The sequence below is a fragment of the Hippopotamus amphibius genome, chromosome 9 (assembly GCF_030028045.1).
Source record: "Hippopotamus amphibius kiboko isolate mHipAmp2 chromosome 9, mHipAmp2.hap2, whole genome shotgun sequence".
In the NCBI taxonomy this organism is placed as follows: Eukaryota; Metazoa; Chordata; class Mammalia; order Artiodactyla; family Hippopotamidae; genus Hippopotamus; species Hippopotamus amphibius.
In genome coordinates, this window is record NC_080194.1 from 42,478,696 (window position 1) to 42,600,591 (window position 121,896).

At 54.4% G+C, this 121,896-nt stretch overlaps 1 protein-coding gene across 5 annotated transcripts; it reads right to left on the minus strand.

Annotated features, from left to right (window-relative positions):
• Nucleotides 1–28,819: 28,819 nt before the first annotated feature.
• PDE2A (phosphodiesterase 2A) lies at nucleotides 28,820–119,401 on the minus strand. Of its 5 annotated transcripts, none has more exons than XM_057750953.1 (31): nucleotides 94,119–94,282; nucleotides 82,952–83,013; nucleotides 60,501–60,590; nucleotides 56,536–56,624; nucleotides 49,341–49,450; nucleotides 48,497–48,552; nucleotides 43,429–43,488; nucleotides 42,649–42,802; nucleotides 42,431–42,483; nucleotides 42,159–42,233; nucleotides 42,015–42,056; nucleotides 41,415–41,483; nucleotides 41,027–41,157; nucleotides 38,229–38,340; nucleotides 37,743–37,782; nucleotides 37,533–37,596; nucleotides 37,040–37,112; nucleotides 36,731–36,908; nucleotides 36,380–36,492; nucleotides 35,617–35,694; nucleotides 34,623–34,745; nucleotides 34,087–34,157; nucleotides 33,681–33,803; nucleotides 33,269–33,356; nucleotides 32,976–33,023; nucleotides 31,872–31,946; nucleotides 31,615–31,714; nucleotides 31,247–31,359; nucleotides 30,809–30,847; nucleotides 30,567–30,673; nucleotides 28,820–30,227 (listed from the first exon to the last, which is right to left on the minus strand). In XM_057750953.1, the coding sequence occupies exons 1-31, from the start codon at nucleotides 94,135–94,137 to the stop codon at nucleotides 30,017–30,019; spliced, it is 2,766 nt and encodes a 921-aa protein (XP_057606936.1). In that variant the 5' UTR covers nucleotides 94,138–94,282; the 3' UTR covers nucleotides 28,820–30,016. The 5 variants fall into 5 exon arrangements, with proteins under 5 accessions (XP_057606936.1, XP_057606934.1, XP_057606937.1 ...); XM_057750951.1 differs by lacking the exon at nucleotides 82,952–83,013 and adding an exon at nucleotides 61,491–61,625 and having other exon boundaries at nucleotides 94,119–94,275; XM_057750954.1 differs by having other exon boundaries at nucleotides 56,536–56,621; nucleotides 94,119–94,272.
• Nucleotides 119,402–121,896: the final 2,495 nt, after the last annotated feature.

Sequence of the window (121,896 nt, forward strand, 5' to 3'; positions counted from 1 at the left end):
TTGACTTTAACCTTTGCTTTTTCTTGCTTTCATCATACACAATGGCCTGCCTCAGGGAACCCTACCCACCTGTGAAATTAACACATCCCTTCCCCAAGGCTAGTTATTCCAGGAGATGTTTTGCAAGACTGATAACATTTTTTTACTTTACTTTGCCACCTTTCCCTCTCTGGTTATATAAAAGAAACTGGCATCCAGACCCCGTTAAGATGGTTTTTAGGAGACATTAGTCTGCCACCTTCTCAGTTTGCTGGCTTTCTAATGGCTTTCCGAATAAAGCTGTATTCCTTGCCTCAACATCTTGCCTCCAATTCATTGGCCTGTCGTGTGGTGAGCAGAGCAAGCTTGGACTCGGTAACAGTTCCAGTAATATAAGAACCAATTGATAAAATACTGGTTTTGTAAAAGAATCAAATTTAGTTTAATACTCATTTACATACTCAAATATTACTGTAAGTAATAATAATCAGGGAACTTGAAATTTCCACTTAATTTAGATTTTTTGGGGGGGGATTAAGGAATTAAATTCACAGTCTTGCAGGAACTAAAATACCACATTTGCATATTCATGTTCCACTGTAGTAAAATCAGGAAGACTTATAGTCATCTTTTAACTAAAATTCACAGTGTAATTTATTTTCTCAAAGAGTTTGTCTTGACTGAAAATATTAAGGGCATGTGTGTATTAGAATTTAATTTCCTGCTATTTATTTACTTTTCCATTTTATGTCTGTTTGTTCGAGAACTTTGCTTGTAAAACTCATAGCTGATAAAGGCACATTGTTACAAAATACCTGGGGGACAAATAAGGCAGAACTCCATCCAATAAAGAATATACACAGGCAAGATTAGATGGCTGTTACTTCCTTCTTTTTTCTTTCCTCCCCCAATTCCCACTCACAAACAGCAGCTGAATTCAAAGCCTAATCTGCTCCACCCAGCCCCCTTCTGGCCGTGAGGGCTTCTGTTACACGTGTTTAAGATTAATTCCTCAACAGAGAAGGATCATATAAAATGCACATTCATACTCGGAACACGTTCTTCCTCCTAAACTCGAGGACTCTCAGGGACCCATGCAGATCACAAGCCCACGATTTCAGATTCGAGCAAGATTCTCAGTCAGACAAAACCAACATCCAAAGGACCCTCCCTAAGGATGAGGATAAGAGTTGTTGGAATAGAATCAGTAGTTAGTCCACACCACTTCTGAGCCGTGAAGGTTCTTCTGTCTTTGGAAACACACCCTAGGCCTGTGCTGCAGGGAAAGCTGAGCTAATTAAAACTCCAGATATCGACTTTGCAGAAAGCAACATTTTCCTCTTAGAATTCAAACAAGTTAATTGTTCCGTAGAAGATGATAAAATGGGGAAACATTCAAGAGACACACTGGCTGAAGAGTTTGTGTGCAGAAGAGGGTAGAAGGGTTCCCACCCACAGAGCAGTTTTGTGTACACGTTAGAAAATGCTAGTGATCTTGGGTGGCCTTGGCCTGCAGCAGCTTAAAGCAGCATTTCGATTCCTGGCCAGAGACTGAAATCAGGCCACAGCAGTAAGAGCGCTGAATCCTAACCACCAGACCAATGGCCAGTGATAAGGCCCCTGGCCCGTCAACTTTGTAGAAATGAATTCCCACAAAGAAACTAAAAGTAGTGAAATAAAGTGTTTATTAGGAGGAAAAGGAGTATGTGTGAATAGGCACACATGGGTGGGCTCAGAGAGAGTCGTGCCCTCGTGGCAGTTTGAATCACTTACATGGGGCATCTCTTCCTGGTTTCCTCCAGGCAATCATCTTGCTTTGCCTGGCTCTGAGTCTGTATTTGGTTTGTCTCACGGTCCCCCCATGTGTGCGCGTGCATCTCTTAGCCAAGGTGGATTCCAGTGAAGAGGCCTATGGGTAAGTTGACATCACTCCCTTTTTGACCTCCAAGGAGCCTTTCTGTGCATGTATAGTTGGGTAGGTCTCCTTGACCTTGAGAATAAGAAATATGTGGTCTCTTTTATCTGGGTAGGGCTCAGCCTCTCCTATTATCCTCCTGCTATTGTCTTCATCTTGGGAGTATCTGTCCCCAGGGTACAAATTCCAGCCGCTCACCTTGGGGCTCATCTATCTCCTGCCTCACTAGGGTGTTCCTTTGAATCAAGGGAGTGGAGATCCTGTCCTCATCCAGTCACTTATGAGCTCTTCCTGGTTGTACTGGCAACAGAACTTGCTAGTTAACATTTAATACAGTAGCCTGTCACTATTGGTTCAAACCCTAGACAAGTGCAGCCACCAGGGGGTGCGGTGAACACATTAACTTGTGTTTCTCACACCCAGAGCATCCATGACAAGTCCTTCAAAGAGGATCTTTTAGGCCATTCATTAGCTTGTTTCTCTTGACTTGGGAAAAAAGATGGATCATCAACATACATCAAAGGAAAACACCCTTGAAGAGACTAAAACTGATACCGAGCAGGGCCCTGTGGGGCTCCTGGGCGCAAAGCCTTTCTGTGTCCCCTGTTTCTTTGATTATAGGAAAACAGCCTTCATTCAGCCACCATGACCTTCCCTGAGTTCCAATGGACAGATTCAAGCAGTTGTTAATTAGTGAAGGGAGGGGATGCCCAAGACCAGGGAGAAACAGGCAAGAGCAGCCTTGGGGCAGGTCCTGTTTCCCCATCAACAACACGCACAACAATATCTTTGAGCTATTTTTCAGAAGCTGAAACCCACCCCCCACCCCCACCCCCAGGTGGAAGAAGTTAATGATTAACGATGGTAGAAGAAGTTAATGATGAACGATGGTACGCTGCCCACAAGCATGTAGACCCCAGAGCAGCTGGACCTGAAGGCTGATGATACTGACTCCTACTCACCTCACCACAACCTATTAGAAGAACGCAAGACTGTTACTGCCTTGATCCTTATCGCCTACCCCTGACCACAAGCCCCGACTATAAGACCTCTCCCTATTCCCCAGAGAGGGGAACACAGGTCTTGAGGCGCTGGCCTACTGTGTACCCCCTCTGCCTGGCAAAGTAACAAAGCTATTCCTTTCTACTCCTCCAAAGCTCTGTCTCCGTATTTCTATTTGCCATCGGTGAACAGAGGCCAGGTTTTTCTCGGCAACAAAACTGAGAAGTTGAAAAACACTGTCAGTGATTTGTGTACACATTGTCATTTACTGGTATATGCTCCAGGTAATTAAACAAGGGACAAATTGATTTAGAAAAAAGGGAACTCTGGAGAGGAAATGAGGAAGCTCGGGTGTTCCCAACAGGAGAATTCAAGTGAAGACTATACTGTCTTCAGTAAAATGTAAGCTGGGTGGTGGTGTCAAGTGTGAAAGCAGCAAGGGAAGTCCCAGAACTCCCAGACCTGCGAGGACCTGGGCAGTGGCTGTGGACAGGCCACTTGGCAGATGGGATCAAGTACGTCCTTATATTTACTTTACAAAGTAATGGAATTCTCTGAATCTTATTAGAAGTCTTAGTACAGAAGCATTTCTTAAAACCTTTGTGACTACCAATTTTTGGCCTGGTGTGAATTTGCATATCATTGGGCCTGATCTGCATATTTATTTTGTAACTCAGCAGGAACCGTGAAGCCATTAAACCAGTTAGATTTTCCTGGTTCCCATCCAAAAACATATTGAAGAAAAGGCTTAGATTTGAAAACAGGAGTAGTGTTTAAATTTATATTAACAACCTAGCTTATTTTCCAAGGTTATTTACACATATTCTGTTTTATTCTTTTAAGAATATAAAATTTACCTTTTACCCAAAGGTCTTGATACTTAGTTGAGTAGTTTCATTTTGTCACTTGGAAGTCATTTTTCTAAGTTAAAAACTGAAAAAGATTCATTCTTTTGAAGTCAAATTAATTTATTTAAATGTATTAACATAAATTACAGAGTGCAATTTACGGCTCAAGTCTCCTTGTAAACATGGTGTTCTGCAGTTTGGAAAGTCTTCTCTTATTTTTCTTTCGGCCTGGAGGGCTTCTCATAAAGGGCTAGCACATTTAAAGTACTGGAGGTGTGACTTGCATTCTTAATTCCTCCCCCACCCCCCACCCCCCACAATGAATCCCTTTATTTTAGACATACAAGTGCTTGTTTTTGGAGGATTGGTCTGGACATTCCACAGATGACACAGTAGTGAGTTTGATATCAAAGATACTTCTAAATTAATTAGGCCCCCTCTGTAGATTTGTAGAAAACACTTCTATAAGGTCTCTTGACCTCAGTGGATTTCCTATTTGTATTGGTTTCAAGAGATCCCTGAGCGCTTGTATCTCCTGGGGTTCCAGTCCTTGGGTCCCCACTCCCAATTCCTCAATTCATACCAATTCAAACACAACGCAGCTGGGCTTTTACAAGTGGAGCCAATCTCTCACTCAAACAGCAGAAGAAATTTTAAAACGATTGGACAATCTAAAGATTAAGCAACAGCATTTTTTCCACATAAAGAGAAGAAAACATGCATAAATTCAGAAAAATATATAGCTGCCCCGAGCTTCCCTGAACCATCATATACTTATTTATCCTCTAGGGGGCGGTAGTTCCCTGTTTCTACCGGAAAATAACCTTCTCTGGTCCAGAGTGTTGCCTCTTGGAGCCTCCAGGGAAAATTCACTTAGCTGAGCCTTAATTCGAACAGAAAGAAATCACTCCAGCTTCGAAACAGATAAAATTCTAACCTAGAAACAAGACATATTCATTCCAGGAGACAGAAGCACCAGAGCCCTTCCATCTGCTCTGACTGCCGGCAGGCTCGCAGATAAGACTCCACCTGTATTCCCTGGATTCACACCCGTGAACATCTGGCAAAAGCCACAAGACAATAATCCACAACAACAGGAAACAGAAACTGCACTTTTTCACCTCCCTATGCTCTGTAAGTGTTCTCAGCTGGCTGCAACTTGATGTCTTTGTTTTGAACTGGTTAGAAACAGGTCTCAGAGAATCAGGGGAATCAGCACCCTCCTTCTTGGCAGGGCCCAGACCCAGAGGGCTGATGAGCATCCCAAGGGCCAAGGTGAGGTGCTTCCCAGCCTCAGCACGATCCCCCAACTTCCACGTGTAGAGTGGGAGCAGCAGCCCCAGATCTGAAGGGACGGGTGGACAGGGTTGATGTGTGTCTCCTAGGCAACCAACGTGGTCTGGTCTGGTGACTCACAGCTTATATATGCTGGGGAGTCAGGGGGATGACTGCAGGATGGGACACCCTCTCAAAACCTTGGTGTTAGGAAAAGACTTGTTTGGGTAGCGATGGGGGAGCTCTGAGAACTGCGGCATATGATAGTCACAGCTCAAAGTAAGCTGCTTGGGAGACAATAAAGGGACCTGATACTTATTCTGAAAAGAAAAGAAAAGAGAAAAAAAAAGAAAAGAAAAAAGAGAAGAGGAACAGATCTCAGAGACAGGCAGGTACCCCAACAAGATCCAAATGGGTTGTCATTGCCCAGGTTCCCTCTGAAAACAGAGCCTGAGACAAGGACTTGCCTGCAGAGGATTTATTTGGGAGGTGTTCCCAGGGTACAGGAGTGAGGAACTGGTAGGGTAGCCAACCATCCACGTTTGCTGGGGACTGAGGGGTTCTCCGAGATTCAAGGCTAAAATTGGGACAGTCTCAAGCAAACTGGGACGAGTTGGTCACTATAGGAACTGGATAGCCAGCCCCAGAGGAGGAAAAACAGTACAAGGCTGAGCTGATGAGTTGGTTTGATCCTACTGGACCTTCTAAGATACATATTGGAACTGGGGAGCACTTGACACTTCTCATCCCTTACTAGTTAAGCATTGCCCCTTGGAGTGTTCATTCCACCCACATTCAGGGCTCATATGCATGAGGGCCTGTGAGTTCCCGTGGGCATTTCCCACTGTGGTTTCAAAGAAGCCCTGGGCAGAAAGTGAGAGGAACGCAATGCAGCTGAGGCCCAGCGTGCTGGGTTATGTCTACACAGATGTGGTGCAGCAGCAATTTGGCTGGAGTCAAAACCGGACCCACAGGGTATGAGGTGGGGCAAAGGAGTCCAATAATGAAGATGAATTTTGCCTCCCTTTGGTTGGCTCATATTTGAGCTCTGCGTGGGGTCAACAACCCCTGCTCTTAGCTTCTCATTAGTGTATTAATTTAAATGATAAATTTAAATTAGAGATTAAATTAGAGTTTGAGATAAAACTCTTAAACTCTTTTGTTTAAATAAGAAGTTCTGCAGAGTGGTTTTATTTTACCTCATGTATAGTATTGAGGAAGATGCCATGCCAATGAGCCCCTTCTGGCGAAAAAGAGACAATTCATAGGTATTTGTTTCACCCTCCAAAACAGAGATGTCAATTTGAATGTCATCACCAGTATAAAACATTAAGACAACCAATCAGAATCACAGACTTTTTGGAACTCCCTGGTGGTCCAGTGGTTAGGACTCGGCACTTTCACTGCCCTGGGCCTGGGTTCAATCTAGTCGGGGAACTAAGATTCCGCAAGCCTCATGGCATGGCCAAAAAAAATCAAAAGGACAAACAAAAAAAACAGACTTTTTAGAGGTTAAGGTGTGCTTACAAGACATAGCAATAACCTCTGAAGCCCAGATATCTTGCCAGATTTTTTGGAAATCATATGTACAAGGATGATTTATACGTATTTTTTAGATTTCCTTACTTCTTTTAAATTTTTATTACCTAAAATTTTCAGAATCCCCTTGGTACCATCAATAACCATCAACTTTTGGATATTCTTTTTCCATCTCCCTCCCCTAAGAATGCGTGAAGAAGCAAGCAACAGAAAAACCAACTACGTGATCTCAAACAAGTAAAAGCACTATTTGTCTCAGATAACAAAGTCTAGAGATAGGTAGTCCAGGCTGGTGTTGAACTGAATGATATCCTTGAAAATTCAGCTCCTTCTACTGTTTTTGTCCTCCATCTTTAGAATGTGATTGCAAGATGGCTGCCAAGCCTCCAGAAATCACATCCTTGTTCCAGGAAGAAAGAATGATGAACAGCAAAAAGGAGCCTAAAATACACCAACTGCCTCAGATTTCCTTTGGAAACCTCTCCCAGAAGCTGTACACAGCATGGTCTCTACATGCTGTAAGGGAGTGTGGGAGGTGAGCAATTTTAGTTGGAACATGAAAACCCTGAACTAGAACTGGGTGCTATTCGTCAGGAAGAAGGAGCCTCTGTCCTTTGGCCTACGTTTTTCTCTCTGCTTCCAGTGCCCTCCCCTGTCCCACCACTATCCAGGTTATTCTTTTATTTAACAAATATTTATTTAATACTCACTCCCTGTGAGGCCCAAGACCAGGTCCCGGGGCTCTAAAGAGAATAAAAAGTAGTTTGCTTTTGAACAAGCCCTAATGTAATCTATAGCAGAAAGCCAAATACATAATATCTAAACTTGCTAAAAGCAGAGTTACACAAACAAACATTTTATTTAAAGATATAGAAGGAAACTCTCAAAGATATAAAATCAGAAGTGGTTCAAAGGGGCTGCCTCTGGAGGCCAGGCTGTGACAGGAAGATGAAGAGCCAGGGACTGCTGATACCATTATAAGCTCTTTTGTACTGCTTGGCTTTCTTTTCTTTAAAAACCATGTGCCTACATAACTTTGATAAAATGTAAAAAGTAATTCTGAAAAATAATACTGCAGTAGACATCTTTGTACATAAAAAATGGTTGCCATTTTTGGTTATGTTTTCATGATGTATTCTTAGAATTTCTGTGTTAGAGATTGCAGATATAAATTTGTTTCCAGAAAGGATGAAAGATTGTTGAGTTTAAATGGAGTGACATATGTAAGCTACTAAGCACGTAGCAGGCCCTCAGTACACATTCTTTAGAAACAAATCACCCAGCGTTTTGTCCAGATTTCAACTCTTCCCAACAGCTGCCACAAAGAAGAAGTGCAGCTCTCTTGATGATGTTCCTCTGGGTCTTTCACAAACACAAATAGCATGGCAATGAGTAGTCTTGTGCCAGTGTCAATTCAGGGTTTTGCCAGTATGTATTTGGGATAGATGCCTAGAAGTGGATAAACGCACATGTCATTTTGCTGGGTGTTGCCATCTTCCCTCCAGAGGGGTTGTACTCTTTTGTACTCCCCCCAGTAATGTGTGACTGTGCCTTTCCCCGACAGCCTCATCAAGAGAAATTGTTGTCCAACTGTGGGGTTTATACTCATCTGATGGGTGAGAAATGGTCTCTCAGTGTGGTGTGAATTTGCATTTCTAACTGATACTTACCATTTCTCCCTGCCACAGCACATTCTAAATTTCCCTCTCCCTTAGGCTGCTTGCCAAGAGGACGACCCAGACATTTGTCCGTGAGGGATCTGAGCCCTTGCCCTTGCCTTTGTCAGGCCAATGATGCCTCCGTTGCCCAGGCAGTGTTATTGCTGAACACAGAAGCACCAAGATGTGTCCTAGGGAATCTGAGCTCCACTCTCCTTCCTGCCCCACTAAGCATCAGCAGCCCTGCCTCTTCACGACCATCACAGTTGATTACATCCTGCCAATATCACATGCCCATTTTTGCCTTCTGCACCACTGGTATAGAGATCCAAAAGTGATCAGGTAGCAGTTATAGCTTCAGGCCACATGGAACCCTCCTGTGTCCTTTGGTGAAGAGCTCACCCCTTCCTGGGAACTAGGGCTTCTTTCCAGTAGAGCCTAAAGTTGTAGGAACACAAAGCAAAACTTTTGCAAGTGAGTCACTGGAAATGATGGTCAGAGGGGCCACTTCTCCTTCTACCCTTGGGTTTCTGGACTTCTGTATTCCAGCTGCTGGAGACAGAGGACCACACAATAGCCGTTGGTTCAATACACATTGTACATCCTCCAGGACAGCACTCGACCCCAGGAGCCGACCCCAGGCTAGCACCCTCGCTAAGACTTTCAGGTCAGGTACTTTCAGGTCACACATTCTATAGGAGGCCCAGTGGATCCCATGGGAATGTGCCTATTGACACACCTTCTCCATCATGAAATGGGGCTGTTAGGGTGAGGCAGGGTGAGGCAGAGTGCTTTGTCAGGAAATCAGGCACTCTGTCAGCTCTGTGTTGGTGCTGGTAGAGGCTCTGTAGGCTGGGAAGGCAAACCCGTAGCCGCAGCTAGTTTCAGTTCCTATGAGGAAGAATCACTCCCCTGCGGGTTAGAAGGGATCTGATGCAATCAATTTGCTTGATCTTCCTGAGGGATGGAGCTGCACTGGGGACTCTGTTGGTGGCAAGCTAGTTAAGCAGCAGAGGCAGCAGCTAGAGCAGCCTTAGTGAGCAGGAGCCCGTGCTTTTGGGCAAGTGCAGAGCCTCCATCCCTGCCGCTGTGACGACTCCATTCCTGGGTCCATTGCTTCAGCACTGGGGTGGCGGAAGACAGAGGCCAGCTGAAGTCATCCTGTCCACCAGGCTGTTGAGGACTTCCTCTGAGGCAGATGCTTCCTAGTGAACAGGGATGTGGGACATAAATGTCTTCACATGGGCGCCCACCCCAGTAGGCCCACCTGCATGCCTCTTTCCTCTTCTTCCCATGGTGCTTCTTTCAGGCCCCTAACAGCCAGCCAGTGATTCACTGCTGCTCAGAAGCATATATCTCCACCTTTGGCCACGTCTCACTCCATCAAATGCCCACAACTGAAATTCCTGCTCAGGGCTCTGCCCACTAGGAGGATTTTCCTTCTCTACTGCCTTTTAGGGCCACTACTGCCTAGGGCTTTAGTGTGGCAACAGTTCACTTTCAGCTCACACCAACCTGCAGGTGAGCTTACCCGTACATGAAGCAGGCCGAGATGTTCCCTTTCTCCATCATCTGGTCATAGGGAAGCCCGCATGACGCCATAAGTGTGAGCTGCAGAAGAGGCGTTAGCGCAACAGATTATGTGGCATGGGCCACCTCTGATCCACCTGCTCGTGTAACTCATTTGTGCCTGCTGGACTTCCTTAGGCCTGAATGTACCATTTCCATCATATGATGGGTTGCTGCTGTGCCTGCCTGACCTTATTATGACTTGATGGACCTAACAATACCCAACTCATGATAGGCAGCTCCTGTCCATAATCACTTGGTGTCTGTCCCCTGGTTGGCATCTCCTGGGGCCCAGTGGTCCATCAGGAGTTGCTTTTCGAAGGAACAGTTCCTTGATGCAGAAGGCATGGCCTAGCTAGAGCACTACACCATGCATCTGCTATTGGGGCTTGCCAGAGAGTCTGCCCAGCATCCCTATCTCATGGGATGTCTCCAGCCCTATAGCCAAATGGCAGAGCAACTTGTCCTGCAGCCTGGTCCTAGTGCAGAGGCCTCTCTTCCTCTGGACCTCACTTGAAATTGCTAGACTTCTAACCACCTGATCAGTGGATTGTCTCAGTGTGGCGTATGCTGCCTCCAAAATCCAAAGGACCCATAAAACATGTGTATCTTGCTTAGCAATGAGGAGTATAAGGTGCGATAACTTGTTCTTTACATGAGAAGGAATGTCCCAGCATGCCTCAGACCTAGACCCCCGAAAACCTTCACCTGTATCAGGCTCCTGAATCTCTGTAGAGTTTATCTGCCCATCCTCTTGCATATATGTGTCTTATTAGGACATTCACCATATTTCTGTTTACCAGGTCCAATTAGCGTGATTCCATCAATACAGTAGAACAGAGTGATGCTCTGCAGTAAGTCAAGATGACGGAGGTCTTTGCAGACTACACTGTGACAGAGAGCAGAAGAGCTGTCATAGGCTTGGGGCATGACCACGAATGAACGGCTACTCTTTCCATATACACCTGAAGTGCTCTTGGTTCATCCTTACTAATGGGGATTGAAAAGAACACACGGACAGACCCAACATGATCTAGCATGATCCAAATGGTTTTTGCAGATACTAATACAGGTAGATTAAATGGGGGATATAATGGGAGCCATCACCCCTATATCCTTTAAGTCTTTAAGGGAGACATTAATTTCAGAGCCCAAATAGATTGCCAGCCTACAGATCCAGGAACTAAATAAGCGGTTCTAGTTTTAAGCTACTAAATTTGGGACACGGTTGTCATGTAGCAAAAGCTTCATTGGATATGCAGGCTGGGAATATAGGAGAGAGATCTGAACAGGGTATGGAGATTTAGGAGTCAGAAGGTGGTAACTGAAGTCAAGGCAGTAGATGAGATTATACTGAGGAATCATGTAGAGTAACAACAGCTTGAGACCCCTAAAGTCAACACTGCCAAACTAGGTTCAGTGATTCCTATCTCAGAAAATTGCACCACCATCTACCCAGGCACCCAAGCTGGATACATCATGCCTTTCATGACCCGGTTCTGCCAACCTCACCTCTCTCCTTCAGGCACCTTATACTCCAGCAAAACAGCCTTTCTGATACTCCTCACATGTGCTATGCTCTCTTTCGAACACCAAGCCTTTGCCCATGCACTTTTTTCTATCAAGAATATCCTCTCCAGGGACTTCCCTGGTGGTCAGTGGTTAAGAATCTGTCTTGCAATGCAGGGGACGTTGGTTCGATCCCTGGTCAGGGTACTAATATCCCACATGCCGCGGGGCAACTAAGCCTGTGCACCACAACTACTGAGCCCATGTGCCACAACTAATGAGCCCAAGCGTTCTGGAGCCCACGTCCACAACTAGAGAGAAGCCCATGCACCTCAACGAAGAGCCTGTGTGCCACAACGAGAGATCCCGATATCGCAACTAAGATCTGACGCAGCCAAAAAATTAATATAAATATTTAAAAAAATAACTCCTTATTAAAAAAAAAATCCTTTCCAGCCCCTTCCTCATATACTTGTCTGCCATTTTAACCTCATATGTCACTACTTCTGGGCAGTCTTCCCTGACCATCCCCAACCAGAAGGTAGACTCTCCTCACCCCATATCATGGAGCACACATCATGGAGATGATTGCTTTATCTCCACCAGCCCTTCACATCCTTCCCACATGCCTCTGTGACCCTAAAGGATGTGGACTGTGCCTTTTATGTTTATGTGTAATCAAGAACTTAGAGTGTCTCTCTGGAACCCCCTAAGCAGGGTCCTGCTTGCCATGGGGAGATTTCAAAAGGGCCAGTCTGAGAGAATGACAGATCTGATTATTATTTTTTCCCTCTCTTCTTTCTATAGACTGTATAGCAATCACTGTTGGTGGTTAATGTAACACTCATCCTCAAACCACTTTTCCTTTGTCCCCTTAACTACAGAGGCGGGAAAATCTAAATTGTTTTCTCAGGCTCCCTTATATTTAGTGTCGCTAATATGGTGAAGCAGAAGTCTGCTAGAGGCTTCTGGGAAAGCTTTTGATTTTCTGATCAAAAGGACACATTAGCTGGCCTCACCCCTATCTCTCATCTTCCTGCCGGGAATATAGATGTGATGCCTGAAACCCCATCAGCCACCTTGTACCATAAGGCAACCAGCCAGCACACTAAGGAGCGCGGAGCAAAAAGCGGCCATGCGTCTGAGTCTCTGATGGCATCTTAGAAGCCCTGCCCCAGCCCTGTGCTGCCTGCTTCCAGACCTCTCGTCGTGTGAGATAATGAAGTGATCTGATTGTTTAAGACCCTGCTTGTCAGGTGTTCTGTGGCAGAGGCAGAAGCAGTCCTAAGTGAGGCAGAATACACAGAGCAGCAGGGACTCACTGCCAGAAGGGAGCTCTGAGTCAAGGTTGTGCTGGAACCAGTGTTAAAGATAAACTTATCGATTAAGGAATACAGAGGGTTGTTGTTTTTCAATTCAGCTCCTGGTTCTGTGGGGGAGACTTGGAAACAAGAGATGTAGCCTCTGTTCTCAAAGTGTTTACAGTCAAGTGGGAGGCAGTCTGATGAAATACCACACTGAACAGCATGCAGTCAAGAGCTGGGTTTTATAAAGCTAGGAGGAGAGGAGGCTCAGTGAAGGGGAAACGGCTCAGCAGGGGAAGGTTTCCTGGAGGCTGAGGGGCTTGAGCCTCAGAAGATGAATGGGGTTTGGTGACTTATCATTAGTCCATCCGTGACCTCTGCTATGAGGCGTGAGGATGCTGTAGGAGGTAACCTGCTGACAAGCCCCCCCCCCCCCCCCCCCCCCGCCAACCCTGCACTGTGGAGGCTCATTAAGTCTTAACGCCTTTCTGATTCTCCATACAAGGCGGTTTAGGAAGATGCTTTTCTCCCCTTCAGATTCATTTATTCAACACATACTTATTGAGCCTTTACTGTGGGTGAGGCACGGCCGCGGATGCTACAGATACCACTGTGAGCAGCACGCACGCCATACGTGACCCCCAGAGAGCTTCTGTTCCGATGGCGGAGATAGGTGACAAATGAAAGGAAAACTCAGGGCTGGATAGCTCCCCTCCTGTCTTTTAGGCCTCCGCCTTCCCGGAGTGGTTACACACCTGGGTTCCTGTGGCCCAGCGACTCATTAGGCAACCCTGCTTCGTGGAGCACGTGGGAAGTACCAGCCAGGGAGGACACCCGCCACGGGGGCTGCGCTCAGCCTCAGTGCCCAGGCCGCCCCCGTGTGGCTGCAGCCTGCAAGCCACTGCCATCCCTTTCTGCCCAGCCAGGCTAATCACCCTGTACCACTGCCCCACTTCCCTTGCTGCATCTCACGTACAGCCTGTGCAGAAGCTCAGCTTCACAGTCCCTCATTCCTCCTGACGGAAGTGCCATCACCCCAGCCAACACACTTTGGCGACACTGTTCTGCTCCCCCGGGGAAAGCAGAGATCCCTCATCCTAAGGGGCCCCTCACTGCCCCCTCTCCCCAGGAAGCCCTCCTCCTGGTCCAGAGCTGACTGGTCACACAGTTGGTCTCCCCAACCTGGGACACAGTGAAGAGGGATGGGGGCGCCGTGGATAATCACATCAGACAACAGGCAAACCAAAGCCTGCGTGGTCTCCTATCCACCACCCAACACTGAGGACTGATGCTCCAGACAGCCTCTTCGTCTGTTACCTCACCATTTCCCAAACTGTGTTCTGTGGAACGCCTGGGAGATATCAACAGGGCTTCACAAAAACAAAAAGAAACTAAAAATTCCATATTGAAATTATTTTGAGAAACTCTGATTAACCCAAGATTAATAAGCATTGGTAAGAATATAGCATGTAACAAACACATGAAAAGATGCTCAACATCACTAATCATTAGAGAAATGTAAGTCAAAGCCACAATGAGGTATCACCTCACATCGGTCAGAATGGCCATCATCAAAAACTCTAGAAACAATAATTGCTGGAGAGGGTGTGAAAAAAAAGGGAACCCTCCTGCACTGTTGGTGGGAATGTAAATTGATACAGCCACTATGGAAAACAGTTTGGAGGTTCCTTAAAAAACTAAAAATGGAACCACCATATGACCCAGCGATCCCACTCCTAGGCATACACCCTGAGAAAACCATAATCCAAAAAGAAACATGTACCACAATGTTCACTGCAGCACTATTTACAGTAGCCAGGACATGGAAGCAACCTAAATGCCCAACAACAGATGAACAGATAAAGAAGATGTGGCACATATATACAATGGAATATTACTCAGCCATAAAAAGGAATGAAATTTAGTTACTTGTGAGGTGGATGGACCTAGAGACTGTCATACAGAGCGAAGTAAGCCAGAAAGAGAAAAACAAATACTGTATGCTAACTCATATATATGGAAGCTAAAACGATGGTACTGGTGAACCCAGTGACAGGGCAAGAATAAAGATGCAGATGTAGAGAACGGACTTGAGGTTACGGGGCGGGGGGGGGAAAGGGGATGCTGGGACAAAGTGAGAGAGTAGCACTGACATATATACTCTACCACATGTAAAATAGGTAGCTAGTGGGAGCTGCTGCATAACATATGGAGATCAACTAGATGATAGGTGATGACTTAGAGGGGTGGGATAGGGAGGGTGGGAGGGGTGGGATAGGGAGGGTGGGAGAGAGTCGCGGGAGGGAGGGCATATGGGGATATGTGTATAAATACAGCTGATTCACTTTGGTGTACCTCAAAAACTGGCACAACAGCGTAAAGCAATTATATTCCAATAAAGAGCTTAAAAAAATATATAGCATGTCGTGTCTCCTAAATCCATTTGACCATGGAATCCTTCTGCAAAGAGTATCTCATGGAAGTAACGTATTTTGAGAAATACAGTCCCAGGCAAATGATATTGTTCCCAGAGTTTATCTTATCTCAGTCTTAGTGTTTAGTATTAAGATATGAACACGAGGATGGAAATGGGCTCGTACCCAGCTCTGCCTCTTTCCAGCTGGGTGCCATTTTGCACCAGGATGCTTTTGGCTGCAAGTAACAGATATCAGTTGATACTGTAGTTTATCACCCTCATAGCAACAACTCCTGAGCTAAGCGCCTTAAGCCCAGCAATGTCCTCAAGGACCCGGGTGTTTTCAGTTTCTTCTCCCTGCCATCTTCAGCATGTTGCTAATCTCCTCTTGTGGTCACAGGTTGGCTACGGCAACTCCAAGCATAGCACATAGAAACAAAGATATGCAGCAAAGAAGGGTGTGTCCTCCCACGTATGCCTTTACCATTTATTCTTAGCAAAGAGAAAGTTTTCCAGATGCCCCATCTCTCTCCCTCCCTCCCTCTCTCATTCACACACACACACACACACACACACACACACACACACACACACACACACCCCTGTAGAAGTCTCCTGCTCAGGTGTCAGTGGCTAAGCAGTGTGACCGACCAACCAACCCAGTCTGCCCAGGACTGATGTGTTTCCTGGAAATCAGCACTACTAGGACTAAACCAGGACATTTCTGGGCAACGTGAATGAGTTCATAACTGGGTAGGAATGAACCCTATGATTGTCTAAATCAGTCATTGGATCAGGGAATGGATTTACCGTAATCAAGATTTACGCCCTGAGACAAGAGAGGGAGCCAGCTTTCCTGAATGTAGAATGATGAACACTCAAACGAAACCTACTTCCTGACAGTGACGAAGAGGGGAAAGGCTGTTGGGGAGACGACAAGCAGGGCTGCCTTTTCTGTAAAATGAGATACAGTGGTAAGTCTCTCCTCATGATGCTGTGGTAAGGATTAGATAGACTGACACATGACAGTGCCTTACGTAGAGAACCAATAATAGCATCTTCTTATTAAGCACTTATTGTGTGCCAAGCACTATGCTAAAGGCATTTCATGTGTTGTCACCACATCCATACAATATTCTAGGAGATAGGGACGTAAATCCCATGTTACAGAGGTTTCCGGGACACCAAAGAAGTGATTTGCCCAAGGTCATACAACTAGAAAGCTGTAGAGCCTGTTCTCAAAGCCAAGTCTGTCTAACACCATGATGCCCATCTTAATCTCTCTACCCCAACCCCTCACTGAGTTGTGCACCAGATGTTAATTCCCTTGCCTTTAATCTCCAGCACCTGGCAAGAGCCCAGCATCCAGCAAGCACTTATTAAATAATTTTTGAAAGAGTAGATGGTAACAGCTGACATCCCTCAACCATAGGGTTTACAAAGAACTTTTGCCTGAATTTAGGATTTTCTCCTTCAAATCTGGTCCTCTTCCAGGGATCCTTCTCCCAGCAAAGGGCATTTGCAAACCAGAAAAGTAGAGTCACCATCAACCCATCTCTTTTTTTCCCACACATCATATCCAACCCGTCACCAAGGCTGTCTCTCAAAAATGTGCATTTCCTTCCATCGTCCGTGACCTTGACCATGTTACTAACACATTCTCACCTGAACCCCTGTAAGAGCCCCTCACTGTTCTGCCCACAACCCTGAAGCCATCCTCTGGGCTCTTCCCCATGCTGCAGCCAGAGCAGGTGTCTCGTTGCTGATCAAGTCACCTGCCTACTGAAAACCCGTAATGTTCATTCCTTTGTGAATAAAGCCCACACTCTCTAACACAGCCCGGCCTCTGCCTGCCTCCCTTGCCTGGTCTTACACACGATCCCCTTCCCCGTTTTCTACTCTCCCAGCCACACCCTCGACCAACCTTGCTGAAGTCCCTGCTTCTTGCTGTGCTCCCTCCAGTCATGGGGTCTCCGCATATGCTGTTCCCTCCCCTCTTTGCCTGGTTAACTCTCACTCACCTGAGATCTTAGCCCAGCCTCCCGCCTTTCGTTGAGACTCTGCTGACCCCTGTAATCAGGCCAAATCCCCTTCGCCTGTCACAGGCTCTTGTAGCAAGAGCTGCTTTTCCTTAATGGCCCAGTTGGCATTAGTACAGCTCTACATTTGCTTGTGAGTTTGTTTTGTTACCGACTTGGGTCCTTGGACTCTTTAATCAATAGAAATTGATAAGAACCAGAGGAGGAATTCAGGAAAGGCTTTATGAGGGCTGGTGCTGCACTACAAGGGAGCGAAAACGAAAATAAGTAGCAGGTGCCCTTGCTGGCTCCCGAGGTGGGTGGGCTGCTTCTTTAAATGGGGTGAGGGTAGGGGCAGATTAATGGGTCAGGCCAGAGGGGTGGCTTAGGTGGTCTGCCCACTCTCTTGGTGGTGCTGCGTGCCAGGATCACGTGCCGTCCCTACTTTTGCTTCTACCACCTCCGAACTGGCAGTTGGTTTGTGGCCTTTTTGTAGCTTATTGTTTCTAATGGCCCCAGCTGCACATGCATGTAGTTACTTTTAGTCCCTTGTATTTTCATTGTATTCTGTTGCTTGAAGATACCACCTTTATCCAGGTGCAAGCACTCCATTAAAGGGTCCCAGGCCCCATGGGGCTTCCCTAATGGTGCAGTGGTTAAGAATCTGCCTGCCAATGCAGGGGACACGGGTTCAGGTAAGATCCCACATGCCGTGGAGCAACTAAGCCCCAAGCGCCACAACTACGGAGCCTGCGCTCTGGACCCCGAGAGCCACAACTACTGAGCCTATGCACCACAACTACTGAAGCCTGCGCACCTAGAGCCGGTGCTCCTCAACAAGAGAAGCCACTGCAATGAGAAGCCTGTGCACTGCAGTGAAGAGCAGCCCCCACTCTCCACGACTACAGAAAGCCCGCATGCAGCAACGAAGAGCCAACGCAGCCAATAAATTAAAAATTAATTAATTAATTAATTTTTTGAAAAAGGGTCCCAGTCCCCAGCATATCTCACTTTGACTGTCCATCCCTCTATAAGCTTGTTGTCTGGTTTTGCTGTTCTCTCTGCAGCCTTTCCAATGCCCAGCCAGGGACGGCACATAGTATGTTTTCAAGAAATGTGAGTTTAATTAATTAATTAACTAGCTGATTAATCAATAAATTAATGTTTCACCCAGGTTACTGTGAGCTCCCTTGGGGCAGGGCCCTGACTTAACTTTTCTGCACCAACACCATCCCCAGCAGCCAGCGCAGGGCTGGGCCTGTGGAAGTGTGTACTGAACACTCTGAGTGATGGTGGCCACGTGGAAGACAAGCATGGGAGTGCATGTCAGAAGCAGCCTGTAAGGTAGTGAGTCAGGCAGGACAGGAAAGGGGAAAGAGCTGAGGACAGATGTGGTCTAAGGGGACCCTAGCCTCTGCCTGGTGGGGAAGGAGAGTCTGGAGCATAAATCATGAACTGTATAGAAAAGCTGTCCCATTTTGAGACAAGATGGCCAGGCTTTTGTGTGTTTGTCCCAGATGGTCTTCAGTGATGAGGTGTCCTGTCAATTGGCCCCAAGACACCAAAGCTGGAAAATGATGGTCAGCTATGTCCCCTCCTCCCTCCAATCCATCTGTCCCCTGTGAGCTGAGGTACCCTGCCCTCGGCCTCACCCACTGTGTTGTTTCCTTGGGCTGCCATAACAAAGTACCACAAACTGGGAGGCTTCAAACAATAGAAATGTATTCTCTCATGCTCCTGGAGGCTAGAAGTCCAAAATCACAGTGTTGGCAGGATCGTGCTGTGCTCTCTCTGAAGGCTCTAGGGGAGGATCTGTCTCTGACTTTCTCCTAGCTTCTGTGCTTGCTGGCAATCCTTGGTGTTGCTTGGCCATGGCAGCATCACTCCAATCTCTGCCTCTGTCTTCACATGGCCTTTTTCCTGTGTCTCTATGTCCAAATTTCCTTCTTCTCATAAGAACCTCAGCTTAATCACATCTGCAAAGAGCCTATCTCCATGTAAGGTAATATTCACAGGTACCAAGGGTTGGGACTTGAATATATCTTTGGGGGGACACAATTCAATACACTAACCTAGAATGCCAGTTACCACTTTCAAACCTGCCCTTCCTGTATCTGAGACTGAAGCCTTCTTCCTGGGACCACTCCCCTGACCCCTCAGTTTCTGCCAAAGATAAAGTTATGCTTCTCAGTCCCAGAAATGCACCCTGATGGAGCCCTGCAATTCCACAGCTGGCAGCTTTGACAGTGGCCAAAGGCTCTCCTACCTTTTCTCATTTAATCCTCACAACAGCCTTAAGAAGGTTTACTATTCTTCCCATTTTATAGATGAGGAAATTGAGACTCAGGGAAGGTAAATGCCTCACACACAGTCTCACAGCAGGGAACTGGCAGAGCAGAGACTTGATCAAGGTCTGCCTGACGCCAGACACCACATCCTTCACCACCACACTCTACCGCCCAACTGCTTTCTTTGGTGGGACATCTGCCAGCCACCAAGAGGGTCCAGGTAAACCCATTTAGCAACTTAGAAGAGAAAACTGCTAAGAGATAAGAGAGAACACAAAATTGGAGGTCTGGGTTTGGTCATTAAGAGGACCCAGGGGGACTTCCCTGGTGGTCCAGTGGTTAAGAATCTGTGCTCCCAATGCAGGGGGCCCGGGTTCAATCCCTGGTCAGGAAACTATGAGGGTGAGTTAAATATTACCCACACCCCAGTTATATGAAAACTTCTGTTGGCCACACTGTCTTATCAGCGCCTTCTGTTCAAGGCTACAGTCTCCCCAGTCACCGCTATGCAGGTGTGAATGTGTTACATCAGTTCATTTGTAACTGCAGTGTGAGCAAAAATGGATGCCGCACTTGTGATTTATACAAAAGAAGAGCAGCGTGGAGTGATTTGTTTTTTGTGGTCTGAGGGTGCACCTGATGCCGATATTTATTGAAGACTTTGTGTGCCGTATGGAGAAAGTGTTTTGTTGTGAAGAAGTGTGTATGAATGGATAGAGAAGTTCAAGGAAGGTCGCACTAGTGTTAGCAGCCCTACGAGGACGAAGATTCACTTCTGATGAAGAAGTGAAGATGGCGGTGCATTTGTGGCTCGCAGCTCAATCTAAAACACTTTTTAATGAGGGAATGCGAAAGCTTGTTGATGGATGGACAAACTGTATGGAAAAGCAAGGAGGCTATGTCAAAAAATGATGTATTTGTCTTTTCTAAAAGTTAATTAAAATAAATTCTACAGCCAGAGCACGGATGACTTTTGGCACCCTCGTAGATCCCGCGTGCTGCACCTAAGACCCAGCGCAGCCAAATTAATTAATTAATTAATTTAAAAAAAAGAGGACCTAGGGATAAGGAGTCTCAGGGCACATGAACAGATGAAAACAAGCCACAGTTTGGGGTGACATTTCTTTAGGGAGGAATCCTCCATCGGTGATAGTTCTAAACTGATTTGATAATGATATAATAATATAAATTCAGTTGTTTTTCTCTATCCTACTTTTATATGCCTACTCTTGGTGAATATCGTTTTGCATCCTGGAGCCTGCCAGTGTTCTAGAAGCCAGTTTGTTTTGATTGATGTTCAGCGCTGGTCACGCAAGCCTGATTCCACTGTGAACATGATTTCCTCTGATGGGAGGCCTGACTGTTCGTCACGCAGGGCTGGTTTTACTGAAAAGACTATTTTCTTCAGTTGAATGCAGTAACTCTTACATGTCCGTGATCACTACTGAGATACCCCTCAAGATATGCAGGTCAGCCCCCGACCCCTCAGAGGATGCAGTCACTGGGGTTGGATTTATGACGCCTAACATTTCACTTAAGCAGCCAGTGAACTTTGCTAAGTGCCTCCTCTGTCTTGGGCTCTGTGTTGGGTATTACGTCACTCCCCTCAGGGAGCTCACCTTTTACTGGGGGAGATGGACAGTCACAACCAATGAGATCAGTGCTTCAAGAGAACCACCAGTTGTGGTTCTTCACTGTCCACCATAATCCATACAGATTTAAGCAGAAGGAGAAGAGAATCAGGCTCAGTGCAACACAGTTAGAGGTCAGGGCCAATGCAGTCAGCCAAAACGCCCATCTACATCAGGGAAATTTTCTAGTAGAAATAGCACCACCCTGCCACCTGTTGCTTGGCACCTATGTGAGGTGCTGGCTGTTAAAAACTCCTCCACGGATTCCCCTAGAACGCCCAGACACCCCCATCACAGGTGCTTTCCAGGTGATCTTATCTACCTGCAAGCAGACATTAACGCCCATAATTTCCTTCCACCTCCATGTCTTATCAGGAACACCTCGTGAATTCCCTGGTGGCCCGCTGGTTAGGACTCTGCGCTTTCACTGCCGAGGGCCCGGGTTCAATCCCTGGTCAGGGAACTAAGATCCCACAAGCCACACAGCGTGGCCCCCAAAAAAGGAACACCTTCTATATGGAACCCAGGTTACACATGAATGTGGGAAAGGTTACTTTAGTTTTCCAGCTTCTATAACATAGGAAAGCAATCCAGAAGGGACTGGGCAATTGGATGTTTGTATCTGAAATTCAGAAAAGATATACAGACCAGTGAGCTGGGCCAGATCACAGAGCGTTCACCCAGGTGCAAAGATTGGTGAGAATGGTGAGTCAGACCAGGTACAAGGGTGCTTCCACTTCGGCTCACCACTGAAACAGCAAATGAGCTGACAGAGATAGAGCTACAAGTGTGAAGGTCGCTCCCTGATGCCTTCCTACCTCCTCATACTGTTGGAGGGATCGGTAGAGGTAGGCAGGACACTGAGGCTTGTAATGCAGGAAGCAATGTTTATTGTACCGGTACAGGCCCAGTGGATTCACATCCAAAGACCGAGCCCCGAACCAAAGGAAAGTTTCTCCTTTTATAAACCAGTTCCCGAGCTTTGGGGGAGCCTATAGCTATCCTTATCTATGCAGGAGCAAGGTACAGAAGCCAGAGTGAAGACCTTAGGTTTTCCCTTATCTCCTTGACTCAGATGTCTGGGCTGCCCTTGGCAGGATCTTGTTACTTATTCCCTGAGGCTTGCATTCTCTTATGTTTGCCTAGTCCTTTCCTGCTTTTGTTATTAACCTGCCTCAATACAGGTGCACTTGAAGCCTGGTGGTCAAAGCAAAGAGTAAGAAACCTGCCAGGGCAGGGGAACCCTGGCTGCCTGCTGGCCCTTCTTTATTCTGTTGGGCTAGAACTCAGCACTCAGGGATCTCCTTACTGTTGTGGAGGGAATTCCCTTCAATGGTAAATCCAAACTCCTGTTCTCATATGTAGAAGTTCTACACAATGAAATACTAAACTGCTCTGCATTAAAATGTAAGTGTTGACTGAGGCAAAATTTAGAGAGACAAACAGAAAGTAGTCTTTCCCTTTCATCAGCCATTGGACAAGTGGTGGAATGTCTCGATTCCAGGTAGGGATGTCTGGTCAGAGACAGATCCTCAGTTATAGATCAGGAGCTAAAGAGAGAGACCACCACTGGTGACCCTTCTCTCCTAAGGAGGGGTGTGAATTTGAACCCCAAGGATGAGAATCTAGTGGTTGATTAAAAACATTTTCCCCACCTCTGCATCATTATTTCTTTCTTGTTATACCAGGATTTCAGTAAAATTTTGTAGAATGTTCTTAGCATGCATTGAATTATGAGAAATGACTTACTACACTTGATGAAGATTGAATTGAGGAGAAGGAAAATCATCACAGATTCAAGACACATTATGAATCTCAAGCAGGCTAAATATAAAGAAAACCATACCTAAGCACATTGCAATAAAACTGCTGAAAACCAAAAACAAAGATAAAATCTTAAAAGCAGCCAGAGAAAGAGATGCGTTACTTTTGAAGGCACAATAATAGGACTAATAGCTGACTTTTCATTAGAAACAATGAAAGTCTAAAAGAGAATAGAATGTTATCTTCAAAGTGCTTCAAGAAAATACTTCCCTAACCTAGAATTCAATAGCTGCAAAAACATCTAAAAATGGTACTGATGAACTCAGTGACAAGAACAAGGACAGATGCAGAAAATGGACTGGAGAACTCGAGGTTTGGGAGGGGGCGGGGGGTGAAGGGGAAGCTGAGACGAAGCGAGAGAGTAGCACAGACATATATATACTACCAACTGTAAAATAGATAGCCAGTGGGAAGTTAACAAAGGGAGTTCAACTCAAGGACGGAAGATGCCTTAGAGGACTGGGATGGGGAGGGTGGGGGGGGAGTCGAGGGAGGGAGGGAATACGGGGATATGTGTATAAAAACAGATGATTGAACTTGGTGTACCCCCAAAAAATTAATAAATAAATAAATAAAATTTAAAAAAAAAAGAATAAAGGAAAGGCCTTTCTCACCTTCTGATGTGGCCCACACTCTGTCTGTAGAGTGTTTCTCTCAAAATAAATCCACTTCTTACCTATTTCTCTCACTGAATTCTGAGATGAAACATCAAGAACCTGAGCTTCATGAAGTCCTAAAACCAGGAATATGAACAGAAGTATTTCCTGAAGGATGTTTCCTGGGATGCCATCCATAAGATATACTGTGAATTCAGACATGAGGTTCCAGAAAGTAACTGGAAGATATTTATGGGGTTTATTGGACTTGAAGAAAATGACGTGACATGGGAATCCCAACATCCAGGAAATTTAGAAGAGGTCCTCAGGCAGAGGAATGGGCTAGTGAGGGACATTTCTATATTTCAACTCACACTGCCCTCCAGAACATGGAGCTACATATGTGTTTGCAAAATATTATAAACAAGTTGGTTGCTGAAAATATCTTATGTAGGTATGCAGAGACCTCCCAATAAACTCTTTTTTCTGGCAAAAAAAAAAAAAAAAAAAGGAAAAACAAAGACATTTTCAAATTAACAAAAACCAGGAGAATTCATCAGCAGCAGACCTACTCTAAAGGGAATACTGAAAGTGCTCGTAGATAAAAAGGGATGGGATGGAGGCTTCCAGGTGGAAGCTAGAAGATATACATCAACAATAGAAGTAGAGGAACTTCCCTGCTGGCGCAGTGGTTAAGAATGTGCCTGCCAATGCAGGGGACATGGGTTCGGTCCCTACTCCAGGAATATCCCACATGCCATGGTGCAACTAAGCCCGTGAGCCACAACTATTGAGCCTATGTGCTGCAACTACTGAAGCCCGCATGCCTAGAGCCTGTGCTCTGCAACAGGAGAAGCCTCCGCAATGAGGTCCACGCACCACAATGAGGAGTAGCCCCTGCTCACCACAACTAGAGAAAGCCCGTGTGTAGCAATGAAGACCCAATGAAGCCAATAAATAAATAAATAAATTTATTTTAAAAATAAATAAAAGTAAACAATAGAAGTAGATAAAGATATTCATACAATTGAATACACAAAATATATACATATACTTACAAGAATAGTCATGGGGTCATTGTTTCTAGTAGCCAAAACATTAATATCCAAATATCTGTGGACATTCCTACATGGTGTACTATACTGCAGTCAAAGTTATACAATAGACTTACACTCCCATCAAAGATGCAGTAATAAAGATCAGCCTGAAATGACAACAACAAAACTGGACAAAACATATGAAATAAAGTTTTTCAAGGCATTTATAATCAGGCAATGTTTGAGATCCTAAGAGGCAGAGAACACACGCAAATCCTACCATTGCCCACACTGCCTGGAGACTTTTCAGGCCACCACACATGCAGGATGAACCCAAGTGAAGTCTGAAAATGCCCAAGTGAAGGAGATGGAGCTGTGAGTCTGAAGAGGCTAGTTGGCTAGAGTTTATAGGGTGAAGCGCCAGAGATGAAAAAGCTGCAGAGAGAGAGAATTCTGGAGATTTTCAGAGGATCTCCCCCATTGTTCAGCTGATTTTTGATCAGTGCATACATTGGAGTCCTGATTCTGCCACTTTCTGTCAAGCAACATGTCTGTTCTGAGCACCTCCTATGTGCCAAACACTGAGGAGGGATATGGGAAACCAGAGGTAAGGCAGATATGTTGTCGCCCTTATGGGGCTCCCAGTCTAGCTGAGAGAAACCACACACACCCAAGCAGGCACACACTAGCTGGGGAGTCTAAGCTGAGAGCCAGAGGAACGGTTCAGGGCAGATGTGAAGAGAAAAGAGGGTCAGCTGTTCTAACCCACACCCTGCCCTGCCCAACCCTGACCCCAGCACTGGGTGGGTGCGGGGGCACAGTGATGTGGGAGACACACACCAGCGCCCCAGGTCTAGTCTGCAGTGTGAGTTCTAGGGCTTGAGGAAGCAAAGACTGCCATCCCTGGGAAAGGGGGAGAACCCTGGGCAAGGAAGTGGGACCTGGTGCCCACCCCTGCTCCGCCTCTGGATCTTTTTGAGGACTCAGAGGTCCCTGCCCTTTCCAGGTCTCAGTTTCCTCATCTGGCCCTGGGGAGGCTATGCTCCTTTTACTCTAAGGGAGGTTCCCACCAGCTGAGCTTCTGGGCCTCAGTTTTTCTTGACCACAAAGGGGACAATAATCCCTGTCCATCCTTGGGAGAGCCTCCCAATCAAGAGACCGTTCTTTTCCTCCAGCTACAGCCAAGAGGAGATGAAGAAGCCCCAGGAGTTCATGCAGAAGTGAGGGGACAGGCAATGACTGACTGTCCAAGGCAACAGGGGTGAGGCACGTGCTTTCCACCAACCCAGCATCTCGCTTTTCTTCTCTCCCCAACTCCACCACCCCACTGTACTCCAGACTATTTTTGTTAGTTCCTGGAATTCCATGCTTCCCGCTTCCCGCTCAGTCCTACGGTTTCTCCAGGGATGATTCAGGAATGGAGAGTGGCAGCCATCTTGTCGGGAAGTTGCAACACCTCCATTCTCACATCTGCGCCGCCAATCTTCAAGCCATGGTGTAACTCGCGTCCTGCACAGACCCATCCTAGGATGCCCTCAGAGGCCGTCTATAAGCAGATTTCACACACACAGACTCCCCGGAACACGGTGGGCTCCCAGCACACCCTCCTGTACCCTGAAAGCCTCCGGAGAACTCATCTCCCCAGTGAGTGGGCCGAAGCGAGGTTAGCCACCATCGCACACCCCTCCAAGCGCCCTCCTTGGACTTCCAGGGAGGTCAGGACAGCAAGGGTTGGGCGCCACCTGGTGGCCACGAGCTGCACTACACGCCACCACCCTCTTCACCCCTTTTCTCATGCCGCACCCTCCCCTGCAACTGAGGCACACAAAGGTGACCCCAGACTCTTCTCTGGGGCCCCAACCCCCTTACTCACCACCCCTACCCACCACAGTCCTGCGGAGGCATACGGAGACCCTGCCCTCCTGAATCTACTTCCTCCATCTCAGAGAAAGAGCCCTTGGAGAAGAGTCAGGCTCACACCCCAACCTTGGCCGATTACTTAACCTCCTGACCCTCACGCTCCTTGGCCACAGAATGAGGTAACAGCAACTACGCCACAGAACCGTGAGGCTTCATGTAAAGTGAAACCATTACGTTGGGAGGGCAAGGCAGCTACTAGAAGCCCTGGGGCCAAGCCTTGTGTTTTCCGATCTGGCGAGGGCTGCCGGCAGGCTCTGCAGATGCGCGGCCCTCCTCCCATCTTTCCTCCCGCCCCTCCCCTGGCAGCCCCAAACAGCTGCCCCGCCCATCTTCCCCGGGAGCTCATCTCCAGCCAGAGGCTCCACCCAACACCTGGTTGCCACTAAGGGTGGCGCGGAGCAACTGCCCAGGGCGGTTCATCAGCCGATTTATTTTCCAGGGCACTTGCCAGTCCGCCCTCCGCCCCCCGCCCGCATCCAATTGGTCACAAGTTCTGTCAGTCCAACGCTTCTTGAATTCCTCCTCCCTCGCCCGCCTGGGGCACTGAGCATCCGTCCTGCAATGGTCCCCACCCAACCTCTCCGCCTAGTCCTTGCTCTGCCCTCCTGCAGCAGCTTCTAAAATGCATGTCTCGCTTTTCTTCAATCTTCTCTCTGTTGACCATACATTTTAGAGAATCACGGCCAAGCATGTCGGAGAGAAATACCCTTTTGCTACATTATCTTTTATCTTCTTACTCTTAGTTTTGTTTATAGGTTTATTAGTTGAAAATAAATCATGCTGTGTCCCGGTAATAAGTAAGTAAATAAATAAATAATAAACAAAATGCATGTCTGAGCCATTCCCCACCGAAAACCTTTCCGTGGCTCCCCACTGCCCTCAAAATCAACCCGAACTCCACAGCCTGGCATTCACAGCCCTCCCTGATCTGGCCTTAGCTCCCCCTCCAACTCTCCAGCCACTCCACTCCCCTTCTCCGTGCACCTTTGTACAAGCCTTTCCTTCTCCCAGGAGTGCCCATCCCCCTTTGCTCACAGGAAAATGCCTGCTCATCTTCCAAACCTTGCAGTTGTTCTTCTCAGGCCCCTGCTTGGGAGCGCAGGTATCTTGGCCTGTGTCTCCCTCCGCCAGGCTGGTAGACCCTCCAGGCAGGGATGAATTTAGCTCTGGGCCTCAGCATAGGACCCCACGTGCACGAGGAAATATTTGTGAGTTGTTCAGTTTGGTGGCAAGGAGGGATGTGTCACAGCATGGGCCTCGAACAGGATTAAATGTCCTCAAGGGAGGGCTGGGCTGGAAACAGCAGGTGCAGGGGAGGGGATGTAAGGCCCAGGGGTGGGTACCCAGGTTGTGCTTCCACTTTGCCCAAAGGCTTGTGGAAGAGGACACACACACACACACACACACACACACACGCATTCGGGGTTGGGGGGGGTCACAGGCAGAGGAGCACCCACACTGACGCTGCTGTCAGCTGGGCGCCATTAGAACAGTCCTTCTGTGTCAGCCTTGGGCCAGGAACTGATTCATCCCCACTTGGGGGCCCACTGGTCAGCCTGGGTCCTGTGCTGTGAGAGGGCAGACAGATTGGGGAGCCCAAAGCAGAGGTTGGGCAGGGGCAGGGCCTGGACCCTGTGGCCTCAAGGGGAGGCTAGAGCCCTGGGACCATTCAGCCCAGAGGAGCAGGTTCCAGACAATGACAGACTGTGGTGCAAAAGAAGCAGACAGGGGCCCTGGGGCCACATGGTGCGTGGTCGCAGGATGGCTCTGTCCATCTCCTCCGGGCTCTCCCTCCCCGAGGAAAGAAGATCCCAGTGCCCAGTCCTTTAACATGCCAACCTTTACTGATCTGGGAGAGATGGGCAGGGAGAGAAGATGGGAGGGATATAGGCACGTGGGGGCTAGGGTCTGGAGACTGTGCCAGTCAGAGCCTCCTCATGGTCCCCAATCTGGGACCTGCCGCTCTCTGCGCAGAAGCAAACACTCTCACAGCCAGGACAGCAGGGAAACAACCCACAGACGCAACCCAGGGCTGTATCTGATACAGAGTCAGACTCCAGGGTACCCCTTTGGCTGGATTTACAGGGACACAGACAGGCATCCCTGCAGCGAGGAGGGGGTTCAGAGGCCCAAGCCTTGGCTGTATAGGCACTCATGACTAACGTAGGCCAGCAGACAGAGGGTCTAGGTGGAGTACCAGGTCACCTCCTCCAGGCAGCCTTCTTGATTGCTTCAGCCCCTCATTTCTCCCTTTCCAGCCCCATGCTCAGGCCTCTGTATCTGCCATCCACACCTAAAGTCCCCACTATCTGGCACAGGACTGGTCTGGGTATACCCCAACAGGTCTGGAACTCGCCCAGAAGAGGGGCTAGGCAGCAGGGGTGGGAGCTCCTGTAGCCTGGGAGTCCTAAAAGGCATTTGCCTCCCCCAGTGCTGTTTCTCCACCTCCAATCCCATGAACAAAGTCTGCAAACAGCCCCATGGGGGAGGGTTGGTAGAAAGAAATAGATTTATTCTCATGTACAAAGCGGTCAGCTCACAGAACCATATACAACAGTTGCACAGAGTCCTAGAAAAACGCATCTCTCTAAAGGCAACTCAGAAGAGGTAAGGCAGGTGGCTCCTCCCCCACCCCACAACACACAGAGAACACAACAGAGAAAGGAGAAACTGCTGGCCGGGAGGACCCCAGAGGCCCGGCCCTATGGGGTCTCCCAAGCCCCGGGGCACGGGTGCATATGGCCTTGAAGAGGGGAGAAGCCCTGCCAGGGCTGAGGCCGGGTCCCCCTCTGGCTGCAGGAATGGGGGAGGGGCTCGGGCTAAGGGGGTACACCCAGGGGGCCGCTGAGGGACTCAGTGTCGGCTCTCTGCCAGAGGCTGCCAGGGACGCTCCATGGCCTCTGCTGGGGCTCCACAGAGCTGTGGGGGCTTTGATCTAAGAGGGGTCTTAGAGAACGGATTGTCTCACCCTCCTGTTTCGCCCAGACGGGGGAAGGGACTTGCCCAGGGTCGCACAGCCAGGAGGAAGTATCGCTGACCCATGCTGGGCCCGCTGCCCAGCCCAGGGATCCTTCCTGCCCGCCGTTCTTCTCCTGCTTTCTTCCTGAGCCCCCTCTCCCCAGAGCACTGAGTGCACCCCCGGCAGCTTCCTCGTGGGACCCCGGCATCTCCCCAGGTCCCAGTCTCCACCGTAAGTACAGTGGCGGTCCTCAGGGCCGTTTCTAGTCCTCCAGCCAAGCGGCTGACTGTCTCTAAGACCCACCCTCTGCCCACCCAGATGTCTCACCTTCTTGCATGAGGACCCTGGGGGGCGGGGGGTGCCCCCAGAGGAGAAGAGCACAGATCTGGTGGGGCAGGAACGGGGCCCGGGAGAAACCATCCAGGCTGCCTCAGTAAGGGGGGGCCTGGGGGGGACTTGCCAAGGTGTGGTCAGAGGCACAGAGCAGGGCCCACTGCTCGCTGTCACCCCTGTGCTCTCAGAGGACAAATAACAAAGTCTTGGTGAGGCTGGAAGTCTTCCATTACACAGACGAGAAAGCTGAGGCCCGGGAAGGTCAGCCCTTGCCTGGGGTCACGTGGGAAGTCCTGGTCTGGAATCTAGGGCCCGTGGCTCTGGTTCCAGGGCGTGTGGCCAGGCCAGCGGAGGGTTGTGGAGGAGGCCTGGGCGGAGAGCGGTCCCAGGAGGGACTCACTCAGCATCAAGGCTGCAACAGCCGTTGACAGGGGCCCCAGCACCAACCAGGTCAGGCACCTCGTACGCCTCGTCCAGGAAGTCCAGCGAGTTGTTGCTCGGGAGGCCGCGGATGGTGAACTTGTGCGACACCTTGGTCCAGTGCTCACGGTTAGAGGCCACACGTTCGTACAGCTCTGCCGCCTTGGGGAACAGGTCCTGCAGCAGCCTGGCGGTGGGCGGGGGAAGGGTCAGAGGTCAGAAGTTAGACTGTGAGCAGCAAGAAAGATTAGGGCTGGACCACGGGTAGAACTTCATAAGAGTATGAGGCATAGGACTGGAAGCCCAAGCAGAGCATGATGGTTTCTTTCCATAAGGGACCAAGGATAAAGAGGAGGGCCCATGTAGGGGCAAAGCAGGAGACGGCTGTGCCCAGAGGCAGGGAGTGGATGCGCTGGAGCAGGGCCAGGCCAGCCTAGCACCTGTGTCTGCTGTGATGGCCAGCCGCGTCCCACCCACCCCACCGTGCCTGGGGAGGGTCCGCAGCAGGCCCCGTGAGCTCACTCACTTGTAGATGGGCATTGCGATGTGCTCCATGAAGCTGATCTGCAGCTCGGGGATGTAGGCCTTCTCGCGGTCCATCATCTCCATCGGCCTGTTGCCCATGGCCTTCTCCTGCAGGCATCAAGTCGTCAGGCCTGGCCCTCTCCTCCCTCCATAAGCACCTCGATCAAGCTGACCCAGCCCTTCCTGGGCCCAGGCTAGGAGCCCTCCCCCAACCTGGACCCCCTAAGGTCGCTCCCCACGTACCAAGTCTCCTTGGGAGAAGAACTCTTTGTAGATCAGCTCCTGAAAGGTCGACACTCTCATCACCTCCTGTGAGTGGGATGTATCCCCCCATGCTCCTCCACAGCTCATTCCCAAGGGGCCAAACTGAGGCACTGTGCCCTCAGGACCCGTCCTCACCATCCCCGGCCTGGCAGGAGGATGGCCGCTGATGGGGAGGAGGAGCTGGGTTCTGGCTCACCTTCCACCAGCCACGGATTTGCTGTGTGACACTGCGCCCCCATCCCCAGTCCCCAGTGGGTCCATGCCCCTCTTTGAATCTCCCTACCTGTCGCCCTGAGGTGGTCTAGGTTTCTGTCTCCCCCACAGGCTGAGCTCCGCATGGGGAGGGTGTCCAGGCTGCAGGAGCCACACAGAGCCAGGCAGGAAGCCTGTGCTTTCCCAGGGAGGGGTGGCACTTACTGCAATCTTCCTCGTGGTCTTCCAGCCCTTGGTCTGGTCAGAGAGGTCACAGGAGGTCATAAGGAGGCAGAGAAGGAGGCTGTGGTGCTGCTTGTTGGTTCGGTCATAGCCCACTGTCGGGGAGAAGATGGGGTCAAGGAGAGGGGCCCAGCATCCTGACACTCTCTCTGAGGGCAAGGCCCCAGGGCCCACCCCAAAGTGGTCCAGGGAATTTAGCACTCTGGATGGGAGCCAGGGATGCAGGGCTGGGTCTGCCTGGTGAGTTGATGCTGGAGGGCTTGGGTCTGAACTCCTGGGGATGCTCTCCAGGCAAATCCCTCTCTTGGTGGTCCCTCCCCAACCCTGAGGCCTGGGCAAAAGGCAGGCACCTTCAGCCATCTTTTGGAGATCCTTGAAGATGCGGAGGTGGTGGGCCAGGTCTGTGGCCAGGATGATGTCCCGCATCAGGTCCAGCATGCGCTGATAGTCCTGAGCCGGGGCCGGGGGTGGGAGGGCGGTGTCAAGGCCTCTGGTCAGATGCCCGCACCCGCTCCCCCAGACCTCAGGAACCTCCACCCCTTGGCTCTGCTCCTTCTCCCATCTCAGGCCAGCTCCCACTCCCCACCCCCACTCCCGGCCCCATCACCTTCCGGGAGAAGTGGTCAAAGATGTTGCAACCGTGGGTGTTGAGGATGGCAATGGCCTGAGCGAAGTGGTGCCTCTGGGGGGAGAGGAGTGATGGGGGCCCAACTGGGGTGGGGGGGCTCCCCTCCTCATTTGACCCCAAGAAGGGGAGCAGGCCCAGCCCAGCCCCAGCCCCCAAGGTGAGCAGAGCAGGCAGAAATTGGGAGTCGGGGGGCCCAGTTCCCTTTCTGGGCTCTGTTTCAACCCTCTGTGTGACCCTGGGCAAGTCCCTGGCCATCTCTGAGCCTCGGATTCCTCGGCTGGCACACGGAGGGACAGAACAAGCTAAGATCTGAGGGCCTCTCAAGCTGGAATGATTCTGAGATGATCCCGCGGGGTCCCGGACACTAATTCATGCAGCCAGCGTCTGTGTGCTGACAGGGAAGGGCAGTGACGAGGCGAGGCCCCTGTCTCCCGACGCTGAAGGGCTGTCACTCGGAGAAGGCGCAGGCTTAGCCCAGTGCATGGAGGGCAGAAGCAGGGCTGCCAGCAGGCCTCCTGGGAGGAAGTGAGCCCCTCGTGTCTGGGGGTGTGCAAGCAGGAGCAGCTCTGGAGGGGTGTTGTGGGGGGCAGCGTGGGGCAGGGCGACCTTGCAAGTTTGGCTCCCATTCTGTGCCAAGCCCTGTGCCAGGCGCAGGGAACTCAGAGATGTCTCTGATTTTGTCCCCGCCCCCAGGAGCTCCCACTGGGTGTAGGCAGACCCATATCAGGCTAAGGCAAAGCTGAGTATGATGGGAGTGGAGCCCGTGCCAGGCTGGGTGGGGAGAGGGCTTTCACAGGGTGTCCCCAGATGTGCAAAGAGAAACATGCTAAATACAAGTCCTCCCTTGGCCAAGCTGGGCTCGGGCAGAACCTGCAGCCTGACCTGTGCCCCCAGGCACACCTGCATCCCTCCAAGCCCATCTGGGAACAAGAGCCAGGCGTTCCCTGGGGGTGGCTGCAGCTCTCACAGCCTGTCTAGGGAGCAGGCCTTGGGAGCGGGGGGAGCTGGGCCACAGTCTCACTTTGTAAGTTACTGGCCTTAAGAGGACAATGGGGACAGGGATATCGGGCAGAATGGCGGTACCTCCATGACAGAGCCTTCCGAGCTGTAGAGCGCAGCCAGCACAGATTTCTGGAAAAGCCAGAGAAAACTCCATCACTCCTCACATCCAGAGGCACGTGCTGCCATCTCAGGCTCAGAGCTGCCCTGCTCCTCCCGCCCCTCAGCACTCCCCCGCCTCCCAAAGCAGGGAGAGCCGCCTCCTGTCTCTAAACCGGCTCCTGTCCTCGCCAGCTCCCACCTCTCCTCAGGCTGGAGGGGTGAGACTCTCAGACACCCCGGGGAGGGTGCCCACTGTGACAAGAGCAGGGTCTCACCGAGGCCACCTGGAAGGAGTTGTTTGTGCCTCTGTGGTCCAGGTCGTGACACATGCAGGAAATAAACAAGGCAAAGATCTCCATGTCCCTGGTTGGGAGGAGACAGAAGACAAGGAGGTCAGCCACAGCTCCCTCCCCGTGCTTCCAAAGGAGGGCTGGCTGGATGAGATGCCCAGGAGAGGGAAATAGCTCAGTGGTTTAGTGTTTGACTTCAGATGTCCAGGAACCACCTGACAGGAGCTCAGGACACCTGGGTCCCCTTCTTGGAAAGAGGCCTTGTACCTTTCTAACTGGGCTATTAAGAGGGTCCCGTGAGGCAGTGTGTGTAAATCCTGCCACACAGCAGGTGCTGCCCTGTCCCAGGGAAGGGGACCCCATCAGCTACCAGATGGGGAGCAGTGCAACCACTCACTCGAGGTAGTTGGTGAGCTCCAGGTTCTTGTAGAGCAGGTAGCAGAAGTGGGAGACAGAAAAGGCGTGCATCCAGTTGTGGTAGGGGGGATCCCGGTAGCCCTTCTTCACCATCAAACAGAACCTGGGGGAGGGGAGAGGGCAGCACAGGGGCCTCAGGCTCTCCTCCTCCAGGAAGCCCTCCAGGCTCTGCCCTGCCCCATCCCTTTCCTTTCCTCGTGGTCCCAGTGGATCTGTGACTTGCCTTTCACTCATGGATCCTCCCACCCTCACAAGACTGGGCTTCCCCTAGTCATCCTCAGAGAGTCCTTCCCACAGCACGGGGTGCAAGGGATGTGAGAGTAGAGGATGGAGGGAGGCAGAGATGGGGCTGCCTGCACGCAGAGGGGAGGGCTGGGGACACACACCGGGCCAGTGTCGGGCAGTCAATTTTGTAGTTATTGATGAAATTCATGTCCTGAAGCATGCTCAGGATGGCCTGGAGACAGCAGAAAGGAGGGATCAGAGGGACGGTCAGTTTCAAGATGGGCCCCTCCCCACCCCCACCCCCAGCCTTGGACCTTCTTGAAGCCTCCAAAATTCTGGAGCCTTAGAACTTTAGATCTAAACTAGAGAACCATAACATGGTAGAGCCAAGCATTCTCAGAGCCACGAACTTAGAAATACGCGCTCTAAGAACTGTTGGAACCAAGTTCACACAAGGTCTTAGAAAAACAGGGAGGGAGGTGCCAATCCTGAGGCCATCGTTGGTTCCAGTCCAGCCCCTGGCCCCTGGGCAGGCCCTGTGGCCCGTGCTGGCAGACCACAGGCCTGCTCCATCTCCGAGGAGACTCTGTAGCCTTTTTTAATGACTCTGTCTTGCCAGGAAATTTCTATGCACATCTAATTTCAATCTCTGGCTGTACATCCTCCACCTCCAGGCAAGTGGGGCAGGCCAGCTCACCATGGACGTGTCGTCCTCGGGCAGAGAGCGAGGAGTATATGTGAAACAGGCAAAATTGGAGTCAATGGCAGCCACGGGCTGGATCCCATCGTGGAGAAGTTTGGTGTACTCATCATCGGAGACCTAGAGGGGACCAGCCAGGGTGTCAGAAGACGGCCTCCCCCCCATCCAATGTCTCCAACCCCAAATTCCCACAGTGGCGGGGACCTCCCCCTCAGCATGCACCCGGTCAGGCCATCCTCTCCGTGGGCTGTCCCTGGGCAGGAGAAGACCACCCTCCCCTCACCATCCTGCAGCCCCCCTGCTGCGCCTCCTTGCCTGTGACCACCCTCGTTTGTAACAGCCTATCCTCGTCAAAGACAGAGAACACCTCTTCTTGATACCATGGCAGTCTGTCACAGACAATAACTCAAAGATTCCTTCTTTTGGGGAGGACCATCCCAGAGTCGAACCTCAATCCTTCCTGCTACAGCTTTGACCCTAGCCACAAAGTCTGGGACCCTTTGGTTTGGACACAGATGAGAGGAAACGTTCAAATGAACAATAACCACATACTCTGAACTAAAGTCTGGGACAGCTTTTCTAACACAGGGTCTGCGAACAGGACAGAATATCAGCGGACTACCCAGGACTGCATGACCACTGTACCTAAGGGAGCTGTGGGAAGGGCCCTGAGCGGGCTTCCCAGCCTTCAGTAAGTCCTAGGATGGGAATTATCCCTGGACATGGGGAACACCTGGCTGAACCAATTTCTTCCCTGGCTGAGACTTGCTGCCAGCCTTCCGGCTGGACCAGAAACTGCTTTGAAGAGAGCAGGAGAACAGGAGGCCAGGCATTGCTCTGGGTCTATCTTCTTATCTTCAAGAGACGGTGATCAGAAAGCCCAGCCTGGTCCTGGGTGCCTGATGATTTGGGGAGGCAGGGGAGGAGCAGGTGGACTACTGGGGACCCTGCGGACCTGAGAAGGAGGGCAGAAGCTCTGTGCAGGGCTCACCTTCATGTGGTACATCATCATCTCGTTGGCTAGGTGGCTGCGATACTGGGCCTCATTCACTTTCTTGTATAGGAGGGACTGGGGGAGAGAGGGAAAGATGGGGCTCAAGCAAGGAGGCCATGAAATCTCAGAATGCCCAGAAATGAGACAAAGGGATTAGATGGAAGCCCCTGCCCCCTTCCTGTCCCATGCTGGGCCCATTCTGAGCCTTCAAGCTCCAGCCCAGAGTAGGGAGCCCCCCTCCAACTTTCATCCAGACCTCCCCTTGCTCCTCCTCCCCAGGGCTTCTTAGCACTTGATATGGCACTTTGCACACTCTCCCGAGCCTGCCCCAGGCTTCAGTGATGGAGCCCAAGGCCCATAACAGAGAGAGAGAAGCAAGGAGGGGGGACAGCATTAGGGACCTAGGGGTTGGATTCCCAGGCCAGAGCTGCCAGCTGTGGACAATGAGACCCAACAGACCCCAAAAAGAAGCTGACCAGGGGCTTGGGTTGAGGTTGCTTCCAGAGAAGGGGGGAAATAAAACTGAGGTCTCCCATAGTCCTGGGAGGCTGACTGGACATGACAGGAAATAATATCCCCAATTTTCTGATGGGAAACTGAGGCCAGAGGTGATTAATAGGTACTGAAGATTGCACAGCAACCCAGCAGCAGGGCTCTGAGCCCCAGGCAGGGGCACGGGATCCGTCTGGACAGAGCAAGGAGAGCCAATGTGGAGAGGAGAACAGAAGGTCCTGCACGGGCCCGCCCCTGTCCTCCTCACATGTGCAATGCTGATGCCGCAGTAGATGGAGAAGGCTGTCGCCAGGTCCTCATCAAACTTGCTAAACCATGGTCCGTTGATCTTGTTCACCAGCTCGGCCACACCGATGACCTCTGGGAACAAAAGAGGGGCTAGGAATGAGCCAGTGGATGTGTCTGACAGAAATCTGCCCTCCCAGGTGTCCTCAAGGGCCGTCACATGCTTGGGAAACCCCATCCCTTCGGCTTCCGCTTTGGGACGCTAGGGCGGTGGAGAAGGCTTGCGGACCTTCCGTTCTGCTCCGCCCCATTCTGCTCAGGCCCCGCCCCGGCCCCGCCCCGCCCCTCCTCCCGGAGCCACTAGGACCCGCACCCTGGTTCTCGTTCTTGATGGGGAAGCAGAGAATGTTGCGCGTCCGGAATCCGGTGCTGTCGTCCACACCGCGGTAGAAAAGTGGGTGTGCGTACGCGTCGGGGATGTTCAAAATCTGGCCCGTGGTCGCCACGTGGCCCGCGATGCCCTGGTCCGCTGGGATGCGGATCTCATAACTCTGCCGGGCCAGGGATGGAGTAGAGAGGAAGTTAGTGGCCGTCACAGAGCAGCCCATCAACCAGCGGATCTGCTCCCCAGCGCCCCCTGAGGACCACGGCCACACCCTCCCTCCACGCCGCCCTGCCTCACCTCATCATCCACCACGCCCCCATCGAACACCTTGGCCACCAGCTCATTCTGATCCAGCAGGAACACAGAGCAACTGTGGAGAGATGGCCTTGGTCCACAGGGCCCTGACACCCCACTCTGACCGCCCCTCAAATCTCAGGACTTGGGGCAAAGCCTGGAGTTTGAGGCCTGGAGGGAGTGACCCTTGGTGAGACGCTCTCCTCAGGGCTGGCTGACTCCAGACATTAGTCCAGATCGACGATCCTTTTTTTTTTTTTCCGGTAGCACCTGCTATGTGCCGGGCACTGTGGTAGGAGCCGAGGACCCGCGGCCAGCAAAGCAAGCCCCACCCCTGCTGTCACTGGATGTTACAGTCTAGTGAGGGAACGCGGGCATGAAATAAAGAATCACACAGAACATGACAGGGTCCCACAAGAAGACCATGGAGGGAAAAAAGAGAGGGGAGGAAAGGAAAGGTGACAACTGAGGCCCACTCGGAGGTGGATTCACTCACATCTCAGCATTGCTGAGGTTTCTGGCCTCTGTGATGATCTCCTGGAGCAGGACAGAGACATCATCTGTGGGAGGAAGAAGCATGGGGACAGGGGTGAGACCAAGCTGGAGTGCTGAGGCCAAGCACCCCCACCTCCCCTCCTTAAAACGCCAGCTCCCCCGCCCCACCCCCCACCCCACAGCCAGGCATGGAGGAGAGCAGTGCACTCACCCAGGTGAGTGAAGAGGTTCTTTGCCACTTGAAGAAGAGCCTGGAATGGAGAAAATGGAGAGCACAGGAAATCAGGTTGCGGGGGGCCACCCTCTGCAGCCCCCTGCCTCCATCAGCCCCGGGGTCTTCTCACTCCTCCCCTAGGGCTTGCGGGACAGGCTGGAGACTGGGAGAGTCTAATTGTATCACTGGGCTCTAAGGGAAGGAGTGGGAGGAACAGCCCTGGTGAGGGTGCACAGGAACCCTGAGTTTCTCGTGTGCATTCACCTCCTCCTCCAGCCACCCAGATGCTGCTGCGGTGCCCCGTTTGAACACCAGAGGGCGATCGCATACCGTGCCTGCTGCCAGAGGTGCCCCAGGGCACTCGGTAGTCTCCCTGCCACCGGCCCCCAAAAGACATGGGCTTTTTTTCCCTTGTGGCTGACTCTCTGGGGCCGAGAGCTGGGTGACTTGGTCCCCGAGAGAGGCGCGAGGCAGGCCACTCACCTGGCACTCACACTTGAGCTTCTGCTCCTTCTGGAAGGCCAGAGTGCTGGTGAGCACCGTGCTGGTGTAGTGGAAGCAGTGCTGGATCTTGTGCTCATCCTGGTCCGTGAATCTGGCGGGGGGGGAGGGGCAGGGGTCACCGGAAAGGAAGCAGACCACAGACGGCTCGCCCCACTCCACCTTACTTCCATTCCTCCAGGAAGCCCACTCAGAAAGCCACCAGCAGACCTCACGCTCCTCTCCTGTGGCTACTCACCGCACAGGCGGCCTGGGCCAGCGCCCCGCTCCAACTGGAGGCTCCCAAGGGAGGCTCTAATTCTCCTCTGACCGAAATGTGTCTTCCTCCTCAGACTATTGCTTCCCGAAGCCACAGCCACATCTCCCTCCTCTGACGCCAGATTTATCCAGCCTGGAGCTGAGCCTCCTCCCTCAGATGCGAGACCGGCCCAGGCCAGGACCGGGTGTTCTCCCGCTCTTCTCCAGGGCCCCCCCAGCCTCAGGGAGGGGCAGCGGCACGGCCCTGTCCTATCCATCTCCTGTCACTGTCCTACTCTCCCTGGACTTTGTGGGCCCTGGGTTGGTGCCTCCATGAGTCCGGTGGTGTTTGTGGGCAGGGCAGTGACCATCAGATTCATAGAGCTGGCTTGCACCTGACAAGATCAGCCCCAAATCCTGAGGTGGTCTTTCAATCCAGCCACCAAATGACTTGTCACCTGGGAGCTCTGTGGGACTGGATGGACCGGGCTGGGGTGGGACCTGGGCTGGGGACGTGGGTGAGCCTCTCCAGATGGAGCTCATGGGGAGACAGAGCATTCCTCAGAGACTTTGACCATTTCTCAGCCCTCGGATTTCCCTGTCTAGGCCCCTCCCCATCTGGGGGCGGCCTTCAGGGCTCCTCTCTGCCAGGGTATCCCCACTAGTGCTTGCCACCCAGTGATTCGGGTCTAGACCCTAATCCCCACCACCCTGTGTCCATCTGCCCACCTTCCTTCCCACAGCACTTGAGGCCCCTCCATCTGGTCCCACCCACCTCTCCCCTCTCCCATGGGCGTCTCTCAGCTTCAGCCACGGTAAGATTCTCATCATTCTGAGAAAACCTCAGGCTCTTTCACACCTTCATGCTTTTTCCCACACTGTTCACTCTGCCTAGAATACCTTTCCCACCCTTCCTCCCTCTATGCCCTAAAAATAAACATCAGGCCTTAAAGGCAGGGACCATGACTGTATCGCCCCCTGTCCAATGCAGAGCCTGGTACAGAGGAGATATTTGGAAAGTATTTGCTAAATGTCTCAACTGTACCCCTGCCCCTGCCACCAGCTCCATCGTACTCCCAGCTAAAGGGGTCCCAGAGTCCCTGTTCTCTGGGTTCCAGGCAGCTTCTCAGCAGTGCCTGCTCTGAGCTGAGCGCCACCCTGGCTCAGGCAGTTGTTCAGCACTCACTCCCTGAAATATGTGGAACCCAGAGATGACCTTGCCCCTGCCCTGGGCCCCAGGGCTGTCACCAAGTCCCCATCTCGTTTCCCTTCTGATACCACCTACTCCTCCAGGTGCAGGGCCATCTCAGAACCCAGGCAGCCAGAGGTCACAACTCCTGCTGGACCCTCCACCCGTACTCCCCTCCGCAAAGGCCTTCCCAAGGCCATCTGGCCATCACAGGGCCAGACACAGTAGGTACTCAATGTGTGTTTATTGAATGGCACAAATGCTCCCACCACTAGGATCCCACCTGTTCCAAATGACACCCATCCCACATCTTCCCTGCCTCAGTGGGTTCTGCCTTGTCCCTGTCTTCATTTCCCCAGGCCCATCCAACTGCCAATAGAGCTCCATGCTGGCAGGTCCTGCTACTCAGACCTCTGACTCCCAGATCTCTGCCCCACTCCTACAGACCCCATCCCTGGGCTTCTGACACCTCCCTAGTCCCAACACCTCCTGTCTCCACTTCTTGCCGGAGCTCCGAGCCCTCAAACCCAGCCTGCTTGCTTGGGCCCCAGGGGCCAAGCATCTTGTCAGCATCTTTCTGCATCCTCCAATCAGAACACAACCCCTCACCTGCCTGCTACTCCCTACTGCTAGGCCTGTTGGACCACGAGTGGCAACATTCACCTCCTAAACCTGCACCCAGGACAGATGTGGCAGATCAATCACAGCACTGTTTCTCACTAAACTAATACAACGCTTCAGGCAGCTATTAGCAGTTAATGAGTTGGTGTAGGCCATGAAATCTAGGATACCACTTCTAGGCCCCGAACCTGACCTCAGTTCTTGAGATATGGACTAAGCCTATTTACCTGACTCTGTGTCCTGCCTACCCGTGTTTCACAAGATTCCTCCAGCTGCCCTATCCATGCCTCTAAAGGCCTTCAGCTAAGCCCAGCCCCCATGCCTATTCCCTTGAGCCACTGTCCACTGTGTCGGTAACGCTCTGCGGGTCCCAGAGAGTTCACCCATCCTAGAGCTCATCGCTCTTCCATCAGGCAGTTCCCAGCTGAAATGCCGAAACAAAGGATGGCAAGTGGGGGAAAGGCCAGTATCAAAAAAGCCAGGCTGCAGGAAGTGGACACACAGAAGGGGAACTCGACTGGACCTCAGCATGATGTTACAAAGCCCAAATGGAGCAGCGGCAAGGGCCCATCACTCACATAACCTCACCGTCTCTTGCACAGACAAACCACTCAACCCACCACTGCTTAAACAGTACCCCTTGCCCAGTACCTTCCAGCACTGTTACCCTAGTCGAGCCCTGCCCAGCCTCTCAGCTCCACCTCCTGACCAACCTCCCTCCACCCGGACTCACAAGTCTCCTCCGAGCTTGTTGAAGGCGCAGGCCAAGGCCACCACCTGGTCAGTGGCCCGGCTGATGACAGGGACACAGAGCATGGCCTGCATCTCACAGCCCAACATGCTTTGCAGCTGTTGCACATCCTCCTGCAAAGGGGAAGCAAGAGGGAGGTGAGCCAAGGCCGGGAAGGAGGGAGGGACTATGCTCCCTTCCCCCACCCCCCACCACACTCCGCAACAGGAGGGGCTGAAGGGCTCCCGCAGGGTGGGAAGTGCTATGACACGGGGTGAGGTCTTGTCTCCCCCATTCCTAGGCTGCCCTGGCCCAGAGACTCTGGCCTTGGGGACTGGGCGGTGGGCTCTCCCTTTGTCCCCCATCCTGGTCCAGCCAGGCCATGGCTTACAGAGGTGAGATCTTTCAGCTGGATAGACTTCTTGTCTTCCACCACCTGGCCCAGTCGTCCCATTGTCAACTGGGGGAGTGAGGAGAGCCAGTCAGGGCCCAGCTCTTCCCAAGATCAGGCGAAGTCAGACCTCTCCCCGCCCCCCAAGTCTGGAAGTTCCAACTACCTCTTCAGTCAGTGCAAATCGTGGATGAAGTCAACACTGAGGAGTGAGGGTGGGGTGAGGGTAGGGGAGTAGGCTCTTGACCAGAATCCCCTATGGAGGACTTGAGGGTCTTCCCTAACTAGGAGAGAAAAAGCAGAATCCAAGGATTCTCACTGATCTTAACAGATTCTAAGAGAGCCAAATCCGGAAATACTCCAACAGAAGTGACCTGGTCCCAAGTAATGTTTTCTGTAGATTGTGAGAGATTTCTCCAAACGGATCCTGATCATGAGAGGTTGTGATTTTGTAACATCTCTAAGTAGATCCCAAGATAATTCCATCAGATTCCAAGAGATTCTAGCAGATCCCAGTCTCTCTGGGCAGATCCCAGGGATGCCTAGATGGCTTTAACTGCTTCTTCAGTCTCCAACACAGGGGATGGATGCAGGACTCACCGGAAAGCTGATCTCTTCCTCCAGCACTTTATCTCCAATGACCTGATGGGCAGAGTGACGTGGACGGGTTAAAGGATGGGCAAGGTTTTTCCTCTCAGAGATCCAGGTCCCTCGCCCTGCTCCACAGTGGACCTGGGTCCTCACCTTACAGGAAAGCTGGAGATTGTCCTCAGATACCAGCAGGAGGCAGCAGCGAGATGCCTGGGTCTCCTGCTGCAGCTGAAAAAGAGGTACACAGCGAGGGGCTGACCGCGCATCTGGAAGCACCCTCACTCCCCACCCTCTAGCCTTTTTGCGGCCCCTCAAGTAGGTGGAGAAGAGATGAGGGGCAGGACATCGGAATCTGAAATGAGGTGAAGGGCTCACAGGGACCTCGGTCCCGGGAGGAACACAGTAGGAGGGGCACAGGGACTCACGTATTGGAGGACTTTGAGCTGCAGGGAAGAGGCATCCAGGTCGTAAAGTTCCCCTGCAATGGCGGGGCTCGGGTCAGAGAGAGGGCCCATGGATTCCCCCAAGGATGCGCGGCCTCCAATTCCACCCGCCCGCCCTCAGGCCCCGCCACCCCAATGGCCCCTCCCTTCCAGATTCGACCCCGCCCCGCCCCCAGGACCTGCCCCAGCCGGGTCCTCACCGCAAAGCTGCAGGATCTTTCGGTCTTGGTCTGTGTACGGAACCCCACCCTTCTGGTCTCCCGCCGCCCCCTCCGGAATATTCTGGACCGCTTTCGGGGCCGCGCTGGGCCAGCGCTGCTGCAGGGCCTGCACCCTCTTCAGGGCCACCAGGGTCTGGGGCGAGCGGAGCGGTCAGCAAGCCACACACGCCACCTCTACCGTGCTCGCCACCTCGGGGCGCCTAGCCTTTGCTCGAGCTCTTGCCTCTGCCTGCGGTGCCCATCGCTCCCACCCTGACCCCCACCCGCGTCTCAAACAACTCATCCCTCAGCGCTCCACCCACCTGTGGACTCCCGCTGCCGCCGAAGGGCCCCTGGGTCCATGATCAGATAAATACAGCGTTTGTCTCCACTCCTAGCCCCCAGACTCTTCCAAGGCAGAACAGAGTCAGACTTCTCTAGCACCCACGGGGAGTCATAAATTCTTGTTAAAGTCACAAAATCATAAAATCTCAAGGAAGAGCCTCAATATCATTATGTAGATAGCCCCTGAGTATTAGCAAAGTATTTGACTCGCCTTATTTCACCAGCACCCTCAGTAGGACAGTGCTATCCTTATCCTAATTCTCAGATGTGAAACTGAGGCTCAGAGAGGTTATGTGACTTGCTCAAGGTCACACAGCCCAAAGGTGGTGGAGTGGAACCCAGGTCTGTCCATCTCCGTGGCCAGATTATCTTCCCATCAGTTGTGACGAGGGTCTTCAGCAACCCCCATCCTACCCCAACCCCACCCCCACTCACATGCTTCTCCACAGCTTGCAGGCTCCACTCTTCACTGTTACTCAGCTGACCACAGTGCACCTAGAGGGGAGTTACAAAGGGACCAGCTGTGACCTACTTCCCCTAGCCTCTTGTCTCTACCAGAGTGCCCTCCGCATGCCAGGCACACACCTGTCCCCATCAACACACACACACTCCAATCTGTGGGCCTCAATGATAAGCCCATCCTCTGACCAAGCAGATGGCTCCAGGAAGATCCCCTCCTCCAGGAAGCCTTCAAGGGCTAATCCAAAGAAATGGATTTCTGATCTCTGCCTTTTCATCAACTGTCCCATTACAGCACAATCCAGGTATACAGTGCGGGAAAGGGGGTGTCCTTGGACGCCTCCCCATCTCTCAGTCTATGGAGCCCTTCAGGCCCCAATTATGGAATCAGTGGTATGAGCCTCAGCCTCCCAGCTCCATTCTTTCGGAGTTCGGATTTGAGCTGCCCCTAAGTCTGGGGTAGGGGAAGAGGGGATGGAGCTGCTGTGCCTAAAGAACTTGGGAGGATGGATGAAGGAATGACTGAATGGAGTAGTAAGGTGCTTTGCCTTGCTTGTGATTCTCACCAATCAGTAAAGCAGATGAATCAAGGCTCAGGAAGCTTGAGTGACTTGCCAAAGGTCACAGGGCAGAAAGTGGCAGAGTTGGGACAGCACCACCCACTCCTTCCCCTTCTCTGCCTTCACCTTCCCTTTTCCAGATCCATTCTCACTCACCACCACGCCTACCCGTCCTGTCCCTCTCCAACTTCCCTGTGTCTATTACCCGGAGTCCCCTCAGCCCATCTTTCATGCTCCGTGAAGTCCCTTCTCCCACCCCAGCTTGGGTGCTTGGTGAGGAAACTGAAGGGGGGAGCACTGCAGGCCCTGCCAGCAAGGCTCCCCAGCTGCGTCACCAGCTTCCAGGCACCTACTCAGAGCTGCTCACCACCTGTGGGGCTCCCCACAGTGCTTGCACTGGGGTCCCCTCCTTTATCCTCCCTCCCCACTCAGCAGCCCCTGTCCGCCTCTGCTCTAGGACCCCTGCCAGGAGCAGATGGAGAGGAGGAGACCAGCAGGTGCTCAGGAAGCTCACAGTCTGGCTGGGGTGGGATGGAGCGGGGGATGTAATGGAGGGGGTGCAGAACTTCATACCTGAGGACGAAGGAGAGGGCAGACTAAGTGGGTGGGAACTTAAAGGCTGTAGGAGCTCAGAGCGGGAGGGCACCTGGGGGGGGGGGGGGCTTCCAGAACTGGCACTGAAGCCTGAGGAAGACAAGCAGAGCCTGGAGGGGACACTGCAGGCAGGAGGCTGTCCTGGTAGTGCTGGGTAGTAGGTGGTATGGGAAGATGAGGACCGGGGCAGTGGTGCAGTCCATGGTACCACAGGGCAGGTGCAAGGCTAAGGAATTGGACTTTAGCTTGATTTACTGGGGATCCATGGCAGACTTCAGCATCTGCGGACCACGGTCTACAAGGTAGGGGGACTTGGGCTGACTGGAGGCAGGAAGACCTGGAAGAGGCCTGGGCCGCCAAGTGAGGTTTGAAGGTTATGGTCTGGATGAGGCTCCATCTATGACTCCCGTAAGACAGGTTGTTGAAAGGGGCTGGGGGCATGGTTCATTTGCATATGGTTTACGGAAACGTGGGCATTTAACTGGTAGTAGATGGGGGAGGACATCCTTCTTGTTCCTTCCAACTGGACTCATCTCTCAGAAAAGAGAAGGTTGGGACCCCTCTAGGGCTGTGGGGTTCCTAGGCTGGCAAAATAGCCTGGTCCCAGTACAGAGCTGGGAGACTGAATGAGAGCCTCAGAGGGCTGCAGGGAAGGAAGGAATCATGGAGTCCTCCTCCTCCCACTGGACCTGCCCCTCGCTGCACACACTCCTGGGCTGCCGCAGCCCATCCTTACCCAGCATGTGCACAAACACACTACGCTTTCAGGGAGACCCTTAGCGTCCCACCCCCAACACACACACACACACACACACACACACACACACACACACACACACGGCTCCTTTCTCATCACCCGAACACACACTTGCACCTACTCTTGCTAACCAGGGGTGGGGCTGGGACCCAGTGGGAACACTCAAGAGTGGGCACTGGGACTGCAGAGAAGGCTGAAAGCCCAGCACAGCCGCCACCCCCCTCACCCTTACGGGGTTCAACATGGCTAACGGACACCCCACCGCCATGTAAGGCTCTGGTGTGCTGGCCAGCTCAGGGGAAGACCGAGCACGAACCACGCATCGAATGCCAGAGACCAAGGGTTGCCCGCTCCTCAAAGGGACCTATTATCCCAGAATCGAAGAACCGAACCAAAGACTCTTTCCACACAAAGAATCTGCAATCAAGGCACCTGGAGCTGCGCGCTGCAGAGGCCCGGAGCTCAGCCAGGCAGCCCTGCGCGGGATGGCATATTCCTCAGAGAGCCCTCTGCGGACCCCATCTGTATCAGGACCCAATATTCCTTGCAGGTCTCCCTGGTTTCCTTGCTAGCCCTGGCCATCATTTGTAATTCTCTATTTATTTTGCTCACTTGTTTAATGTCCAGCGCCCCCACCCCTCCAGGCTGTATGGTCTATGAAAGCAGGGCCTGTCTGCTGTCTTGGTCACCGCTGCTGTGTTCGAAGCACCAGCGCACTGTGCCTGGCAGTGCTCAAGAAATATGCCTTCAGTGGATGGATGGGTGAGTGGATGGATGGAGGGATGCTGAATACAAGAGCAGAGACTCAGAGAGGGGAATGGGGCTTGTTGAGGAAGGAGCTGGTGAGTCAACCCTCCCATGAGATCTGCCCTGCGGCATGCCCTTGCCCCTCTAGAACCTCGATCCTCAGGACCTGGCAGCAGCTAGGAGGTCCGGAGCTGCCTCTCAGAGGATAGGGGGTGGAGCAGCAGGATGGGATCTATCAGATGTGCAAGCACTGGGGAGGGGGTGTCCCACAGAAGAATATTTCACTTGAGTAGGAGACTCAGGCTTGGAGGAGAGGAAGATCGCAAGTAACCTCAATACCTTTCAAGACTCTTCACTGCCCAGGGCACCTGAGGAGGTGAGGGGACAGCAGCTGGGGACGTCTCCTGGCAACCAAAGCCACACGTAGCACCTCACTCAGCAGCGGCACCCCACTCCTCAGCCTGCCGGGATCACACTCTTCCCCCAGCCCTCCATCACCCTGCCTCTGCTCACGCTGAGCCCTCTGCCTAGAATATCCTTTCCCCTCTCTGCCTGTTCACCCCTACCCTTGTCCCAAAGTCCCACTCAAATGCTGTCTGCACTGTGAGGCACCCCTTGGCGCGGCAGCCTCTGTCACCAGAGCTTCTGCTGGCAGCATTATTTCATTTGGCGAGTGGTGGGCTGAGGGTGACCCTGTACCCCCCCAGACTGAGCTTCTAGAAGGCAGAAATGGGTCCGACTCCTCTCTCTGCCCCAGCACCTGTCCTGGGGCAGGGCCCAGAGCAGAGTTTTGCTAGGGTGGGGTACATTTAATTGTCTGATCCATCCTTCTTCCCAGCGCGCGCGCGCGCCCACACACACACACACACACACACACACACACACACACACACCCCTACCTTTCCTACCCCCAGGAGAAGGCTGAAGCCTGGACTCCTGGCCAGACCTGAGCCACAGTGAACAGAGTGCACAACCACCATCCTCCTGCCCACAAGACAACCTTCCAAGCATCTTCCCATTGTGGGAGCTGCTTCCTTACTGACCCAGCCCTCACAGCCCCAACACAGGAAGTCCTTCTAGGAACCTGGCACCCCCAGACCCCTTTCCCTCAACAGAGGTGGGCCACCAAGCCACTGCCTCCCACACCCCACCTCTGCACAGGGCCCCTAGCCCCGGTCCTCCTCCAAGCGACCAGCTCTGGTACAGATTGGGACCAAAGTGGGGAAGAAAGAGGCGCTGAGAACTCGGGTGCCAACAGCAGATCGGTTCCCTGCGCGGAACAGAAGCTGGGGGTGGGGGAGCAGCTTGCGGGAGAAACCAAGGGGGCTGCATCCCCCTGAGTCAGACAGATGGGGCGCCGAGGAGACCAAGCCAAGTATCCCTTCCTTCCTCTCCTCTCCCCGCGGCCAGCCCGCACGCCCACCGCCCTCCCCCGCCAGCAGCTCGGGAAAGGTCAGGCGCCTCGGAAACCTTTAATTCCGTTTTAATGAGCTCGGGAGGAGTCCCCCGGGCGGGCGCGCCGACACCGGCTCATGCATCGGTCCGCGCCCCTTACTGAGGTGGCGGCCGCCTCCCCGGAAGTGTATCCCCAATAACGGCGATGTGGGGCCGCTAGCCCTTCGGTTCTTAGGACTGGACAAAGATTTTGAGCGCCCACTTCCACACGGGAGAACCGCAGAACCCGGACCCCGCAAAGCTCCGCCAACCCCACAGGGGCAGCCGAAAGCGGGGAGCTCCGCGAGGGGGCAGCAGAGAGCAGGGGGGAGCCCTGGCCCGAGCTGCCCGCCCAGCTCCCCGCAGTGGTGTTCCCCGCTTCCAGCGGAGGCCTCCGCCCCTCCGTCCCCCGCCCCCGGAAGCCCGCCTTGTTGCCTGGCGTCTGTCCCAGCCTCGGCCGTGGGCCTGGCTGGGGGGGGATGCCTTCCCAGGCAGCCCTGCCCCATGGGCCCCCTGGCTCCAGCCACCCCAGTCACTGATTGGCTTTCCCGCACTGTCTCTGTCGGTGTCGTATTCTCAGTGTCTCTCGGTCCTTTCCCACCTCGCTGCATTCATGCCCTGTTGGGACACCGCCTCCAACCCATCCTGGAGGGTGCCAAAGAGGAAGCACGGTCAGGGCTGCGCCAAGAGCTCCGAGCGAGTGAGAGTCCAGATGGGGCTTGTACATCCCTCTGCAAGTTGCTGACTGGGCTGGCAGCTTCATCCTGCCCATTCGAGGTGGGGCAGCGGGCTCCTCCCAGACCCCCGCTTCCCCCAAAGCCAGCCCAGCTTGCTGCTCTCAACACACACATACACACACACACACACACACACACACACACCCCAGCAGGGCCCCATCCAGCGCTCCCTCCCTTACTCTCCTCTCCCCCATTCCACCCACAACTGCTCTTACCAGGATGACGGCTGCCACAGCCCCGGCCTCCTTGTCCACCAGCGGTATGACCAGCACTGAGGGGGAGAGGGCAATGAGGTGGTCCTGCGGGGCCAGTGAGGCTCAGAGATACTGAGCCAGGACCCAGGGAGGGAGACAAAGACACAGACAGAGAGAGGCCGGGACAGAGACACAGAGAGACCCAGAGACCCGGAGAGACAGAGAGATGGGTCCTGAGGCAGTGACAAAAATGACCACAGCAACGACCCCTACATGGAAGGAAACCCCCTCACTTGACAACTTTGTTGTGATCCTCCCAGCAACCCTGGGATGGAGGGAGGCAGGTAAGGCTGAGCACCCCTATTTTACAGATTGGGAAACTGAGGTCCAGAAAGGGGAAGTGACTTGCCCAAGATCACACAGCAAGTCAGGTCTCCTGACTCCCAGTCTTGTGCACTTTCCACATCGAGACAGAGGACAGAGACCTAGAGAGACTGAGACACGAGGCAGAGAGACATGGCGGACAGGGGGCATGGAGAGGAAGAGAAAGAAAAACAGACAGTGACAGAGAGAGCATGACAACTACAGCCCATCTAACAACCAGCACAACTACAGCCCATCAACAACCAGCACAAGCAACACCCCCTCAAGGTAGGTTCTGTTGTTCCCATTTTACAGATCAGGAAATTGAGGCTCAGAGAGGTTAGTAGGACAATAGTGAGAGAATTAGATGGCGGGTTTGCTAGAGACACAGAGCAAGAGAAAGAAGGAGACAGAGAGATGGAGACAGGGATAGAAGACAGATGTGGTCTAGGGAGCAGGGGCCACAGTCCCTCCCTGCCCCTGCCCAGTTCCCAACCCTTACCTTGGGTGTCAGGAGCCAGTGGAGCCACCAGCCTGGCCAAGGGCTTCCCAGGCAGGTCCGAGGGGCCCAGTCCATTGCAGCCCAGACGCTTCCGGGAGATCACAGCCTCTCTGAAAAGGGGATATGATTCTACCTCTCAGTCCCTGGATCAAAGAAGCACAGGCCCCAGCCCGGGGACACACAGTGGGCTGGAGCCCTGCACATCTGTGAGGATCTGGACAAGTTGTCCTGCTGTAGGGTGGATATGAGGAGGGCAAAAATAAATAAAAGAGTCTTGGACCTGACTCTGCCCTCCCCATGTAGAGGAGCAGACAGCTACCATCTGGCCTCTGGTGCCTCCTGCTGGTAGATATGGGAAAGGCACCTTCGGGGTCCAGCACAAATCCCCCAGAGCAAGTAAAGCCAGGGCTCACGGCTAGGCTGTCTGGATTAAATCCTGCCGCAGCTACTCCTTGACCTTGGGCAAGTGACCTAACCTCTCTGAGCCTCCCAGGGAGAACTAGGGTGAAGAGAGTAGAATCCTAAACATCAGCATCCTCAGAAAATCATTCTGGAGCAACTTTTGGTGGTGAAAGCACAGGAAGGGGACTCTAGAAGTTTATTGGGCATTTCTGTGTACCACACACAGTCCAAGCAACTTACACAGATGAACTCAGAATTCCCAGTGACCCTATGGATTAAATATTATCATCATTTCCATTTTTCAGGTGGAGACACTAGGGTGCTGAGAGGTTAAGTAACCTGTCCAAGGTCCCACAGCTAACAAGTGGTAGGGCCAGGATTTGAACCCAGACATTTGGCATCAGAGCCCATACTTGTAACCAGTACACTTGAGTCTTCCTAAAGACCTGAGGGGGTTGAGCCTCCAACAGGGACTGGTAAGAGTGGATGCTGAGGAGGCAAAGGGCATCGGCGTGATGGGACCGGGGAGGCAGGTGGGAACTGAGACAGGGGAGGCTGCGGTAGGAAGAATGAGTTTCTCTGCCCTCACCACACAACTCACCCTTCCCCCCCTGGCCTCTGGCTCTTCCTGCTTAATTAAGCATCTGATTTTTCACCAAATGTCACTCTCTGATGATTAATCGTCCTGGCTTCTTCATCCCTCATGCTGCCTCCATCTAATTGTGTTTGTAGGAACTGCCTGGCCTGGAGAGAAGAGACGCTTAGGGGGCTGGGACTCTGGTGTGCGCATGTGGGGTCACTCAGGGGAGCCCAGCAAAGGTCAGGTGAGGAAAAGAGAGGGGGTGGCCTGCAAGTCTCCAGATCAGGAGGTGACAGCGGCTAGTGAAATCAAGGACCAAAGAGGTTGAATGCCTCAGTCAGGGTCACGCAACCTGTTCACTCCTGGCCCCTTGGTTCAGAAACTACAATAGCCAATGGTGTCTCCACCTTCCATCCCTCACACCTGGACCTTTAGCTTCCTGGAGGGCTAGGCTCCAGTTCTGAGCTGTCCAACTGTGACAATCACCCCAGGAAGGAATAGGGATCTAGGGTTGCAGGAGGCAACGGCACCCGCGTTTCCTGCTGACTAACTGATAAAGTCTGGGGCTTCGTGGAGGCAGCGGGCTGGCCTTGGTGACCCTCAGCCAAACCCCTTCTAATGGACCCCACCCAGCCACTTGGCCTCAGACAATCTGGTTATTGGGCAGCCACAAGGTGGCGCTGGTCGCTGCGTTGCTGGTCAGTAAGCACTGTGGCTTCATCTCACTGACCCCTGACTCCCCTCTTCCAACCCCTAGACCATGGGCTGCCTTGGTCTCTCCCCTCCTCCTCCCCAGCCCCACCCCCAGGACCCTGAGGAAAGAATTGCCCTCAGACTTTCTTCTCTTCTGCACAAAACTCTGTGCTCATGGCCTCATGACTTTCCAGCCTCCACTCTCTAAAGCTCCAGAGCCCAGATCCCCAAAGGCATCCTGGAGGCCTGCCCTGGGTGTCCCTGAAGTTGCCAGAGGCCCCCGGTCCTGATAGAAACTTATTCTCTCCACTGCTTCCCCTGAAGTAGCACAACCACCCACTGGGTCCCCTGCAGCTTGTCCACAAACTGTCCTAGCCGCCTCCCTCTTCTCACCTTCCCCATCCAATGGGTGAGTCACCTCCCATGCATCTCTCACAACTGTCCCCTGATCTCCAGTCCCAAGCCACTGTCCAGCTCAAACAGAGACACATCTCCCCTGAACACGCAGCAGCCTCTCCTCTCCCCTCGTCTCCAGTTGGGTCCCTTAAATTCATCCCCTCCACCAGAGCCAGGGTAAGTGTTCTCAATGAAACTGCTTTTGGGAACATTCTACTTAAAGTCATTCCACAGCGTATTTGTTTTTTCCACAGAGTCCTTTTGGGTCAGGTTCTGTGCTGAGGACTGAGATAAGAAGAGGAGTCTAGGTGTCATGGGGGAATGACATACAGACCCACACTTGAGTGCAGGGGCGAGGGCTCTGAGAAAGGAAGGAAGAGTGGGCCCCAGCCTACCCAGGTGCAGGACAGAAGTGGGGTCAGAGAAGGCTCCCTGGAGGAGGAGATGACTGAGTTTTCAGTCCTAGAGGACAAGCAGAGGTTATCAAGGCAAACAGGAAAGGATGTGCAGGCAGGGGGAACTGCATGGGCAAAGGCTCAGAGGAAAGAAAGAATGTGTGACTGCTGGATGGTCCAACAGCAAGGAGGTTGGTGTGGCCAGACAGCAGGGCGCAAGGATGGAGGGACCCAGGGCCCTGAGGAGCTGGGCTTGATCCTGAGGACAGTGGGAGCTCTGGGAGGGACTTGAGCAGGACAAGATGAAGGTCAGGTTCAATTTCAAGCTGATCATGCTGGCTTCTGAGTAAAACTCTCACGGGAGAGGAAGAATCTGAGAGACAGAAGCCGGGTCGGAGTGAGGGCCCCGTTGTCTCAGCGGCCCCTGGGCAGCAGAGGAGAGTCTGGGCTGGGGCAGGTCCACCTTGACCGGGTCCAGATCGTCCACCAAGCCCTGGGGCCTCCAAGGATCCTCCACCCTCAGGAGTCCCCACACCGTGGCACTTTGCTCCGTAAGCCCCCCTCCCCTGGCCCAGTCACATCCCACAGCCCCAGGCAGGGCGGTGCCAGGCCATGCTCACCTCAGCCCACCCCCATATGAGCCCTTTCCCTCTGCCTTCCCAGAACGGCTGTCCCCCTGGAGGTTTCAAAGCTATGAGAAGGGGGAGGGCACTCCGAGGGGCTGGGGGCTCTGTCTACGGCTCACCTCCCCCGTGACTGCTCCACTCAGACCCCTGCTCTGCCTCCCCTCCCCTCCCGACTCCCCTCCCCGCCAGGCTGATGTCGGGGAAGCCACAGCCCAGGGCCAGCTGTCTGGACTGAAGGCTAATGGCTCAGCCCTGGGTGCCTGGGTGGTCATGGGCTGCCCCAGTGAAGGTAAAGACAGATGGGCACAGAGCGGGGAGAGGAACGGGCGTGGATTTTATGACGGTTCCGTCCCTTTAACAACTATTTGCTCAGCGGAGGGTAGAGGAAAAGGCTCTCTGTTGGTGGGGTCAATGGCCTGGAAAGAGTGCCAGGCCCTCTTCCCCTCCTCTGAAGCCCTTCTTAGGGGAGGCCCCCTCCCCTTGACTGAGCCCACCGTCTCCCGGGGCGTCAGCCTCTCTCTCACCTTTCATCTCTCTTGGAGACGAATTATGATTCAGGCCAGGACCCCGGACCCTCCTACCCCTCTCCCTTTCCCTCTCCCAGAATGTGAGACTCCAGAGACAGGAACAGACTGTTCCCTGTGTCCCTTGAGACGAGTCAGAGGGACAGACAGATTCTGCAGTGATTGGGGACCAGGTGGGCTCTGGGGAAGACACGTCTCAAGGTTGGGCCTTGGGCCCCCCAAATGGTAGCAGAGGGAGACGACCAGCTGGGGATGATGGGCGTGGTGCCTGTTGCATCCTGAAAGGCCCCAGATTTCACTGCACTCAGCAGCGAATAATCAGAGGCGTTTAAGACGTTTAAGATGGTAGGAGACACAATAAGAAGAGGAAGGCGGCAGGGCTGGGGACTGAAATAGGCTGGGAGATCGAGGCGGGACACAAAGAAGAGGGAGACCAAGGCTTCCAGGAAGCCTCTCACCCAGGCAGCCCGCCAGGATTCTCTCCCTCCAGCCCTGAAGCCCCCTTGCAGCCCTCAGGATTCAGAGCGGGACCAGCCGGCACACGTCACCGCGTCCCATCTTATCACCGCACAGAAGCATAGACTGAGGACCAGTGAGACTGTGATTGCAGCCATGTCGTCCCGGCTCCCAGCCCAGGGATCTTCTCCTCTCGTGGACAGACCCATCCCTGAGGGAGGCCACCAAGGCCCAGACACCTTTTCTGAGAACTGGATCCTCCTTAGTGCCAGGGATGTATGGAGCAGGCCTCCTCGTGGCTCTGGCTGGGCCGTGGCAGAGAAGGGAAATGGGCTGGTGGAGATGGAGAAGGTACAGGGAAGGACTTTGCAGGGGAGGAAAGAGCATGAACAAGCACAAGGAGGCGGGAACCCCAAAACACACTGGGGGATGAAACGGCATCTGCGAGCCCATGAAGCGGTGAAAGGCCGTGACAGGAGGGGCTGGGTGGCTGGCGGGGCCTCGGCGCTCCCCCTCAGCCCATCGCCCCGCTGCCTCCCCACAGCACCGTAGCACCATGGGCCGAGTCTGGATTTATGGCCCACCTCCACTTCACACCTGCTGCTGTTTGCCTGCCCTGCTGGCCCTCCAGGGTTTCCTGGAGGAGCACCCCCTCCACCGGGCACGGCCAGAGCTCAGGTTCCACCTCAGCCTGGGGCTGGTGCCTGATCTCCTGCTGGGGCCAGAGCCACAGAGGTCACCTTTGGAAGGACCCTGGTAGGGCAGTAATTTTCTCAGGGTCACCCAGTGAGTAAATGTGTTGGGACTTGGGGGTGGAGGGCAATGAGCAATCATTAAGTTCCTACTGTGTGCTGGCGCTGGGCTAAGCCCTAGGCAGCTATGATCTCATTAAGCCAATAGACAGGGCTCACTGTTTGCTCCATTCCATAGATAAGTAAACAGGTTTGGAAGGGGATACAGTGGGGCAGGGATGGGACTGGACTGGAATCCAGGCCTGTCTGACTCCCATTCGAGTGCTCTTGCCTCTTCCACAAGCCTCGGTCCCAGCCTGAGCCAAGGAGGTGGCACATGGTGGGTGGGCAGAGCGCAGACTTCAGAAGAGAGGACTGGCCTGAACCTTCACCCCCAATCCTCGCTGGTGGGATGCCCCACTGCCCACCCCTCATGCCCCCTCACCCGCCTCGCCTCCTCAGCCTCCTGGGATCTCTGAGCCCCGTCTTCCAGCAGGCTGCCCCATTTCCACTCAACTCTGGGCTAATTGCATTGGAACATTCACTTTTAATTGCTTTTCTTGGTACCTTTTCCAAAGGCTTTACTGAATCCAAAGTGGCTGGGGGCGGGGACACTGAAAGGGCTGCTGATGCAGGGGATCTGAGCCCCTCAAAGATGCCTGGACTGCAGGCTGCCCCACCCCCTACCCCACCCCAGCTCACAGCTCAAGCATCACAGGCTAAGGAGCAGAGAGAGTCCTGAAGGATGTTCACCTCTTGCCTTCTGAGCCCATGATCCTGCATCCCTCTCCCAGGAGAGCCTTCCCAGGCTGCTTTGAGGAAACTTCCTGGATCAGGCAAGCTTATATTAAGCAGAGTTCTTGAGGATTAGGGGTGGGGGTGCAGGCTCAGAGGAGAAAAGGGGACATGATAGCATTTTTTTCCCTTAAGATTCTGAAGACCTCCCAGCCCTATCCTGCTGTCTTACAGAAGGGACACTAGAGGCCAGAGAGGGGCATGGCTGGCTTGGTTCACACAGTCCTCCGGGGAGGAGCTGTCAGGAGATGCTGAAGGGGACAGGATCACCCACCATCCACCCCATGGGGGAATCGAATGGGAGAACAGAAGGTGGGACGGCTCAGAGCTACTGGAGAGGCACCGTCCCCTTTCATGGGGAAGCTCCAGAGGAGAGAACAGCATCAAGAAATCCAGGGTTCCAAGGGCCAGGAGGGGCCTGGGGACCACCAGCATCCCCAGCATCAGGACCTCTGGCATTCTTTCCATGGCCTCTGTGAAAGGTGAGTATCTTGCCAGTCTCTGCTACTACTTGAAAAAGCTACATCCCTGACTGCTTGGCCTGCTGGAGTGGAGTGCTGACCTCTGGTAACACTCCCATCCGTGTCCACTCGGCCCTCAGCTTCCAACCGGGTGCTCCCTGGGCCCACGATGGCCCTGCGGTGCTTAGAAGGCCCACATCCTCCATGGCCTGCCCTCCGCTGGACGCGCACTCCTGCCCATCAACACTTTCTCATCGAGCAAGCTCCACTTCCCTTCACTGTCCCCTAGACAGACAGGAGCCAGGAGACCATGTCCCAGACCTGCTCTGCCTCACACCAGGTATGTGGCATTGGACACATCTCATGATGTTTGTCCACCTAGAAAATAGGGAGGCTGAATTCAGTAGGCTCAGTGGTGTCAAGGGACCAGAGGGCGCTGAGCCCATGTTCCTAATAAGTCAGCGATTCCAATGTTCTATCATAAGGAAAATAAAAACCGACACTTAGCATCCATTATGGATACAGTTTTACCTGTATTACATGTGTGAAACTCATCTAATCCTCTAGAGAATCCTCCCATAATCGTACTATGAGATAAGTTCTATTATTATTGCCATTTTACAAGCAAGAAAACCAGGGCAAGAGAGGCAGAGTACCTCGCTCTAGGTAGTAAATGGGAGCTGGGATTTGAACCCAAGCAGCTGGGCTCCAGAACCCACAGCAGGACGCTGCCTCTGATCTCCCTGTTCTCAGAGGTGACACCGTGTGGGTCCCGCATTCTGTGACTCTGAATTCCATGGTTGTGTGAGAACCTGCCAGGCAGTTCTCGTAGCCTGCTGGGGTTCTAACTGATAAACTGTAGCCCTGACCTTCTGAGACTGCTCTGAGGAGGCTGCGGCGATTTAGAACCCTCTCCAGGAGAAAGCCTGCCAGTTGGCACTCTCCCTGTGCCATCCGCTCCCCCAACACAACACAAGAGAAGACAGCGCTTCTCCCCTCTGTGCTGGTGTCAGTGACCCGGCCAAGGAACCCCACCTGGCAGGGAGGCTGAGGTCAAGTTCAGATGGGGAGGGTCAGACCAGACCTTGTAGTCACCCTTGACTGTGTGAGAGGGTAATGGGTGGAGAGTAGCTCACCGCACTTTCCCCTCCTGGGGCAGCTCATGGCGGGGCTCGTCACACACCAGCCGGGATTCCCCATCCAGCAGGTAGGTGTAGACAGTCTCCTAGGACAGAAGGCACTCATGAGATCCTGAGGAGACCCTCCCAGCCGCCCAGTTCCAGCCTGACACAGGCCTGTGTGACAAGGTCACGGGCATCTGTTTGTCTTTACTCCCCAGGTGATTCTGAGTGCAGCCAGGGTGGGAAAACTCCCTTACGACCTCAGCACCTCACGGTCCCTCTTGGAGGGGTTCTGGGCAGGCAGTGATCCACCACCCTGCCGGCTCCTTACCTATCATCCCACCTCCAAGGCACTGGGGCAGAGCTGAAGGGCTGAAGGTACAAACAAATCCCCCATCTCCACCCCACCCCCCAGCAACCCCACAACCCTTAGATATTTCCCTGCCAAGACTCCAGCCTCAGCAAACAATAACTGAGCGTCCACTCACGGCTGTACTGCAGGAGAGGCTCAGAACACCCTGCAAGCTTCCCTCCTACCTCAGATACACAAACAACTCTACAAGAAATCATACACTGTGACCCAAGCCAGGAGTACTTCCTGGAGGGAATGACCTTAAAGTTGTAACTGGAGTGGGAATTAGACACATTCAGGGAGTGGGGGAGGCACAGAAGAGTGGCTCTGGGCCAAGTAGTAGGGATGTAGGTGTAAAGAGCCCAAAGCATTGATGGAACTGACAGTGGGGGCAGGGGGTACGGGAGGTGGGCTTGGGGTCGCCCAGTGCTAAGCTGAAAGGGAGCTGGGAGAGGGTTTTGGGGGGAGGGGCTGCTGCTGGGGAGGGAGGGCCTACTGAGCCCTCTGAGGTAGGAGCTGATTTGTATTTTGGAATGATCACTCCCCAGAGTGAGATCAAAGCTCTGTTTGAAGCATGTCAAGTCTGCAGCTTGTCAATCCGCCCTCCCCAAGGGAGGAGCAGTCTTCTTTTTTGTTTGTTTTTTGGCCATGCCATGCAGCTTGCAGGATCTTAGTTCCCCGACCAGGGATTGAACCTGCACCCTCGGCAGTGAAAGCTCAGAGTCCTAGGACTTCCCTGGTGGCACAGTGGTTAGGACTCCTTGCTCCCAATGCAGGGGGCCCAGGTTCAATCTCTGGTCAGGGACGTAGGTCCCACATGCATGCCACAACTAAGAGTTTGCATGCCACAACCATGGAGCCCACGTGCCACAAATAAGGAGCCCGCCAGCCACAGCTGAGACCCAGTGCAACCAAATACATACATACATACATAAACACATAAATAAATATTAAAAAAGAAAAGAAAAGAAAGCACAGAGTCCTAGCCACTGGACTGGCACGGAGCTCCCCCCCGAGCAGTCTTGGCCTTAGTTCCAGACCACGTCTTGGCAGAAGCAGTTGCTCTCACTGACCCACAGGAGAAAATCCACATTCCCTCCAAGCAGGACTGGCTCCTCTTAGGGACCCACAACCAACACAGCCTTGCAGAGTGTCTCCACTACCTGCACTGCACGTGGTGAGGGAGACCCAGATGCTGAGCAGGGCCTACGCCCCAGCGAGAGGGCACCCATGTCCCCAGCTAAGCATCCTGAGAGGCATTTTATTCTCAGTGGGAGAATGGAGGGCTCTCCTCGCTGCTGACTGTATCAGGGAGGGCTGCTGGAGGAGGTGACATTGGCGCTAAATGTTAAAGGCCCACCTGAGGATACCTTCTCAGCAGAAGCAGTTGCCCTTCACAACGGTGAGAGTCCACAATCCGGACAGACACTCTTGTTGCCTTTGGCTGTCCTCAGCCAGCCCCCACCGCCCCCCCAACCCCCAGGAGATGTCCCTGTGCCGCATCCAGAGAACCTGAGCCTAGCTCAGGGGTGGCATGGGCTGGAAGTGATAGGCCCGAGGAGAGCGAGAAGGGTAGACACAGGAAGACTCGGAGGCCCTTTGTCCTCCTGGGTGAGGGTCTAGTCGGGGAGTTCAGGGATGCAGAAATAAGTGGGAAGGAAGCCACCCGCGCCTCATTATCTCCAGCCTCTTTCTTCTTTAAGCAGCCTGGGAGGGGCCTGAAGGATTTGCTTCCCACCCCCCCCACACCCCCACCCCGCCCCCAGCAAAGAGTTTAAGACACTACCCAGCACCCAGGGTCACACAGAGCGTCTTGGCCTGGCAGAGAGAGGGGTGAGCAATCCAAGCATGGGGAGGCAGGGAGGACAGGTCCTCACTTCACTTCCGGGTGTCCATCTGCCTCCCACCCCCTCACTCACAGCCCTCCGGGTTAAAATTAGCTGAGTGTATTGGAGAGAAGGAGGGAACCATTTCAGACACATCAGCACCATCTGCATTTGCGGCTGCCTGCCACAATGGGTGCTGATGAGGGAGCCAGATGCCAGCAACTCCCCTCCCTGGATGGGTCGGGAGACCCCTCCCCCACCTCCCCACCCCTCCCTAAGGGTAGAACAGACCTCCCATCTCCCCACCCCTCTTTGGAGGGCTGAGCCCCTCCATGCAATCAAGGCAGGGCTCCCCAAAGTCAGGGCTTCCCTAGCTCATACAGGTCTCCGGGGTGGGCCAAGGCAGGAGCCTAGTCGCCTGAACCAGAGCTGTCTTCCCAACCCCCAGCTTCGGGGATATGATTAATCCAGTACAGGGCCGGCACAACCACCAGCCATCCTGCCTGTGAAGACAGGCCAGTCACCTCCTCCTCCCCACTCCCAGGGCAGCTTCACGGACACTGACCTGCCAACCTCTCCACCTCCTCTTTTCCAGATGTTTCTCCACCCCAGGCCAGATGTTGCCCCAATCCCATCTCCGGGAGGATTTATTTTGGGAGCCCACACATCACCCACTTCCTACCAATTTCACGCTCAATAAAGCTTACTCATTAGCCCTCCTCCTGAGCTCTGAACTTCCAGGAGGTTTTGAAAAGGCAGAGCTGAGGGAAGGGAACAGGGGTGCTTAGGTGCCAAGCCTCATTTGTTCCTATCATGCTGTGTGATCTTGGGGGAAGCGCCTTCCCTCTCTGGGCCTCAGGTGGTCCACCCGTCCAGCAGATTCAGACACAGTGGGCTCTGCTGGTGGCTGATGTCTAGAGTGGAGGTGGGGACAGTCCAGGTTATGGGGACCCAGTTTAGGCATCTCCTCCTCTACGAAGCCTTCCATGCCCCTTTGGGTAATTCAGAGCCCCCCTCCCTAGACCGACAGTCCCTGCTTCCCTCTATACGGCACAACTGAGACACTGCTGCTTTGGGTCTTGAGGGCCATTTTATCCATCCTACTGCCTAAGGGATGGAGAGTGGCCATTGGAGCCAGGTTGGGGAGTGGCTTGGGGCAGCTGAAGAGGGGCATAGTCTCATCATAAAGGCACTCTAGGCCCAGGAAACCATGCTGACCAGGTGACCATGGGCCCAAGCAACCACCCTTCACCTGTTCCTCAATCTGCAACCTTACCTGTGGTGCTGGGATGGGTCAGAGAGAAGCTTAAAAGTTTCCAGAGGACATCTTGTCTAGCCTCCTGACTCCAGACAGGATACTTTAACTCAGCACAGATCCATTCATCAAGGCTGAGCCCCATTCCAGCACCTCCCAGACCTGGTATCAAGGAAGCCCTTCTGCATGTCTACTCTCAATCCTTCCTGCTATACATATTCCAAACCCCACCTGACACCACTAGGTCCTAGCTATTATCCTAGGTGAATCCACTCCATTATCTGAGACATGATCTTTCCAATTAAGCTCTAAGGTCCCTTCTGTACCATAGACTCCAAGATTCCTATATAAGTTCATTCTTTGGGGCTTAGGTTCAGTCCTCCTCTTCCAGGAAGCCCTCTCAGAACACTCACCCAGATCCTTCACTTCCCCATGAGAGTCCTCTGGGTGGGGACCCTGCTTCTTCTTTCCTTCTCAACCCTGTAGGTACAGCAAGGAGCTGAGCAAAGGTTTAGGGGGCAGGGGAAGTGTGGGGCAAGGCACCTACCACTCTGGGGAGCACAGCTGACAGGGCCTCCTTGACAGCCCGTTGCAAGCCTGCAATGTCGATGACAGAGCCCAGGCTCAGCAAAGCATCCTGAAAGAGAGGAAAGGGCAGTGAGGGCCTTTTCCAGGCAGGCCAGGGCAGCCCCTCTACCCAGGCAGCTCAGAACACAAACTCACAGCTTGAACAAGAGCCCAAGGCTCACAGACACTTGAACTGCAGGATCTTAGGATCTCAGAATCCAACCAGTCTTAAGGCGCTAGAATGTCCAAGTCCTCTCATCTTACAGACAGGGAGACTGAGGCTCAGAGAAGGGCCAGGGACTTACCAAAGACACGCAGTAAGTGAAGAGGTCAAGCCTAGACGAGACCCCTGGTCTCTTGTCCTTCAGCCAAGGACAACTCAGGCAAAGCAGGGAAAGTGCGAACTTCCACATTAATACAAAGCAGAACAAGCAAATAAAAAACCCAAATCTGAATCCTAGCTCCGCTGTTTGCTAGCAGCGTGCATCTTGGTCAAGTCACTGAGACTCAGTCGTCTATCTGTAAACTGGGGACAGCTGCGGCTACCTCCCCCTACAGGCTGAAGCCTGGAAGTACCTCACAGAGTGCCCAGACACACAGGTGCTCAGCTGAACATTTGCCGAATCTGGGTCCCACTCAGGTTTCCGAGGAGGGAGGTGGTCTCACCCAGTCTCACTTTTCAGCCTAGTGAGGGGCTGGGAGTAGCAAGAGTCCAAGGGGTGCGTGAGCCCACAAGATTCGAGAAACACGGTTAGGCCAGCCCCTGGTGAGATCCAAGGGGAAGGAGAAATCGGCCTTGACTGCCTCACAGCCTTCCCGTCCCAGGAACAGGCCTTGTCCTTGGAGAGCCGGAACAGAGACAAGAAAGGTCCCTGCTTCTCGCTCTGTTAACTTGGCCAGAACCATGGGGATCAAAGAGATAGGTAATGCAGCAGAGGAGCCAGGGCCAAGGCAGGATTGTGACTCATACCAGCCGCTCAGCCGTGCCCTCCCTGCTAGCCCTTGGAAGTTCTTTCTGATGTCTTCCTTGTGGATGGCTGGGTCTGTGTTCATAAGGCAAAGGGACTGACGGTAGGATGCCGGAGACATGGTGTGGCTTCCATTCCTGTGAAAGCGATTTGAGGTTGAGGGTCTTCGTGGACCATAGGCTCAGCATGAGCCCACAGTGTGAATGTGGTTGATAATATATTAAAATGCCGAGGCTGCAGGCCATGTTAGTAAAGGAAGATGAGAGTTCCTCCACATCCATAGGCTGATTAGATCACCCCCAGGGCCCTGTGTCCCAGGTAAGGACAAGATGAGACTCACTCAGAGGAGGTGACCCATGTAAGGAGGGAACTGGAAACCAGGTTCTGCATGTGACTGAGCCTGGAGAACCTGGGGGTGCCTAGCCTGCAGCAGAGCAGACCCGGGGGTCTCAGTATTTGACTCCAATATCTCAGGCTTTTCTGGGCAGGGGTCCTGGACTCTGTGGCCCCCGGGACAGCCTGGAGACCCATGGGATTTCACAGGAGGCTGGCCTTGGCCCAGTGGGATGGAAGACCTTCTTCCAGGCAGAGCCACGCGACACAGGCAGAGGCCACCAGGAGAGGGGGAGGAAGTGAGCTCCTCATACATGGGGGTATGCAAAAAATGGCTAGATGCCCATTTTTCAGAGAGGGTACTACAGAGGGGAGTCATGCACTGGGATCCAGATGAAGCCTAGGTTCCAGGCTTCAGCTCCAGATTTCACCTTGCATCTTCTTAGCTTCCGTTTCCTCCCCTACCCTGACTCCCACTCCCACTCACCCAGTCCTGTGTTCCAGGATGGGGGGGCAGTAGTGGGCTTTCTCTCCGAATGCTCACTTGGCATCACTTTTTTCAACCCCCAATCTCCCTTTGGTATCCCCTCACAGCTCAAGTGAAGACATATTTTGGTCATGAAGATATGTCTCTGTTCTAGGACATCAGAAGCTTCTGGTTCCAAACAATACGATCCCCAAATTGGATCAATTGTCCTTTGACACTTAGGAGCGCCTCATTACAGTTCACACACCCTGAGTACCACATATACCCAGCCACACAGCCACAGACCTTCACATCCTCACAGAAACACCTCAGCCTGCCTCAGACACCCTCCAGGTACACGTACAGGTTCACCTAGGTGCAGCTACATCCTTACGGATTCACAGGCCCAGGACTCAGCAACACCTGTACGCACAGTATACACATGGGCTACTGTGGCGTTTCAAGGTTAGTTCTGCAGACTAAAGAGGGGAGGAAGAGGTGATGCCCCAAATAATCCCCAAATAAAGTCTGCCAACCCAGGCTCCTCAGACTGGGGTTCCCAGGGCTCGGCCCCAGAAGGTGATGCTGGTTTAGGTCTGTTCCTGCCTGGAGGCAGTGGGGATGGACAAGTTAAGCCCTGAGGGGCCCTGCCCTCCAGTGGAGTTTGTGTGTGTAGTGTGGAAGTTGGAGAAGAGGGGCCAAGGTGATGGAGTGAGCTCTGATGTAGGGGGAAACATTTCTCAAAGCCATAGGCTTAGGACAGCTAAGTCTCCCCATTTGACAGATGAAGAAACTGAGGCTCAAAAGAAAGCAATGCTCCATCTGTGGTCAGCCAGCCAGTCAGGGCAGAGGCAGGTCCAGAACCCACGGCTCTGGATCTCCAGCCCCTGTCTTGCTCCTGCTCTGCACCCGACCCCCAGCTCCCTCCCCAGGAGGCTTGGAGAGAATAGTCTGTCCTTTGTTCTGATTGGTGGCTCCTCAACCTGCCCTTTACTTGGATTGGGAAATGCCCTGATCTGTCCTTTACTGGAATTGGTGGGTGCCTGTCTGGCCTTTGCTTGGATTCGTCAGTTTTCTGTGACTCCTCAGGCTAAGGGCAGGATGATGGCGGTGAGGGGGGAACGGGAAAGGAAACTTGGGGAGAGTTGGGGCAGCAGCTGGGAAGGGGCCCGAGTGGGCTGGATGCAGACACGGCCAATGAAGCCAGGGCGCTCTGCTTGACATCCTTCTGTCCACCCACTTCCTGGCCCTGCCCTGCCCTGCCTGCCCCAGGATGGGGGGTGGTGAGCACAGGAACCGCAGCTGGGAAGGGCCACTTCATACCTGGCCTTCAAGACTTGCTCACATGTCACTTTCTCCTTGACTCTTCCCAAGATCTCAAAGCAACTTCACCTCCTGCATCAACTCAGGGAGGAAACAGGTCAAATTCCAAAGCCCATGAGGTGGGGGCTCAGAGGGCAGAGTGGCTGCCCCAGAGAAGGGAGAAGAGAATCAATGGGAAGCGGCTGAGAATGGGAAGTGGGGAAATTCCCAATTCAGAGGCCCAAGTGGGGACTAATGAGGCTCAAGCCAAAGGCTAAAACCCCAGAATACTTAAAAAGATAAGGAAAGGAAAAGTACAGAAAGAGCCATAGCTGCACTCATGCACATCTACATGTGTCACACATATACATATTGCCATGCACACACCCTCACACAAGCAAGCACACATACGGATAAAAATGCAACCCTGTATACAATGCACACATAAATACGCACTTAGGCATGTACACACATGCACACACAAACACACTCAGACATACACAGCCAGGCTCAGGGTGGGGTGAAAGAGGCCACATTTCCTGCCCTTGCAGCTTTTTTGAACAAACATCAATATAAATATCAGCATAACAACCAGCAATTTCCCAGACCCCAGGGAAGAATCTGTGGTGTATAGAAAAGAGCAGCAATTTCTAGTCCTGTCTCAGATTGACTATGGAAGCTCTGTGTGGCCTTAGTAGGCCCTTTCCTCTACCGAGTCTCAGTTTCCTCATTAGTAAAAAATGGGTCCTTCCAGCTTGCAACATATAGTTCTATGATTTTGTGTTTTAATTTAATGAGGATGAGTGGATGGTTATGTGGATGGATGGAAGGATGGAAAGATGGATGGATGGATGGATGGATGGATGAGTGGATGGATGGATGGATGAGTGGATGGATGGATGAGTGGATGAGTGGATGAGTAGATGGATGGATGGATGGATGGATGGATGCATGGATGCATGGATGCATGGATGAGTGGATGCATGGATGAGTGGATGCATGGATGGATGGGTGGATGGATGGATGAGTGGATGGGTGGGTGGGTGGATGAGTGGATGGATGGATGTATGGATGGATGGGTAGACGGGTGGGTAGGTGGATGTATGGGTGGATGGACGGATGGGTGGATGCAGCCTTCCTACTCTTCCAAGTTCTCTACCTGCAGCTCTGTGGTTGGAGGTAGGTCCATTCAGCACTGTAGACAGTGCCACTCCCCACACACACTAGAAAGCACCCCTGGTACCAAGAAAGGGGAACCTGTTCTGAGTGAGGGCTTCTTTGGAGCCGGCATTGGGGCTGGATCAGCCTTTTTGCACTCACTGGGCAGAGGAGAGGGTCTGGACAAAATGACTTCTAACTCATTAATGGATTATTTGAAGCCAGAGACCTTGGCCTTATCCCTTCTGGAGCCACCAGCACAGGCCCTGGTGGCCTTCTTGAAGGTCAGTCTCACTGTCACATGCTGCTCTCCTGTCTTGTCTCCACGAGCCTCAATGTCTTTCCCCACCTCCATCATCCCTCCTATTGCTCTCCCTGCTGCCTGGAACCTATAGCCCACCCCTCGCTCTCTGGAGGGAAGCCTCCTAGTGCCCCCATAGCGGCCTAGAAAAAGGTAATAACATCAAACCCAACAGTCAGGTACCTCCTAAGACAAGCTGTGTTACTAGGACTGGCCATACACACTGACTCGTCCAACTCTGCCTGTGCTGGTTCCCCTGTGTGGCCTGGGGTTGGGGGCTCCCCCTCCCTGGGCTTTGGTGTCCCTTTATCTAAAGGGGGGACCTTCAATATCCCCCAGAACCTTGGAGCCCCTCTCCCTCTCTTTTCCTCTTTGCTTCCCTCTGGGGCTGTCTCTCTCTCTCAGGCTCCGTCTCCGTGATCTCTCCAAGTGGGTCTCCTCTCCACGCCTCCCTCAGTCGATGTCCATCTCTGTCACAGGCTGTTTTCCTGTCTCATCTCCAAGGGTCTCAACATCTCTTTCCACCTCCAAATCCTCTCTCCTCTCAGATGCCTTCCACCCTCTCTCTCCCGTACACTTCTGTCCACCCTACCCCCAATCCTGTCTCTGCTGCCCATTCCTCCCCCAAACCCCCAACGGGTCACCTTGAGAACTTGGGGAGAAAGCCCCTGACCCAAGACAGGCAGCCACAGGATGAGGGAACTCAGTAAGGTGACCATGACAGGAGAAATCAGGGATGCCAGAGCAGATGCCATCTCTTCTTTTGCTTCCTGCCTCCCATTCTGCTGGGCGTCATACACAGCCTTTTCTTTTCACAGAGAACAGAGCCTTCCAGGGTAAAGAAGCACATCTGTCTCCGTGCCCAGTGTGTGCCTGGCACTTGCAAGACCATCCATTCCATGGGGGTGGCTGGCAGAGCTCCCCCAAAGGAGGCTTCCTGGGGGCTCAGGCCAGAGAAGCCCCTGTGGGCTGGGCCTCGGACCCCGGCTGAGCCCAAGCCCCTCAAGCTTCCTCTGTGGCTCTAACAGCCCTTGCAGCGTGCCTGGCCCTGCAGACTCAAGAGAGAGCAAGGAAGCAGGAAAGGCAGCCCCTCCTCCTCCCTCCTCTCCTGCTCACCCAGACCTGCCACCCATGCAAGGAGCTGCCTCTACCAGACACTGGTGCCTTAAATACAAGAAGAGCTGTCCAAGAGTGCTAAGATCTTGCAGCCCCAGACCTCCCCTCAACAAGACTGAGCTGGACCGGGGGCAGAAAAATAGAGGTAAGAGGCTTGGCGACCCTGGGAAACCTGATCTGAGGAAGCGGCAGGAGAGAGACCCAGGCCACAGGTGGGCAAGTTCACATGTCTGGGCCTGCTTGAGTGGGGCATCAGGCTTTGGGGGCGAAAAGGCATCTTTCTCAAGCACCCACCGTGTGCTAGAAGCATCCATCAGTGGTTCTCAGATTTGCCTGTGCACCAGAATCCCCTGGAGGGCTTGAGAACGTCCACATTGCTGGCCCCATCCCTGGAGTTTCTGATATAGCAGGTCTGGGATGAGGCCAAGAATTTGCATTTCCAACACACTCATAGATGCTGCTGCTGCTGCTGGCTCAGGGGCCACACTGCGAGACCCAGCAACACATGCGGTCTCTCATCCTCCTACCAACCCTGGGAGGCGGCTGTCCTGACCATCCTGTTTTACAGGGGAGGAGACTAAGGATCAAAGGGGAGCGCTCCGCTCAGGTGAGAACGACCCATCTTCTGGCAGCAAGTCCATGCCGCTTCCACCACATAAGGGGGGCTCCTCAGAGAAGGTCCCAAAGGACGGGAGAGGCAGGGGTCCTGGAAGGAGTGAGGTGGGACAGTGGAGGGACATGGGACTAGGGTGTGCAGAAGGGGCCTCTTGGAGCTCAGGGGCCCAGCCCTCAAGGAAGCACCTGCCCTCCCCCCCTCCTCCTCCCTCTTTTCCTCTTCCTCTCCTCCCTCCTCTGTGTCCCTCCTTCCCCTTCCCCAGTCCCTTCTCCGCCCCTCCCCCGCCCTTCGCAGACTCTGGCTTCAGTTGTTACTCCAACAGGGCCGCGTCTCCAGCCTCCGAGCCACACTGGAGACACGTGCACTGTAGAATACACCTGCGCCTGGTCCTTGCGCCACCCCCCACCCCCCAACCCCTTCCCCTCACCTCCCTGATGAGCTCGGCCCCATCTGGGGGCTCCTTACCTCCAACATTCACAACCAGCTCCTCCCAGGCCCCTCACCACTTCTGAGCTAGTCTCAGCTTCTACTCTAGCTCCTGCCTCCTCTGAAAGGCCCTCCAGATTGTCCCAGGCCCCCCTGGATTCCTCAAGGGCTAGGTTTGGGAGTGGATGAAGGAAGAGATGGGGAAGGAGTTGGGGAGGGAAGGTGGGAATTGTTTGCACAGTCAGCTCTTCGAGGGCCTGACTCGCTGGGCTCCCTCAGTCCCTAGCATAGGGTCTCTGGTGAAGAAAGGATGGGGTGGACTTCCCTGGTGGCACAGCAGTTAAGAATCTGCCTGCCAATGCAGGGGACACAGGTTCGATCCCTGGTTGGGGAAGATCCCACATGCCACAGAGCAACTAAGCCTGTGTGCCACAACTACTGAGCCCACATGATGCAACTACTGATGCCCCAGTACCTAGAGCCTGTGCTCTGCAACAAGAGAAGCCGCCACAATGAGAAGCACGTGCACCACAACGAAGAGTAGCCCCCACTCTCCGCAACTAGAGAAAGCCCACGCGCAGCAACGAAGACCCAACACAGCCAATAAATCAATAAGTAAATATTTTTTAAAAAGCAGAAAGGAAGGAAGGAAGGAAGGAGGAATGGATGGATGGGGTAAGGGAACAGCAAAGTGGGCAGAGAGAGAGGCCAGAGCCGAGTGTGGGAGGGGCAGATGGCCTGGGGGTGGCCAGGACAGCTCAGGGCTCCTCCCCCTGCCTGCCCTGCATGTCCTCCTGCCTCATCCACATGGCAGAGCCAAGAGCAGCCTCCAGCTTCACTGCGCACGTCCTCCTAGACGCCACATCCTTCCTCCCAAGCACATCAGCAGCATGCCCTCGTCGCGGCTGCCCCAAACACCTGATGCCTCTACCATCCTTGACTCCTGGCCAAAGGCACGTGTGGGCAGAGTTAGGCACAGGGGGCTGGCAAGTGTAAGCTGGCTGTGAGTCCATCATACCACAAAAGAGAAGCCTGGGCAGGAGGGAGGTGAGCTCCCTGTCCCCAGTGGTGTGCAAGCAAGGACAGGGGCCCTGCCAGGGTGTCTGTGCCCTGAGAAAGGACTTGGCGAGCCTGGCTGGCCTTCAGCTCTGGGTTCCATGACCATTAATGTCTTCAAACCCTCCTCAGCCTTGGCCCTTTACATGGCCTTCAGCGTGGGTTGGGAGCTGGACAAAGCAAGTGCAGGGGCCTCTGAGAGGCAGGCACAGTGGCCCAACTGGGAGAGGAGGATGGTGGACTTCCTCGGTGGCACAGTGGTGAAGAATCTGCCTGCCAATGCAGGGGACACAGTTTCGATCCCTGGTCCGGGAAGCTCCCACATGCTGTGGAGCAACTAAGCCTGTGTGCCACAACTATTGAACCTGTGTGCTTCAACTACTAAAGCCCACAAGCCTAGAGCCCGTGCTCTGCAACGAGAGAAGCCACTGCAATGAGAAGCCCACGCACCACAATGAAGAGCTGCCCCCATTTGCCGCAACGAGAGAAAGCCCATGCGCAGCAATGAAGACCCAATGCAGCCAATAAACAAATAAATACATAAATTTATAACAAAAAAAAAAAAAAAGGAGAGGAGGATGGAGCTGAGTGGCCCCCTGGACCAGTGTCAGGAAAGAGTTAATGTCTCTCTGGAAATGATGGCTGAAGGAACAATTGGGTACATGAACGAATAAATGAGCGACCAGTCTCCCTTCTCTGGGCCTCCCTCCAGGAACATTTTGTCCCCGCTCCCTCTCTCAGGCCAGTCTGTGCTCCCCGTGATGGCAGGGTTGCCACTACTGTCCACCTGACTCCCCATCAGACTGGGGGCTCTTAGAGGGCAGAGGTTGTGCCCTATTCTTCCTGGAGAACCCCAGTATCATGCAGCCCATCACAGGGGTCAGGAGGTGTTTACTGAGCTATAAAATGATCGGCTGGACTCCTGAGCGCCCAGGGCTGTTGGGCTGTGAAGGACATATGCCATTACCAAGCAGAGGGCTGGACCCGTGACTCCTGGAAGCCCCCAGGCTGGGGAGTCAGCAGAGCCCTCTCAAAATCTCCCAAGTCTGGCACAGTGACTGTCTTCGAGGAGCCTAAGGTATGAGGGTGCCTTGTGCTGAGAACTTTCAGCAACCTTCCCAAGGCATCTCTGCAAGCCAGGAGGCCCTTCTGCCTGAGGATCACCTCCCAGTGCAGACAGAGCAGGGGGGGCATGTGAGGAGGAAGGGGCTCTCCCCTGAGAGGAGCTCTATCTTTATCACCTCTCTCATGAGTGAGGGTACCTCCTCCAGGCAGCTTTCCTGGGTGGGTCACTTGTCCTCCTCCCAGGCCTCCTGAGAATTCCCACAGGACGAGAGTCTAAGCAGCCCCAGGCCTATAGAGCTCAATCCCCAGCTTGATGAGGGTAGATTAAGACCAGGAGAGGCAGGAAGGACTTGCCCAGGCTCTCACCTAGAGGCAGGAGGCTCTTGTCTCTGCCCAGAGGCCTTCAGGACACACCAGGCTCCCTTCCTGCTGTGCAGTTTGTCTTAGTGGCCCCTCCAGTTCCCTGCCCTGGGCAGCGGATGGACTGAGCCCTTCTCAGATGCGGGAGGTGGCTGGGTGTCTTCCTCTAGGCCAGGAACAGGGCCTCGTTCCTCTCCCTCTGTGCCAGACCTGGTGCCCAGAGTGAGAGGTAAATGCTGGATGGCACTGGCCTGGCACAGGGTGCGTGCGGGCCTGCAGAGGGCAGGGAGGAAGGGCCGACCTTGGGAGGGGCTGCTGGGGGTGAAGGGCGGGCAGGCCTGGCCAAGCATCTCCTCCAGCACAAGGCTGACAGCAGGAGACAGAGGGGCTGTCATTGCCGTTGCCGTGGGGCCGTCTGGACTCTGACCTGAGCTCTCTATTTCCCTCCCAGCCTTCCTGGGTTCTCCGTGTCTGCCCCTCTTTCTGTCAATCTGTTCTTCTCTGGTATGTGTCTCTCCTACAGCCTCATGGCTGGGTCCCATGACTGTATTTGGTTCTGTCTTCTGGGCCTGGCCCATCCCAGCTGTTCCCCAAATCCTGGCGCGGGGGGGTAGAGGTTGGGAGGGAGGGTGAGTATGAGAAAGACTGATACAGAGGCAGAGGGACAGACATAAGAGCCAAGAGGGGACCCTGGGGACAGGGCTGGGGAGGCAGGGCTGGCCAGGGTCTTCAAGCCTCCCCAGCCTTGAGGCGAAGTCCCTGAGGACAGAGCCAGAATTGGAGGAAGGAGCAGGGTCCACTCTTTCCCTCTGCCCTGGCTCCCAGCCCCCTTCCTTCTCCCTGCCCCTGCAGGAATGTGTGAGCACATTAATGGTTCCTAAAAATAGTCCCACTGTATTAGGGGTTGGAATGAGAAATCTTCTGGGCAGTGTTCATCTCAGGCATGCCCCTGCCTCTGGGCTCCCAACCACGCTGTTACCCAGAGCAGGGGCCCTTTCTGAGCCTCCCCCCACCCCTACCTGCAGTGCTGTATTCCTCCCTTGTAGAAGCCTGCCATGGCTCCCAGGGCCCTGGGATAGATTCTGAGCTCCAGGACCTGTTGCAGGTGTTTGCGAAGCACCTCAGATGAGGCCATTGCTGTTCCTACTGATGCCCTGGTCCAGGCTCCACGCTCTAGCCTCTTCCCAACTCTCCAACCCTATGCATCCCCACCCCTTCATCCCTCTACCTCCTGGCCTTGGCTCTTCCCTTTCCATTTCCTGCACTGGGATGTCCTCTCCTCTCCTCTCCTGTCCTTCCAGGCTCAGCCCAGGTCTGCTCCGATGCCCACCCCCTGCTGTGCTATCCTGCTCCCCGGTCCTGGGCTCAGGGCTCAGGGGTCTCTCCTCCCCACCTCCGCTCCACTCTTCCCCTTGGCAGATCAGCAAGGTGGGCTGCCGCCCCCCAGCCCAGCCCCTGAAAAAAGCTCTGAGGTGCAGCCCTTCTCCAGGGAAGGGGACGTTGGGGAGACACTGCAGACTCTGGGGCCCCACGCCCTGCCCTGAACCCTGGATCCTATTGGCCCCTCCATCTCCCCACCCCAGTTTTGGTTTTCTCTTCTGCACCCTGGGCCTGGAATGTCTCTCTGTTTCAGTCTCCAGGGGAAAATCCATCCAGTCTCATTTCCTCTCTGCCTCCATTTTTCAGCTGGGGAAACAGAGCCCCGGAGAGGGGAGGTGATGGGCCCACGCGTCCACAGGAAGCTGGCCGTGGGCCTCGGTCATGCCGCCTCGTTATGCAGGGTCCCTGTCGTTGGGGCTCCAGAGGCAGGGCTCCTCATACAACCCCCCCACCCCTCCCGGGCAGGCAGGCTAACATCCAAAATTATTTGCCTTTGGAGGGCCCAGGAAGCCACAGAACAAACATCCGGAGTCTCTGGAACTTCTCCTACTCTCCCTCTTCATATCCCAAGGATCCGGGAGCCACCGAGCGCGTGTACACACACACACACACACACGCACACACGCACACACACAGCCCAGGGCCAGGTAAACATGTGAGCCCAGGAGATCTCGTGCGATTGCTGTGCCTGTGAATCTGTGCAGGTCCTTTAGGGGCCCCCAAATCCTAAAAAGATGAGGATGTCCCCCAACCTCCCCAGACCTTATATAAATTTTGTCTTGGAAATGAATCTTAAAACGTTATTGTGTGACTTTTCTGATTGCAAAAGTCTGGATACACTCATCACAACTGACTTTTTCCCCTACTTTGTGGGGAACTCCTGCTTTGCTGGTGACCTAAGCACATGTGGCCTGCCCACTAGGTGTCCATAATGCAGGTCCCTATGGGCCGTTGCGTGACCACAGCAGAATACGTCCCTTGGGTCACAAGGAGGATGTCTGTGTGAAAGCATGTGGGTCTGTGACTCTGGGACAATGTGTGAGAGTGTAAATCTGTGAGCACCCCTGAGGCCACATCTATGCATGAGCCATCTGCATGTGGGTGCCCGTGTGTGTGTGATGTGAGTTGTCAATCTCCGTGTGAGCCTGGGTGTGTGCAGCGAGTGTGTAGCTATCTGTGGAACTGTGAGTGCACCAGTGGCTGGTTTTGTCTCTGAGCAAGTGAACGAGTTTACAGCTGAGTGTTGGCATCTGTGCCTGTGGGGGGTGGGGATTTGATTCTCCTGCTCTGTGTACCCCATCACCTCCTGCATCACCTCTGCCAGACCTGGGCTCACATCCCTACCCTGCCACACATCACCTGTGTGGCACTGGACAAGCTTTCCACCTCCCGGGGCTCAGCCTTCTCATCTATAAAATGTGCCTTCTCCCAGAGCCACTGAGAAGACCAAAGTGGAACCAGGCGGTCCTACCTAAGCTGCTCCCAGCCAGGGGCTAGGCCACCTCTGTGCAAGTTACAAAGAGGCGACCCCAACCCTCTGGGCAGACACAGCCTGAGGGGCAAGTACCGGGGGAGAGCAAGCTGGGTTTCAGTGCTGTGTTAGGGCCTGTGTTAGAACCCTGTGCGAGCAAGGTACAACCTGCAAGGTTAGAAGCTGTGTCCCTGCAGGTGACCAAAAACTAGCAGCTCCCTTTCTTCCTGCTCCGGCTCCAGGTGTGCAACCTGGGACTAGAGGGTCTCTGACTCTGGACGGAGATGAAGCTCTGAGGACACCCACCCCCTCTTAACTCCCCTTGGAGCTCTGTCCCCTTCACCCACCCTCTACCCCACCCTCTCCAAAGCCCAAGAGGAGGCCCTATGGAAGCCATGAGGAGGACTGAGCGGATCTGGGATGCAGAGACTAGCTAGGCTGGCCTGAGGCTCAGAGACCATCCCCCACCCAACGTTCACTGTCAAACAGGGAGACTGAGACATGGAGAGGGGCAGGGACCCTCCAGGAACATGAGGGAACCCAGTCATTCCCGGTTTCTGTCTCAAGATCTCTGGAGCTGGAGGTAGGGAGACCCACGCTCTGGACCCTGTTGGCTCCAGAATGGAACCCAAGGGAGTAGGTGGGGATCAGGAGGGACAGGCACTTTCAGACCTGTGCCCTCAGCCGTTGGTGTGGGTCTCCTACCCATCCCCATCCACCCCACCCACCCTACCCAGGCCAGATCTCCTACTGGTGTGATTAACCAAATTATGGCATTTTTTCTTGAGCAAATTGCATCGGCCTAATTGAATGAGGCTGCAGGAGCCTGGGCTGGAGGCTGACAGCCAGTGAGGATGGCAGGAGCCAGGGAGAGGAGGGTGTGGGAGCAAGCTGGGTGGGGAGGCCCTGACAGTGCTGAGCAGGGGACAGGAGGGGTGGGAGAGGGAGAGCGGAGGGCAGTGGGCCTAGAACACATCGTTCACTCCAGGCACCCTCTCTGTGCACAGCCGCTGCTCCCATCACACCAGCTGTCTGGGCACAGGGCTGTGAGGGATGGTCTCCCCGAGAGACCACCGAGCATTCCAGGCACTGTGTTCATGGGAAAGCACCGTTCCACATAAGCCTCCTGACAGCCCCATTTTACCCTTGGGGAAATTGAGGCTCAAGAGACAAAATGACTTGCTAGAATGTCAGAGCCAGGCAGGGCTATCTGACACCATAGGCACCTGTGGCATCCCACTGGCGTGCTCCCATTCTGCCTCCAGGAAGCCTTCCTGGAGAGTTCAGAGAAAGGAGGAGGCCCCACGCCAGCTCATGCTGGCCCCCAGACACCATTTCTGTCCCCACTGAGCGTTTCTCCTTGTCCACCCTGTGATGCCTGTCCCCTGTCTGACGGTCAGCAGCTGAGGCTGGGGCTGATCCGACACGATCACACCCCCCACCCCCATCACCCACAACACTCCCGAGATCCCTCTCATTCCCATGCAGCATCCACTCTGTGTCACACTCATCACCTCAGGGCAACACACAGGGACACAATCACTGTCATCTTCATATGGCATGTCTCACATACTCAGTGACACACAATCATTGCACGGTGTCCACAATGTCACATATCACTGAGTGTCACAGGGCCACACACAGGGAAACTATCACTTTCACCCTCACTCAGGGTGGCCCACCTTCAGTGTCACACACCATGTTCTCAAGGTCCCTGGTGTCACCCTCACACAGCCTCACACACACAGTTCCAAGCTGGCTCTGTGTTGCACGGTCTCATTTCAGTATCATCCAGGACCTTCTGACCTTAAAAATAAGCACCTTTGGTGAAATGACATCATGTCTGAGATTTGCATTAAAGCAAACTACAAAATGGGAGAAAATATTTGCAAACCATATGTCTGATAAGGGGTTAGCATCCAGGATATATAAAGAAGCCCTACAGCTCAACCACAAAATAAACAAACAACCTAATTACAAAATGGGCAAAGGCCTTGAATAGATATTTCCCTAAAGAAAATGTACAAATGGCCAACAAGCACATGAAAAGATGCTCAACATCACTAATCATCAGGCAATGCAAATGAAAACCACAGCGAGATACCACGTCACACTCATTAGGATGGCTGCTATTAAGAGAAAAAAGAAGGTAAGTGTCAGTGAAGAAGTAAAGAAATCGGAAGCCTGATACACTATTGGTGGGAATATAAAATGGTACAGCTGCTGTGGAAAACAGTATGGCAGTTCCTCAAAATTTAAAGATTACATTACCACGTGATCCAGCAATTCCACTTCTCGGTATGTATCTAAAAGAACTGAAAGCAGGATCTTAAAGAGATATTTGTACACCCATGTTCACAGCAGCATTATTCACAAAAGTCAGAAGGTGGAAGCAACCCAAGTGTTCATCAATGGACAAATTGATAAACAATGTGGTTTATTCATACAATAGAATATTATTCAGCCTCAAAGAGGAAGGAGATTCTGACGTATGTTACAAACATGGCATGTTGAAACTTGAGGACGTTATGCTGAATGAAATAGTCACAAAAAGACAAATACTGGATGATTCCACTTATATGAGGTACCTAGGATAGTCAGATTCATAGAGCCGGAAAGTAGAATAGTGGTTACCTGGGACTGGGGGGAGAGGGAGTTGTTTAATGGGTATAAGTTTCAGTTTCGCAAAATGAAAAATGTTCCGGAAAATGGTTACATATCAGTGTGAATGTACTTAATACCACTGAACTCTACACTGAAAAACAGTTAAGGGACTTCCCTGGTGGTGCAGGGGTTAAGAATCCACCTGTCAATGCAGGGGACACAGGTTCGAGCCCTGGTCTGGGAGGAGCCCACATGCCACGGAGCAACAAAGCCCATGGATCACAACTACTGAGCCTGCGTGCTGCAACTACTGAAGCCCGTGCACCTAGAGCCTGTGCTCCGCAGCAAGAGAAGCCACGGCAATGAGAAGCCGATGCACTACAGCGAAGAGTAGCCCCCGCTCATCACAGGAGCCCCCAATTTCCGCAACTAGAGAAAGCCCATGTGCAGCAACGAAGACCCAACACAGCCAGAAATAAATTTAATTAAATTAAAAAAAAAACAGTTAAGATGGTAAATTTTATGTTATGTATATTTCACCACAACGAAAATTTTTAAAATTAAGAGCTTCAAGAAAGGAAAATGGAAAAAAGGGGAGGGGATAGGGACAGATGAACTAAATATGTCTAAATCTCAGTAACTGTTAGATTTGGGTGATGAGTGTATGGCAAGCTTATTGTATTATTCTCCCTACTATTGTGTGTTTAAAATATTCCATAAAAAAAAAAGCACTCTCCCTTGACCTCACACCTCTTTGCAGCGACCACGCCGCTTCTCTGCGTCCCTTCACAGCTGAAGGTCTCCAAACGGCTGGCTGCACTCTGTCTTCACCTCCACTCACCACCTGCCTAGGCCATCTGGCTTCTGGCCGCACCTTGTCACCGACAGGGTTCTTGTCAGGCTTATCTGAGCATGTGGCCCAGCCCAGCACAATCTCCCTGTCCCCACCCTACCTGACGGCGTGGCAGCATCCCTCCCCATGGGACCTCTCCCTTCCCGTGACTTCCGACTTCACCCGTCTGGTCTCCTCCACCTCCCTGGCCACTCTTCCTCTGTCTCTGCTGCTCCTCTTCACCTCGGGGCTCAGTCCTCAGTCCTCACCTCTTCTCTCTCTGTGCTCTCTCCCTAGGTCATCCCAGCCAGGTCCATGGTTTAATAAACCAGCCCTGCCTGCCGACTCCCAAACATATCCCCAGGCTGGCCTCTGCTGCCCACTGGACATCTTCACCTGGATGTTTGACTTACATGTGAAACAGGTCTGTCAACTTCTACCTCCTTGTCCTCTCCCATGCAACTAACTCTTACCTTCCCCCAGTCTTTACCCATCCCAGTAACATGTCCACCAACCATCCCTTTGTTCTTCAAGCCGGAAACCTGGGAGCCATCCTCCCTCTTGCCTTCTGGTTCATCTTCCAACTCATCAGCAAGTTCTATCATTTCTACCTGTAAATATCTCCAACGTTTGTCCATTTCTCTCTAACTCTGCCCTCCCCAGGCACCACCATCTCCTGCCTGGGTGGGTAAAGTAGCCTCCAACTCTCTGCCCGCCTCCTCTCAGCCTCTCCAACTGGTCCCTGCCATACACTCTACAGTCAGAGTGCATAGTCTTTCAAAATCGTAAATTGAACCATGTTACTTCCTTGCCTGAACCCATCAGGGGTCTTCCCATGACAGCATCAAACACAGAGTTGTGTGCTCACAGTTCACATTGTCACCACCATCATACACAGCATCACACATTCAATGTCAGGGTCAGGGTCACACAGTACTACAACCTGGTTTCCACACACTTGCTGTCACTCCGTGTTACACCGCTGGTTGCTCACTCAGCGTCACTATATGCCTGGGACCCACACTGACGATTCAGTGTCTGACACTTGTGCCCCAAACTCAGGACCACACCTGTTACTACACAGTGTCATTCATCCGTGTTTACATACTTGACCCTCACCGTGTCATACCCTCGGTGTCACAAAATCGTTTAGCATCACAAAATCAATATCACACAGTATCAGTGTCACCCAATCGGTGGCACATCCGCTGTCTCACACAGTTGTGGACAAGCGGTGTCAGACACTAGGAATGACTCAGTGTCACACTCAGTGACTCGCCCACTCTCCACACACAGTATCCCATGATTTCACAAGCTCAGTGTCACACAGTAGAACACCCGCTGCCCCACAGGGTCTCAGTGTCGCCCTCGGCATCCCCTTGGGTCCCACAAGCTCCCCCCACCCCCATCCTGCTGGGTCCAGTCGCCAGAGCGGCTGCCCCATGTCAGGGCTGTTTCCTGTTGTTGCGCTCAGAGTCCTCAGCCCCTGCCTGTTCCTTCAAGGATTTCCTGTTGTCAGGGCCCCAGTCGGGCCTGGCCCGGCCTGGGATGCACAGCCTAAAGTCCAAGAGCCGGCCGGCTGGCAGGAACCCGGGGCCCCTCTACCTGCCCCATCCTTGCTGGGCCCGTGGGATGGCCCCCCCACCCCCGTTCAATCAACCAGGATCCCCCGTGTGCCTGGCTTTGTGCTGTGTCACTGAAAGGAGGTGACCTCCGGACCCTGCCCCGTGCTTCCCGGGAGGGGGACTTTTGGGCAGCCTGGATGCAGCTGTCTGCATTGTCTGAGTGGCTTGGGACAAGACCTTAGCTGGTCTGTGGGGCTCAGTCTGAAGCTGCTGGGAGCCAGAGAAGAGGGACGGGCGTGAAAGGGGAAGGACAAAGGGTGAGGGGGGTAGGGAGTTAGGGAAGGCTTCCCGAGGAAGCCAGCTGAGAGCTGGGACAGACCAGGACGCGGAAGAAATGGCATCCCAGGTGGGGGCAGCAGACAGGAGCAAAGGCTTGGAGGGAGGCACCGGAGGAGACAGGTGGACAGCGATGACGAGAGGAACGCGAGAGGGGGCGAGGTTATACTGCGGGTTTCTCTCCTATCAGCTCCTTCCTCTCCCACACCAGCATTCAGACTCCAGCTCCAGGCAGGAGCCTCAGGGCACGCCCTTCCTGGCCCTGTCTTCGGGGCCCCGCAGATTGCCCCCCAAGGCCGCCAAGCCCCCTCACCTCCTGCCCCAGGCTGGTCCGCAGGAAGGACAGGCGGAGGCCAGCGCACGCTCCCCACACGGCCTGAGATAAATATTTCCCGGGAAACGGAACTTGTTCTCTCTGTGTTTACAGCCAAGGGCCAGGCAGGGTGGTGGGGGAGGGGCCAGCCAGAGGAACCTTGTCCGGCCCGGGCCCGCGGCATCTGGCCCAGCACTGTCCCAGACCTGCTGTGTGCCTCTGAGCCAGTCCCCACCCCTCTCTGAGCCGTCCCCACCTCTCTCTGAGCCTCGATTTCAAGCCATTAAGGGCCTTGTCCTGCCCACAAGCCTGGCCCAGGCTCAGATGTGTCTTCTCTGGGTGTAAATCCCTGGTGCTTAATAACTGCCTCTTCAAACTAGGCTTCTCTAATGGCAGGACCTATGTCTGCCCGTCTCTGCCTTGTCCTTGGTCAGCCAGGGGTGTGGACAGATGGATGGACAGACAGACAGAGAAACAAGCTGGGGTGGCAGCTGAGACCACCTCCCTTGCCCAAGTCCCTGAACACCCTGGGCCTGTGCAGCCTGACAGGTGGGCCCAGACAGGTGGCAGGGCCTCGGGGCCCCAGTGGGTGCCAGATGCTATGGCCAACTTGTTGGCAGCAGCTCCCTTGGGGCTGTGGGGCATCATGGACGCCACTTGCTCCTGATGTGCGGAACCCAGGAGGAGGCTGGCACATCTGCCAGTTAGGAGCATTCACTTAAGGATTTGAAATAGGAGCCTTGAAAGTGCTGCCGGCAGCAGCTCTTCCAGCCTCACCCCAATGCTCCCCGCAGAGTAACCTGGGCTCCACTCACACATTGGCCTTCCCCTGTGGAGCCCCGGGGGCATCCTGCCCACATGCCCTTGTACAAGCTGCTCTACTCACCTGCAAAGCCTTTCCCAACCCCCATAGCAGTCTCACCTGATAGGACCTGCCCCCACCTGTGGCTATCCTACCACTCCGGGCCCACTTCTCCACCATGGCTGGCCTCAGCCTCACTCCAGACTCTGAGACCAAGCGTGCCTCAGACCAGGACCCAGGGGCAAAGAGGTTTTTGGAGCTGGGTTCTCAGCACAGAGCCAGCCTCCTGCAGCCCGCTCTGAGTGCTCGTTCCAGGCTCCTCTGTGTGTTTGGTCCCAGTCCTGTGCTGGTCCTTGTTGCCCTCAGGAGGTCCTCTCAGAAGCCAACCACGTGGACTTCTTCGACTATTCAGCTGATCTCTGGTCTCATCAGTCAGTGACCTTGACCCTCCTCATCCTTGAAATTCCAAGGCTGCCTCCTCCAGGAAGCATCCAAGACTGCACCCAATACAGCAACTGCCCCCTTCTTAGAACAACTCCAACCATCCCCCTATCACAGACATTCTCATTTGATCAAGAAGCATTTATTGAGCACCAACTATATACCAGGCCTATGCCAGGCCCCATGTGAGGCCAGAAGAGACAAAGGGGACTTGGCCTTGGTTCCTACCCGCTAGATGTTTACAACTATGTGGGAAAGAATATATAACCACACGGGGTAACAAGTTATTCCACCACAAGCTCAGGGAAGCTTGGGGCTGTGAGTGCCCAGGAAAGAGGAGAGGCTGACTTGACCTGGGTGGAGGGAGCAGTCTGAAAGGACTTCTAAAAGAGGTGGCATCTAATCTGGGGCTTGAAAAGGGAGCAGGTGGAGAAAAAAGGGAAAGGCATTCCAAAGAGAGGGGTCAATGCGAACAAAGTCAGGGAGGTGGGGAAGCGTCGGTGTCCTGGAAGTGAGCACCGCCATGTCTGGGGGAAAGGGGTGGACATGAGGGAGACCAGCGGGCACGGCTGGCAATGCCACGCCAAGCGTGTGCTCTTTCCTTGTCCCGTGGGCAGCCATAGAGGAGCCAGTGCCGGTCAGAGCATTAGTGCTCGGTGCGGATACCTGCACCCTTGTCCATGTCTGCATCTTCCCCAGCCCCCGCCCCAGCGAGGGCTCCCAAGCCCCCATCTGAGCTCTGAGAGCCAGCACGGAGAGGGCCTGGGCCCAGGGCACTCTGCTCGCTGCTTGAACTGCCTCTGCCTCGACAACCAGAGAGAGTAATAGCCCTGGCGCTGAAGCAGGATTCCAGACTGTGCCTGAAGAGCCCCTCCCCCAAGCCGGCCGGCTGGCACAGGGGCCAGGGAGGCATCCTAAGCGGGTGTGCTGAGCAGACGCCTGCTGGGTGGGAATGGGTGCTGCCGGCCCTGCTCGCGTGGCTGTCATGCTGCCAGTGCCAGGACAATGTGCTGTGCCCGCAGAGCCTCCATGAACCCCCAGCCCAGCCCTGCAGTGCATCCTGTCCCACAGAGCACAGCTGTCTAGACCTGGCTCCAAGGACCTCACCCTTGAGGGAAGGAGGGACAGTGCCAACTCCCGCCGAGGACGCTCCGTGGGCCAGGCGTGGGCCAGGCACCTCGTGCGCATTGTTTGTGTAACGTCTCCCAACAGCTCTGCTGTGATTATGTCCAATAATGATGGAGCTTCTTATCCCATTTTGACAGGTGAGGAAATTGAGGCTGGTTAAGGGACTGGTCCAAGGTCACACACCTAGGACGTGGTAAAGCTGGGACTTGAACTCATGCCCATCTGACCCCATGGTCTGTCAACTGGATGCGGCCATCTTATCTCCCCAGGCTCCACCCTGATAGGAGGCTCCCATCCCTCTTCCCTCTTTCCCTCCAGTGGTCCCAGTAGTTTGAGCAACACGATAGGGTCCCTACTCTCTCCAGTCCTATCCTTTCTATGTTGCATCAACCTGTCTCTCCCCAGCAGGGCTGAGCATGGGCCTGGGCACTGGGGAAGGGGTGCGAAGTAAACCCAGAAACAGAGCAGGCTCTGCCCAGAAGCCAGGCAGATACCTGCCATCTTCGTGGTGGGTGTGGGGCTGGGGGGCAGGACAGGGCCGAGAACTGAGGGGCGCACAGCCCAAGATCCTCGGTGTGAGACAGGCGGCCGCAGCACCCAGGTGAAGGAAAGGCAGAGAGAGCAAATGGGGATGATCCGGGGATGCCTCATGGGGAGGGTAAGGAAGGCAGCGCAGAACCTGAACTTGCAGGGAGCACGGCCGAGGGCCTGGGGAAAGGGGGCTGTGCACAGAGGCGTAAACAAGAAGCCTGGGCCTGGCTGCTTCCCTCGGAGCCCAGCTCCCATTGCCCAGGACGGTCTCAGCTTCTCCAAAGCCCTCTCCTCTCTCAGCTTCCTGGGAGGATGACAAATCCAGCCTTTCCTGGCGGGTGGCAGCGGCTGCCGAGACCCTGCTGGCTCCCAGGAACACCATCTGTCCCCGCTCTGGGGGGAGCCCCCGCCCCACGGGGGATGCCACGGGCATAAATAAATTAATAATGACTTTCCAGTTCCCCTCCTCTCTCCCTGCCCCAGCATCCAGCTGTAGGCACATCCTCAGGGCTGGGCTCCATGTCCCAGCAATGAGCCCACGCTGACCCCCCTGGGCACGAAGACCCTGTGAGGGCATCTTTTGCCATCTCACTAGAGGGCAGGGAGAGACCGAGGGTTGAACACAAGACGCAGCTCCACTCTCAGCTCCGCCTCCAATTCACTCGCTGTGTGACCCCACTGGGCATCAGCTTTCCCAAAGTAGACGAATCACAGCCCCTGCCTCCCAGGGAGGTTGTGGGGCTTAAACAGGTATATGTCTACAGCTCCCGGCCCAGAGGAGGGGCTGATACGGCAACAGCTTCCCCTTCCTCTCAGCCAGGCTCCGGGCACAGAGGAGGCTCATCCGGGGTTTGCTGTTACGTCCGATTTTACACAAAGCCCTCCTCTGTGCCAATCGTCACCACCCCCGGCCCACCCCATTTCTGCGGCTCAAGGCACGGACACTGATGGTTCCTGTGAGGGCCCACAAAGGCACGGTCAGGGGCTGGAATAGCAGCCCTCGCCTCAAAAGAAAGGCACCTGCTGAGCCCTCACCAGGCACCCTTTGGAGGGAGCCTGGAGACTCAGGAATGAAAAAGGCACATCCTTGGACTCAAGATGCTCACAGTTCAGAGTCACATAATGGAGGAAACAGGGTGCTAACGGCACAGACAGCAGAATGCCCAGCGGCCTACGGCCCAGGCAGGAGAGCTCAGAGGAGGGAGCGTGAGAGGCAGGGAGGGCTTCCCGGAGGAGAGGAGGCTAGAGCTGAGCCCAGAAGGATTTGGGAAGCTGAGGGGTGAGGAGGCCAGCAGGAGTGGTTCTAGGAAGGCAGGAGTGGGTGAAGGCGGAACTGTGACCCGGCTAGGGCTGCAGAGGGAGGAGGGGGGAGGGGGAGCATGGAGGATTTTTAAGCTGAAAAGTGAGGACTTCAGGTTTGTGTGTTAGAAAGATCCTTCTGGCAACCACATAGAGAATGGGGGCAACTGAAAGCGAACAGCCAGTGAGCCGTCCAGGGGAAAGATGACCTGTGCCAGGCTGGGGCAGTCAGAGGGAGAGCAGGAGAGGAGTTCTCGAAATACTTAGGGCAGGGAATCAATAGGGAATTGTTGGGTGAGGGTAGGGAGGACAAGGGAGGAGTCATGACACCCAGGGGACTTGGGAGGAGGACGAATCCTCAGGGGGAGGGAACTCCAGGCAGAAATAGGGTGGGAGAGGTGGTCTTGGTATTTGGGGTGACCCTAGGCTGGAGGGAATGGGGCTGGGATTCGGCTCCAGCCTCCCAGTCCTCCCAGGGTGGGGGGCAATGCTCTGACTGGCCCCCAGCCTGAGCCCCCCAGCCCCCCAAGCCCACCCACTCCTCCTTCCGCTGAGCTCTCACCTGCAGTGTGCCGTCTCTACTCCCTGGGGGCACTGGCTCCTGTGCAAGGAGGTCCCGGCTGGCTGCAGAGACAAGAAGGCCAGGGGCTGAGGCCTGCCAGGTCTTCTCCCCTTCTCCCCAGGCTGCCCCTCCCCCCAGCCCAGCAGACCTGGGGCCGCCTGTCTCCCACAGGTGGCCCCCTCCAGGGAGTCTTGCCTGGTGGTGCCCTGCTTCCCGTGGGCACCCCGGCTCAGTCCTTCAACTCTGTGAACAGAGCCAAACTCTTTCCTTCAGCCTGGGGCTCCTCGGGAGGGAAACGACCGCATTTTTACCCCTTCTGAGGTCCCCTTCACGTCCCCCGTCTAAGCCTCAGCTTCCCGTCTATAAAATGGGATCTGTAGTGTCCAGCTCACACGGCACTGGGCTGGGCTCCCAGCTGGGGTTGCTGTGACTCCTCAGTGAATGGGATCACGCATGCGAGTCCTCCACCCCAGCCTGGTGTCCAGCCACCCGGGCTGCCATCGGACCCCAGCCTGCGTCCTATCCGCAGTATTCCACGGCTCCTCAAGGGCTGGCACACACACCAAACCCCGCGCACTCCTTCTTGGGAGCCCACCACCCAGGTGGCATCCGGAACGCCAGCCGCTCTGGGAGGCACTGCTCAGGGGCCGGCTGTCCCTCCCCACCCCCTCTTCCACAAGCGCACCCAGGCATCGGACAGGCACAGGCGGCAGGATATTCTGAGCCTGGCTTGGTTCCCGTCAGCTGCTGGCCGCCATGCCAGCCTGGCGCGGGCGCAGGGGCTGATTTGATTTGGCAGCTTTGGAAGCGTGTGGTGGGGAGGGGGAGGGGGATGAGACACCCATCCCTGCTAGGAAATAAACAGCCTCGGGCCCTCAGCGAGCTGGGGGGAGGGCACAAGCCAGCATGGGGGGTGGTTCTGGGCTCACTGCCTGGTGCCCCCTTCTTCTCACTCAGGCTCTGGACACCTGCCCACAACTGCTGGAATCTGTGGCTCTCCTCGGGTCACCATAGGGGCGACAGTAGCTGCGCCTGGTGTGTGGATGCTTGTGGCTTGGCTACAGCAGGGTGTCTGGTGGTCCCACATGTCCCGTGTCCTGTGGGGTCTCCCTGCTCAGTAGTGCCTTCAGCTGGGCCCGAGTGTCACCCAGGACGCCTGCGTCTGGGGAGACGGGGAGCGGAGTGGCGATGCTGCAGACGGGGCCATCTCCCAGGGCAACTGTGGCTCCATGGCTGGGACGTGATGGGGGACTGACCGCAGTCCAGGGCATGGCAAGGTCACCATGTGCCTGAGTCTACTGCAGGGCCTCGTGTGCACTGGCTCGGCCTGTTCCTTCCCTCTGTGCGATGACCCCGCTAACCCTGCCGTGTCCGGCAGAGGAAATGACGCGGGCCAAGATAAGTGCCTGACCTAAGGGCCCATCCCTTTTGTCCGCAAGCCTAAGCCTCCTTTTCCACCCTGGCCTCCGATGGTCCACCCATCACCACCGAGTTGCCCGGGGACAGCCCCCTCCCCAGCCCCTGAGAAGAGGCAGTGCTAGTTTCACTTCATTCTAACTGCCCCCAGGCTCTCCACCACATCCTGCCCCACACCCTTGGTTCCCCATCACCCACTTCAAGCACAGGGAAGGTGGACGGGACGAGAGGGTCTCGGCTAGGCCTTCACAGCACCTCCACAATCCCGCCCCAGCCTCAGTGTTCACCACCCCCCTGCCTACCCCCTGCCCAGAGCAGTCTAGCTCAACCCTCCCAGAGGCCCGGGAACCGACACCACCCTGTTAATATGCTGCTGGCGCCCTGGGACCTGGACTCCACAGCTTTCAATTAGAGAGCTGCTGCTGGAGGTCAGGGGCTCTGCTGCTCTGACCTCTGCACTGAGAGGGTGCGGGGGTGGGCGGTGGGGGTTCAGACTGGACCCTAGTCCTAAGGGGCCTAGTGGCCAGAGGTGTGTCCCAGACACCAGCCAGGAGGTCAGGGTAGGGTGGAGCCTACTTTGGGAAAGACGCAATGTCTCATCTGTCACCGCCTCCCCATTGTGCCACTGTCCTCTGGGGACCTCAGGACTCTCCCCACCCAACCTCAGGAAGCCGAGCCCCTCCTGGAGACAGAAGGAGGGAACACTGAAGGAGGGGCTCCAGGACCAGAGGGAGATTCAACCGTGCCCTTAGGGCCACAGAGGAGGAACCTGGGCTCAGTTGGACTCAGTTGTCACAAAGGACCTGGTGGGATGGAGACTCTGCAGAGAGGTCCTGGGGGGTCTCCTGGAGGAGATGTGTGGTACCTTACAGGAAGAGAACACCAGGTTCCCAGACAGCCTCCTAACCATGTGATACAGGTCTGCACCTGGGACTTGTATGCAGTTGCAAGTGTCTGTGAGTCTACGTGTGCATGGGTGTGCATCCCAGTCATGGAGTCCTGAGCTCTGGTCTGTGTCCCAAGGATGGGGTCTACCGGAGGTAGGGGTCAGCCAGACAGCAGAGAGGAGGGCAAAGAAAAAGAAGGGAGAACAGCTCACGACACAGTCAGTCCTCAAACCCTGGACACCTGATGCTAAGAGAGTATGCTTCTGTGACCTGGGCTCTGCCACAACCTACTATGCAACTTCCGACAGGACCTTCCCTTCTCTGAGCTACTGTCCTCATCTGAAGAATAAAAAGGTTGGACTTGATGATCTCCTAGGGGCCTTCCAAGTCTAACAATCTTTTAGAGAGACTGACACACAAAGGCAGGCAGAGACGGAAAGTTATAGGGATGGAGAGAGAGCCCAAGGGGAAGCAGAGATGAGAGTGAGGGATGGGACAGCAGGAGGACAAGGGAGGAGAACCCCAGGGAGGCCCACCGTGGGTCAGGCAGCTGGGGAGGGGTTCCCTGCTGGGGACCCTTATCCTCAGGGCCAAGACAGGATGTGGTAGACAATGCAGCCTTGCATATAACAGGGAGCCGTGAAGCCACTCCACCTGCTTCCTGGCCTGTGGGAGGAGAAAGACTGTGGGTGACAGACAAAGGCTCTGCACCCCTGACCTGAGTCCTGCCTCCACTCTAGCTCTCCAGGTGTTCCAGGGGAAAGGGGGAAGCTGCAGGCAAAGGGGAGCGCCTAGGGCTGGGAATCGGGAAGTTGTGTTTCTGGCCCTGCGGTGCTGTGGGCTAGGGGCCAGTTCCCAGCCTCTGTCACCTGATCCATGAACCCACCAGGCTGGGTACTGGGTTCCGAGGGACCCAGCCAGTGCGGGCTGTCTAGAGAGCTGAGCTCCTTCTCTCCCGCCTGGAGGTTCTCTCCCCATCTCTGATGTGGGTGTTGAGACTGTGCACAACACAAGAGGCAGCTGGACAGATGAGCTGGTCTTGTGCCACGCTGGGCTGTGGGCCTGTGCTACAGGGGGAGCCTCCATTGGTCATCAGCCCTCCAGGCCCCCTGGCCTGGGACCTCCCTTCCTGAAGCCCTTCTCACAGCCACCCCCAGGGCACAATCAGGGTCCTCCCTCCTTGGCCTGCGCTCAACGGGTGACAATGGGTCACTCTCTGATGCCCTCACTGCCCTCTGGCTGCCTGGCCTCTGCCCTAGTCGGAGCCCTTTGTACTCGGGCCCTCACAGGCAGGGCTTCGTGCATTCCCGTGTCTGTGTCCAGGAAGTGTTCATGTCCTGTTTTCCCCCGCAGGCCGGGCTGCCAGGGAAGGAGGGGGTGGGAGTGAGCTGGCGTCTCCTTCCCCCACTGTGCGCATCTATCCCAGAGACTTCAGGGGCTGGGAGGAAAGGGTACTCCTCTCTCTGCCACAGTCTGTAATGACTGAAGATCGGAGGCAGAGGGATAAAGGAAATGACCCCTTACCCTGCAAGCTTAGGGAGTGATGGATCGTCAACGCGCTCGCACACCAGTTCTGCTGTGGCAGGAGAAGCTGTCTGTGCAACCCAGGTTGAGAGGGTCTCCTTCCCCACTCATGCCAACCCAGCCCCTCCTCCCCTCCCTCCCTGGGAGTGGGGGCCACCCGCCACCCCGAGCTGTCTCCATTGCTTCTTGCTATGTTTTTAAGAGCCGAACATCGACATTAACAAGGCAGGCGGTTGCAGCTCTTCCCAGCAACCCCATTTAGAATCATTGAATCATCAAATCATCAAACCCTAGAATCCTGAAGTCACAGAATGTCCGCATCTTCGGCTCCTAGAGTCTCAGCATCTTAAAGTCACAGAATGTCAGAATCGTACAACCGCGCATCCACACAGCTGAGAGTCCTGGCTGGGAGCGGAGAATCATGGAAGGCTGGAACCCCACAAACTGACAATGCTGGATTCTCCCCAGGGCTCATCCACCCCAACGTCCTCCTTTTATAGATGAGAAAATGCAGCCCAGAAAGTGGCCTTATGCAAGATCAACAGGCATAGGAGTTAAGCAGTGCTCAATGCCGAGATTGCAAGATGGGACCTTAGCATCCTGGTCTTCTGGAAATGGCACAACTTTTACATTCAGAAATACAGATACTCAAGCTGGGAAGTGACACTGCTCTTTTAGCTTCGCTTACTTCCCCTCCCTCCCAGCACCCCCCCACACCCCGCCCCAGCTGGCACCTCATCTCTCCATCCCTCTTCCCCTTGGTTCCTGCAGCTCCCTCACCCTTTCCTCTCCCCTGGCTCTATACTCAGGCCCCTCAAATAAAGGCAACAGGAGATGGGTGAAGTTCAAGGGGTCAAGCGCCTCAGGGTGGGCGATGGGAAAAGCAAAATGCCTGCCCCCTGAAACCACCCACCAGAGAGCAGGCTCCCCAGAGGAGGTGCCCTGAACGAGAGACCAGAAGGTCCTGGACCCTCAGGGGTCCAGCCACACCAGAGGCAGCAGCTTCAAGGGAGCTGGATCCAAAGAGGAGGGAAGCAGTGAAGGCTTAAAGTTGATATTAGAACCATCACGGATGTATATTTAGCTTTTCCACAAATTTACATTTTAACTCGCTTTGGAATGTACTCATACATTTTTGAATTTGAATTTTATTAAATATTACATTTTACAGATGGTTTTAATGTTTGAATTCAGAACACTCTTTGCCCCGAGTCCCCACCTACAGACAAGGATGCAGCAGCCCCCAGTGGGACCCAGGTCTCCTGGTCTCTGTTTATCCTTAAAGCTCCTGACCTGGGAGAACGTCCTGAGACCTTCTGCTCCTTAGAAGTCCCTGGCCCAGGCCCAGGCATCTGCCGTCAAACCCTTCCCGGAGGTCTTCTCTCACGCGGCAACCCAGATGCCAGAGTGGACCCTCTCTCCCTCCACCTACACAGCCGACCGGCTCCCTCCTACGCCTCTGCCCACTCTGTCCCCTGCCCTCCAGCTCTGGCTTTTCCCTGTTCAGCCCCACCATCCCATGTCTGAACCACACTGCCCCAGCCTCCCGCCTCACCCCTTCTACGTGCTCCTCATCCCACGGCCCAGGGAGCTTCGTAACACAGGTCTCAGCAGTCCCTGCCCTGCTTTCAACTCTTCCCCTAGTGCCCGGTTCCCTCTGGAGAAAGTCCAAATTCCTTGACAGGGCATAAAAGTCCTGCACAATTTGGTCCCTGCCAGCCTCACCAGCCTCGTCTCCTGTCTTACACACACACACACACACACACACACACACATATGCTCATCACTCAGCTGCCCTGGCCATCCAGCCTCCAGAGCCATGGAAAGCTTCCCTCCCTCTGTCTGTCACCAGTAAGTCTTCACATTCGCCATTCTCTCCTTCTCTCTGTCCAGAACCTTCTCCTGGCTCATCCCTTAGCTCTCACTTTGGATGTTTCCTCCTGGAAGCTTCCCAGCTTGCCCTCACTCCCACTCTGGGCTGAATCAGGGGCCCCTGCTCGGTCCCACCATGGCCCCCAAGTTTCTCTTCAGCATTGCCCTCCCCCACACAACCTGCCAGCATCAATCTTTGTCTGTGCCCCTCCACCACCCCATCACCTGTCCACCCTGGGCCCTGGTACCTGGGCTTGTCTACTTGCCAAGAGGCAGATGCATTGTTGCTCAGACTTGGGGGGTTGTGTGGATGAAATTTAAGGCCCCCACCATGCTCTCTCTACCTATCCTTTCTGTTGGGCACATAGTAGGTGCTCACAAACTGTCCACCTATAAAGGCCTGGCAGTATACAGCGTGTGGCAAGGACAGGGAAAGCTGCAGTGCTCACAGGAAGTGACAGTCCCTGGGCTGGGCTGGAGACTTCCTGAAGGAAGCATCTGGGATGGTCCTTCACATGTCATTCCTAACATAGCAATTGAGGACAGGCCACAGGAAGTCCCCAGCCAGCCTTAGGGCCATCAGAGCAAACCATCAGAGTTGGGCCACCATCTACAATGAGAGAGATTCAGTGACCAGATCCCAGGACAGGGCCACTGGAGGGGCTGATGGTGCATTCAGGGAAGACTTCCTGGTAGAGGGGCTACTTCTGGCTGGTTTGGGGCAAGGGAGAAGGTGGAGATGAAGCAGGTTGGAGAAAGAGATGTTCAAGAGAAAGCTCTGTTCCTTCTGTCCTTTAACCATTAAAGGAAAGGGAGGTGGGAGTCGGTTGGGCAGGAGGAAAGAAAGAAGGCCAAGGCGGCATGGAGATAGCATCGGTGCTGACACCATGGCCAGGGCCGGTATGGATGGCTGTGGCTGGTAGGGAGCAGGTCCCCAGCTGTGGTTGGGAAACGTTTCCTGTCTCCTTGCCAGGGGGGTCATTAATAATCATTTACCCGCCACAGGCAGCACAGAGGCCAGCCAGCGAGCAGCATGGTGCTGGGGCCGGAGCCCAGCCTGGCAGCCAGGAGAGCTGTATTCTAGGGCCAGCCCTGCCACCTTGCTGTGAAACCTGGACAAATCACCTGACCTTTCTTGGTCTCTGGTAACGCTGGTCAAAGGAGGGTCTTAAGAGGAGGCTCCCTAAAGACCTGCCTGCTCTGGGCCTCAGTTTCCCTAGATGGAAGCTGGGCTGCCAACCCTATGGGGGGTTAGGGACCTCTGACGATCGGTATAAGCCATCTGGACGATGCTGACCCAGCTCAGGACACATGGGATGGGCAGACCCAGCCCAGCCTCTGAAGAGCTTGCATTCTGGCAGGAGCCAGCCCTCAACACCATGAGATGCATGCCTGGAGCACATCAGGTGCACATCAAGTTGCGGGAAACATAGAAGAAAGGGCCATCTGCCCAGGGCCTGAGGGGCTGATGGTGTGGCTGGACTGGAAGGACGGGGGTTCTCAGACACAGAAAGTGGGAGCCCCGTGAGCCCTATTTGGTCCCTGCTATGACCCCAGCACTTAGAACTGTGCCTGCATATATGCGGACTATAGAAAAATGGTACAAATCAACCCATTTGCAAGGCAGAAATAGAGACACAGATGTAGAGAACAAACATATGGACACCAAGTGGGGAAAGCGGGGAGGGTTGGGGGGAATGAATAGGGAGATTGGGATACCAAATTGTACACTCTAAATATATGCAGTTCATTGTCTGTTAACTGTATCCCAATAAAAGTTCTTAAAAAAAAAAAAGTGCCTGCCTAGTGCACAGCAGGTGCTCAATAAATGCTTTCAGACAATGGAATGAGTTCATCTGTTAAAGGAGACATTTGTGAAAGGAGCTCAAAATTTGGAAAGAGCTGCCCAAAAGGTGATGGTGGAGATGATGGCAGTGATGATTCTGCCCAAAGACAACGGGATGGGAAAAGGTGACGTGAAAGCTTGAGGAGGTAGCAGGCCCAGGGAGGGCCACGCTAAGCCACACAGTATTGCTTGGGAATGAGCAACAGTCTTCAAGATCCCTTCTCCCAGTTGGGCTAGAATCTTCCTCAGCCTCAGACCACATACCTCTGCCATCCAACAGCCCCTTCAAGACTCCACTCAAATCCACTAACTTCAGAGAAACTTCTGGAATGTGGTGCTGGGGCACTGGCCCCAAGCTGCCTCCCCTGACTGACTCTGATGGCCTCTGCGCCTTCCAACCACAAGGAGTCCTGGTCTTTAGCGCTCTCGGGCCCCTGCTGGCAGGCTGCCCACTAAGGTCTCCCCATAGCTTTCTCTGGAGGGTATGACCTGGATCCTCCTACTGGGTCCATCAGACCAGAGGGTCCCCAAAGGTGCGACCTGGCCTCCTTTCTCAGAGAAGTCTCTCTGAGGGCAGAGATGGGGGGTCAACACAAGTGGAGATAGATTGAGGTCTTCCTGGTTGTCTCCCAGCCCAGGAACCCTCTCTGGGAGCCACACAGAGAAGGGAAGAGGACCGGGCAGCATGCAGAAGGGGGCAGAAGCACACTCAGCACCTCGGAGATGACGTGCGAAGCAGGGGCACTGGCCACGCTTGGGACTAAGACCTCATGGTTGGCAAACTCGCTCAACTCAAAGCCTGGCCCTAGCTGCTCTTGCGCCGAGGAGGCGCCACCAGGGATACCACCCAGGCCTCAGGGCCTGCGCCTGGACCCCCACCCTCTGTGGAGCACTCGGGGTGGTAGTAAACACTGTGACCCCAAGACACGTGCATCCTCTCTCCACCCCTTCCAATGCCGCCCCAAAACACAAGACAGGCTAAAAGGAAAAGAACAAAGGTTCCTGGACCTCAACATCACCCGCCTCCCGCCTGTCCAGCGCCTGTTCAGCCGGAAACTCAAGACAAAGGCCTCGGTGAAAGCAAGGAGGATGAAGGGCAAAGGGTAGAGGCAGCCTGGCTTGGGCATCTCAGGGGACCTAACTGGGAGGGAAGAAAGAACAGGATGGCAGCCAAGCCCTCCCTGCACAGACACGTCACTCCACAAACATTTAGGGGACACCTGCTGTATTCTGCACACCCAAACATCACGTACCTCGTTCCTCACCCCACACACCTTATACACACATTCCCTCACCCCCTACAGCACCTTCCACAGCCCTCCACACCGCCTCACCCCCACATGTACCCTAGCTCCCTGGACACCCTTCACACGTAAACAGCTCACAGGGAGAGAAGATCACATAATCCACATTCACACAGAAAAGTCACCCAGCTCACACACCCACACTTCGCGCCACACTCACACTCAACCTCCCACACGCACCTCACACACCCCACACTCACCTCTCCAAGCACAGACATACACATCCAATTAAATTCAGTACACACACACCACCCAGACGTACAGACACACCCTGCATAGATAATAAGCACACCTAATGTCACACCAAAATGTCACATGTCTGTGGGCACACACAGCTCCTCAGCAGACAGCCCTGCCTGCACACTGCCTCCTCCCCACACGCACTTGGGCGTGCGCACACACATACGCACTTAGACAACAAGTCCTTGCCTTGGAGCCCTGGGCCCTGGCCGCTGCACTCTTTCCTATCGGGAGCTGCACAAACAGCCACCACACAGACACATGGCACTCAAACGCCAACACACAGGTCCTAATATATTTCCCGAACAACTCCAGGATGTAACTTGGTGACTTGAAGCCAGTCCCCCAGGCTGCAAGCACACTCAGACCCTAGAAGCTACCCCACCCCCGCTCCCCTCCACCAAGACATCCAGTGAAACCTTTCATCAGGCCCCGACAGTGGCTCTTCCTGGTTGCACACAACAGTCCATAGCACACACACACAAACACACAATCCCCCACGTAAGCTGCCCCTACAAGCACGCCACCCCATGATGATGGACACACAACCACGTACATGCAAGTTCCCCCTACACACAACAATCATACATACAGCTGCCACTCCACACTCAGAACTCTGCCTCCCTCGCTGCACACGCCACGCAACGCCGTACACTCACAGTCCTCACACGCATCATAAGCCCCCACAGATCCCCCCAAATAATCCCACTGCTGATGACACACACAACGCTACACAACACAACACACATGATCACACACAAGGCACACCCAACACACACAACCCAGCCCATCCTACTCAAACATATACCCCCCGGGACTCACCCAGCCCTGGACACCTCCCACCACAGGGGACTGACACCAGATTGCAGTCTATTCCTCCCCTCCCCCATCCCAAGCCCCCAGCTTCCCAAGTCAAGACCAGCTCAGTGGGGACGAGGGGTTTTATAAATTATGCACCCCATGCTCCACTGCATGATCCCCACCCACCCTAAATCCCTGGGCACCACCCAAGGGCTGCGTGCTCCATGTTTAGCCCCTTCCACCAGCACCAGCACCATGCCATGCCTGGCAACATGGGCAGGGGTGGAGGTCCTGGGGACACCAGCATGGCATTCTGAGCCTGTCGCCTCACCACCCAAAAGCAGAGGCTGATATAAGGGAAAGGATGACCACAGGGAAAGGCCCTAGAACAAAGATAGAAACCTAGAGAACCTGGGGGAGTGATGGGCAGACTGAGAGAGGTGGGCACATGGGCAAAAGAGACCAAACAAGAGAGAAACGGTGGGGCAGAGAGAGAGGATGCCCAAAGAGACTCGGAGAAGCCACAGGAGAAACCAGAGAATAAACTGGGGCCACCATACCCAGAGAGAAACAAGAGGAGAGGGTGAGACAAGCCAGAAAAGACTAGGATCTTCTATACAGGAGGGAGAAGGGAAAGCAGGAAGAGGGTGGGAGGGGGATCCTGCAGAGAAGGAGAGAGAAACTGTGATGGAAAGGGGCAGTTGGATCCTGGTGTGGGGTCTCACATGAGGACTGAACTCCAGGTGTTTGAGTGGGAATCTGGGTGGGGGCACAGGTGAGGCTGTGGAGCAGGGGTTCAGGGGCTTGAGGTGAGGCCCCAGCTCTGAGGCGGGATCCTGGCTGAGAGTTGGGGGTTCAGGTGTTCTGGGTGTGCCTGGAGTCTGATAAATATAGTGGGGGTCCAGGGGGATGGGCAGGGGTCTGCCACTAAACTGAGAGGCAGGGTGTTCCAGGCTCGAACAGAACTCTTGGGTGTGGACAGGGGTCCCACTGTGGATTGGGAGTTCAGTGCTTGGGGTGAAGCCCCATATCTGAAAGGGGTTCAGAGTCGGGCGTGAGGTTTTTGAACTGTGAGTTGGGGACTCAAGGTCTCTGGGTATGGGCTGCAGTCCCAGCACAGAAGTGGGATTCACAACTAGGGAAGGGGTCCCCACCCTACGAGGGTTGGGGGCAGGGTGGACCATGGGGCCGGCGACAGCACGCTCCACGGAGGACCCGGCCGGGCGCTCCCCCAACACGCCGTTCCCCTCGTGCCCAGCGCGGGGGCCCCCCCCTACCTGCAGGCTGTCGGCGCATGGCTGCGGCGGCGGCGGCGGCGGCGGCTCGTCCGGCTTGAGGAAGACCTGCTGGCCCCGCCTGAGGAATTGGACAACAGCGATGAGGATGTGGTGCAGCACCAGGACCATGCTCGCAGCCGCCCGCCCGCCCGCCGGCCCGGCCGCTGCGCTCGGTCAGCGCGTCCGCGACAGCTTCGCCGGGTCCGCGCGAGGGTCCGCCCCGGCCCCGCCCCGAACCGCCTACTCCCCGCCCCCCGACCGCCCCGGCCCCGCCCATCTGCCCGCCACCGTGGACAGCACCTCTCAGCTCTTCCGATCTTCGGACCCCCGACTACAGCCCTCCACCAGCTCTCACTTCCCTTATCTCTCCGCTCTCAAGAGTCTTCCAGCTCGTCCGCTATTAGGATCCCCCGCCAGGCAGCCGGCTCCCTTCTCTCGGCCTTCGCTCCCTTCTCTTGCCCCTTCGCCACTCCTTTCACTACCGCTCAGGAGTCGCCTCTCTGAGCCCCTCTCCTGATCGCATCCTCTCCCCCCATCACTTAATTATAAAGTCCTGGAGCCAGGCCACAGCCCCAAGGCGGAGACCAGCGCAGCGAGGGGGCGGGAGGCGGCCCGGAGGGGGAGATAGAGGAGAAGGGACCACTGCACGACACAAGGAGCTCTGGGCTTGCTCTTCTTCCAGGAAAAAGGTTGGGTTGGGGGGAGGGGAGGGAGAATCAGGAAAAATTTTAGAGGTCGCTCCGAGTCGGACAGGCCCTCGGAGCAGCAGCAAATCTGGGAGGGAGACACGTGTGCACAGACACGCGAGCACACACACAGGCGCACCAGTCCCGAGCTGGAGGAAGGAGCACTGGCCCCCAGCACTGGGCAGGCAGGTCTGCGTTGGCGTCCCCGCAAGGTAAAGAGGGCGCAGGCCCCAGGGCCACACAGTCTCCCGTTCCGCGGTGGGACTTGCGAGCCCGGAGCGCAGTTCTCCGCAGAGCGGCCTCTGTGCTCAGGCGCCTGCAGCAGCCGTGACGCTCCTGCGCCCCCTGCTGTCCCATCGCGGCGGCGCAGCCCGGCCCGCTTTGCCATCTGCGCGGGAAGGGGCGGGGGGCGGGGGGTGGCGAGGAGGGGTGTCAGAGAGGGAAGGGGTCACCTGGGCCAGCTCCCTGCCTGGACCCACCCGGTTCCTAGCCTCCGCTTGGCATGAGGTTGGCTGGGGCGGTGGGACGTGTCTGGACTGGAGAGTGCTCTTGGGTCTCTCCTGGCCTTTGCCAGCCAGCTACTTACTGCATGACCTTGGTCAGATCCCCTCCCCGGTTGGTTTCTGGGCTTCAGTTTTCCCATCTCTTTCATAAGACTGCCAGGAAAATCAACCCCATAATGGTGGGAAGGCAGCCAGAGTCCCCTGACAGCCCTCGCTGTGGTCTGACCCGAATTCTTCCCATGTACTGTGGTCCCCTCTCTCTGCAACTCTCCCCTTACCCCCACCCGCCACCCCTCTTGGAGGGTGACTCAGTGAGCCCCCAGCTTCCCAGCTCCCCAACTCACTGGGCTGATTCATCTGGGCCCTTTCTCCCTGGGGAGTGATTTCCTCAAGGTTGAGTCATTGAGCCCAGTCCTGGACACAGTCCAGGCACCTGGCACACAGGCTGGGCAGAGTCCTAGCTGTGCCACCCGCTCAGGGGGAGGACCTCCATGCCAAGAGTTCTCCCACCTCACTTTCTGAGGCCAGCTCTGGACATGCCTCTTCCCCTGCTCACACACCTTCAGTGACTCCCTACCATCAGCACAATGAAGCCCAAACCCTCAGCCTGACGTGGCAGACCGCTATAAGTTAGTTCCAGCTTGTCTTTTCAGCTTTGACCTCCTCACCACTGTTCCTTAAATTTATACTTCCTGCTCTACTCAGATGGATAACTGACTCATTCTCACCTCCAGGCCTTTACCCAGCCATCCCAACCCCAATGCCCTTCAGATCCTGTCAGCCTGATTATCTTTCAGGGGCCAGTTGGAGGCCCACCTCCCCCAGGAGGCCTTCCCTGGGTGCTACCTTAATCCTCTGGGTCTCCCTTCTTGCATTTTTCCTAGGAGTCATGTCTGGTGGCACAGGGAGGGATGGGAGCTTCTCTGTCACTAAGTAATCCAGGCCAAGTCAATGTATTTTATTGCATCTTCAAATTGAGGGCAATTTGTCCTACTTATTAATGCTGTAGAAAACATTACATGGGCTAAGATATGTAATGGTTCTGGCCCAGAAAAGAGCCTCCCTTCTCTTTTTTGGCCTCAGTTTCTTGCTCTGTAAAGTGGTTGACCAACATAAGGGCTATTGTAAGGACTGAGTCTGAGGCCGGTACATAAATCTCTTGGTAAATGCTGAGCATCTGCCACCAGCTCAGTCCTGGGCTCTGGACAGTGTGCGTGGGATAAAGGTATCCAGGAGGCATCTGTTACAGCCACTAGCCAGAGCTAGCTGTTCTTCAAGACAGGCCATCTCAGACCCCAGAGTCAAGGGCCAACCCTGGCCTGGCACAGCTACCATCTCTTAGGCTTAACATTTGCCGAGCACTTACTCTGTGCTTCACAGTTCATCTTCTCAGCAACAGTACAAGACAGGACTCATTATTAGCCACAATTTACAGGCAAGGAAAACCAAGGCACAGAGAGGCTAAGTAACTTGCCCACAGTCACACAGCTAGTAAGTAGTAGAGCCAAAATTCCAACCCAGGCCATCTGGCTCCAATCTGTGCTTTATATTCACGCACTGCCTCTCGAGGAAAGGCATGTGAGAAAAACTAATTCTCCCACCTCTCCTTTTGTCCCAGAGCATGCAGTCAGGGTCTTCCACACCCAGCCCCTGAACCGTCTGACCACCTCTGCCATGAGGAAGCCAGCTTCAGGGGTGCCTGGCTCAGCCCTGCAGCCACCTCTTTTCATCTCCCCACCCTGCAGGCCATGCTAAGTTGTTCAGTGGCCCTGCTACCTCAGAAAAGGTGACTCAGCTGACAGCCTGTCAACCTGGGTACTGGGCCACTCATCCTCAGGCCCTGTCCAAGAACCAGCCCATCCTTGTTCCTAACAATGACCCCCTGAGCTCCCAAAGCACCTCCTCACCCAGGACTGGTGAACACACTTTCTTGCTCCCTCTCTCCCCATTTAAGAGTATGACACCAGCAGACCCTCCAAAGACCCCAAATCTGCTCCCATATCCCCCAGGACAACGTGTTCTGCTTCCAGGAGCCTGTCTGTGTGCCTGACGTGCTCCTATCCTCTCACTGCTAGCCATGGTCAGACTCCCAGAAGCCCAGGTTCAAACCTGAGCCCTGCCCTGACACGCTGGGTGACCTCAGGCAAGGCTCTGGCCCTGTGAAGGTTGGCCTGGTTCTCTTTGAGGACTCAAGCAGCTCTGGTGGAGGAAGGCAGGATCCGGGCAGAAGGGAGCTCTCCAGGGCGGGCAGGCCAGCCGGGGCACGCCAGGCCCGAGGTCCCAACACGGGGGCTCCTCGGGAGACAGTGTGCGTGGCTCAGTCTCTCCATGACTCGAGGTGAATCCCATGGACTAAAAGAGGGCTCCACCACCTGAGACACCCTGCCAGGGGACAAGCCAAGAGGAGTCCTGGAGGAAGCTGACATCTCTGCTGGTTCTGCGTCCAGCTAGAGCCGGTCTGCAGTGCTTCAGCCCCAGAGAGGGCATGGTGTGAGCCACCCTCAGTTAACCCTGGCGTGTGCACGTGTGTAAGGCCCTGCACACAGGTCTGTGAGCGTGATGTGGTGAAGGCGGGAGAGGTCTGAGTACAGTTCTGTAAGTTTGTATCTTTATAAGGATGTGTGATGCTTCTGCAGTATAGCTGAGCTTGTGTGTGTCTACATAGACTTGTGTGTATCTACAGGAATGTGCATGTGTGTGTGCAGATAGGTGTGTGTGCGCAGGTGTGAGTGGGCACGCACTCTGTAAGCATGTGTACACCATTGTGTATGTGCACAAGAGCCCAAGCACGGCACAGAGGTGCATTCATGTGTGAATGCACGTGTAAATGTGCACGTCTGCATGTACTCAAACTCACTCCTAGCAGAGGTGCTGAGCATGGCCACCAGCCCGGGTCGGCTCTGTGTGTCTGCTGGCGGCCCCAGGTGGGGGGTGGCCCTTACAGAGAAAGGGTCTGGCCGCAGGCAGGTGCTGGGGACAATGTGCATTCGGGCTCTGAGTGGACAGGGCCTGCCCCAGAGCGCCAGCAGCAGACTGAAGTGGGAAAGAGCCCAGACTGAGGGAACTCAGGCTCAAGGGATGAGGGGAGGGCTGGGTCAACCACAGGTCTCGTCCACTTCCATGTTATTTGCATACACATTTGTCTTGTCTGCAGCAGATGGCCCCCTCCACGACCTAGATGGGGAAGGGAGCCTGGAGTGTTCTAGTCCAGGATTAATCCAGGACCTGCCGGCTCACACTGGGACTGAGGTCCAGGGGACTTGGGGCTTGATACACCTCGGTATCTGCTCCTTATTCTCTGCACACCCCAAGAGCCTTCGGCCACACAAGGCTGCCCCAGGCCACACACATTCATCCACACACTCACGGTCTTTCCATAGATACACATACACACTCCCATCACTCCTACACACACACATACTCCTATACACAGACTCACATCCCTACACACATGCTCCTCACACAGAACACTGGTGGGCACACTGCCCTAGTGCCTCCTTCAGGGACCACTGTGTCTCCTTCTCACCAGTGCCCATCCCTGCTGGAGTGATCTTTTCTTCACTCAAGTCTGACCCTGCCTCACCCACACCCATATGGGTCCCCACTGCTGACAGGATAATGTTGGAGTTCGGGTCCCGGCCTTCCTGGTCTTTAACCCCGCCTCCAAACCACCCTTTTATGCCCCACCCACACTCTGCCTTCTGGCCACAAACCCTCACTGCTCACCAGTCCTCCAGCCAGCACTTCTGTACTTTTGCCAGGTACTCGGGCTCCCCACTATGCCATCAGCTCCAGGGGACAGGACTCTTTTTCTGTTTTGCTCATTGCTGTGGCCCCAGCAGCTAGAGCAAGGCTTGACCCAGAGGAATCGCTCAAAAAGACATCTGTGGACTATAGGAATCAGTGGTAGAACCTTCCTCCCAACCTGACCTACCTCCTTATGGAGGACCTGCACCACAGTGTTTGTTTCCCTTTGTGCTTCCCCACATCAGACCTGAAAGAGACTGGGTCTGATTCAGCTCCACGTGTCTGTGTCCAGCACAGGGCCAGGCACACAGAGCAGGAGTGGGGGATGGGGGGAAGATGGTGACCCCCTTAATGAGGCACAGGGCTGTCTAGAAGGGGCAGCTACCTGGGCCAATCACACAAAACCCACCTTTCCCAAAGAAGGGGCCTCTCGACACCGTCCCCCATCTGAGCCGCTTTCTGAAGTCACCCTGACTGGCTATCCAGCCTCTGCTTGCACACTCCCAGGGACGGGGAGCTCACGTTCTTTGCAGCCAACCCCTTCCCATGTGGGATGGCTCTGCCTGATGCGGACTCCTCCCACAGCACCATCCTGTCAAATCCTGGTCATCCAGAGCCATGATTCCCATGGAAACTGGGAAGGAAGAGGAGCAAACGGAGAGGCAGAGTCAGCTTTCTCAACAGCTCTACCAGCCTTCCCAGCTTTGGGTAGAAGTGGGAAAAGGCGCTCTTGGCTCTCAGCCTACCCCAGGCCACGACAAGCAAGTGGGTTCAAAGTGCTCAGGCTCCCCCAACCCCAGCCACTACCCCCGGGAACTGGGGACAGTGCAGAGAGAGTGCAGTGCTGAGAAACTCTTCAGCAGACCCCCCTGACCCACTCGTTCTCTCATCCCCCAAGCCCCCACCCACACCATTTCCTCCCCTCACCGGTGCCTCCTGCCCTCCAGTCTGCAGGACCTTGAGGGGCTGTTCTAACTCCAGCCCTAGGAGTGTCCCATGGAGATTCTTCCTCCTGAGCCTTGTTGGGCAGGCTGGGTGGATGAAGGCAAGCAGGTCCTCAGCCAAGGGTGGCTGCCAGAGTCCCACCCAGCCCAGCCTGGACAGCTGCAACCCACAAGCTGCCCAGCTTTCCTTCACCAGCTATTCCTGGGCTGGTCCTGCTGCAGAGGTGCCTCAGGATGCAGTCAGTCACTGACCCCAGTCCCACACACACACACACACACGCACGCACACACGAGCGCGCGCACACACACACCAGGACTGCTCACAGCTGAGCCCACGAGGGATGCCAAGACAAGAAATTCTAAGCAACAGGCACCCAAGGCCCCATGCTCTGAAAACTCCCTGCCTGCTCAGACACTGTCATAGAGGGAGCCCCAGTCTGTGGTTTCCAGGTTCCAAGAACTCCCAGAGCTTTGTGATCTAAGAAAATCAGAGCCTCTATTATAAATCCCATTATTAGAAGAGGCTGTGCTTTTTACATTCTGTGAATGTGAGAGCCTGGAGTCCTGAACTATAGGAGCCTAAGATTCTAACATTCTATTATTCGAACTGCCTGTAATGCCGGAACTCCAGGACTCCGGCTCTAGGGTTTCCACAGCCCTCAGAGCCTGATGGTCCGTGGGCTGCGTCTTTGTGAATACCCACTGAGGAGAGGGCCCCTGCGAGCCCCTGCACGTGGGAGGCGCCTTCCAGCCTCCACCTTTTGCTCACACCACTGTCCAGGCCTGGGTTCCATCACCCTCCTCTCCGCTAATTAAATCCTAGACAACTTTAAAGGGACAGGGAGGGCAATGCCATGAGGCACTACCTACTAAGTGCCAGGCCCACCCAGGTGATTCTCTTATTTCATCATCATGATATTATTAGCCCAACCTTACAGTTGATAAAACTGAGGTCCCAGGACATGAGGTCATTTGTCTAAAGTCCCACAGCTAGAAACAGTGGAAGCATGACCCAAACCCGGCCCCTTGCAAACCCAGGCCTCCCAGTAGCAGGCCAACTCCTGAGAAGAGCCCAGGGTGTGTGTGGGCAGGGCTCCCTCCTTGGCTTCAGGGCCTCACTGGAGCAGCTCCTCCCACTCCAGCGGCCCCGCAAGCTCCAAAAGGCAGAAACCATGGTCTCCTCCTCTTGCCTCTCCAAGCTGGAGGCAGCCGAGAGTCGGCCACATTTCCTGTCCTGATTGATCGCAAGGAGCTCGATTCGAAGACTGCATGTGGGACCGGGAGATGTGGCATTTTGTTTCTAGGCACCCGTCGCTATGGAAGCCAGGTGCTGCCAGCCCAAGGCCTAGCAACGAGGCCCCTTGTGGTGCGGGGTGGAGGGCAATTGTCAGGGGCTCGGAGGCAGTCAGCAAGAGAGAGGGAGGGTGGACCACTCTGCTTTCTGGGCTGGAGGGCTGGACCCACTGCCTTGGCTGGGTTTGCAAGGGGAGGAAGGGAGACAGAGACCCAGAGACAAGGGCAGAGAGAGACTTACAGAGACAGACTAAGGGGATTCTGAGACAGCGAAAGGCAGAGACATCATCAGAGAGAGGAAGATTCGGGAAGGTGGAAGAAGACAAGAGCTGAGACTCAGAGACCACTGAGACAGACAAGTGGCAGAGACAGACTGACTCCCAGACAAGCCCAACTCCTGGAGAGGGAGAGAGTGTGCCAGAGAGCAGGCAGAAGCTGCAGGGGAATGACAGAGATGGATGGAAGTGTGACAGGAGGAGATAAGCCTGAGGCAGGAGGCAATACAGAGAGATAACAAAGGAAAAGAGGACCAGGAATGGAGGGGCAGGCGAGGCAACACGGACTGCGAGGCAGTGCAGACAGAGGCAGGGGCAGAATGAGGACAAGGGCACTCAGCTCACAGGAGTCCTGGGCTGGCCCCAGCCCTGAGCCCCTCCTCCTGGGTCTGGCCATCTGTGGCATGGGCGTCACCAGCCTTGTACCACCAGCCCACCACCCTGCCTCTCCCCCGAACACAGACTCATCTAGCCACGGACCCTCAGAAAAGAGGCTGGTCGGAGAGGTTCCTTGTCTCTCTTACCCCCCAGGGACAGGTCTTGCCCGAGCTCGTACAGTGAGGAAGTGAATGGAACAGCAGCAAGTCAGGCCTTGGGACTCCCAGTCCAGAGCCCTCTCCCCACCCCCATCTGAGTCAGGCCAGGCCTTGGTTACCCATGGAGGCACCATCCGTACAGAGAGGCACACTTGTCCCCCCACCAGAGTGACCAAGAAGATGACAGAGCCTCAGATGGACTCCCCTTTACTTCCTCCTTCCTCAGCAACAGGTCCTGCGTCAGGGCAGTGGGGACCCAAGGATGGAGTGGACGGCATCCAGTGGAGAGCTGGCCTATAGCTGTCCCTCTCGGGGCTGCGACTAGGGAAGGCAGGCTCTGGGGAACCCAGAGGAGCATGGCCCTTGGGGACAGGGAAATGGCAGGAACTGGACAGGTGATATCTCAATCTTCACTGTAACCTGTTACAGATGAGAAGACTGAGGTCCCCAAAAGGAAAGCGACTTGCCCTAACCACCACCAACCAGCAGGTGCCTGAACCAGGACTTGAACCCAGGTCTCTTGAGGCCAGTGCAAGTTGGAGGGCCTGGTGGAGGTCCCTGGGCCAGGGTGGAAGCAGCTGCTCCAGGAAGGGGAGCAATCCGGGCCTGTTCAGGGGCCCTTCCCAGTAGGAAGGTTAGGAGGGTCCACAGCCCTGCTCTGGCCACCGCTCCTCCCGGCACCAGCTGTCCCCCTCCCCGTTGTCAGAAAGATGATAGTGCTTGGCTAGACTCTGTCACCTGTCAGCTACTAATCTCTCTCTCTCTCCCCACCCCCGCCCCCCAGAGCTAATTTTTCCTGCAATTGTTAACACTGTCAGTGGCAGCTGACAGCCGCTTTGGGAGCTCATGTGCCCTCAGAGGTGCCCCATCTGCCCCCACCAGCCTCACTCTCTCCAGACTCCTGAGAGAGGAACCAGCAAAGACGAAGCGCCTGCTGCATGCCCTGGTGGTATGAAGAACTGTACCTTCATTACCTCATTAAATTGTCCATAGAGGCCTCTGAAGGCTTGCCCCCACCTCCTGCAGCCCCTGGCCCCTGGCCTCCCTGCCTGCCCTCCTCCAACCCTGCAGCACCCACCCCAGGACCAGCCTCTGGGGCAGGGGAACCCCACAGCAGTAGGCACACATAGGTGTCTGGAAACTGGTAATAGTTTGATTCTCAGCTGCAGGGCCCACAGTGGGGGGCAGTGGGGAGAGCATGGGGAAGATGCAGGCTCGGCAGGCTGAAGGTGAGGAGGCGGGCGGTGGGGGGAGGCGGGAGGGCGCGCTGAGGCCCCAAGCCAGCCTCACTCCACTTACACACACCCCACACACTGAGCCTGGGCCGCAGCCCAGACGGTCGACCCACAGTGCCACACTCCCCTGGGCCCGAGTTCCTGGAAGGCAGTGCTGCCGTGATGACTGATTGGCTGCCTCTCAGCCTCTTCCTACTGCCTGGAGGCTGCCTCCTCCACGCAGCCTCCCCAGCTGAGCAGTGTCACTGTCAGGGTGAGAGTCTGGGGGCAGACTTTGAGCAATGAGCAGTGATCCCTCATCTCTCCCTCGGCCCAGCACTCTCCCTACTCCTCAGGAACCTGGTCCAGGTAGATGCGTGGTGCGGGGGCTGACACGGAGGCTGGTATTCACGCACGCACAGGTGTGCATGTGCTCACGCGTGTGTATGCATGTGCACGCATGTAAGCATGTCAGTAGAATAGAGGAGCTGCAAGTATAAAAGTGAGCCGTACAACCTGAGTTCAAATCCCAACTCCTCCATCTTCTGGATGTGTGACCCTGTGCACGTTACTTAACCTCTCTGAGCCTCAGTTTCCTTATCTGTACAGCAAGGTTACCAATAATACTCAGCTAACAGGATGAATGAGATTAGACACGCCGAGCTCTAGCATACTGCTTGGCATACAGTATTTTTTGATACATGAAAGCTTTTAATACTCTTACTGTGAGTGTGTGTGTGCCCGTGCGCGCGTGGGCATGTGCATGTGTAGGTTCCCTCGGAAGGTCCGGGGGGACTTCTGGCACTCTAGCAAGGGGCTGTAAGCTGCTCCCTAATCTCTGACTCCCCTAGAGTAGGGCCTGCGGCCACACCCTCAGCTCAGCCTCAGAGAAGGGCAGCCTGCCGCACCCCAAAAACCCCACCTGTGGTGGCTGAGGCTGTGTGGGAGATGGATGGCTTGGTGGCCACCAGGCAGGACTGGTGATTAGGAGGCTAACAGCCCAGCATCCGGAAAGGAATGGGAGGGATGCTGAGCTATGGGGCTATCCATCAAAGCTGGCAGGCCCAGCCATGCTGCACAGCGGGATGGAGAGAAGCAAGGGACGGCTTCGAGGTGGGCGAAGCACAGACGAGCCCAGAGCCAGGCAGCCAGGCTCAGTCCAGTGCTGCCCCGTTACTGAGTGAGTCACTGTTACCTCGGGACCTCAACGTCTTCATCACAACAATGAGGCTAAATGTCTCTCTCGGCCCAGATAAGTTCTAGCCTCAGCAGGCCCAATATCAGACACGAGGGCCAGGAAGAGCCCTGGGGAGAGAGTGAGGGGCTCAGAGATGTCCTTACCTCCTACGCTGGTGCTCAGCACAGCCGAAGATCCCTGAGGGTGTGGAGTAAGAGGATGTGGCACCGTGCCGGGGCTGGCAGCCCAAAGACCCAAGTTTGATTCAATTTCTGGCCCTAATCTCTTGCTGACCTGAGCCGAGCCCCTGACTCCCCCAGGTCCTTCCCTGGATGCCCTCCCCCGCTACCCACCCACCCACACCCAATTCTTCCAGGGCAGGAAGGGCCATAGGAACAGCCTTTGCCTATGCAAATTTCATTAACACAGGGGGCAAAGTCAACCATGGGACCTCCCTGGCCACTGGAGGTAGTGGTTACATGGAAAAATTGTGGCCAGCAAGTCTCAGGTAAGAGGTCCTAGCTGGGGTCTAGTTGGACCCTAGCAGAGCCCATCGTCTTAGTCTGTCTCTAAGGACCTCACCGAGCTTAATTAACTTTCTCTCTCTGAGCCTCAGTTTTCCCATCCTAAAATTAAACAAGCAACAACAGCAAAATTCTTCAGGGGCTCCTCTTTTCCTGTGGGACAAACTGCAAACTCCTCACTGCTTCCACTCCTTCCATGTCCTTCCCCAGGCTCCACTCCTCCTGTGCTCCCACTGCAGACCCCACACTTAGGCTATTCTGGACTTTTATCAATCCCTTGTCCCTCTTCATGTTTCACCTCTAGACTCAAGCCCCGTGTGTGGCTTACCAGTTCACCTTTGGACCTCTGTCTCTGTCTCTCACTTTTTCTTTTTTTGAGGGCAGTGAACTCTACCCCTGGCCCCAGCAGTGAAAGCACCGAGTCCTAATCACTGGAGCACCAGGGAATTCCCTGGACCCCTGCCTCTCCCCTGGAAAATCCCCTCCTTGCTCAATAGGGCCAGAAGAAGTATCACTGCCTCTGCAAAGCCGTTTGCACAGCCCCTGGCAGAGCTAAGCCAGATCCCCGCTACAGAGCCACCTGCCACAGCTTCTCTGGAGCCTAGACCAGGAAGTGTCTATGTCCCCATCTCACTCCGAGCTCCCAAGGGTGAGGGTCAGGCTGGGCCTCATTCCCAGGGGGCAAAGGGGGTGGGCAGCTCAGGGCCTCCAACAGGGAAGGGGCTTAGGGACATGGAAGGACGGAAGGAGGATGGGAGGGAGGAATGAAAAGAAAGAGATAAGGAAGGAGGGAGAGAGAGGTACAACTGTCCCCAAGGTCCCCTTGGATCTAACAATCTGAATGAACTCTAGTCCACTCCGGATGGAGCCCCCATGTCTGGTCCTGCCCCATCCCCCACTCGCCTTTGTCCCCTGTCACACACACCAGTACAAATGCCCAGAGTCAAAGAGGTCTCTGGCCTCTGCCGCTGCCCTCTGACTGGAGGCTAAGAACATGCCTGGTCGTCATAGTGATGCCGCGATGCTGTCATCACCAATTCATCTCCTAAGCCCTGGGAGGCCAGCGAGGTGTGAGGAGAGCTGGTCAGAACTGATCAGAGCTGCCAGTGGAGGCAGGAGCCTCAGGGCTGTGGGCCTGGAGAAGGGTCAGGGGTTAAACTTCAACAGCCCGATCCAGCTGTGTCCTTCCTTCAGCCTCCCAATGCCCTGGTGGGAAGGAGGAACACAGACCTTTCCCCAGTCTGTCCTGTGCACCTACTGTGTGTCCATCTCAGTCCAACCTCAGATGTGGGGGTCAGTGAAGGCCGGAATAGGAAGTCCCCACCCCAGGGCCTGTGAGCACGTGTCCAGTCCTGCTGTCCTCAGTAGAACAGAGGGACATCCTTCCTCATGTCACAGGGGCTGAGATGGGGTGCAGGGAAGTGAGCCCATATGCTGTGCCCTCTCCAGGCAAGCATGTGTCAGGCATTCCTAAGAAGTAACTTATTTAATCCTCCCAGAAAACCTGCAGGGGAGGAATTATTACTGCATTTTGCACGTCTGGATGTTTTCTGCCTAAATCCTTCCAGCCAATTCTGTCCCCTCCTCTGGGAAGCCTTTCTGGATGCCCACACCACACGCATCCCCCCTCTTCTGAACTCCCAGTGATGGCGGGTGAGGGTCCTGGTCTCCCCAGATTGGACTGCTGGCTCTTCCTCCCACCAGGGGTTGTGTAGGGCACACACAGTGTACCCTTTCATCCCAGAGACTCTCCTAGCTACCGACCAGAAGACAAAGGCTGGGGTTGTCCAGGGTCCTGAACCCTCCCAGGCCTTTCTCTGGAAGTTTGGCTTTCTTCTGTTGGAAGTCACCTGTTCCCCTCAGTCTGGGAGAGAAAGGCCTGCGAGGCACCCCTGTCCTCCTCTCACCTACTTCCTTTATTCACAAAACCTCAAAACAAGGAACCCATATGGAGCTGGAGAATGGAAATGAAACTAACATGCATTCACGTAACAAGCATCTATTGAACACCTACTATGTGTGGCTTGGCATACAACAGTAAACAAAGCAGACCTAATTCCTTCCCTTTTGGAAATTTTGGTCCTGTAAAGTCAGTACTGGGGTTTGCTTTACATGTCACATTAACCCATCTGACCCTTACAATATATATACAGAGGTGGATGTTATTATGCCCATTTTACAGAGAAGGAAATGAAAGCTTAGGGTGATAAAGGAACTGCTCAAGGCCACACAGCTAGTATCCAGTAAAGGTGGGATTCAAATCGAGACTTGTCTGACCCCAAGTCTCATTCTTGTTCTGTTCCTGGGTGGAGAGGGGGTCACAGACATAGTCCCTGCCCTCAAAGAGTTCATAATCTAGTTCACCTGTCTTAGTTCTCCAAAAAGCACCACTGGAAAGTGTTCCTCGAGTCTTATCTGAATCCCTCCTGCTGCAGCTCTGACTTGCCCTCTCTTTGTTGGGACCTCAGCAGGGCAGAGGATCAGCTTTCATCTCCTTGCAGACACCTGGGGTCCTTCCATGAGCTCCTAGCCCTTTCTCCACCCCCACCTCGCACAGAGGCCTCCCTCCACAGGAGGGAGTGAGGTGTGTGCTCTAAAAATACCTTAATCCCTCCCTGCTCCAGCTCTAATTAAACTGAGTGAGTCACTAACTTTAAGTAATTTATTGCTAGTTACATAATTGCTTTAATATTTGGTTCTAGGACTGGGGAACAAAGGAGCCCCCCTTCTTTTAGGGGAATCGCTAGTCCCCAGAGGGGCTTATGGCTGGCCCCTAGTAGGGGAGATAAGGAAAGAAGTGGAATCACGTTGGACAAGCCCCTGCTCCAGTCTGGACCAACATATGGCCATTTCTAGCTGGACCACAGGGCACATCGGATCAGAGCAGGGGCAGGTTTTGGGGAACACTGACGCCTTAATCTCTGTCAGCCACTCTGTGGATTTCTGAGGCTGCCACTGCCAGCTGACCCAGCCCTCAGACCCAGAGCCTATTCTCAGGATACTGTGGTCTGAGCATCCCTTCCTTTCCCTGGCCTCTTGCCTCTTGCCTCTGCCAGTCCACAGGAACCAAGGCTCAGAAAAGGCAAGCGGTTCCTTGGTGTCTCCCAGCATATGGAAGCAGTCCCCTCTCTGTGCCGGGGCTGTCAGCTCAGGGAAACCCCAGCACCTGGAAGAAGCCCTGGAAGAAGTCAGCCCCAAGGGGGACTGACTGTGAAGGGCACAAAGGAAGTCTTGGGGGATGATAAAAATATCCTTTTCTTGATTGAACTGGTGGTTATATGACTGTAGAGATTTACTAAAACTCATTGAATCATACACTTTGAATTGGTGATTTTATTGTATGTAAATTTTACCTCAATAAAATGGATGTAAAAAAAAAAACTTTAAAAAGCAGTCACACCCCCACGTTCTGGGCCCCCACAGCAATTCAGCTGCGCAGAATTGGCAGCCATGTAGAAAATGAGGCAGGGAGGTGCAGAAGACCAGCTACGCAGGGCACATAGTAGGTGTTCACACTGCAGATGTTGGTTTCACTCAGTTCCAATGAGCAAAGACTCCCTCGGCTCCTCCTGGGTGCGTTGACGTGATCTCATTAGCTCTCCTCCTGCTCTCACGCGGCCCGGGGAGGGAGCTGCGCTGCGTGCCAGGTGCATCACACGTTTTGTCTCACCTAATCCTCACCGTAGCCCTAGTGAGGTGGGCTCTATTATCGTCCCCCTTTTACAGATGAGGGAACAAAGGTGGCAGAACTCAGCACAGGTCCTGCAGCTAAGAAGTGGAGGAGCGGAGAGCTGAACCGGGAGGCAGTCCCCAAGGCTCCGGCTCTAATCACTCACCTCTACCACGTCCCTTTCCCACACTAAGTGGTGTGGGTTAGGAAGTCATGCGCACAGAGGTTGTGCCTCTGACCCCAGGCCTCCGATAATGAGGTTTGCGCTAGGCTTAGACGTAGAGGCGGAGCACACCCAAGCAAAGATGGCAAGTGAGTGTGTGTGTGAGCTCAAAGAGATGGCAAGAGGCAGAGCTGGCTTCGGGAAGGAGGGAACTGGGTCAGGTAACAAGCCTGGAAGACATGCAAAATAAATCAGACAAGAGTCTGAAAAAATGAGGCAGAGAGCAAGCCGCTGTGGCAGCCAGTGAGTTAAATGCCTGCTCAGGCCCTGAGTAGCCAGGGCTCCTCACGGATATTCCTGACTCACTCCCCCCCAAATTTGTCTCTGCCTAGTTTCTTGGCCCTAATTGCCCACTCAGAACTCAGTTATCACCTCACCAGGCACAGGCAAAAAGACTTCATCACCAAATTTGTAAAGACTGGTTGGAAAACAGTCAATGATGCTACGTGGCAGAGGGGAGCTCCGAGGTTGGGAGTATGGAAGGACCACCAAGACCTGTGGAATGATAGATGTTACCAGTGAAGGGAGGGGGCATTGAGGAAGGGTGTTCCAGGCAAAAGGAACAGCATGTGCAACAGCCCAGTGGTGAGAGGTGGGGAATCCAAGGGAGCCCGGTCCGGCCACCTGATGCGTATTCTCTGTTTATGCCGAGCGTGGGTGTTCCTGTGGGTATGTACCATGTGTGTGCCGAGTCCATATCTGTGTTGCATGTCTGCAGTCTGTATACCTGGGTGGTATGCAAGGGTACTGCAGATCTTTCTGTTTCTTTTGCGTCTAGATCAATTTTTAGATTCACCCTGTGTCTGTTTCTCGGTGTATATTGATGTTTGTATTGTGTGTGTTGCGGGGCTTTCCATTTCTGTGGGCTGTGATCTGCTCCTTTGTATGTTGACTTCTGTGCCTGTTTTTCTCTGTTTGGGTTTGTTTCTCCCATGCCTGGAGCTGTGTGTTTGTGGCCAGGGCACTTGGTCCCAGAGGACAAGCCTGGGGCCAGGGGTGCTAGAGGCCACATGCAGCCACTCACAATAGCACCTAATGACTGTCAAGCACTTAGTGGGGAGGAAGGCTGCGCTGGAGATACTAATTACCACTGGTAATGAGTCAGTGGCCTAGGGCCCAGCAGAGGCTGAAAGTGGGTCCCCACTGGCATAGGGCACTTGGATGAGCTGGCTGGGCCAAGGCCCCTCATGGCCCCAGCACCAGGAGGGGCCATCTCACTGACTCATCCCCCAGGGAGGCCCAAGGCCCAGGCTCTGAACAGCAAGAAGGACTGGGATCAAACTTCAGCATGAAGGTCTCAAAACGGAGGACTTTAATTAGACTTGGCAGTGGACAGGTCATAAGTGTTATTAAGAGATGAGTCAGCGGTGACAGCTTTGCTCTTGGGGGGCCATGGTCTGAGGGGTGGCTTATGGGTGCCATGGATGGGTGCTCTGGAGCGTGGAAGCCCCAGGCAGGATGAGGCAGGGCGGAATGTCCCTGGAGGGGGATCTGGAGTTGTCACACATCCCTGCGTAGGTGGGCGGACGCTGGGGAACTAGGGCCAGAGCTGAGGCAGGTGAGCTCGGGGGTGGGAGCTGTCACTCCTCCCCTGACCTGTCAATGCAACGCTTGTGTCCTCAGCCACCCCTGGTGCAGCCTTCTTGCCTCTCCCTTGGGTCTCCACACCAGCCTCCTCAATGGCCCCTCTCACTCACCCTTCACTTGGAGCTCCCTAAACCTGAGGTTGACCATGGCCTGAGTGACATTCTTCAGCAGCCCAGTGCTGCCCAGACAGGGAGCAGGGCAGTCATGACAGGAAGTAGCTCCAACGCAACAGCAGACAACTGGGTGCGCCCACCAGGCCTCCCTGGATGTGACAAAGTGGGTGTTCAGAGGCAGGACCTGGCTTCTGTCCCCAGCTCTGAGACCTACTGGCTGTGTGACCTTGGGCAAGCTGGCACCCTCTCTGGGCTTCAGTTTCCCATCATCCATTTGTCCCTCCAAATCTCCACCCTTTCCTGCCATTCTCTGTGCCCCAGAGGCTGACCTCTAGCGCTGCTCCCTTGCCCTCTAGCCTCCGATACACTTCTGCCGGTGAGGGCGGGAGAGCAGAGTGAGAAGTGAGAGCGCTCAAGGTATTGACACGCTCACCCACCCCACCTCCTTTGACAGCCCCTGTAGGGCAGCCCTCATCCGGGACCTGGCTTAGGTCTGGAGCACTCTCCTTGCTCCTCGAGCCTCTCTGATGCTAGTCCTAAGTGCCTCCACATGCCCTGCTGGTTCCCTTAATCCTACCCCACCTCTGTAATCCTTGCTTCATCAAACTGCCTTCAATTAAACCATCTGAGTGTGTCATCTGTTTCCACTCTACAAAATAAGGCTAGCTCCTTGAAGGCTAGTTGAGGTGATTAAAGGAGGTGATTTAAACCTACCGTTGACCTACGTATCTGCAGGTCCTGTGTCCATGGATTCAACCAACCATGGATCGGAAATATTTGAAAAAAAATTTTTTCCAGAAAGTTCCACAAAGCAAAACTTGAATTTGCCACTTGACACCAACCATTTACATAGCATTTACATTGTATTTACAACTACTTACAGAGCATTTACATTACATTGGGTATTATAAGTAATCTAGAGATGATTTAAAGTACAGGAAGGGTTATATGTAAATACTATGCCGTTTTTTACGTAAGGGACTTGAGTATTCTCAGAGTTTGGTGCCTGCAGAGGGTCCTGGAACCAATCCCCCCGCCAGGATAGCTAGGGACGATGGCCTAAAGGGCACTCTGTAAACACTAGTTCTCTCCATTTAGCCCCCAAACCCCACCCCACTTGAAGTTTTAAGATAACTCGGAACTCTCTGGCTTTGGAAGGTTGACATACTGGGCTGCCTGCTCCTCTCCTCTGCTACCCTAATTCCTGCCCAGCCCCCAGCACCAGGAAGCCTCCATCCCTGCCCCACCCAGAGCCAAAGACTGAGCCTGCAGCCAGGGGCCTCCCACTCTAGACCCCCCACGGCTCAGCACAAAGGAAGCTGCCTGTCTGCTGTCTGCTCCCTCCCGCCAGTGCTGAACCAGCAAAACTGCCGCAGAGTTGCCCAGTCCTACCCAACACACTCCCATCTCCACCAGAGTGTCCTCACAACCAGCCCCCTGCCTCCAACCCCAAATCTCCAGGAAGACAAATTTCTCTCCAGTTCCCCGGATGAAGGGGATCTCCCTGCTTCCAAGCTGGATGGTCTAACCTCACATCGTCCCACCGCCCCGGCCGCCAGGGGGAGCACTCTGGGGCTCAAACCTCCCCTTGCTGAGTGCGCAGAGGCATGTCCTTCTCTGGCCCCTCCATGGCAGCGACAGATGGAATGAACTTCAGAGAGTTTGCCACCAACTTCCCTGCCAGGGCAGGAGCCTCATCTGCCACCTCCCTAACCAGGCTGCCCAGCCCCTGCTCTCCCCTCCCCACCCCATGGATAGGGAGCTCATCCTTCTTTCCCATAGCAGCCCCTTCCCTATGGGGCTGCCCTGCCCCCCTCACATAGAGCCAAGCTGGGCCTCCATGACGCCCCCAAATCCCAGCACAGTCTTAGTACTAAGAACCCAAGGAGAGATTTTAGGGAAAACCTTGACTGTTAGAACAGTAGAAACCTAAAAAGGCATCTGATGCAAAGATGAGGACACTGAGGCTTCTAGAGGAGGTCCCTCCACAGCCTCACCCCGCTGCCGGACCCCTCTCTACCTCGGGAGGACAGACGTCACAAGTTCTCAGGAGGAGTCTCACAGCAGGCAGAAGCTCTGGGAGAAACGTCAAAGACAGCATCTGAGGCCTGGGAGGAGTGGAAATGCCCAGGTACAGGAGATGTTCTCATGCCACAGACTTGAATCTCTACTCTAAGCTCCCTGTCGGCTCTGGAGGCTGGAGGAAGGGAGGCCTTCCAGGCCAGACATACCCGATCTCTCTGCTCCAAGCCCTGCCATCCCTCCCTGGATCCTGCTGTGAAACCTTGGGTTAATCACTAACCCCTCTCTGGGCATCTATATAATGAGAAGACTGGGCTGAGGGTCCCTGAAACTCTCTAGTGGGGTACAGCCATTAAGAGTTCCCAGGGAGAATGGAAGCGAGACACCTCTCAGCCATTGTCCAGCATCTCAATCTGATGGCCCGGGATCCTGGTTGGCCCCACCTGAGTCTGAACACAGAGACAATCTGTTCCTTCCAGGGCCCTCACTGACTAGGAGTGAGCCAGAGTCCCTGGAGGGAAGCCCAGCCGCACACACAACGGCCCCTTCAGCCTAAGTCTGCACACATCTTGTCTCTCCCTTTAGGCAGGTGGTAGCCAGGAGAGAAAGTGTTGAGTAGCTATACCTTGGGCGTGGCCTTGGGGTCAGCAGAGCAGGTGTCTCATCCGTCACACACGTCACTCATCTGTGCTCTCCCGCTCGAACACGGACACCCATATGCATAGACACATACATCTACATACAGTTTTACTAGAACGATGTACATACCACTCTACACACAGGCACATGCACACACAAGCCACCATCCACAAAGAAACTGGGCATAAAAATGGACACCCATGTTCACACACAGGAGCACGTCCACATCCTACACAAACACTGGTCCACACGCTCCCCCCCCTCAGTCCCACATACGCACATGTACAACTTCCAGTTCACACACACACGCACACACACACACACACAAACACAAAGAAACCAACCAATCTCACCCCCATCTCAGTATCAAGGAAATCATCATCCAGTAGAAATCCAGACACCAGCTGCAATGTCATTCTAAATCCATTTCCAAGTGTAAGCCTGCCCCAGAACTGTGAGGAAAAAATTTCCTGTCTCCAAGCTCAACCCCTCCAGTGTGTCTGTCCCTGCTGCGTGGGGTCCAGCCTCACTTCAGCCTCCCTTCCCCCATCTCAGCAAGGCCCTCTCACCCCCAGCACAACGCAAGTGGAGAACAACGGGTTGCCCCTCCCCCTCCTTCATCTCTGCTCCTTACCCAGCCTCTTCAAGCAGAAAGAAGATCCAGGCTAGAATGGACTGTGTGTGACAGCACTCCCTGCTGGAGATATGTGGCATTACAGCTCAGCTCTATGATAGATGGTCCTCACTCCCCAGGCTGTGCTGGAGGGGAATAAGTGGAAGGCAGAGGAAGACGAGGAAGAGGGAGAGGAAGGAGAAGAAGTGTGCTGGAGGAGGAGGAGCAAAATCCTGGGAGCACCAAGAATGGAGTCCAGAAGCCTCAGGCTCTCTTGGGTTTCTCTGTTTCCGTCCAATCAGTCCAGAGTGGAAGCTCAATTCTCCCAAAGCGCAGCTCTAATCAGATCCTGCCTCAGCTCAAAACCCTTGGGTAAGTCCTAGTGGGCCACAGCAAGAAATGCAAACTCAGCCTGGAGTTAGGTCTCTGGGGTTGGCCAGTCCATCTCTTAGCCTCTCTTAGCCAAGGAGCCCAGCCCTTGCCTTCTTACCTTTGAGCCAGGTCTTTGCTCAGCTGCTCCTCTCCTGAGATGTCTAATTGCCCACATCTTGCCTGTCCTTCGAGGCCTGGCCTTTGCCATCTGGGACAATAATCCATGGAAAGGGCAGGCGCTTTGGGGGCAGACAGACCTGTTCTCTAGGTATTAGTTGAATACCTCTGGACAAGTTATTTTTCCCTCTCAGATCCTCTGTCTCTTCATCCAGAAGACAGCAGCCTCTTGGGTTTGTGGTGAGGATTAAATGAGATCATAGATGTGAAAACAGTACTCTGGAAGCTGTAAACTTCTGTGTGAACGTGTGAAGAGTCATAATTACGGCTTAATCCTTTTATCCCTGCATCCCCCCAACCCCCCCACCCCCGCACCCGCCAACACACAGCAGGCTGAGTGATCCTGAGGGAAGGGATGTAGGCTGCTTCGCCTTTGGGCCTCGAATATTCCAGCATTCACCAGGGCTTGCCCCACCAGCCTCAGCTGCAGGGTGTGGATTTGGAAATGTACCCACTGCAAATTCACTCGAAACTACAACTCCCAGGATGACTCGCAGACTGCCATGGGCGTGGCCACGGACTTAAGCCCGCATCAGGCCCTTTCCTCCATTGTTTTCCCTGGGGATTAGTCTCAGACCAGACAGGGCAGCCCAGGGAGGTGGTCACATGTCTCTGAGGCCCCTCGGCCCCTCCCACACTTCTCGCCATTCCCACCACCACCGCTCCATTTCAGACCTCCTCGTCTCTCCCATGGGATGACAGCTTCTGGGCTCACTAGCTCTGGTCTCTCCCCCTCCAGCCCCGCACTGAATCTTTCTAAAAGTGTAGGTGAGTGTGGGTGGTTCATAACGGCAGCGGCTAACCTTTATGAGCACCTGCTGCATGCCTGGCGCTAAGCGCTCCACTTCCAGATTTTTCAGTCATCCTGCCAGGGAAGTATTATTATTCCCACTCCATTATTCACATGGGGTTCAGAGAAGTAACGTAAGTTGCTCAGAACCACACAGAGTAAAGTTGCTGAAACTGGAACCTATGTCTGTCTGCTACCTTCTCTATTCTGTTTTCAAAGCTTCCTCTGAACCCAGGGTTGCTATCCAAAGAGTGAGAGCCCAGAAGCCCGAGGGTTCTCGTATCTCAGCAACTACACTGCTGGAAAGTCCTCCCAGTTGTCTGATTTAAATCCTTTCTGCCACCAAGCCCCAGTTGCTTCCCGTTTTTCAGGGAAGGCAGTGAGATGGATGACTTCAGGGACATAAAGAAGTGGGTCACATCCCTGGGGACCTGGCCTTTCCCAGGGAATGGGCAGCTGAACAATGGGAGATACATGTGTTGAAAACATCCCTGTTACTACATATATCTACTTCTGAGAGGACGGGGATGCTGACAGGGAGCCCGTGGCCCCCACCCTGGAGGCCACAATCTTGTGGCTCTGACAAGCTAGAGTGCGCAGAGCAGCAGACAAGGCTGGCTGTCCCGGGGCCTGGGGCACAGGGGGCGGGAGGCCAGCATGAAAGGGGGTGACATCTCATCCTCTCAGCCAAAGCTGCCAAGCCCAAGCTGGTTTATTTGCATATTACTTTGCATTCATTTGCATGCCACTTTCTAGAAGGGGCCCACATTCTTCAGCCGCTGCCTCTCTCTCCTCTCCAGAGTCTCTGTTCACTGAACACCCCATTCTCAAACAAGGAGGAAACCTCCAGCAGGCCCTGCTGGGGGCAGTGGGAGAGACCAAGAAGTTGCATCAGGCCTACATGTCAAAGCTGCTGGGGGACACCTTGGTGGCAGAAAGTGCTTCCTATACTCTAACCTCAATTCCCTCACTCCTCTCCTACTCCATCTCTGCCCAGTCCTTCCCCCACCTGATCCTGTATCACCAGGGAGAAAGTCTTCAGGATGGGTCATGGAGTCAGAGGGAGGGGGGAGCCAAGGAGGGCTTCCTAGGGGACGTTTCCTATTCAGAAGCCTTTCCCTAGCTCCTTCATTTTACGAGGAAAAGTCCAAGCCCCTACAAGCCCCTTAGCCTGGCACTTGAGACCCTACAGAATCTGGCCCTTCTGCCTCTCTTCCTCTTCTCAACTCCCTTGTCACCCCTGCCAACCCAAACTCTTTCTGCCCCTTGAACACACTGTGCTTTCTCACATCTACCCATTTTTATAGGCTGTTCCTTCTGCTCTTCCCTCCCTGGGCAATTCCTATCCATCCTTCAAAATCCAGCTCAAACGTCTCTTCATCGGCAGCCCTGGCTTGGTGTGGGCCCCCCATTCCCACGGCTTCTCTCTGCCCAGCACTGTCCATGTAGAGTTGTAAGTTTCCACTTCTGCTTCTCTCATCAGACTGCACACTCCCTGAGAGCGTGGTCTGAGTCAGTGTCCTCTCTGTGTCCTCAGAGGCCAGCCCAGTGGGCACCGAGCAGACACCGGGGGATCTCCGCTGAGCAAAGGACTGAATAGATGAATGATTGGGTGCGGGAATGGAAGCACGCTGGGTGGGTAGACTGGAGAGGCCGAAGCAGCAGAAACCTGAGGAGTGTAGGCTGGACCTGACAGCAGCACGACTGAGGGTGAGACTCCCGGTCCATTAAGACTGAAGGGGGGTATTGCTGGCAGTTCTGCCTCCCCCATTTGGCTAGATCCCAGCCAAGCCATCAGCAATCCCCAGGGATGAGAGGCTGGAGTGGGAAGCAGGAAGAGTGGCAGGAGCTGCTTGGTGGGCAGGGGGAGCTGGGAGGTGCAGGAGCATAAAGGCAGTTAACCCTCACGGAGCCGTCCAGCTCAGGCACCCAAGAGGTCCTGTGCAGGCTTGAAGAGGAAGAGGATGGAGGCTCAGCCCCAGCCTCGCAGCCGGAGGAGAGTGACAAAGCCACAGCCTTGGTTTCCCTGTCTGGAAAGAGACGGCTCCGTGATCTCTGACCCTCTGCTCCCTGGCTAGAAACCCTACATGGGTCCCACCACTACCTTCCTTGTCTGAGCCTTCCAAGAGCTTTTCCTTCCTCACATCTGGACCCTCTGAGGTCCCACCACTGCACCCCCTACCCTAGTCCAAGCCTGAGTCACCTCCATGCTCCCTTCCCCATCCGCTCTCCCAAGCTCTCCAGCCTTTCCCTTCAGAATGCCCTGGTCTCATCTGCCCCTTGGCCCACTTGGCCCCGGACGTCACTGATACTCACGTTGGTTTAGCCTCCACGCTGGCCTCCTGGCCCCCACCCTTACCTTCCAGTTCAACCTTGACAGTGCCATTGAGGCAGCTTTCTAAATCCCAAATCTGATTGTGTCCCTCTGTTGCATAAAACCTTTCTAGACTCCCCCAGGGCCCTCAGGATAAAGCCCAAGAGGCTTGGAGTTCAAAGTCCTGCAGGATGTGGTTCCTGCCTACCCTTCCAGCTTCCTCGTTGCTCCAGGTACACGCCCGATCCCAACCCAGGGCCTTTGCTTGTATGGTGCCTGCCCCCCACCCCCACCCCCACCTGTTAGCTTGAGTCTGGTCTTTACTGCTTAATTATTTTCAAGCTATTTTATGTTAGGAAGCTTAGGAGGTCCCAGAGAGCAGAGCCATTATTGCCTATTTCTTTTCTGCATCTCCCCACAGGGTGTAGAATGACGTGTCCTGAGCTCGGGGAGGTGGTCACACATTCAGCCACCCCCGCCCGGCCTCAGTGGGCCACTGTGTCCCAGCTGCATCCTCAATCACCAGGGGAAGGAAACAGCCACCCACACACACTCAGATGAACACAAATAGACACACACACACACACAAGCCACACGAGCACCAACATACACACTCATGCGCGCTAACACCATGATCACACACCCACACCACAACACTTATGCTAACACAGACACCCACACCCACACACACACGGTAGCACTAATATTCACACACTAACAAACACACACACAAACATGAACACACACGGAATCAAACAACATGCTCAATATTGAGTCACTCTATTTTGCAGACACAGCACACATATTAACACGCATGCCAGTATACAAATTCAAATCCCACCCCCACACACACACCCCTACTCACATAAACTCTCAGAGTCACACTGGGATGCTCACGCACCCTGACGGGCTGCTGCACATCCAACCTCCAAGGACCCCAGAATGCTACATGCCCCTCTAACACCCCACATGTCCCCCTGCACCCCACACATCTATGTACACACACACACCCCCTCAAGCCTGGCACAGACCTGCACCACCACTGACTGGGAGACTTGCAGGCACACATCACTTGCCTGCTACCTCGGCAGCCCTCAGATGGTGGAGGGGCACCTCCACAGAACCCCCCTGCTCTCACCTGCACATGCATCCCGCTGCACGTGGGTGCTCACGAGGCTGGTGCGCAGGAGCCTCATTCCAACCAGCCCCATGACTCTCTCTGGGACAGGGGCTTCGGGGACAAAGTTGCCTAAATTGGCGGCTCTGAATCCCAATCCCCATTCCTTGGAGGGCAGTTGCCCCAGACCTTCTCCTGCTCCAGGGCCACTCTTATTCATAATTCATGTTCTCTCTCTCTCTCTCTACACACACACACACACACACACCCCCTGGTCTGGGACATCATCCTTCTCCAGGGTCCTGAATCAGTCTATCAGACTCCAGGGCTCCTTGGAAACCCCCACCATACCCCCCCTCCAAAGACCTCCCCCACTCCCAGCCCCTGAAGGAATGCTTCACGTTCATTATCAACCCCTCTCGTAGCCACCACCCCTTCCATGGAACTCCAGCCCCAACACGCCCTAGGTTGATGTCAGGCACCCCCACCCTGCACAGAGACCCTCCCCCCCAACCATGCTATAGTCCAGCGACTGCATGCCCTGGAGCAGGATCGATCCTCCCACGTGGCTCAGCTCTACAACAACCCCAGCTCCTTGGAGGGACTTCCAGGACCCTGTCCATGGCACCTCCTGCAGCCACTCATCCGGACACCCCAGCACCTCAACAGTACTCACGGCTCAGCCGGTCGCGCTGCCGGGTACTGCTGGCTCCTGCAGAGGATGGAGTGGCCGCATGCCTGCCCCATCGCTCCTCATCGTCTGCCTCCCCAGCCAGACTAAAGTGGCACCTCGCCCTGTCCACCCTGCCCGGGGTTCCAGGCAGGGCGCCTGGCCCAGCAGGCACGGGGACCAAGAGCAGCTGCCTGTCCCCGACTCAGCCTGGACTCAACACCCCAATCCAGCCCCGCTGCCCCGGCTGCTCCCGCTGCTTCTCGGGCTGCCACTGCCTCTGCCGCTAGGCTGGCTCTGGGAGGAGGTTGGAGCAGGTCTGATAATGCAGAAGGGGGAGGGAGGAGGGAGGAGGAACGGAGAGGCCCAGACAGAGAGGGAGAGAGGGAGGGAGGGGTAGAAAGAGACGCTGGCTGGCAGAGAGGAAAAGAAATACTCACACACAGAAGAAGAGACTGAGGGAGAGAAACAGACAGAGACAGGAAGGGGCAGAGAAACACATGAAGGAGAGGAGAGAGGGATCACAGCCCCATAGAGATCAAGATGGAAATACAAAGAGATCAGAGAGACATAGGGAAAACACACACACAGAGGAACAAAGACAGGGGGAATAAAGAGACAGAAATGGGGGGAGAGAGAGAGAGAGAAGCTGATAGAGGAGCCCAGAAAGAGAGAGATATGTGAGGATAAGGGATTTTGAGGCATTTTCAATGCTTGTGAGCTAGGATGGGATCTGGGGATGAGGGGCAGGTAGACAGAACCCAGACCCTCATAGAGGCCCTCAGGGCAAGGGGACACTCCGGTGCCCTCCTCAAGTATGGAAAGGCCAGGCCTCCAGGCAGAACTAGCTTCACTGGGCTCCCTTACTGGGATTGTATCATGTTCTAGGGGGCATCCTCAGCATGGAGTTGGGTACACAGGAGGCTCAGGGGTTTTTTGCTGATGGTCTTTGGACTCAAAGCCTTGTCACAGAGTCCACCTCTTGGTGGCTCTGTTTAGCCTGGACACTGTGGGAGCTGATGCGTGAGCATGGACTTCTACTAGGAGTTGTGGCACCCAGGCCACAGCACACCCCACATGGCTTCACTGTTCACAGGCTATAGTCATGGGGGAGGGCCTGCTTCACCTCTGCCATGTCCCTGAGGGCAGCTAGACTCCTGATGCCTGAGGAGGAAGCCTTAACCTAATGGAAAAGGGGCATTTTAGGCAATGGGACAGGTAGGGAGTTGTCTCAGCAAAGCTCCTGTTGGACAGAGGAGAGAAAGCTCCACACCTGGAGGCAGGAGATGGGAGTTCCAGTCCTGCTTCCACCACTAACTTCCTCATTCATTCATTCATTCATTCACAAACACCTACCACTGGCAAACCTCATCTGATGTGACTCAGAGTGTGCCTTGCCTTGGAGAAGCACCCAGACAAGGGGAAGCGGTTACTTGCCATGTGACAGAGGGGAGCACAGGGTCTGTGATGCCCAGAGGGAGCCCAGCAGTTGGCAAGCATTTCCAGAAGAGAGAATATCTGTTGGGCTTTTAAAGGCAAGGAGGGGGCCCCAGGAAAAGGGGTGTATTCCAGGATAAAGGACCTATACATAACCCTCACTGAGTAATCCCTGCTGCACACACCAAGCTCCAGCAGAAACGTGGAGGCTGAGTGGAAACCTGACCCTGCTGAATGGTGTGAGGGTGCACAGTGGTGGAGGGTGGACAGGAATGACCAAGCTTGTGCAGGAGGTCTGCCCAGGCTGAGTGCTACAGAAAGCAGTTGTCTGTGGGTTAGGAAGTGTTAGGAAAGAAAATGCGAGGGAGCCTTTGCTTCCCAGTGGGGCCCCAGAAGGTGAAATTTTAAATCTCTGAAAGCTCTGGGCAAACTGTTCCTCAGCCTGGTGCATCCCTGGGACCTCGCCCCTCCATGCCTGCTAGCTAGGAATACATTCTGTGGGCTCAGAAAGCCAAGGCCCTGGGCCATGTCCAGTTTTGGCCTCTCACAGCTCCCCTTTCCCACCCTGCGGAGCCTGGTGGTAAGAAGCTAAGTCAGAGGAGTTCAAAGGAAGATGCCTCCTGAGCGTGGAGGGGAGCAGGTGCATTGAGACCTCGTTTGGCCCTCAGCCTTCTTTCTGCTCTCTTGCTCTGGAAATGATGGTGGAAGCCTCATCCTCAAACATCTGGGATTATGCTCAAGCAAGTCAGGTGGGGGGGAGGGTCTCCTCCCCACCCCACTGCCACACCAGCCTCCACAGTTGCCCTGGAAGTAAGGAGTCTGTAAGAATGAGGTGCAAGATCTAAGGCTATGAGCACTCCAGGACTTAGAGCCAGGCAGGTAGAAGTTCAAATCCCAGCTCTTCTATGTGCCCTGGGCAAGTTATTTAACCTCTTTGAACTTCAATTTAGTTTTCTCACCTGAAAGATGGGTAACAAATTCCAAACTCAAAGAGTTGTGCGGTTTGGGGAATGTCCGCAAAGTTCCTGGTACATATACTGTGTTCCTCCTCTTCCCTCCCCTGAAGAGGTTGAATTGATGGGGCCAAGGGAGTAACAGCCCCAAATGTTGGGGTAGGGGTTCCTGCAAGGTAGTG

Excerpts from the sequence above, each read along its gene's own strand:
- PDE2A (XM_057750951.1), bottom strand. The coding sequence starts at position 94,247 with ATGGTCCTGGTGCTGCACCACATCCTCATCGCTGTTGTCCAATTCCTC. Across the intron at positions 42,484-42,648 it reads AAAGATCCTGCAGCTTTGCG|GGGAACTTTACGACCTGGAT; the intron begins GTGAGGACCCGG and ends CCGCCATTGCAG. Across the intron at positions 30,674-30,808 it reads TCTTCTCCCAAGGAGACTTG|GAGAAGGCCATGGGCAACAG; the intron begins GTACGTGGGGAG and ends TGATGCCTGCAG.